This window comes from Sorex araneus, chromosome X (assembly GCF_027595985.1).
Source record: "Sorex araneus isolate mSorAra2 chromosome X, mSorAra2.pri, whole genome shotgun sequence".
Classification (NCBI taxonomy): domain Eukaryota; kingdom Metazoa; phylum Chordata; class Mammalia; order Eulipotyphla; family Soricidae; genus Sorex; species Sorex araneus.
The window spans coordinates 355,089,490-355,233,668 of record NC_073313.1 but is presented as its reverse complement, the minus strand read 5'-3'; the positions used below and the strand labels follow the sequence as shown (position 1 = coordinate 355,233,668).

General features: G+C 43.2%; 1 protein-coding gene and 1 pseudogene across 16 annotated transcripts; one reads left to right on the top strand and one right to left on the bottom strand.

Annotated features, from left to right (window-relative positions):
* The first annotated feature begins 47,307 nt into the window (after positions 1-47,307).
* PUM2 (pumilio RNA binding family member 2) lies at positions 47,308-134,845 on the top strand. 16 transcript variants are annotated; one of them, XM_055120787.1, is made up of 23 exons: positions 47,309-47,539; positions 71,033-71,101; positions 71,969-72,093; positions 72,952-73,025; positions 78,893-79,001; positions 81,727-81,914; positions 82,391-82,560; positions 85,659-85,929; positions 86,165-86,258; positions 90,896-91,021; positions 93,632-93,774; positions 96,385-96,514; positions 99,769-99,912; positions 100,023-100,319; positions 104,778-105,014; positions 118,437-118,704; positions 120,767-120,896; positions 123,663-123,797; positions 126,423-126,560; positions 127,522-127,647; positions 127,851-127,972; positions 128,555-128,747; positions 131,676-134,845. In XM_055120787.1, the coding sequence occupies exons 6-23, from the start codon at positions 81,735-81,737 to the stop codon at positions 131,805-131,807; spliced, it is 3,036 nt and encodes a 1,011-aa protein (XP_054976762.1). In that variant the 5' UTR covers positions 47,309-47,539; positions 71,033-71,101; positions 71,969-72,093; positions 72,952-73,025; positions 78,893-79,001; positions 81,727-81,734; the 3' UTR covers positions 131,808-134,845. The 16 variants fall into 16 exon arrangements, with proteins under 16 accessions (XP_054976757.1, XP_054976762.1, XP_054976763.1 ...); XM_055120782.1 differs by lacking the exon at positions 72,952-73,025 and having other exon boundaries at positions 47,308-47,539; positions 71,919-72,093; positions 90,914-91,021; XM_055120788.1 differs by lacking the exon at positions 72,952-73,025.
* LOC129400633 (small nucleolar RNA SNORA70) lies at positions 70,258-70,355 on the bottom strand (annotated as a pseudogene).
* Positions 134,846-144,179: the final 9,334 nt, after the last annotated feature.

Here is a 144,179-nt window from a genome sequence, read left to right as displayed (position 1 = left end):
TTTCTAGCTTTGCGGGGGCATTCTGTTTATTGAATGTTTCTAATCTTTCTCTTACACAGTTGGGGTTCTTTAGCGTGTTGAGATTTATTTGGGGTGGGGGAAGGTCAAGGATATTTCGGCCAAAGCTGGCTGTGCCCGGAAACTAAACCCAGCTCAATCAAATCAAATAAACTTCTGCCCTTATTTTTTATTGTTTTTGGGGGCATGGATTTGGGGGTCAGTGGTACTCAGGCACTGTTCCTGCAGTGCTCGGGGTACTGTGCATGCCAGGGAATAAACCTGGCCTCTGGCATGCACTCGGCACAGTGAGCTCTCTTTCCAGCCCCTAAAATTCTTTTAAAAATTAATGATCATATATTTCAATCTTCATAAATTATAGAAACTTTTCATTTTAAAATAAAAATATGCACATGCACCAATCCTAACTTTTCTTTCAAAATAGCACTTTCAAAGAGTAATGTGTCTGTGTCTTGTCCTTTGTTTGCATTTTGGGGGTCACACCAAAATGGTGTGTAGGGGCTTCTCCCCATGCATTGCTTGGGAATCACTACCGCTGGTTCTTGGAGAACCGTGAGGTGCCTGTAACAGAACCTGGTTCTCCTACATGCAAAGCCTGTCCTTAGCCCTTTGGGCTCTCTCTCTGGCCTCTGGAATCATTTCGACATCCTTTTAGGTTTCACTTGCAAAGATAGCTGCACAGAGGTCCTTTAAATCTACCTGCAACCAGGCCTGCACTCCTAGACTCCTATTTCTTTCATGTGTGCAGACACAAACATGTACACACCTATGCCAGCAAGTAGGTCTGTGTATGTATGGAAGCTTTCTGGAAGGATCTGGAAAGAAATACTTACTGGGGGGCTTGAAGGTAGATAAAGGACCAAACGTAATAGCCTCTCAGTACCTGTATTGCAAACCATAATGCCCAAAAGTAGAGAGAGAGCATGGGGGAAATTGCCATAGAGGCAGGGGGAGGGCTGGAAAATGGGGGGCATACTGGGCATATTGGTGGTGGAGAATGTGCACTGGTGGAGGAATGGGTGTTCAATCATTGTAAGACTGAAACTCAAACATCAAAGTTTTGCAACTGTATACAGTAGGTCTCATTCCCCTCACCTTGAAAGAGCCTCCAATTGTTGGGAAAGACGAGTAAGGAGAGGCTGCTAAAATCTCAGGGCTGAGTGTAATAGAGACGTTAACTGGTGCCTGTTCGAGTAAATCGACAAACAATGGGATGACAGTGATACAGTGATACAGTGATTCACAGTGATATATATATATATATTTATTTACATATATGTATATATATATATATATATAAAATAGTACAGCAGGTAATGTGCTTGCCTTGCACATAGCCAACCTGAGTTTAGTCCTCAGCACCCCATATGATCCCCGGAGCTTCACCAGGAATGACCCCTGAGTGCAGAGCCAGGAGTAAGCCCTGAGCACCACTAGTGTGTCCAAAACACAAAAACAACATGAAAAGAAACACTTACTCTGTTGCCTGTCGTGAGTGAGACAGGAGTTGAGTAAGGACCCGGACCAGTGGCCCCAGGCATCGCTGCTAATAAGCACAGCCTCTGTGGCTGCAGAAACAGAAATCCCCATGGCAGGTTCTAGCTCGGTGGCAGCCAGGAGCCGGGCACGGCTGTGAGCTCTGTCCACGTGACTTACAGTGGGGGTGGTGTGTCCGCTATTTAATTTTTTTTCTTTTGGGGTTACACCTGGCAACGCTCAGGGGTTGCTCCTGGCTCTGCACTCAGGAATTACTCCTGGCAGTGCTTGAGGGACCGTATGGGATGCTGGGGATGGAATCTGGGTCGGCCACATGCAAATGCCCTACCCATTGCACTATCACTCTGGACCAACACTTGCCCTCCAGCCAGCAGCCTGGGGTCCGTAGCCCTGTTAGGTTAGGCTTGGGGCGAGGACCATGAGCTGGCACTCAGGCCCCAAGGACCGGACAGTGAGGGAGACAGAGGTAGGTGGCGATGGCTGTTGCCCCCAGAAAGTGGGCATCTGCTCTGTGGTGCTTCCTTCTCGAAGGGCTCGGGCTAGCTGAGCCCCTGCGCTGTGTCGGCAGAGCCTTTTCCTAAGCTTGGCCTCCCGTCTGCCCTCACGCCTCCCAGACACCTTGCAGCTTCCTGATTCCTGGACTGAATCTCTCTACTTTCAATTGTTCAGAGTCCGGCTGGAGACGAAGTCCAAGGATAGGAGGTGAGGAAGGACGGCAAGGGGGTATGCTTGCGCATTGCATGCAGCTGACCTGGGTTTGATCCCCTGCACTGCATCTGGTCCTCTGAGTCCTGCCAAGAGAGATTCCTGAGCACAGAGCCAGGAGTAAGTTCTGAGCACAGCGGGGTGTGGCCCCAAAACTAAACTAAACTAAAATAAAATAGTTCAGGATCATTTTCAGCAACCACATCGACACGTAACAAAGGGGGAAATTTTCAAATCTCAAAGAAGAGGGCCTTTAGATAGAGGGGCTTTAGAAGATAGCACAGCGGGTAGGGCGTTTGCCTTGCACGCTGCTGACCCGGGTTCAATTCCCCTGAGCACCGCCAGGAGTAATTCCTGAGTGCAGAACCAGGAGTAACCCCTGTGCATCGCCAGGTGTGACCCAAAAACCAAAAAAAAAAAAAAAAGTGACTCCGACACCTGGCAGCTCTTGGCTCGTAAGCGACAAGGGGTTCCCCCCCCACTTCAGTTTGAAAACCCCACTGGGAAATAAACCTGACTGAATCCGTTAGACCCATGTGACTGGTCTTGGAGTAAAGCATTTATCATGACAGTTTGAGTCACCCAGGGCCTGCTGGGAAAGACTGGAGAATTATTACTCTTTTTTTAGGTGGGAGGAGGGGTGGTCAGGAATCACTTGGCAGTACTCAGGGATCACTCCTGACAGTGCTCCAGGGCCCAGACACTGGGAACCCAACTCAGGCCAGCCCCGTGCAAGGCAAGTGCCCTACCTGCTGTATTAACACTCCAGCCCACGTTATTACTCTTTAGAAAGTACATAGCCTGTGGGCCTGGGGCTCTGACTAAGGTCACAAGAATGACCCCTGGTGCCCAGTGCAATCTCAACAGCACCGCCGTGGGAATCCCCACCCAGCACCATAACAAGTTTGTGATCTCCAGGGGCAGGACAATCCCATGTGTACCAAGAATCATCACCCAAGGGCCGCCTCACCGCATCACAACCACAACAGTGATGGAAGGGTGGGGGGAGGGGACACTAACCTCAGATAAATACAGAAATAAAATGCTCGGCAAACTTTGCTTAAATGTCAAGGACCATTGTACTCTGAAGTGCGCAGAGGCAGAATGTCGGTGACTCTTATGCAGAAACACTATGACCTGAATGCAGAAATTTGTAGTTTGTTAGGTTGCTTCTAACAGTCGCACGAATTCCTCTCCCACGTCCTGTTCTCAGATGATCCCGCTCATCAACTGTGAAATCAGTTCTCTAAGAAGAGAGCAACGAAACTCCTGGCTAGCTGCATTTGCGAATGCCTCCCCCGGCCCCGCCCCCTACCCAGGACAAGGCCAAGCTCCCTGCCGCTTCACAGCTGGCTTGGGAATTCTTGGAAATTTCAAACGGACTCTCCAGTGCTCTATCCATTGTCCTGTCCATCCTAGGCCAGGACTGGGCCAGCCGCCACCTCCCGTGGCCCAGGGAGAGCTTGAAGCAAGCAGAGACTTACAAAGTGCTTGCGCGTAGACACTCCCCTTGGAGCAAGGACTCGGATCACGGGAAGAAGCGAAGGGAGGAGTTGGCAGGGGGAGGGACACATTCCAAGGATCCTGGTCCCCAGCCTGCAGGCCGCAATGTGAGGGACCCAGGGCCTGGAAGGTGGCCCAGACATGTGAGCCAGCCCAGCCAAGGCCACAGAATTGTCCCTGGGACCTGGCCCAAGTTGGATGTGAAGTGAGGAATTCAGTCATCTCCAAGATACCTGATAAACAATGCTGAAGGAAGGGAGCAGAATAATAGAAATTCCCTCCCAGAAACGGGGGTGGGGAAGTGGAGGATCCAGTATCACAGCGTTCAGCTGCGCAGCTGTCAAACTCCTTTTCGTAGAGGCAAAATCCCTCAGCCCACAAAGCAGAACCTCTACCACCCCCCAACACACACACTCACACACACGCACTCAGGCACACATGCACTCAGGCACACACACGCACACACACACTCAGTCACACACTCAGTCACACACATGCACACACACGCACACACACACTCACACACACACTCACACACACACACTCACGCACACACACACACTCATATACACACTCACACACACTCACGCACACATGCACACACACAGTCACACACACCCACACACATGCACACACTCACACACACTCATATACACACTCACACACAGTCACACACACCCACACACACGCACACACTCACACACACTCACGCACAATCACACACGTGCACACACATGCACACACTCACACATACACGCACACACACTCACACACATGCACATACACACACACACTCACACACCCACACACACACACACTCACACACACACTCACACACGCGCACACATGCACACACTCACACACAATCACACGCTCACAATCACACACGTGCACACACATGCACACACTCACACATACACGCACACACACACACTCACACACATGCACATACACACACGCACACACACACTCACACACAGTCACACACCCACACACACGCTCACAACACTCACACACACTCATACACCACACACACATGCACACACACACACGTGCACGCACGCATGCGCACACACACACACACACACACGAGAAGTGAAAAACTACTCCTCAGACTTCCTGCCAGCCTGGCCCGGGTGCCAGGCCCAGCAGATGCCTTGGCATCTTGAGTTAGAAACTTGGGACGTGAAGAAGCATAAAACCTAGTTAGCCCGAGTGGCAGCAGTTTCAGACACTGTGCCAAGTGCCAGCATCAGGGAGGTGGGCAAAGCCAGGCTCAAGCGTCCTCCCCGCGTCCGACCGTGTGTCCATTACGGTCTGAGGTGGGGATAAGGGTCCGAGTCCTCACCCAGCTCCACAGTGTCAGGAGCCCTTGAAGCTCCTGCATGGGTGGCCGCCTTGTCTTTATTACCGATCAGCTGTGCGACCTTGGGCAAGTGCCTCAACTTCTCTGGGCCAAGGTAAGACCCTTAGCATCCACGTGCAAATTGTGGGGTCAATGACAGTATCACTCGCAAAGGTAGTTTCAGTGGTGTCGTGACGGTCGTGGTAAGGATTGATGAACACGCGCTCCCGACACGAGCCAAGAGCAAAGCCTTTCCAACGCTGCTGGGCCGAGTGTAGATGCTTAGTAAAGGTGAGCTCTTGTTCGCACCCCTTCCGATCATGTTAATAAGTTCTTTTTTCTGCATAAGTGAGTCAGTTTTGTTGCTGGGAACGCAGAATGCTGCCAGATGCAATTAGTCACCGGCGCTGAGTTTCAGCCGTACCCTGCCAAACAGGAATTCTAAGGTACATGTAACTTAGTATGTTTCAAATGAGCCACTTTGGCGGCTAAACATCCTCTTGGCCATCGGGATTTGCTCTGTCGACCCCCTCGGGGGTGATCCTTGGGGGCCCACTCCCGGGCAGGTATCAGATGTGGGGGCAGGGCTGGCGACTTGAGGCTGCCTTGAGGCCCTTTGCCGACCGGACCAACATTCCTACATTTTATGCTGCATCATGCTGATGCTTACTTCCTGGCAAGGTGCTCAATTTCCTGATTAGGGCTGGGGGGGAGGGGGGTGCGGTGCTAAGGTCCCACCTACCTGCCTGGGTGCTAAGGTGCCACCTACCTCCCTTGGAAGTAAGCCCAGCCTCCTCCCCTTCCATCCCGGAAACAGTTGGAGGCTCCTGGTCTCTGCCCAGCGTGTTTACAAAACATGCAGAACCCCCATCTCCGCCCCCCCCCCATACACCCAGGCTTCTGCAGGTCCTCCCAGAGGCCAGTCCCCAGAGAAGGTGACATGTCTGCGGGGAACCCCACGAAAGGGAGGAGGGAGAGAGGTGGGGACACGGCCACCAGTGCCAGCACAAGTCTGCCCTTGGGTGAAGAGGAACGGGAGGAGGGCGGGAGGCTGGTTGGGAGCATCCCATTGGCAGTGCCGTGGGGAGGGAAGGGCAAGGATGCTGAGGCGTCCTCAAGCCAGGCACCATCAGAGGAGACGCCTCTCTCCTGGCAGCGGCTGCCTGGGCCACCCTGGCGTGTTCGGCAGCGGACTGGGAGCCTCTGGGAGCAGCGCAGACTGGCTGGAAAGGCAGGTGGAGTTCAAGGAAGACGGGAAATCACCACCATATGCTCCACAAAGGAAAAGAGCTTCTTTCCTTACCAATGCTGTTAAAAAAACATGTTGGGGGGCTGGAGCGATAGCACAGCGGGTAGGGTGTTTGCCTTGCACGCAGCCAACCCAGGTTAGATTCCCTGCATCCTGTCTGGTCCCCTGAGCACCGCCAGGATTGATTCCTGAGTGCAGAGCCAGCAGTAACCCCTGAGCATTGCCGGTGTAACCCAAAAAGCAAATAAATAAATAAATGTATACATTTTTTTAAAACCAAAGCTTTTATTTATTTATTTATTTGTTTGTTTATTTATTTTTGGGTCACACCTGGCAATGCACAGGGGTTACTCCTGGTTCTGCACTCAGGATTCACCCCTGGCAGTGCTCAGAGGACCATATGGGATGCTGGGAATTGAACCCAGGCCGGCCACATGCAAGGCAAATGCCCTCTCGGCTGTGCTACTGCTTCAGCCCCAATAAAAGTATACATTTAAAAAAAAACATGTTGGGGGGCCAGAGTGGTAGTATGGCCGGTAGAGTGTTTGCCTTGCACACAGCCGACCTGAGTTCAATCCCCAGCATCCCATATGGTCCTCCAAGCACCACGAGGAATAATTCCTCAGTGCAGAGCCAGGAGTAGCCCCTGAGCATCACCAGGTGTGACCCAAAAAGCAAAAAGAAATGGAAAACACGAAACAAAGCAAAACAAACAAGTTGGGGCCAGAAAGATAGCAGACAGTTATGGGTGCTTGCCTTTCGCATCCAACCCATGGGGTTCAAAACTCTGCCACTGCCTATGGTCCCCTGAGCACCTCCAGGGGTCATTCTTGAGCTCAGAGCCAGGAATAGCCCCTGAGCATCACCAGGTATTGCTTCAACACCCCCCACCCCGCCCCTCAAACAACAACAAAGAAAAACCAAGTGGATTGAAGGATGTAGGGGAAATCAATAGCCCAGCAGGGAGGACGTTAGCCTTGCACGAAGCCAACCTGGGTTGATTCCTCCGCCCCTCTCGGAGAGCTCCGCAAGCTACCGAGAGTATCCCACCCACATGGCAGAGCCTGGCAAGCTACCTGTGGCATAATTGATATGCCAAACACAGTAACAACAAGTCTCACAAGGGAGACATTACTGGTGCCCGCTCGAGCAAATCGATGAGCAACGGGATGACAGTGATGACAGTGATACAGTGACAGTGATGTATGGGAGATAAGTATAAAGTGATGTCAAGACAATAGGTGAGAACTTTAAAAACAGAAACAGATTCCTTAAGGAAACTAAAAGCCCAGAGAAAGTAAAAAATTCAAAATGATTCTCTCTAGAATAAAAGAGGGGCCATTGGAAGCATCATAACCTGGATCTGTAACATTTTGGCTTTTAAATAGCTAAAAATTAGAGGTCGGGGCAAAGGGACAGGACAGTGGATAAGGCACCTTGCATACAGTCAACCCAAGTTCTATCACTGGCATCATATATGATTCTCCGAACACTGCCAAGAGTGACTACTGAACTACAGATCCAGAGATAAACCATGAATATTGCCAGGTGTGGCCCAAAATCCTGAATCGATAAAAGCCACTTAAAAATAGATAAACTGAAATTAGAAAGTGAGAACAAGAGAACATTTCAGCACATCTAAAAACCTGGTGTGTGTGGGAAGGGGAGGGGTGGAAACAGAACTAACATGTACCTATAACAAATTAAAGCAGAAGTTAAACATTTACAAGGAACGACAAACAAAAAAGCCAGTTTCCCTTTATGGAAAGATTTATTAAATTTCAAAGAACGGAGCCTTGTGATCTTACCCAGATTCCCAGGAAAAGACGAAAGTGGAGTGGTGCTGAAGAGATAGCACAGGAGGTGGGGTGCTTGCCTTGCATGTGGCCAACCCAGGCTCAATCCCCAGCACCACATATTGATTCCCCAAACTCCACCAGGAGTGATCCTTGAGCACTAAGTCAGGAACAATCCCTGAACACTGCCAAGTGTAGCCAAAAACAAAAATGAAAAAGGTAGAAACATTGCCCAATTTTTAAAATATAATTACAATACTCTGTCTACCATCAGCCAGGAAAAGAAGCTAAAAACTTTTTAAAAAACTAGTCCCTTTTAAGCATATAGATGCAGACTTTCTGGACATAGTATTATAAAATTGATTCTAACAAATATGGTTTTAACTTAGATGATAAGTCATTTTGTCCCAACAATGCAAAGATGACTAAACATTAGAACATCTTTTAGTATATATTATTGAACATGTTCACAAATTGAGGAAAAATATGACCAACATCTATAGGAATACTATTTCCTAGAGCCTAACACTAATCAGAATAGAAATTGGAAGTAACTGGAGGGAAAGGAATATCTCAGGGACTTGACACCCACCTTGCAAGTGTATGGTCATGAGTTCAAATCTCCAGTGTCCCACATGTTCCAAGCTTTGCTGTTTTCACCTGGCAGCTCTGCTTTCTGTAATCCCCCAATGACACAAACAGTATCTGGCCACACCGTGTCAGATGTAGGTTGAAAAAAGGGGTGTAACTATTCACAATAGGCAGAATCTGGAAGCAACCGAGTGCCCGAAAGTAGACAAATAGATAAAGAAACTATGGCACATCTATGCAATGGAATGCTATGCAGCTGTGAGGAAAAATTAAGTCATGAAATTTCCTATAAATGGATGGACATGGAGAGTATCATGCTGAGTGTACTTAGAAGGAGAGGGACAGATATAGAATGACTGCATTCACTTGTGGTATATAATATATATATAAATAAATGAAACAGAGCCTGGCAAGCTACCTGTGGTGTATTCAATATGCCAAAACAGTAACAAAAAGTCTTACAATGAAGATGTTACTGGTGCCCGCTAGAATAGCTTGCTGGGCTTTCCAAGAGGGGCAGAGGAATGGAACCCGGGTTGACAATGTGTAAGGCGAATGCCCTGCCGCTGTGTTATCACTCCAGCCCAATAATCTCTAGAGAATCAATAATTCTTAGAATTTAGAGAGTCCGCTTAGCTGGGCAGGTGGCTCGGTACGGAGCACTTGCCTTGCATGCATGAGGCCCTAGATACAACCCCAACACTGTAAAAATAAAACAAAATAAGATGAACGAAAGAGTGCTCAACCTAGATGAAAGCCACATTCTAATGCAGTAAGATCAGCAAGTGAGAAAGGGGGGCTGGAGGGATGGTTCCCTCAGCTGAGCTCGTGTTTACATGCAAGAAACCGGGGATCTGATCCTGGCCGGCATGATTCCCCGAACCCCGCAGAATCACTCCCAAGCGCCATGCTGGTCTGGCCTGTTTCCTTCAAAAGTTGGAAAGGGTCATTAAGTGCTCAGGGCAATTCCTGGCTCTGTGCTCAAGGTCCCTCCTAGAGGTGGTCATGGGGCCACAGGGAGCTAGGGCGCAAACCAGGTCAGCCCCCGCGCAAGGCAAGCACCCTGCACAGTCTCTCTAGTCCAGAAAGGGCGACTTTATTTGATTTTTTTTCCTAACTAACATAACCGGCTTGGGGGTCGGCTCTGGAGTGACACCCAGCTGTGCGCAGGCGCTGCTCCTGGTTGGGTATCCGGAGTGTCTCCGGGTGATGCTTGAGGAGCCTTGCAAGTGCTTAGGGTCGGGCCCTGCCCCCCTGCAATGCAGAGCACACGTGTCCCAGCCCACAGAACCCTCCCGCCAGGCCCAGAGAGGGTCGTCTTCTATTTGTTTGTTTGTTTTTGCTTTTTTGGGTCACACCCAGTGATGCTCAGGGGTCACTCTTGGCTCTGCACTCAGGAATTACCCCTGGTGGTGCTCAGGGGACCCTATGGGATGCTGGGAATCGAACTCGGGTCGGCCGAGTGCAAGGCAAACGCCCTACCTGCTGTGCTATCGCTCCAGCCCCGAGGGTGGCCTTCTAAAGCACACTCGCTCTATCAGCAATCTAATGCCATAGGATGAACTGCCTAAAACTCAGGGGAGCAGATCAGCCCCCCGCCTGGCCCTGCTTCTCGCTACAGGCGCGTGGTTTGGCTGGACAGCTCTGCATGCTGGACCTCTCCTCCCCCAGGCAACAATGGACCTCAACTGGGGCTCGCTCTTCACAAGGCAAAATTACAAAAAAAGGCAAATTTTTGAAAAAACACAACCCTGGGGCTGGAGTGATAGCACAGCCGTTAGGGCGTTTGCCTTGCACGTGGCCAACCCGGGTTCGAATCCAGCATCCCATAGGGTCCCCTGAGCACCGCCAGGAGTAATTCCTGAGTGCATGAGCCAGGAGTGACCCCTGTGCATCACTGGGTGTGACCCAAAAAGCAAAAAAACAGAAAAAGGACAACCCTTTCTAAGACCCAACTTCAAAAAAAAAAGGGGGGGCGCTGGAGCTATAGCACAGCAGGTAGGGCGTTTGCCTTGCACACGGCTGACCCGGGTTCGATTCCCAGCATCCCATATGGTCCTCTGAGCACTGCCAGGATAATTCCTGAGTTCAGAGCCAGGAGTAACCCCTGTGCATCACCAGGTGTGACCCAAAAAGAAAAAAAAAAGGTTCTTTCTTAGAATTTTTACATTTGTTTTTTCAATTCCTCTATTTGGGGAGTAGAATTTTCTACTTTCTTAATCCTCTGGTGCTTGAGGCCCAACTGACTTAGGGAGAAACTGGGGCTGGAGCAATAGCACAGTGGCTAGGGTGTTTGCCTTGTGCATGGCCGACCTGGGTTCGATTCCCAGCATCCCATATGGTCCCCTGAGCACCGCCAGGAGTAATTCCTGAGTGCAGAGCCAGGAGTGACCCCTGTTCATTGCTGGGTATGACCCAAAAAGGGAAAAAAAAAGGGAGAAACTGCCTTCTTGGGGTTGCCTAATTCTTGGTTGTCTTTGGGGTCATGCAGGCCACCATCTCCATCCCCTTTATGTAGCTCTCACATCACGGCCTTGTGTCCCCTGCCCTGGGTCATCCCCGGGCCAGGTGACTGGAGAGTACCTCTGGCGGTACAGCCTGTCAGTGGACGGACGGGCTAGCCGAAACCACTGTCTCCTCGCCTTCCCTGGAAACCCCACTGGAGTCTGGTCGGGCCTTCCTTGCACTTTTCTATCTCCTGAACAAAAGCTGGTGCTTTCCAGTGGCCCACACCGGGTGGCAGAGCCCCTTCTCTCAGGAAATGGAATGAAGGCCTTGGCCCTTCCGAGTTGGCTTCTAGTCCTTTCCAGAATTAAAAGGGTTGGATTGCAAATATGAAACAATAATAATGGTACTATCGTAAAATGAGCACTTGTATCACATCCCATTGTTTATCGATTTACTTGAGCAGGTGCCAGTAATGTCTCCATTCATCCCAGCCCTGAGATTTTAGCAGCCTTTCCTTACTTGTTTTTCCCAATGATTGGAGGCTCTTTTCAGGGTCAAGGGACTGAGACCTATTATTGTTGCTGTATTTGGCATATCGAATACGCCACGGGGAGCTTGCCAGGCTCTTCCGTGCAGGCAGGATACTCTCGGTAGCTTGCCGGGCTCTCCGAGAGGTATATATATATATATTTGTCCAGTAATATGTTCGCTCATGCGTGAGGCTGAGCCTGAGCGTGTGGAAAGCAGCCTGGAGTGTGGTGGCGGTGGGGTAGTGGAGGTCGGCTGCCAGGGCTGGGTCCCTTGGGGCGAGGAGGCCTCTCTGAACAATTAGCCATAACTAAATAAGAGGTGTATTGTTACGTTAAATAAGAGGTGCATTGTTAAATTAAAAGTATTTTAAAAAAAAGACCACGAACTTCTTCAATATTCAAGGCAATATTGAAGAGACAACAGTCTGTTGGGATAATAAAAATATAAGCCACGGACTAGAAGAAAACATTATCAATTGCATAGGAGATAAAGGACTAGCATTCACAATATGTAAAGGATTCTCTAATAAGAGAAGGATTCTCGAATAAGAAGAAAGGTGAAGCACAACTTTCTTTAATGCACAAAATAATTGAATAAGTTTTTCATTTCCTTTTGTGTCACACTCGGCAATGCACAGGGGTTACTCCTGGCTCTGCACTCAGGAATTACTCCTGGTGGTGCTCGGGGAACCATATGGGATGCTGGGAATTGAACCCAGGTCGGCTGCGTGCAAGGCAAATGCCCTACCCGCTGTGCTATCGTTCCAGCCCCTGAATAAGTATTTTTTAAAATTTATTTTTGGGTCACATCAGGCAGTGCTGGGGCTATTTCCAGCTTTATGCTCAGGGAACCAGGATTCAAACCAGTGTGCATGCAAGGCAGTGCTGTTCTCCCTGTACTATTTCTCCATCCCTTTAATAAATCTTGAAGAAAACAGTCATAGACATTGAAGAAAATCACATGATATTATGCTCAAAATATCAGTAATCAAAAAGGCGATTTAAAAATAACAATAGGGGCTGGAACAATAGCACAGCGGGTAGGGCGTTTGCCTTGCACGCGGCTGACCCGGGTTCGATTCCCAGCATCCCATATGGTCCCCTAAGCACTGCCAGGAGTGATTCCTGAGTGCAGAGCCAGGAGTAACCCCTGTGCATTGCCAGGTGTGACCCAAAAAGAAAAAAAAAGAAAAAATAACAGTAAAGGGGGCTGGAGCAATAGCACAGTGGGTAGGGCATTTGCCTTGCACATGGCCAACCCAGGTTCAAATCTCAAGCATCCCATATGATCCCCTGAGCACCGCCAGGAGTAATTCCTGAGTGCAGAGCCAGGAGTAACCCCTGTGCATCACCAGGTGTGACCCAAAAACCAAAAATAACTAAAAATAAAAGAATAAAAATAAAATAACAATAAAATGCTACTACTTACACATACAGACACACAATATTCAGAAGAAGCCCATAAAATATTGTAAAAGACTATTTGATTATATTTTTGTTTACATTGATAATTTTTATATGCTTTCATACATTCAGATTATAGAAGAATATTATAATTTTGAGTAAGTCTGCATACTTATTGTAAGGCAGCATTAACAAGGCGGAGTTGAAAATAAAAGCACCTTTATAATTCCTGAAATTCAATGTTCTTTTCTTTTCTGAGAAGAAAAAGTCATTTGAAAGAAACTCTGCTGCCAAGACAAGAAAGCAGAGACAGGGACAGAAAACATAAGACTAACGAATCATGTGACAATAAAGAGTAGAGGGGACAACTAGGAAGACACACAAGTTTCTGAAAAATGGAGAAACTTCTATTTGGGTAACGCTGGGTGCATACAGTTCTTTCTCGGGCTTTCTTCCCTCTTGCTTTTTCAGCACTGTGAGACTGTAGAATAAAGGAGTGTCCAGTTTATTTTCAACATGTGTGTGCTGGTGAGTTATCTCAACATGCTGGAGCACACACTTTACATGTGAGAGGCCCTGGTTCGGTTCCTAGCACCATGTGCCAGATGAGACTCCTGACCACCTAGCAAGCCAAGAGTAGGTCCTGAGTGCTAAATGTGACCCCAAAAAGCAGCCATAAAGGGGCTGGAGAGATAGCACAGCGGGTAGGGCGTTTGCCTTGCACGCGGCTGATCCAGGTTTGATTCCCAGCATCCCATATGGTCCTCTGAGCACTGCCAGGGGTGATTCCTGAGTGCAGAGCCAGGAGTAACCCCTGTGCATTGCCAGGTGTGACCCAAAAAGAAAAAAGACAGCCATAAAATAATAAAATACTAATCATAGTAGATAAATCAACCTTTAGAGGGAAATGGTTTTTTGAGGGGTTTTTTTTTTGTTTTTTTTTTTTTGCTTTTTTGGGTCACACCCGGTGATGCACAAGGAATGACTTCTGACAGTTCTCGGGGGGACTATATGGGATGCTGGGACTCAAACCCAGGTTGACCGCATGCAAGACAAATGCCCTCCCTGCTGTGCTATCAATCCAGCCCTTAGAAGAAAATGTTAAAATAGAAAAATCCCCCAAGTAAAACTTTAGCAATAAGCGATGAACAAAGAATTCACAAAATAAGGAATAGGAAAGTGGATAGCCAATTAAAAGTACCAAAAAAGGATGCTCTTAATGTTAACTTCAGGAATGTAAATGAAGCCTCAATGAAAATAGATTCATCTACATTTTAAAATCTTGAAGACAGAAGGAAACAAGAAACTAGAACAAACAGAAAGTCAAACCACCATCTAGGCTAGAAAATCTATTCATTTCTCATTCAATAATTAGACGTGCTGATTCTAAAGTTCTCATAGGGCTGGAGAGATGGCTCAGCGAACTGAACGTTATCTTTGTATGCAGGAGGTCCAGCTTCCATCCCCGGCACCTCCAGGTGATCCATCCCCTAAGCATCGACAGAAGTGACCCCTGGGACTGATAGAACTGGGTGTAGGCCCCGAGTACCTCCAAGTATAGCCCCCAAACCAAAGTACTAGTGGATAACAGACAAATAAGAAAGGTCAGAGGCCGAGCGAGATAATCAGAGAGTAGGCACTTGGGTTCAATTCCCTGTGCCCCATACACCCCAAACACCCCTAGGTGTAAGCCCTGAGCACTGCCTAGTGTGGCCCAAACTACACACCACCACTCCAAATAAAAAGAAGAAAAAAACAGAAAGGCCAGGAAAATATGATGTTAAAGATTGAAATTAGTCACTCATAAAGAGTATGAAGAATGGTTAGTCCTTTGAGATCTGGAAATGTGTATATATGTAAATGTATGAGTATATCGCTGAAGCGATAGCGTAGTGGGTAGGGTGTTTGCCTTGCACGTGGCCAACCTGGGTTCAATTCCTCCGTCCCTCTTGGAGAGTCTGGCAAGCTACCTAGGGTATCTCGCCTGCACGGCAGAGCCTGGCAAGCTATCATGGCATATTCAATATGCCAAAAACAGTAACAACAAGTCTCACAATGGAGACGTTACTGGTGCCTGTTTGAGCAAATCGATGAGCAACGGGATGACAGTGAGACAGTGAGACACTGATGAGTGTAGGCGCACATGCTGCCCGAGCCCATGTGTTGCTTGTGTCCACCTGGCCAAGTACATGTGGCGCCCAGCACAGGTGGTGCCCACATCTCCCCTCTTGAGATGTGTACTTTCCTGTCTAATGCTGGGATGTGAGTAGGGGCTGTCTCTGCCCTTGGAGAAGCCCGCGTTCTCCCTTGAGTGTGTTCTTCTCTCGCTTTCCTTCCCTCCTCACCTTCAAAAATCTCCAAATAAAATTTGTTTTACTTCAGAATAAATAAATAAATAAATGTATGAGTATAGACATATGCAGGTATAAATAGTGCACACATAATGTACACATGTATATATATATAGTGCATACATAATGTATATTTGTGTATATATGTGTGTATATATATATATATATATATAGAGAGAGAGAGAGAGAGAGCACACAGCAGGTAGGGCGTTTGCCTTGCATGTGGCTGACCGGGTTCGATTCCTCTGCCCCTCTCAGAGAGCCCAGCAACCTACTGAGACTATCTCGCCTGCACGACAGAGCCTGGCAAGCTACCCATGGTATTCGATATGCCAAAATCAGTAAGAAGTATCACAATGGAGACATTACTGGTGCCCGTTCAAGCAAATCGATAAGCAGCAGAATGACAGTGATACAGTGGTATAAATATATAAGTGGTATATAGTGCACTCATAATGTATATATGCGTACATATGTATATACATATAGTGCACACATAATGTGTAAATGTACCTTTTTTTGGCTTTTTGACTCCCACTCAGTGGCACTTTAAGGCTTGCTGCTCAGGGGACTGTTACAACAGAGGAGTTGTTTCCGGGACTACTGAAAGCGCAGTACGCACTCCAGCCTTTGAGTCATCTCTACAGCCTAAGAAAATGTGGAAACATGTACATAAATTATTTTACTAAGATAATTAAAAATATAACACAGGCATGTGAAAAGACAGGTAGAAAAAAGGGAAAAATTAAAATCCAGAAATAGGTCCATATATGGATTGAAATAGAGTCGATGATAAAGATGACATTTTAAATCAATGGAGAAAAAAATGAATTATTCAATGAGTAGTGTTGGAACATACAGGTAGCTCTCTGGGGGGAAAATATCAAGACACATCTCTATTTCTTTATAAAAATGATACAGGATGTAATATAAAAATAAAAGTTCTGGGGGCCAGAGAGATATTACAGGGGTAAAGTAACTTGCCTTGCATGCAACAAACTTTGGTTTGATCCCTAGCACCTCATATGGCCCCCTGAGCACTGCAAAAACTAATCCTGAAAACATGACAAGAAAATATGGAAGCTTTCATTTTTTTTATTACAAAACCCAGAAACTATAGCATAAATACCTGGCAGCATCAAAACAGGTAACAGAAACCACACAGAATTTGATTAGTGGGTAAAAGTTAATTCAAAAAAAAATTTCAACTGCATAAAACCTCTGAAAGGTTGGGGGGTTAGTACAGAGGTTAGGGTACTTGCCCTGACCAAACTGACCTCCCAAGCATCGCTGTGTGTACCCTGGAGACCCTGAGCTCTACCAGGTATAGCCCTGCGGACCCCAAGCAGGGCCAAAGTGGCCCTGGTGGTCCCCAGCACCAAATCGTCAGGCACCAACATTGTGTACTGCCTGGCATGACCCCTGGCCCCCATGAGCACTGCTTTTAGGGGGTAAGGAACCTGAAAGGGCAAAGGTTCAGAAAAGTAACTTTAAGAGATAAGCATGTGCTTTGCATGCCAGAGACCTCTGTTCAATCGCCAGCTTGGGATGCTCCCGTGAGCACTGCAGGATGTGACCCCAGAGCACAGAACGGGGAGCAGACCATGAGCACCATCAGCGGTGACCCTACTCCCATCAAATAAAAATAGTTTTATGTAAAATGATCAGAAAGACATTAACATATATCTTCACCTCCCCAGAGTCTGCTAATATTTGGCCTTTGACCCCGATTCTTGCCACAGTTAAAACCCTTTTAAGCCCAGAGACACCAGGCATGTTTTGTTCTGAGAGTTGGTCTCGGACCTTAGTTCCTGAGCCAGAGTTCCAAAGCCCCTGTGTCTTTCCTTGGGAGTCCCAGTGTCTGTCTGTGATGGCTCCTAGTAGGTCCTCGCTCTGGCTGTTCTCTGAGACACGAGGCATGACTTGAAGCCTGGAACTTTCCACTCAACCCCCACTCTCCAGGGAGGCAGGATGGGTAAGAGGCAGAAGCTCACGATGTGATGAAACCTCTATAAAAATTCCTAAAGTGTGGGCTGGAGCAATAGTGCGTTTGCCTAGCATGTAGCTGACCCAGATTCTATCCCCACCATCCCACATGGTCCCCTGAGCACCACCAGGAGTAATGCCTGAGTGGAGAGCCAGGAGTAACCGCTGAGCATCACCAGGTGTGACCCCCAAAAAGCAGAATTCCTAAAGTGTGTGATTCAGGGAGATTACAGATTATTCAGGGTGGCAAACCTCAACTTCTGCTTTGGGGATCCTGTAGACCCTGCTCCTGTTCATTTGTATTCTTTTCGTGTCTTTGACTAGAAACCTGCAGATGTCGGCATTTCCCTGCTTCTTTGAGTCCCCTCACAAATTCTGGAACATGAGCTGAGGGTCCTGGGACCCTCCAGTTTGCAGTTGGTCGCTCAGACGCTGAGATGCCCCAGGAAGCATGTGAGGCGGAAAGCAGGGTGATCAGATGGGATTGAGCCTTCAACCAGCAGGGTCTGTGCTAACCCCCAGGAGGTCAGCGGCAGAATTGAGAGTTCCATTTTAGTCCACCCAGTTGGTGGCCACTGAAAATTGAAAAACTGCTGAGGTGGAAATATCCATTCATTCCGTGCCGTGTGTGGGGAAATAGAAGCGCCCATTCAGAGGGAGCATGGGAAAGAAAGACAAACTTCATGTTCAGCCAAATGAAGCAAGTGGCAATCCATGATTTCCAAAATGAATAAGGGCTAAGAAAAGAGGCTAAATCCAGGGACAAGCATATGGCTCAAAGGAATGCTTGCTTCAAACACAGGAGCCAGGATTCCATCTCCAGTAGGGTGTGATCCCCCAGGCACCAAGAAAGGAACCGACCCCAGAGATGCAAACACCCTCCCATCACACAAGTACACACACACACACACACACACACACACACACACACACACACACACACACATTGTTAAATTCACTTCATCTTTATGAAAGTGCCAAGCAGTGGAAGTCTCAGAGGTAGAGAAGAGAAGTAAAAAGCAAAACAGCCTAAGAGTAACAGAAGCCACAGATCAAGGAAGCCACCACATAACTTCCTGTCACTGGAGACTCAACCCATACAGGTCAACCAGTGACAGGAAGCAGACCTCACAGGGCAAAGAAGTCTTCCTCACCACCTAGTCAAGACCAAAAAGAGGCACGATGTTAGAGAAAGTGTTATCCTCAGAAGCAGGTAAATCACAGCAATTCAAAGGCAGTCAGCAATATATATTTTTTTAGGGGCTATCGCTATCGCTCCAGCGGGTAGGGTGTTTGCCTTGCACACAGCCAATCCAGGTTCGATTCCCAGCATCCCTTATGGCCCCCGAGCACCACCAGGAGTAATTCCTGAGTGTAGAACCAGGAGTAACCCCTGTGCATCACTGGGTGTGACCCGAAAAGCAAAACAAATAAAAATTAAAAATATTTTTTTAAGTTAGGAAATTGCAACAAAATTGACCGCATGCAAAATATTGGCAAAACGTTTGTAAGAAAAAGATGAAAAGTCTGACTGAGCATTCTGGTCATAACTTAAGACGATATAATGAAGAAATAACCTTAAGGAAGAAGAAAACTTAGTTCTATAGTTATTCCCCTCCCCCCCACACTCCACCCACCAGACACACACAGAGGGAGTTACTTTTTATTTCTCTTCTACTTTACAATAATTTTTCTACTTTCCAATTCTGAGTCTGAACGTCTTTATGATTCACTATTTTCATTCTTGAAAACATTGAAGAACCTGGGAGTCGCGGAGGTGTATGTGATCCGCTGCCACCGCTCCTGCATCAATCCCCACCACCCGATTTCTCAGGGAACCGCGGGCTCAGGCTGGGGCGAGGAATGGCTCTTTGCAGGAAAGGAGAGTCAGTCCTAGAGCTTGCTTGGGGCTTTGGGGTCCTTTGCCTTTCTCTCAGAAAAGAAGTTCAGGATGAGAAAAGCAGTGAAGCAAATACAGGTTTTTATTTAGAAAATTATTTTATTTTATTTTTTATTGAATCACTGTGAGATACACAGCTACAAAGTTGTTTGGATTTGGTTTCTGTCATATAGTGTTCCGACACCCGTCCCTTGAGCAGTGTACATTTCCCACCAAAAATGTCTCCAGTTTTTTCCTTCCACCCTCCCCCCTTTACTCACTCTTTCTCTCTCTCTCTCTCTCTCTCTCTCCCCTGCCCCGTTTGGGCATTATGGTTTGAAATACAGGTACTGAAAGGCTATCAAGTATATCCCTTTACCTCCTTCCAGCACTCAGTTCTTGTCCAGAGTAATCGTTTCCAATTATCATTTCATCATGTTCCCTTCTATTTAGAAATTTTGAGGAAAGGGGAGGAAGGAAGGAGGGCAGGTTAGGAAAGAAGGAGGCATATCCCCCAAGCAAAACAGTATGCTCACAGAAGAAAAGTTATGAGAAAACAACTTTCAACCCCAGACACCCCACTTAGATCCCTGAGCCTGCCATGAGTGATCCCTGTGCATCGCTGAGTGTGACCCAAAAAGAAAAAAATAGATATAATATGCTGAAAATTCTGGTATGTGGATTTTGTGACTGAAATTTCCAGACTTTATCCGAGTTGGGATGGGCTACCTCCCCCCATTTCCCAATACTGCTGGAAGCACAGGCAGTCACCTCCATGAACCAACTCCAGTGCCACCATGTAAGCTCTACTACCAGGCTTGCTTCAGAGACCCATAAATAAGTCTCAAAAGAGATCAAAAGCCACAGTTAATCTCAGACCCGCTCATGACCGAACAGACCAGGGTAAATCGGAGGGGGATGAAACTGGTGCCCACCCAAGCAGAGTCCCTGGCAGCCGCTTGCTCCCACAATCAAAAATTGCCTCCATACCCTTGGCCTGACTCTACTGTTTCAGGAAGGACCTCAGTGAGACATCACTCAATGTATCACTGTTATCCCGTTGTCCATCAATTTGCTCAAAATTCTGGTATGCAGGTTTTGTGGCTGAAATCTCCAGGCTTTCTCAAGGTTCCTATGGGTTACCTCTCCCCACCTCTCTGTACTTCTGGAAGCCTCGGCAGTCAGATCCACACCCCAAAGCTGCCACCCAGTTAAAGAGCTACTCTAGCCTTACCATCCTGATAAAAATGCCCTGAATGCCCTGAATAAACACTATGACCTTTTAGTACCTGGATTGCAAACCATAATGGACAAAAGGAAAAGGAGAAAGAGAGCAAGTAGGGAAGTACATCTCACAGAGGGAGGCCAGGGTTAGGGGGGGTGTTGGGGGATGGTGGGAGGGAAACAGGGACACTGGTGGTGGGAAATTTACACTGGTGGAGGAATGGGTACTGGACCATTTTATGACTGAAACCCAATTATGAACCACTTTGTAATGGTCTAGCTAATGGATATTCAATTAATTTTTTTAAATAAAGAAAATAAAAAGCTTCACATAATGGTTTTATTTTTGCTTGGAGGAAAAAGGTTAGCATAAACTCTGTAATGATTCTGTGGTAAAATACAGTGGCTAGAGGGATTTTACATTGAGAAAGTAAACTTCAAACGATTGGAGATGAAAAAACAAAACTCTCAGTAATGAGCTGATGAACAAAGTTATCAAGAGCTGGTCCTTCTAAGTCAGAGAGCATGTGATGAGAGTCAAGAGAACAACTTGGAATTAAAGGTAAAGATGCTCATGTCTGTCACAGCTGCAGATGATCAATGTCCAGTGCATTGTACTAAATCCATAGTATGAGAGATAGGACAGAATGGGATGGAATCTAAGAACAGACCTTAGCCACGGGGGGAACATTCCCAGTCTGCTCCCAAGCCGTAGTGACAAAAGCATGACTCGTTCAAGGAAGGATCTGTATTTTTAATTTAAGCTCATTAAAATCATTAGAAGGACACCTGTGCCTAGGGCCAGAGAGATAATACAAGGGCAAAGTACTTGCCTTGCATGTGGTTGACCAGGTTTGATCTCCATATAGTACCCCATATGGTCTCCAGGACCCCGCCAGGAGAGATCCATGAGCGCAGAATCACAGCTGGGTGTTATTTTGTTTTTGTTTTTGTTTTTTTTTGCTATTTGGGTCACACCCGGCAATGCACAGGGGTTACTCCTGGCTCTTCACTCAGGAATTACTACTGGCAGTGCTCAGGGGACCATATGGGATGCTGGGATTCGAACCCAGGTCGGCCGCGTGCAAGGCAAACGCCCTACCTGCTGTGCTATCGCTCCAGCCCCCAAAACCAAACTTTTTTAAAAGCAAAGAAAAAGAGGTGATTGGACACAGTATTTCCCCAGCTCCAAATTCCTCATCCATTGGAGAACTCTGGTAACTTCCAACCCACAATGTAGGAAATACTTTCCCTAAATTGACTGTGCAGCTGAATACCTCAGGCAATCTCCCAAACAAACCATTTGTTGTTCTCACGTTGCACTGCATGATAACATTGTCTAAGTTTCAGGCCCTGGTGGCCGCAGCTCAGTATCCCTCCCCGCCTAGGAGCGCCGCATCCCCTCAGCCTGTGCATTCCAAATTCAGTCCCCAGACTTCAACTCTCGTTCCCTCTTGCCCCCTCTGGGCTCCAAGACCTTGACACTTCGGCCAGGTGTTTTGGGGACTTCCTTGGGAGGTGTCACCGGGCAGCCACCTTGGCCCTGCTTGCTCTCTGCTCTGCTTTTCTTGGGGCCCTACGGGGACACCCCCTCATCTCTGCCTCCCAGGACTGCACCCTGGATCAAGACGCTCCCTGGCCCAAGTGCACCTTCCACCATGTTTCCAGAAGTGCCTGGAGTCGGAAGCCAGGCAGACATTGGCTGGGTTTTGTGAAACACTTGACTGCTTCCGTCCTGGAGCAACCCTGCAGGGCCAGCCAAGTGCCCAGACCCCAGTAACCTGGAACTGCCAACTCGGGTTGCTGATTTTTTAAATTTTTCTTAGCAACTGATTTTTTTGTTGTTGTAGTTTATTTATTTTGGACCATATATATCAGTGCTCAGGGGTTCACTCCCAGCTCTGTCCTCAGGGGATACGCCTAGCAGGGCTCAGGGGACAACATGCAGTGCTGGGGATTCGACCAGGACCAGCCGCTTACAAAGAAAGTGCCATACCTCCTATAATATGTATCTATGTACTATATAGTTGCAAGTATATATGTCTATATGCTACATAGTTGCAGTTAGTTTATAATAGTAATAATATCCTCCTCTCCCTCCCATTTTCCTCTCCTCACAGGACTGGAAGCCCACTTGGTGGCATCTCAGGGGGTGATTAGGCTAACAGAGACGCCATTATTCTACCTCTGAGCACAGCTGCTGTCGTTTTGAGTGGTCACCAGATCCTTGGAGTGCTGGTCCGGCAGCAGAACACTTGCCTTCCCTTGTGAGGCCCTCAATTTAACCCCTTGCATTGGCAGAAGAATTTTTCTTTAAAAAGCAAGTTGCAATTTTTCACCTAGGGAGTGTGGTAAAAAAAAACCTCTCATTCTTTTTTTTTTTTTAATTGAATCACTGAGATACAGTTACAAAGCTTTCATGTTTGAGTTTCAGTCATACAATGATCAAATACCCATCCCTCCACCAGTGCACATTCTCCACCACCAATGTCCCCAGTATATGCCCCCCTTCCCAACCCTCCTCCTGCCTCTATGGCAGACAATTTTCCCCATACTCTCTTTCTACTTTTGGGCATTATGGTTTGCAATACAGATACGGAGAGGTTATCACGTTTGATCCTTTATCTACTTTCAGCACACATCTCCCATCCTGAACAATTCCTCCAGCCATCATTGTCTTAGTGATCCCTTCTCCATTCCAGCTGCCTTCTCCCCCAGCTCATGAGACAGGCTTCCGACTATGGGGCAATATTCCTGGCCCTTGTGTCTACTGTCCTTGAGGAACCTGCATTCTTTGCTGGTGGCATCGTTATCTGGTTCAGCCTCTGTGGAAAACAGTATGGAGATTTCTCAAAAATTTAAAAATAGAGCTAATATACTTGGGCTGGAGCGATAGCACAGCAGTTGGGCGTTCGCCTTTCACGCGGCCGACCTGAGTTCGATTCCTCCGCCCCTCTCGGAGAGCCCGGCAAGCTACCGAGAGTATCGACCCTGTGCGGCAGAGCCTGGCAAGCTACCTGTGCATATTGGATATGCCAAAAAGAATAACAATAAGTCTCTCAATGAGAGACGTTACTGGTGCCCACTTGAACAAATTGATGAGCAACGGGATGACAGTAACAGTGACTATACAATGCAGCAGTTCCACTTCTGGGCATCAAACCCCAAGAACATAAACTCATTCATTCAAAAAGATCCAAAAAAGAAAATTAAAAGGTGCATGCACACCTAGGTTCATGGCGACGAAATTGGCAATACCACAGATCCAGAAGCAACCCATATGCCCGTGACAGATGAGTGGACACAGACACGGTGATGGATTGACACAAGGGAATCCTACTCAGCTATAAGAAAAGGTGCAATCTTGTCTTTTGCCACTCAGATAGAACTGGAGGGTGTCGTGTGGTGAAGCGGAGGAAGAAGGACAAACGCCAGATGATCTCACCCACATGTGGTGTATAAAGAAACAAAGCGAGGGAGGGGACAGTGTCCAAAGAAAACAAACCCTTGGACCCTGACAACAGACTGGGGTTACAAAGTGGGGGTGGGCCTGGGGGAAGGAATGGGGTGAGCCAGAGAGGACCTAGGACAGAGGGGGCGGGGTTGGGTGTTTTAGTAGTAGATGTGCAAGTGCAGAAATTTTGTAGAGCAGAGCAGAAACACTAACACGATAGTAAACCGTGTTACCTCAACTTCCAAAAGAAAAAGAGGGGGGCTGGAGCAATAGTACAGCAGGTAGGGAGATTGCCTTGCACGCAGCCGACCCGGGTTCGATTCCCAGCATCCCATATGGTCCCCCCAGCACCGCCAGGAGTAATTCCCGAGTTGCAGAGGCAGGAGTAACCCCTGGGTATCACCAGGTGTGACCCAAAGAGCAAAAAAAAAATAATAAGAAGAAGAAAAAGGAAAAGAGGCCTGAATGTGACAGAGCAGTAGAGCACTTACTCCACATGTCTGAGTGCCTGGATTTGAACCTCAACACCACCTGGAAGAGAAAGAGAAGGGAAAGGAAAAGAGGGGAGGGGGGGAGGGGAGGGGAGGAGATATCAGGGGAGGGGAGGGAACTCCAGATTGACAGCAGGAGCTGGCTGGGCAGGGAATGCTAAATTCTAGGCACTAAAACCACATTAGCCTTTGCACGTTCTTAGCGTCACCTGGCTGTTTCAGACGTACATCCAAGTGTTGACAGGTGACATCACCCTCTCCAGCTGCCAAGAACACAGTCGTCTTAGAGGCACTGGTCCCTTCCAGGCCTATAGGAAGTTTGAGTGACCCGGAGGCTGTACTTCAGGGTGAATGGGGGAGGTCAGTCCTTAAAACATCGGGGGTCTTACCCTGCCTAAGATTCTGAAGTCAGGGGGCTGGAGCGATAGCACGGCGGGTAGGCCATTTGCCTTGCATGGGTTCGATTCCCAGCATCCCATACGGTCTCCTGAGCACTGCCGGGGGTAACTCCTGAGTGCATGAGCCATGATGCACCCTGAGCATCACCGAGTGTGACCCAAAGAGAAAAAAGAAGATTCTGAAGTCTGGGGCTGAGTGATAGTGCGGCGGGTAGAGCCCACCTCGCACACAGCCAAGCGTGCCTCTATTCCTGCCACCATCCACGGTCTCCTGAGCACTTCCAGGAGAGATCCCTGAGCACAGAACTAGGAGTAAGCCCTGAGTGCGGCCAGATGTGGTCCCCAAACGAACAAAAAAGTAGGGCCGACTCCAGCGCTGTCCAGTGGCTGTCAGCAGGCGGGGCAGCCCGGCAGTGTCTCCCCAGCCCTGTGGGGCCTCGTGAGGGAAGAGCAGTGGCGGGAACCTCCAGGGGCTGCCTGGTGACCCTGGTGTGTGGGGCAGAGACACCACTGATCCTCAGGGGGTGAAACAGCGGGGGATTGGGGGTGGGCAATACTCCAGCTGCTTCCTCCAGGGGGAAAAGGGGCAAGTCTGGAAACTGAGGGGGGTTTGGAGACTCTTCTGAGCCCACTTCAGCCCCTCCCTGTGGCCCTGGGGCTCGCTCCCAGGACTCTTCCGCTGAGACCCAAACTCGCGTGTGGCACATAGTAGACAGTCAATAAACATTTGGGAGCAGATGGAGGGCAGGGGGTGTCAGGGAGGGAGAGAGAGAGAGGGAGGGAGACAGAGAGGGAGAGAGGGGGAGAGAGAGGGAGGGAGACAGAGAGGGAGGGAGGGGGAGAGAGGGAGGGAAAGAGAGAGAGAGAGAGAGAGAGAGAGAGAGAGAGAGAGAGAGAGAGAGAGAGAGAGAGAGAGAGCAGGCAGTCAGCCTGCAGAGCCACCTCTGTGCTGGGGAGAGAGGGGCAATGGGAACTCTGCACTCTTTAGACCCCGCACCTCGAGGGGAACGGGGCTCTTTCAGCCTCCCTGAAACGCACACCATCGGCTCACTCCGAGGCTGCCCTGCCCTCGGCGTGGCCCGCATGAGGCTCAGGAAGCCCCTGCGAGTCGTCCATGTTTACAAGTGGGGACAGAATCCTGCCCTCGCGCCTGTCAGACTGGTCCGGATGGCTTCATTCCCCGGGGCCTGACCCTCAGGGCCACACTCCCCGGGGCCTTCCCTCACGGCCCCTCCGCGCCTGGCTGTGAGGAGAGTCCAGAGACAGAAGGAGCCAGCACCTGGCCAGGGGCCACACCTGCTGCGCCCCCCCACCCTGACTTCCCCCCTTCATGCGGCTTGCCAAGGGCCTTCTCACTTCAGGCCCTGCTCTGAGGGCCGCTGGGCACAAGCCCATCCTGACGGAGTTTGCTGGGCACTACCAGGGTGGGGAGAAGACACTCGCCTCTGAGAGAGAGTTTTCTTTGCTAGAATCTGGAGCTGGAGAGAGGAAGCCGGAGGAGCCAGGCCAGGCTTCGGGGGTGAGTTTCTCGAGGGACGCGCTGGGGACCCCAGAGGTCAGGGGAGGAGGAGCATGCCTGCCATTTTGTCAGAGATGCCTCCGAAGAAGGGCGCCCTGACGGTGTGAATTTGGGCAGAGACCTGAAGGAAGTGAGACAGTGAGCTGGGGATGTCGGGGAGCAGAGGAGTGGAAAAACACAAAAACCCCAGGGCGGAAGTAATAGAGCACAGCGGGGAGGGCATTTGTCTTGCACGCAGCCAACCCGGGTTCAATCCTGGCATCCCATATGGTCTCTCAAGCACCACCAGGAGTAATTCCTGAGTGTGGAGCCCAGAGTAACCCCTGAGCATCACTGGGTGTGGCCCAAATCACCCCCACACACCCCCCACACATACACATACACATACACATACACACACACACACACACACACACACACACACACACACACACACACACCACTCCTAATAATAAAACAACATAAAATAGAATAAAAACATTAAAAGCTGCAGCTAGAGTGGCTGGTGTGTTTGAGGCACAGCCAAGCACCCAGAACGGCTTGGCAGAGACAGACACAGACTGCGGAGAGGGGCGCTCAGAGCGGGGAGGCCAGGACAAGGATTTTGGATTTATCCCCAGTGACTTGGGCATCCATGGGGGAGTTCTAAGGGGATGAGTGACATGACCCAACTTGAGTCATGACAGGACACCCTGGCTGCCGGCTACCGAGCGGCCCAGAAACCAGACCGGCCATAGAGCAGAGACAAGAGACTTCGGGGGATCTGCTGAAGGCTGAGGGCAAGCTGGACTCCAGCGGCTGGGGGGACGCGAGGGGATGGATGGAATCGGGGGTGGGGGGTGTCCAGGGGCGGTCACCGGGTTTTCTGGTAGAGGCAAGTGCGGTGCTGGAGAATGGTGCATGCCGGCAGCATGAGTCAGCGTGTGGGGCCGGGCAACTAGAAGGAAGCCGCGGGGAGAAAGGCTTTTGACCTAAGGCCCTGCTTGCGTTCCCCAGAAAAGAGAGTAAAACTCAGGACCCTAGAAAGGGACTTCTCTTTGGCTGTTTGGACTGATTCGGCAATGTTCAGAAACTAATCGTGACCAAGTGCTCAGGGTTGTTCCCAGGGGTGCTCGGGGCACAAGCAGTGCCAGGGATCAACTCTGCGCCTCCCACATTCAAACCATGCGCTCAGCCCATCGAGCTACCTCCTGGCCCAGGCACAGTTCATTCTGTCTTCTTTCTCTCTCTCTCTCTCTCTCTTTCTTTCTTTCTTTCTTTCTTTCTTTCTTTCTTTCTTTCTTTCTTTCTTTCTTTCTTTCTTTCTTTCTTTCTTTCTTTCTTTCTTTCTTTCTTTCTTTCTTTCTTTCTCTCTTTCTCTCTTTCTCTCTTTCTCTCTTCTCTTTCTTTCTCCCTTCCTCCCTCCCTCCCTCCCTCCCTCCCTCTTTCTTTCTTTCTTTCTTTCTTTCTTTCTTTCTTTCTTTCTTTCTTTCTTCTTCTTTCTTTCTTTCTTTCTTTCTTTCTTTCTTTCTTTCTTTCTTTCTTTCTTTCTCCCTTCCTCCCTCCCTCCCACCCTCCCTCCCTTCTTTCTTTCTTTCTTTCTTTCTTTTTTTTTTTTTTTTTTTTTTGCTTTTTGGGTCACACCTGGCAACGCACAGGGGTTACTCCTGGCTCTGCACTCAGGAATTACCCCTGGCTGTGCTCAGGGGACCATATGGGATACTGGGATTTGAGCCCAGGTTGGCCGAGTGCAAGGCAAACGCCCTACCCACTGTGCTATCTCTCTAGCCCCTCTTTCTTCTTTCTTTCTTTCTTTCTTTCTTTCTTTCTTTCTTTCTTTCTTTCTTTCTTTCTTTCTTTCTTTCTTTCTTTCTTTCTTTCTTTCTTTCTTTCTTTCTTTCTTTCTCTCTCTCTCTCTTTTTCTTTCTTTCTTTCTTTCTTTCTCCCTTCCTCCCTCCCTCCCACCCTCCTCCCTTCTTTCTTTCTTTCTTTCTTTCTTTCTTTTCTTTCTTTCTTTCTTTCTTTCTTTCTTTCTTTCTTTCTTTCTTTCTTTCTTTCTTTCTCTCTCTCTTTTTCTTTCTTTCTTTCTTTCTTTCTTTCTTTCTTTCTTTCTTTCTTTCTTTCTTTCTTTCTTTCTTTCTTTCTTGCTTTCTTTCTTTCTTTCCTTCTTTCTTTCTTTCCTTCTCTTCTCTCTCCCTTTCCCTCTCCCTCTCCCTTCTTATGTCCCTCTCCCTCTCCCCTCCCTCTCCCCTTCTCTCCCTCTCCTCTTCCCCCCTCTCCCCATTCCAGGAGTGGAACTCACCAGGCGCCCATGCCATGTGAGTGCTCTACTGCTGATCTATATGCTGCATCCAGAACTCAAGAAAAAGATGTCAGGGACCTGGGTGCAGTAACCATTGTCTCTTGAGGACAGTCAGCCTCGAACCTGCATGCGGATGGCACTGCATATCCATGGGACACAGGGAGGACACACACCGAAGGTGGAGAAGCAGGTGAGAGACAACACGGGAGGTGTGGGTTGGGCTCTGTGAATAGAGCACTACTTGGGAGATTCCTCCCCAGGTCTTAAAAGAAAAGTTTTGTCACTTGACACCGGTCATCCCGTTGATCTTTGATTTGCTCGAGTGGGCACCAGTAACATCTCCATTCGTCCCTGTCAAGTGCTAGTGTAGCCCAATGGTATCTGCTCACTCCAGGAACAGGAAGAGCCTCAAACCATTCATTCAGGGTTTTGACAAAGAAGTCTGACCATCTCGTTGGTGGGCGGCCACGTGGTCTTTTGACATCCCGTGGAATCCAGTCGGTAACAGCTCTAGTCCAGCAGTTGTCTCTGAGTCACATTAGGTGTCTGGCTCATCTGATTTTTGACGCCTTGGCAAACGAGACAGTGTCCCTGATTCTTGACCGTCGATGGAGGTCGGAACTCCGGATTCCTTCTTCCACTTGAGTGAAACGTAATACTCCTAGTATAGCTCTTTGGACTCCTCTTGGGGATACCTGAATAGCGTTCTCATCCTGTTTGTGTAGGGCCCAGGTCTCTGAAGCATATGTTAGTGCAGGAAGAACAGTGAAGTCGAAAAGATGTGCCCGGAGTCGGAAGTTCTTTGTCCTCTTAACCACTTCTTCGATGCTCTTGAAGGCATTCCACACATCTCTCTTCTTCCTGTGCAGTTCTGGCACCAAGTCATTCCTCATGTTGAGTTCTCGACCCAGGTACACATAGCTGCTGCATTCGGAGATGTTCGTTCCACTGAGAGCAAAAGGAACATCAAGGACTAGTTTGTTTTTCATGAACATTGTCTTGGTGAGATTCAGCTGCAGCCTGAACTTTCCACACTCGTGGTCGAAGTCAGCCAGCATTTGTGCCGCTTGGCTAATGTTTGGTGTTATGAGAACGATGTCATCAGCGAAGCAGAGGTGGTGTAGTTGCCGACCTTCTATCTTCACTCCCATTCCTTCCCATTCCAGTCGTTGCATGATGTTCTTGAGGGTGGCGCTGAAGAGTTTCGGTGAAATGGTATCACCCTGCCGCACCCCTCTCTTGACATCAGTGATCACTTCCTTGTAGAATGGTGAGATACTGGTAGTGAATCCGTAATTTTTAAATTTTTAAAATTTCTTTTTTTAAAAAAAAGAAAAGTTTTATTCAACTTTAATATCACTGGTGACCAAACCTTGAAGTTTCAGGGCCAGGGAGATGGCTCAAATGGGCACAGGGCACGAGGCCCTGAGTTCAGTCCCCGGGCCCAAGTGTCCAACACTCACTGCCACCCTCGCTCCCCATACACCCAACCACCAGCAGGCCAGATCTACCCCAGTGTGCCCCAGAACTGCTGGAGTCACCGGGCCAAGTACTACTGGGAGTGGCTTCAATGACCCCAAGCACCGCTGGGGACATCCTTGCCCCATTCAAAACAACTTACGGTCTGACCAGGAGCTTTGTGCAGGCATCAGCAGGAGTTGGTGAGCATGACCAGTCTGTTACAGAGGACGAGATCCATGGTCTGTTTAGTTTAATTCACCAGCAAGACAGAAGTGCAGCACCCAAGAGCCCCATCTTGTCCCCGGGCTCTCCTCACTCAGGAGATGCTCAAATCCTGGAGTAGTGTGACCCAGGAACACTCTCTTCCCTTGTCCAAATATTCTCCAACATCTTCCGCTGTGTGCGCCAAACAGAGATTTTCCCACAGCATGTTTCCAATTAAAGGAGAGAAAAGGGCTGGGGAGATAGGTCATGGGCAGAGTACTGCCCAGTATGATTCCAGAGCACCAAACAGGGAGCATCCCCTTAGCACAGCCGGATATGACTCAAAACCCAAAATAGGGGCTGGAATGGTAGCACAGCGGGTAGGGCAGTTACCTTGCACGCGGCCGACCGGAGTTCGATTCCCAGCATCCCGTATGTTCCCCCTGAGCACTTCCAGGAATAATTCCTGAGTGCAGAGCCAGGAGTAACCCCTGTACATCGCTGGGTGTGACCCAAAAAGCAAAATAAATGAATAAATTAAAAAATAATTAAAAATAATAAAATAAAACAAAAATAAAGAACACCACTGTTTCTTCCTCTACTACTCTCAATATTTCACCTCCAGTCATCAACTGTGAACTGCTTTTCTCCACGCTACACAACTCTCTGATTCTCTGTGGACATCAACTGGAGGTCTTGCCACTCAATTCTGTCCGCGACCATCTGCCTGGGCTTAGCACAACCCCACAGGTTAAGGATTCGTTTTCAGAGCTTTCTTTCCCTTGACATAAGCTTCAAATGTCAACCACCAGTCAAGGTGGTGACCTTGCTTCTGACATTTTGGCTGTAGGTCAGAAGTTCCCTTCTTCCCATGGTGACCTTCTCCAATTCTCGAATTCATTAGATATGCTTGGAGGTGTCCAGGAAATAGCTAATTTACCAAATTCCTAATTTATTATAGAAATATTATCTATTTATTTTTTTTAATCAATCTTATATTGATTTTGGTTTTGGGGTCTCACCTGAGCTTTTGCTCAGGGCTTACTTCTGGCTCTGCACTCAGGGATCACTCCTGATAGGCTAGGGGGAATGATACATGATCCTAGGGACCAAACCAGGGTTGGTCACAGGCAAGGCAAGCGCCCTGCTGCTGTACTATCTCCCAGCCCCCTATTCTATTTATTCTTTCTCTATTTTTTAAATTTCATTTCTTTTTCCCTCTCCCTTCATTGCTGTAGTTTGCTGATTCTGTCCAATGATCTGGGGTCTGATGATCTGCCTGCCTGTAGGACTTGTAGTTTCAGATGCTCACTGGGGGCTGGAGGGATGCACAGATGGTAGGAAGCTTGCTTTGCACACAGCCAACCTCAGGACAACCCCGGGCCCCACACAGGGTTCCCTGAGCACCACCAGAAGTGACCCCTGACCACAGATCCTGGAAGTAGTCCTGAGCACAACCAAGAGTGGCCCCCAAACCAAAATCAGATGCTCAGCAGGGTCACACACCAGGAGACTCAGGCTTACAGACTGGGCTCAGGCTCTCAGTACTGGGCTGTGAGTTCAGTACTCCTCAGGCTGTGGGACGAGTCCTCGGGCTCAGGGCTAAGCACTCTGGGTGGAGGTGGGTGTACAGGTTACAGTTGTGATACTCACACACGCACTGACCAGATGTTGCTTCCACCTGGCTACAGCATGTGTCAGGAATCACTTGAGGCTTCTAGGACTGCCACATGGAGAGTACCAGGGCTGTGCTCGCACAGAGGGGACACCAGGGATTTGAACTCCTGATCAGATGCTCTGATGGTTGCAAGACAAATGCTTTGTGCTGTTCCTCTCAAGTCAGCAGCTTTTCATGAAAGGGTACAACTCAGGAGGAAGACACATAGGGCAAAGTAACTATCTGGTGAACTCCACTGCATCAGAGTTTATGGGGTTGACTGAACCATGGCCACCAGTGCTTCATCAGACTCCAGCTCCACTCTTCCCTCTAAGGGATGGGACTGGAAGTACCAACCCTCGAATCACTTGGTTGGTTCCTTGGCAACCAGCTTCCATTCTTTGGCCTTTTCCCAAAACCCACTCTCTTGAGCAGGGATACGGCTTAGCAGTAGCTCACATATCTTGCATGAATGAGACCCAGAGTTTAATTTCTGGCACCACACACACAAAGACACACACGCCGTCCACTCATGTAAACTCCAGGTGATTGAGACACTTGTTATGCATAATAGGAGACACCTTCCTCTCTTATAGCTTAGGAAATTCCAAGGGTTTTAGAAGCACTATGCCCAGAATGGGAATGAAGATCCAAGATATACTTCTCCTCATTAGTCCTAATATCACAGCAAGCCTTCTCCCCTTGCACTGTACTTGGCACATAGATTTTCCCTCTGGGACGCACCTCTAAGTATATGACAAAACAAGAAGATGGTACCTACTGCTGGAAGCAGATAAAGCCCCGGGGTTTCCTTGACACCATAGATGGCTGCTGGTTTAGTTGTAGAGTTTTATGAGCATAATTTGAGTTCTTGACTCACCTCTCACAGGCTCAGACTCACCCCAGTGCTATGTAAGTCAAACTTGGGGAATTCGGGAAGCCTAAGTCTTGATTCAGGGTCACCCTTGATTTAGGGACATGGGACAAAGCCTTGGTTCTCCCTGGCTCCCAGATCTACCTTCCTAACTTTAACTAAGCCAAGCTCTGCTCTCCTCATTACCAAATGTGAGGAGTGGGTCAAAGAATTCTCCAATAAAAGCAAAAGTAGATGGAAGAAACTTATCCACCCCAGGCATTCAGGAATATGCCTCTGTCTGTCTCTCTCTCTCTCTCTTTATCTCTATGTCTCTGTCTCTCTCTGTCTGTCTCTCTGTCACTCTCTCTCTCTAGGATTCAGTGGGCCACTCCTTCAGGGCTCTGCAGAGCACACACCCGATTATGACAAGGCTAGCTCAGTGCACAAACATTCAGAGATTACAATACGAGTAAGCCCGCAGCCACCCCAATTTATCTAAGCTAGACTAAGTGTTCTGCAACATGCCACGTTGCTTCATTGCCTGTCACAGGAAAACAATAGGTAGTGGAGGTTTTGCTAACAGCAGGGTCTTTTTCTTTTGTGCTGGCTCTGGGGTAAGGGAATGGAATTCAAGCCCGCATGAGTCACGTTGTTCCTTAGAATACCACCAGAATGACAGAAGGAAATTGTGGAAACTGCTTTGCGATGGGAAACAAAAGCTTTAGAGAAATGCTCTGCTCGTGACTGTCTCCGAGAACAAGGTATTCAGGCTGTCTAAGAAAATTTTCCTCTTCATCTTGAAAACGGGGAACTAATCTACGCCAAGCTTCTACAAACGAAGAATTCTGGAAGAAACCCGGTCCCTGTTCTGGAGGGGGAAGGTGGTTTTTTTGGGACTCTGCAGAGGCTGCTCAGGGCTCTGACTCTTCTTTGGCACTGACACGAAATTCTCACACACCAGACTGCTACAAGGGGATAAGCCAGAAAGCAAAGAGGATGTCGCCGGATTTGCATTTTCCAACACTGTCTCAGTTGACAGAAGTTGGATTCCCTGGGAGGAGAGTGGATCCTTGACCGGGTGTCACGGGTGTTGGTAAAATGTGTTCAAGAAGGGCCAAGGATGTGACTCAAGGGGTCGACACAGAGCTTGCATGAGTTGGGCCTCGGTTTAAGCCCCAGCTCCACGTGGCTCCTGCAGCAGCAACAATAAAGAACGTTCAAAGAACCGGAAAGATACACAGACCTTGCCTTGCACGTAAGACGAGAGGGAGTAAGGTGCTTGCTTTGCACGTGGCCAACTCTGGATCAATCTCTGGCATCACATACAAGTCCCCCATGTACTGCCAGGGTTCATTCCTGAGCACAGAGCCAGGAGTAAACCCTGAGCACAGCCGGGGGCAGCCTAAAAACAAAACACAAAGAAATTAATGGTCAAGAGAATCTGCGTTGAGAACCTAAGTCCTGCAGCTTTTTTTTTTTCCTTTTTGGGTCACAGCTGGCGATGCTCAGGGGATACTCCTGGCTCTGCACTCAGGAATTACTCCTGGCGGTGCTCGGAGGACCATATGGGATGCTGGGAATTGAACCCGAGTCAGCCGTGTGCAAGACAAATGCCCTCCCCGCTGTGCTGTGGCTCCAGCCCCAGTCTTGCAGCTTAATGTAAGAAAAGTTCAATGTAGTGCTGACCACATGCCTTCCCTCCCCTGCATTTCGATTTCCTCAGGCAATAGTCAAGTGTCTTAAAACTATACCCAGGGCCGGAGAAATAATTCAATAACGGAGCCTGAGCTTTGCATGTGGGAGCCCCAGATGCGTCCCCAGCACCACATGATCCCCCCAAGTACCCTAAGGAGCAATCCCTGAGGACAGACTTGGGTGAGTACCACTGGGTGCCCACCCAAAACAAACAAAACAATAATACAGGGGTTATGGCACTGCTGACCCCGACTTGAATCCCTGGCACCACAATATGGCATGGCCGGGGTTTACTGCTGAGCACAGGACCAGGAAGAGCCCCTGAGCTTTTCCTGATTTGGCGGTCTGGACCCCCCAAACAAATAAACAACTAACTACACCCACTCTTTAAACTATAGCTTTGAGAGAACTTATAATAGTCCCAGATGAGTCAGAAAGCTATCAAAAATATTTCACTCACGCTTACACAGAGTCCAAAGAAAGCATGCCGGATTTTGCCATAGCTTGACTAACAGAGGTGGGTGAGGGGCAGAAGAGACTTTTCATTAATATTTTCATGAAAATACTATGAAGGGTGCATAAGCTGCCCAAGCCCATGTGCTGCTTGTGCCCATGTGGGTGGTACCTGAGCACATGTGTCGCCTGCATCTCCCCTTTTGAGATGTGTACTTTGTTGCTTAGATGCTTTGGTGTCTACTGCTGGGATGTGTAGGGCTCTCTCTCTGCCCTTAGAGAAGCCCACATTCTCTCTTGAGCACGTTACTCCCTCCCTCCCTCCCTCTCTCTCTCTCTCTCTCTCTCTCTCTCTCTCTCTCTCTCTCTCTCCCCTCTCTCTCCCTCCCCCTCACAAACCTTCAAAATAAAATCTATTTACTTCAAAAAATATATATTCTATGAAGGGAGAAAAATAAAAGAATGCATCACACAGAAGGACAGATAACCCCGCCTGATAGATACCATCCTTTATTTTATTTTTAATTTTTTAAAATTTTATTGAATCAACGTGAGATAGTTACAAGCTTTCATGTTTGGGTTACAATCTCACAATGATCAAACACCCATCCTTCCACCAGTGCACATTCCCCACGATCAATATCCCCGGTATACCCTCCCCTTTCCCACCCTCCCCCTGCCTCCATGGCAGACAATATTCCCCATACTCTCTACTTTTGGGCATTATGGCTTGCAACACAGACACTGAGACATCATCATGTTTGGTCCATTATCTATTTTCAGCATGCATCTCCCATCCCAACTAGTTCCTTCAGCCATCATTTTCTTAGTGATTCCTTCTCTATTCCATCTGCCTTCTCCCCTCCGCTCAAGAAGCAGGCTTCCAGCTATGGGGCAATCCCCCTGGCCCTTGTATCTACTGTCCTTGAGATCCCATCCTTTAAAAGGTCCACCAAACCTAAAATGGAGTCACTCATCCCAAACTCACATTCCCAAACCAAATCTAGCAGCTGAACAAATAGCCATCTCAACCCTTCACAGGAATATAACGACCAACCTGATCAGCGATGTCAGGCAGTCTGCTTGATAAACTGACTCTGTTTTCCCCTAACAAAGAGTAATCTTGCCTAAAATAATTTTGTCTTTTGTTAAAACACTTAGTCCTATCCTCTTTTTCATTATTAAATGTTTTTAATTATGTACAACCTGTCCTTGCTCAGTAAGACCTTCCACGGCTAGATCAAATGCTGCCAGATTCAGGGATTACTCAATCAAGTCAATAAAATCTTCTTGATTAAATTTTGTTTTTTAACTTCATTCTTTAAAGAAAAGAAAGTCCTTCCGGATTATTCATAGTCTTCAAATATTGGAAACAGCTGAAATGTTTATCTACCGAAGAGTGGGTAAAGAAAATGTTGCATATGCATGCAAAGCAATAGAATTTGGCTGTAAAAAAGCATGAAGTACAGATAAGTGCTGTAGCATAGATAAACCTTGATAAGATGTGAAGTGAAAGAAGTCAGTCACGAACAAAACTACTTTCTAGTTAAATGCAATGTACAGAGTAAGGCAAATTATCTCTCCAGCCCGTTGGTGCTTGCTTGAGACCGGAGGGGGGTGATGGTGATACTGGAGTGTAGACTAAAGGTATGTGGTTTCCTCCTGAAGTGATGGGAACAATCTGAAAATGACTCCTGATGCTTTCATTGCATCTAGAGACACGCACCGAATCGCATGTGTCAACCCCACTGAATTGTTTTTGTCAAGTGAGTAAACTGTATCATGCACAGTTTACAGCTCAAAACATAGGTTTTCTAGTAGTAGAGCTACCAATATGCCGAAAAGATATTCATTTAAACAATAAATAAATAAATAGGATGCAGAAAATCAGGGCACAGTGAAAAAAAATTAAGTCATATTTTCTCTACGAATGCTTCTTCTGTCATAGTAAGATGCTCCTAAAGTAAAGTAAAGTAAAGTAAATTCCAGAAGATGATGTATCAGTTTAGGTAGAGAGGAACTGAAAATAGAGACCGTGTGGGTTTTGTTTACAAAAACCATAACACGAGGGTGTTGGTTAACCCTCAGCTTTTAAAAGCTGACCCAACAATAGGGTCAGAGAGTAACAGTGACCCTCACTTGAAAGCTCTCATTCCTGGAGAAATAGAGGAATAAGTGGGGCATAAAGGACAGACGGGGACAAATCTGAACAGAGGAACAGAGTGGGAGTGCGACAGAGTTGGGACTTGGACCACTGAAGGGAGGGTACCACAGGGGTTTGGACAAAAGATCCTGCGGAACGAGGCCTATCCCTCTGTGGGGAACACTGTCAGGCTTACACAGCAATCCTCAGAGAGTATCTTTCTGTTTGATGGTGGTTCCCTACAGCACTGATGAGAAAACACAAAACAAATCAACCCCTGCCAACATTGAACAAAAGTCCGTTTCTAGGAATACCTAGACAATGAGTACTGGGGAAACGGTACAGGGCTTGAGGGGCTTGTCTTGCTTGCAGCTGACTCCAGTTCTAACCTCAGCAGTGCTTATTTCCCTTGGAGCACCACCAGGAATAAACCCTGAACACTGAGTCAGGAGTAAGGCCTGACCACTGCTGGGTGGGGCCCAATCTCCACAGCCCCCTCCCTCCAATATACGTATAATGACATTACTGAGGACTTACTATATCTTTGAAGAGGAACCAAGAATCTAGTTCTGAAAGTATGTAAATAAGTGAAAACTGGAAGCAAAGGACCCAGCCAGGCTGCAGGTTGTTATGAAATGATTTTGCAGAAATAACATGCAAACTGGGAAGAGAGGAACCTCCTTTCTCCCAGCTAGTCTCTCTCTGGGTGACCATGTCTGGCAATATCTACCGTGGAGGGTTTTAGAAACAAAATGACATTTGCACAACCCCCAGCTCAGCACCCCAGAGTTGGGTGCTAAGGGACAGTGATCAGTGTCTATGACATTAAAACTCCAACTCCAAATGAAGGTCAGAGCCATTCCTCAAAGGGCCAGAGCATAAGCTTTATTTGTAGGAACTTTAAGCTTGATCCCTGGCATTGGAGGGGCATCCAGTACTGTCTGGAGTGACCCTCGAACCCCAAATTAGGAGCAGTCAACCACACCAGGTGTGGCTCCAAAGCAGCAATAGGTCTGGGGTGAGCTCATGATCTAAGGGCCCAATCTGCATGCAGAAGACTGGCTTGAGTTCCCAGCATCCCGTGGTCCTGACCACTGAGAGAAGTGAAAACCACCAGTTGTGTCTAAAATTACAGCAATGAGAATAAATAAACAAGAAATCACACCGAGATGAAAAGGAAAGCCAAGGAAACACAGAAACCGAAATGCCATTATGTTGCGGTAGAAAATAGAATTAACATGGGGAGGGGGATGGCTTGATTGAATCCTAGTGTATATGGGGGGAGGGGAGGTAAAGCTATTAAAACAACTATCAAGAAGAAGCACATGTTACACAAAGATGTATCAAGAGGAGTCATTGTAGGGACCAATGAGATGGCACAATTTGTAGGCTGCTGGCCTCACCTGCGTTCAATTCCTAGTACCACATGTGGTCCCTGGGGCCCCAGCCAGGAGTAAACCCTGAGCACTGCTAGGTGTGGTGAAAAACCAAACCAAACCAAACAATAGTAGCTGTGCTGAAGAGATAGTACAGTAGGTAGGGCACTTGCTTTACATGTGCCCGACCTGGTTTTGATCCCGGCATCCTATAGGGTATCCTGAGCTCCACCAGGAATGATTCCTGAATACAGAGTCAGACGTAAACCCTGAACATCACCTGGTATGACCCAAAAGCTAAAAAAAAATAAACAAAACAATAAGAATAGTAATTGTAGATGTGGAACGTAAATATAAATGTAAATTGGGAACTCTGCTCCCGAGTTGCCTGCATCTCAGCTCCTGCTGTGTCATCACTGTCATCCCATTGCTCTTCGATTTGCTCACGCGGGCACCAGTAACGTCTCCATGTGAGACTTGTTGTTACTGTTTTTGGCATATCAAATACACCACGGGTAGCTTGCCAGGCTCTGCCGTGCGGGCAGGATACTCTCCGTAGCTTGCCGGGCTCTCTGAGAAGGACGGAGGAATTGAACCTGGGTCGGCCTTGTGCAAGACAAATGCCCGCTGTGCCATTACTCCAGCCCCCTGGTGTATAATGTATCTTATTTATGTGACTCTCCCTATCCTCTCAAATATTCCCTATATAAAGCTATTCTACTTCAAAAATATGATAAAAACAACACTGTTCCCAAAGTAGAGAAACTATCAAGAGTCAGAGAAAAAATATTCAAAGATAGTATACTGAAAAATCTCCTTAAGTTGATGAAAAGAATTAAATTTTCTGGGGTCGGAGCAATAGCACAGCGGGTAGGGCGTTTGCCTTGCACGCGGCTGACCCGGGTTTGATCCCTGGTATCCCATATGGTCCCCCAAGCACTGCCAGGAGCAATTCCTGAGTGCAAAGCCAGGAGTAACCCCTGAGCATGGCTGGGTGTGACCCCCCAAAAAAACAAACAAAGAATTTAATTTTCAAACATTAAGATTATATCGTCACTGTCAAGAAAATCTGTTTGAGGCTGATTGACAGTGAGACATAGTATGGTTAAGACACTGAACTTTAAGAGCACAGAAAAACTTTTTGGGTGCTAGAGAGATCATGTAGAGATATAGCCTTGAATGCTGCTGATGTGGGTTTGACCTGGTACCCTATGATGGGCCCCTGAGTCTTGAATGACCCTTGAAGACAGAGCCAGGAATAAGCCCTGAGCAAGTTGGGTGTGGCCCAAAAACCAAAATAGAAAAATGAAAGAGCACAGAAAAATATTTTAAATAGGCTAAGATCAAATCATCCTCACTTTGTCTTCAGGGCACTGTCTACAAAGTTCTGAGAAAGAAGACAGCAACAATACTTCCAAATAATTGTGAGTTTGAAGCAGGAAAGTATTTTTAAGCATGAAATAATTTAAGGAGCAGGGGCTATGATGAAAAATCAGAAGTAGATGGAAATTCTTTGTGGCTCCTTTTATGGAAACAAAGTGTGTTTCTCCATCTTCTGAAACTGGGCTGATCTTATGATTTACTTCAGCCTGTGACTTCTGGTGGAAGTGTCTTACTTGCTTGTTCCAAGCAAAGGCCTGGAGTGACTGGGTGCAACCTCCTTCTCATTCTGCCAATGGTAAGTGTCCTAGCTAGGCTGCGGGAGGGTTTCACGGGGCTATGGCTGCCTGCCAGACCAGAGTCATGCAGCTCCAGCCAAAGTATCCGATGACCACAATATACAGGTAAGTCCTGGAGAGATCCGTCAAAATCTTCAACTGAATTAGCTGATCCACCCACAGAATTAACAGCTAGGGAATGGTTAACGGGGATGCCTTTTTGGTAAACAGCAAAACCCCGTATAGAACCAAATCCAAATGAAATTGGAAGTGGTGATGTGTTATGATGAAGCAATATGGAAATGATGGATAACACAGATTGTGTTATAAACTTCAACACAATGGAAAGGAATATATGTGAAGTAATCGTTATGTACAGAGGGGGAATACAGAGAAGGAGGAAGAAGAAAGATGGAAAAATGCTAATCTAGCTCTCCTGGCAGAAGACTCCCTCAAGCACCACAAGTAAAGAAGTGCAGGCACATGGCCAGGAATGCAAACCCCCTGTGAGCCAGTGTGAGCACTGCAGCCAGGAACTTAGACGAAAATGTACAGCCAGGAACGAGTGCCAAAACTGAAGGGATGTGAGACCCTCTTTAATGACTCCTATACGACCCCTGGTCATTGCAATCATGGCAGCAACAAAGGGACAGGAACTGGGGAGGGGGAGCAGAAGGTTGATAGAGCAAAGCAATACGGTGGCTCCATGTTATAACCACTGGGGAGCTTTCTAAAAATATCAAGGTCCAGGCTTCAGCCCAGCACCATTAAATCAAAGTCTCTGGAATGGAGCCTGGGAATTGATATATATATTTAAAATATTCCCCAGTGATTCTGCTGTGCAGCTCTGCTTGAGAACTACTTGTCTCAACAGGCCACAGACACATTCCTAAGGTGCAAAGAAGTGTGTTACTGGAAAGTCGGAACTCTCGTTCCCTCTTGTGCCTCCTCCAGCTCAGGGAACAACCCCAGGACCTGTCATGAACGAAGGGGGACTCTGAGGCTACTAGTAGTCTCAGCCTCTGTCTGGGTTTCCTTGTGGTCATACGAATAGGGGCAATGTGTTTCCTTGTTTACAGAGATAGTGAGAGAGAAGAGAGAGACAGAGACACAGAGAGGCGAGAGACAGAGACAGAGAGAGGGAGGAAGTGAAAGAGGGAGGGAGAGAGGAGAGAGAGAGTGAGTGAGTGAGAGAGAGAGAGAGGGACAGAGAGAGAGAGAGAGAGGGAGAGAGAGGGAGAGAGAGAGAGCGAGAGAGAGAGAGAGAGAGAGAGAGAGGGAGAGAGAGGGAGAGAGAGAGAAGCATTAGTCCCCCCAGATGCTCTGGTGCTCTGAGTTGGCACCTCTTTGTGTCTCAGTGGTTCCAAGTAGAAAAGGCACAACCATTACTAAAACAGTTCCTCTCCTGTGAAATGAAACTATTATGACTGGCTGGAGGAATTGCCCAGGAATCTTGTTAAAAGGCAGATTCTGGTTCAGTAGGTCTGGAGTGAGGCCAAGTCTGCGTCTCTAACAAGCTCGCAGGTGATTAAGAAGGGCCGTCAGCTGTCAATTACAATGTCCACTGTAACTATCAAGCACTCTGGAAATTTCATTGTAACTGGGGAGTGTGTTTTATCCTCAGAGGTAAATTTACAAGAGAAGCCAATTATAATCAGAAGGTGTTAATGAGCAAGGCCAGATTGCAAAACATATGTGAGGACACAGAAGCAAGAAACTGCTCGCACTGCTTTGGGAATCAAGAGACAAACGGTCAGATCCTTAAAGGGCTGGGCTGTCCTCTGTGTCCTCTAGAGCAAAAGCCTCTAAAAGATTTAGAGGTCAGGCACCTGCCTTGTAAGCTGCTCTGACAGCCCCAACACGCATTCCAATTTCCTGCACCACATATGGTCCCCTGAGCACCACTAGGGGTCACTGCTGAGCACAGCGCCAGGACGCCCCTGAGCACTGGGTAGAGGCCACTCCCAGATGCCAATACATAAATAATTAAAAAAAAAAGTTTTCTATGAAAAAATTTATCAGAGTTAAATTTGTCAGGGAGAGAGCTGGACCGATAGCACAGCAGGTAGGGCGTTTGCCTTGCACGTGGCTGATCGGTTCGATCCCCAGCATCCCATATGGTCCCCCAAGCACTGCCAAAAGTAATTCCTGAGTGCATGAGCCAGGAGGAACCCCTGAGCATCGCTGGGTGTGACCCAAAAAGCAAAAAAAAAAAAAATTGGGAAACAAATTTGCTTGCTCTATGTCCCCTTACTTGGCTATTTACGACAAACATTTTATTTGATTATTGCTTTTGTTAGTGTCAGGAATTGAACCCAGAGCCTTATAAAATTATGTTGTACCCAAGTGTGCTGAAGTCAATGAGAGCTGCCAAAAATAAATAGGAAAGATTTACAAGAAGCTTTATTCATCTGTCCCGAACAAGTGAACAGTGGGTTGGGCCTCTTACCCTCATTTGTGCCCTAAAACTACATTGCAATGTGTCAATCAAAAAGCATCCAAGATTAACCGCAATCTATAGTAAAACAAAACACCACCCTACATCCTAACAAAGTGCAAGGAAAACAAGATCCGGTTTCAGTCATATGATCAAAAGGAGAAAGTTATTTTTTCACACTGCTCAGCGGAAGGGTACACATTCTGTAACTTCTCAGGGAGTCAGGACAGGTGGCCCTGGTCAGGTCTAGCGGGGTAGCAAGGAGCTGAGTCAGCGCATAGATACAGAGGGGGCCCAGAAAGCTCAGGGACAAACCTTAAAACCTTACTTGACCCAACCATGCAGAGTATGTGACTGAAGTTTCCTTTACCAATTCAATTTTGTTATTCACTGTGTCACTGTCATCACTTGCTCATCGATTTGCTCGAGCGGGCACCAGTAACGTCTCCATTGTGAGACTTGTTGTTACTGTGTTTGGCATATCAAGTATGCCACGTGTAGCTTGCCAGGCTCTGCCGTGTGGGTGGGATACTCTCGGTAGCTTGCTGGGCTCTCCAAGAGAGGTGGAGGAATCGAATCCAGGTGGGCCGAGTGCAAGGCAAAACGCCCTACCCGCTGTGCTATTAACAATTTTGTTATAGTCTTTACAAAGCGGGGTATTACAATAAGGCAAGTGCTTTGCCACTGAGTCACACCCCAATCCCACATTTTGATATTTAAGGTGTCAGGCTGATAGGAAAGAAACCTTTTGAGATAATACCCCAGAGAAAAAACAGGTTGTATAATTTGTGGAATGCAAAAATGACAGGCCCCTTTTCTAAAAGCCGTGACGAGGAAAAAGGGAACCTCATATTCTGCTGGTGGGAATGTTGACTGGTCAGTCCAGCCTCATGGAAAACAATGTGAACATTCCTCAAAAAACTCAAGTTGAGCTTCCAGATGACAAAGCAATTCCATTTCTTAGTATATCTCCCAAGGGCCCCCAAACACAATGTTTCGAACTCTCTGCACTCCTGCATTCATGGCAGCACTAGTGACAATAGCCATAATCTGGAAACAACCCTGGCACCGAAGAACAGATGCCTGGATAAAGAAACTGTGGCACATATATACAGTGTAATACTACTCGGCCATTAGAAAAGATGAAGACATGGGGCTGGAGCAATTGCACAGTGGGTAGGGCATTTGTCTTGCACGTGGCCAACCTGGGTTCCATTCCCAGCATCCCATAAGGTTCCCCCGAGCACTGCCTGAATGCATGAGCCAGGAGTAATCCCTGTGCATCGCTGGGTGTGACCCAAAAAGGAAAAAAAAAAAAAGAGAAAAGAAAGAAAAAGAAAAAAAAAGATGAGGTCACACATTTTGCTGATGCATAGATGGATCTGGAGAGCTTTGTTCTGAGTCAAGTCAGTCAGAGGGAGGACAGACACAATGATCTCACTCATATGTAGGATATAAAGAAACATAGTGGGGAGATAACAAAGGCCCAGAAGCAATAGAAATGTAGAGCATGAGAACTGGTCTTAGCAGAAAGCTTGCCACGGGAGGGGGACTGGGGGTGGGGCTGGATAGGGCAAGAAAAGTAACAGTACCAATGGCAGAGGGAAAGAGTATCCCCATAGTAGGGGTGGGGTGGGGGAGGGGGGAAAGAACCCTACCTTGGTGGAGGGACGTGAACTCTGGTGAAGGTGTTGTTGAAACATTGTACATTTATCATTATAAATAGGTTTGTAACTTTGTAATTCACAGTGACTCAGAGAATTACAAAGTAAATAAAATAAATAAATGTAGCAAAGACTTTCTAAATGGGTGGATTGTGGCTGGAGAGAGCTCAAAGGGCAAAGTGCATACCTTGCATTCAAGAATTTCAGGTTTGATCACTGGCAATACATGGTCCCCTAAGCGCCTCCAGAAGCAAAAGTCCCTCCAAAAAAAAAACTCAACATGCTAAGTAGCTCTTCAAGCACTATTAGATATGACCCCCCTCTCCTCCAACGCCCCACCTCCAAAGACATTTGAGAAGGTGGCCATAGAGCACTAAGCCAGTTGTGAAAGGTTTCTAAAGCTCGAGGCCATGCATGACTGCCCGTAAATCCCTGGATTGGGTTCTCCTCCTAGGGTATTTAAGACTACTAAATGAGACAATGTATGGCAAATGCTTTAGTGCACTTATATTGTAAGCATCAAATAAATCATAACCATGATAGACTCACAAATTCTCATTAGGTCTTTTGGTTGTTACAGATACTCACTTTATCTAGCTTTGGCCAAAAAGCAGAATTTACACAGGGCTCAGGCCTGGGTTTCAACAATCAGAAATAAAGATAGAGAAGGTAAGCAAGATACAGAATCTCTGCTCTTAATTTTCTGTCTCAGCTCCACTCTTCTCTCCAGGTTTCCTGTCCACAGTGGGACATCAGAGATGTCAAGTTTGAGCCTTCCCAAGTCGGGGGTCTTCGTCCCTAGTTTATATTCTGAATCAGAGCCATGATGGAGTCACCTACTTCCCTTGTGAATAAGCAACTTCAGCCCAATATAAAGGCAGACAAAATGCATGCATCCTAGCCTCTTCTAGAAATACTTCAACATAGACATTCCTTTTCGGGGGCGGGGGAAGAAGGGTTGGGCTACATCCAAAGGTGCTCAGGGGTCATTCCTGCTATTGCACCAGGGGTCCTACACTGTGTTGGGAATCAACTGTGGTCAGCACCTTCGCCCCTCCCCCTCCACCACTATACTATCTGGTCCATCCCGGACATTCCTTTGTTGTTGTTGTTTTGAGCAGGGTGTTTGGGCAACACCTGGCAATGCTCAGAGGTTACTCCTGCCTCTGTACTCAGAAATTGTTACTGGCTGTGCTCAGAGACCATAAGGGATGGGATACCAGGGATTGAATCCAGGTCAGTCATGTGCAAGGCAAGCACCCTACCCGCTGGACTGTCACTCCAGTTACCCATCCTGGATATTCTTGAAGGAACCTCTAGTTCCAGAGCATCCAGAGAAAATGCAGTGTAGGTAATAGGAACTGCAACTGAAGGAAAGGTGTGCGTGCCAGAAATCAGATTTCCATTTTAACCGGCCGTGAGCAGAGAATGACAGGAGACATGAGACGGGAGGAAGTCGGGGTAAAAGAGCTCCTGCTATGGAAAGCCAGACTTGGGAAATAAGACTAAGAAGCATTACTAGGCTGCAGGGGAAGCAGAGGCTAGCTGCAGAAATATTTAGGAAGTAAAAATCTGCAAGACTTGTCAAGTTGGTAACAGAGAGAAGAGGAAGTCAAGGATGCTTCAAAGGATTAATTTGAGGAACTGAACAGGCTGGGACATCACGAAGTGTTGGGATAACTCACAAATTGGGGGGATGTGAGTTCCGTTTTCTAGTTTTTGGTATCCTAACATTCATGTGAAAATATGCAAAAAGTTTTGTCACCTGAGTCAAAGATCTGAGATGGATTTCAATGTCACAACTCTTCTGTTAACAGTTAAAACCGGAAGAGCTCCGGCATTCAGTATGGGCCTACTCCTCATCATACTCAGGCTCTGGGGGCACGCGACGGACCTAGGAATCAGACCCGCGATGCTTGGAGTCACCTGGGATGATTAAACGTGTGAAACAAACTCATTACGAGAACCTTTCTTTTCCTGAACGCGGAACGCCAGCGAAGCCAGTAGTGGTGCCAACCAAAGAAGCCAAGTCAGACTTGGTGGAGGAACTATGACAGAGGCCACGAGTTGGGGGGGAGGGGGGTGTCTCAAGCCTCAGCAACAGCTACCAAAAGAATCCCGAGGTGGGGAGTGGGGGAGTGCAAGAGGGGGCGCGGTGGTGCCCAGAATCCCCGTAGTCCGGGGAGCTGGAAACCCAACAAGTCCTTTTCCTTTGTGTTTGCTCCAGCGGAACCTCGCTGGGCCGGGCGCGATTTGCTTCTACGCCCAGGAGGCCGAGTGTCAGAAAGGACACGAGTCCACCCCAGGGCAGGCTATTCGTGCACAGTGAGGTCTCCAGACCCCAGGTCGGGGAGCAGCCTCCACCAGGCCTCCGACTATTATGATTGTCTGGCCGTGGAGCGTGCCAGCACCCCGGAAAAGAAAAGTGCGCGCGGAGTTCCACGGCCGGGCTCTGGGGGCGGGGGGCGGGGGGGAACGACGCCGACGAGCCGCGCGGAGCAGCCGGGAGGAGAACAATGAGTCACGGGGGGTGGGGGGAGGGAGGCGGGAGGAAGCCGAGAGTAAGCGAATTCGGAAGTCGAGGCCAGCACGCGCGGCGTTCGGAAAACACCACGCCTGCGCCGCCCGGGCTCCGGCGCGCGCTCCCGCCGCCGCCCAGCGCAGTAGCAGCAGCAACAGCAGCGGCAGCGGCAGCAGCAGCGGCGGCGGCGCCCGCAAGGTGAGGACGGTGAGCCGGGAGGGGAGGGGGGCGCGGCGCGCACACGTCCCGAAACCTCGCGAGCGCTGCTGCAGCGTGCGCACGCGCAGAGCGCGCCCGCCCGGCCGGCCGGCCCCGGGCGCCCGGCGCGCGGGAGAAGGCGCGGAAGCCGCTGAAAGGCGCCGCGGCGCGGTGAGCCGCTCTCCCCCGCCCCCCCACCACCCCATTTCCCTTCCCTCCCGGCCCCGCCCCTTTCTCCCGGGGTGCACCGCGCGCGGCCGGTGGGCGGGGGGAGGGGAGGGGAGGGGAGGCGGCAGTGGCAGCCATGTTGTTGTGAGTCTCTGTGTGTCTCACCCTCGGTTCCTTCGGTGGTTCGGAGGCGGAGGAGGAGGAGGAGGGGGAGGAGAAGGAGGAGGTGGGGTGGGGGGGAGGAGGGAGGTAGGTGGAGAGAAGAAGCGCTCGCCGCCGCCGCGGAAGGCAGACGAGGGGGGACGACGGGCCAGACCCACGCCGCCGTGTGCCCGCCGCGCGGCGTCCCCGGCTGAGGCAGCGCGGCCGCAGCAGCCCCGTAAGTCCGGCGCCGCCCGCCCCCTCCCCCCGCCGCCCCCGTCTCCGTCCGTCCGTCCGTCCGCCCGCCCGCCCGCCTCGCGGCTCCCGGGCCCGCGCCGACGCCGCCCCGCGCGGGGCTTTGTGTGGCCGCGTTGGCGGGAGCGGGCGGGCCGCGGCCTGGGGCCGTCGCGCGCGGCGCACAATGCGCGGGGTGTGTGTGCGTGTGTGTGTGTGTGTGTGCGCGCGTGTGTGGTGGGGGAGGGGTGCGGGCCCGGCGCGGGGGGGGCTGCAGGCCTGAGGTGGGGGGGCTGGGGCCTGCCGCCGCTTTCCCGCTTCCTTCCTTCCCTCGCCGCCCCCCGCCCGCCCCTCGGCGCCTGGGCCTGGCCGCGCGCGCCCGGGGCCCGCCCGCCGCCGCCACCGCCTCTTGTTCGGGGCGCGCTCGCTCGCGGGCTGCCGGGCCCCCAACGGACGGCCCCGCCGAGCCCCCCGGGAGCGCGGAGCGCGGAGCGCGGGGCGCCGCCGCCCCCGAGGTGCGTGCGTGCGGGCGGGCCGGCGAGCCGCGGGGGTCTGGGAGGGCCCGTGCGTGCGTGTGTGTGTGTTGTGTGTGTGTGTGTGTGTGTGTCGTGGGGGGGGGGCGTTCGGACCCCCGCGGCTGGCAGGTCCCGAACTGCTGCGCCGGACAGGTGGGATGGGTAGGGAGTACCCCCGAGTGCCACTTGGTAGGGGGCCCTCCGGGAGGAAGAAGGGAAGGTGGGTGCGGGGGAGGGGGTCCTTCTTTCTTCTTCTTTCTTCGTTTTTTTCCCTGTTGGTTTGGGGCTAAGATTTCCATCCCCCGATAAAACGTGGAAGTTTTCACCCAAAGAGCCCGGGATGATCTCTCTCTTTCTCTTCTCTTCTTTCTTTCTTTCTTTCTTTCTTTCTTTCTTTCTTTCTTTCTTTCTTTCTTTCTTTCTTTCTTTCTTTCTTTCTTTCTTTCTTTCTTTCTTTCTTAAGTTTTTGTAACTGCAACGGGCTCCATTTGGGGGAGAGGACGGGGGATTGTTTATATAAAGTTGAATGCCCCCAAAACAGACAACAACAAAACAACCCATGCTTCCGAGGACTTAGCCCGCTTTTCTTCGCTTTTTTAATCTAACTCACGGTTAAACCTTTGCCCCGGGCGGGGTGGGGGGTGGGGGTGGTGGGGGGGGTTGCTCCTGGTTGCTGCGGAGTATCATGGATTTACTAAGTGCAATAAGGCTATCGGGTAAAATCAGGACTTAGTACTTGGTGACAGTTTAACTTAAAACCAGTGACAGGTTTATTTGGTAAAGTTTTTTTTTTTTTAAGGGTGGGAGGTTTGCTAGAAAAATGCTTTTAAACACTTAAAGAGAAATAAAATACTTCTAAAGGTATTGCATATCAAGGAAAATTTTTAGTAAAGGGAGTTACCTAAGGACTTTAAAAGCTTGTTTACTGCTTAGATTGGGGTTTAATAGGTGACTCTTCACCATGTGACCCGGAGTATATATAAAGTAAGCTTTAAGGAATTCTTGCGAGGACCCTGTTAAAAATACAAAGGTAAATATTTTTAATTGGCTACGTTTCTGTTTTTAGTCGCTTAATGCCTTGCTATAAAGAAAAGGTTAGCTTCATTTGCACACTCATAGTTGCTGGCATTGCAAGAATGTCTTTTAAAAGTCAGGTTTTGGGTGAAATATAGTTGTGTTAAATTATATTTTGTTGTCCTTGGAGGTTTTTAGGTTACAGTGATTTTTAAAGTAATATTTTAGAATGTTTTTTGAAGTTTAGCTTTATTTGCACACGTCTTGCTTTATCTTGGAATTAAGTGTTTTTAAGCAAGTTTGTGTTTATATATGTGATCGTCAAGCCTTAATTTGAGTCCAAAGTTCTTATGTTTCAATACTTAGTAACATTTCAACTTTTAAAACGCTTTAATTATTCCATTGGCATGTGTAAATAGGCCTTAAGTTTTACCAGGCCAGTTGTTTCTTTGGCATTATAAGTCATACAATTCACTTTAACGTGAACACTAAAGCAAAGATTTTGCTTCTCTTAAACCTTCCATACTTGCCTATGAATGTTTTCTGGTCTTGAAAGATAATTTTTTTCGGTGTAGGTAGTTACGCTTGTTAGTGTAATTATGATTAGAAAAGATATTGGTCAGGTGTGACATTAAGTGACCAGATCCCGTCCTTTTTATAGACGCTGTCTGAATTTTTATAATTTTAAGAGGGTTTCTATCTCCCTGAATCCACTTCTGTATTTTTTCTAATTCAAAAACCTTTAAGCATGTTGCTTCTAAGGTATGAAGACATCTTTCCATATTCTTAAGACTTAAATGTTACATGCCTTTGTCAAACTTGCTCCATAGTATGAGGTCGCTTTACTGACAGGTGTGATTTAGGTAAGGATTGCGTTGGTGAATTAGTTTATGATGTATTTGATTTACTGTTTTTAGGAAGAAATAAAAATAGTCCGACTTGCTCCTATTGTTCCACCTTTTGGCTCTTCCCTTTGAAGAATTTGTGAAAAGGACCTGTTAAGTCCAGCTCTGCCCCTTCCCCCCCGCCCGTTCCCCCTTTTTTCTCCCCTCCTCCGTGCCCTCCCCCTGGCAGAAAACACTTTTTTCTGTCTTCTGAAGGGGAACCATAGTTGTCCCTTGCTAGTTGTCACTGGGTTAGGATAATTATGGGGTGTGATGAAAGGAAGCCTACTATGAAATCTAGGTATGAATTAGGCCTTCCAGGGTAGCTTTATCAGAAGTAAGGGAGATGCATGGGTTGCTATCAGTCTAGCTTATGCATCTCCCTTGTTTTTCCCCCAACTCCATTTAGAGCTAAAGTAATTTGATATATATTCTCACAGCAAAGTAGAGAACTTTTTCTATTGAAAATTTATTGCTGTTAGAGTGGAAAAAGAATTTCTGGAGAATTACTGAAACTGGTATAGAGTTGCTTTTTAGATCAGTGCTTTTTTTGTTTCTGGTAGTAATGTATTTAAAAATAAAAGGTGAATATTTGGGGGTTCTTTTCTGTTGGGGGTAGGGCACACCTGCTAGTGCCCAGGATTTACTTCTGGCTCTGCTCTGACTTCACTCCTGAAAGGAGCTGGGACCCTTGGCCTGAGGGAGTTTTGGCCTTAGTCTCCTACTTAAGGCAAGTGACTTAACTTCTGTACTTTCCAGCCAGTGAATTGCTTTTCTTCTAGTAGGTTAAAAATTCAACTTTTTCCTCTGTGTGTGTATGTGGCGGGGGGGGGGGGGGCCCCGCACTTGGGGCACACTCAACTTTGCTTTGGCGGGTGGGGTGGGGGGCTTTAGTCTTGCTCCTGCAGAAAGCTCAGGCCTCATCTTTTGGAGCTATCTCCCTGGCCCCAGCTTCTATGTAAATGAAAAATTAAGGCTTGTTTAAATACCAGTGTCATCTTCAAAGTTACTTTATTTGGGGGGACTCTAGGGCCTAACTCAGGGCTCATTCATGTGAAACGTGTTGTCAGCCACTGAACTCAACCCCTGCTCCAGAGATATTTTAATACTTAGTGGAATTGCTTTAGTATTCATTAAATTAATTTCCTTAACCCTTGCCTTTTCCAAACTGCTTTAAAGAGTTAAAAAGATTATTCAAATGTGTTGGCAAAGAATAATTTCTTTTATGTATTTTATCTCTACAAATTTAATTGTCATAATTCCAACAGTTTTCAGTTTACATATCATTTTAACTCAGGTTGTTATTCTTTTTGACTAGATAAAAGATTTTAGAGTACTGAAAAAATCCAGATATGCATATTCTAGAATTTTATTGTATTCTCTTGCTGGATTTGCATAGGAGCAGTGCTGAGAGAATGGATAGAAAAGTCAGATTTCTTTAGGACAAATAGGACAAAGAAGACAGATATTTTCACCTAGTGAGGTGAATGGGTATTTGTATCCCCAAAATCTGGCTTCCTGGGATGGTTTTGGTAAATTCACTAAAATTACTATAAAATTACCTATTCAGTACCTGGTTAGGAGAATAAAATCTGCAACTGCCAAAGTATGTAAAATTATGGATGGGAACAGGGAAATCACTTTTTTTTTGTCCTAAAACACAAATATTTAGACAACCTAGTTTAGAAACAAATTTTAGTGACTGCTATTGCAGCAGGTCTTAGGTCAGGTATTAGGAAGTTCTATACCTCAAGGCAGTGATAATCATTTTATTGTGATCTAGTGATCTCTTCATTGCTTTCTGAAATACCTTCTAGGGATCAGTGAGTCTAACTCTATAAGCAGCTTCATGAAAATAGGTAATTTTAGACATACGCTTTTTTTTTTTTTTTTTTTTTTTTAAGATTTTTGGCCATACCCTAAGGTGCTCAGGGATCACTCCTGGCAGGGGCTCAGGGTCCCAAAACAAGTGCCCTACCTGTAATACTAGCACTCCTGCCTCTCTGGCAGACCCTTTTTATTGAACCTGTACATGTGGTAGAAATAGGTTTAACCCTAAGAATAGGTTTTTGCTAGCTGTTAATAAGGCAAATCATACAGAGAAAAAGATAATTGTGGGTTTTTTTTCCATAAGAAATTATGCAGAATTAGTAGCAAGTTGTTAATTAACATCTGCATGGTATTTTATCTGCACATTTAATATCAGCAAAGGTAAAGATTAAAAGTTTAATGTCTAAAACCAATTCAAGATATGCAGCTTTGCTTTCAAGGTTAGAGAGGTTGATATAGTTTTTGTCTGCCAGTGTTTTCCTAGACTTTCTTGCTGTTAATTGATAGCTTTTCATCCAGAGATGTCTTAGGTGGTTCATTTAATCTAAATTATATAGCTCCAGCACTAGCAAAAATTCAGAATTTGGGGATCTTGCCAAAGACGATTGTTCACCAGTTTCTTTGGTAAATCTGGCTGGGAAGAAAGTCATGGAGTATTGTTTGAAGAACATTTTAGTCTATTTGTTAACTCTGGATATTATAATTTGTAACCATCTATAAAGTTAAACTATAGGGGGCTTGGGATAAGGAGAATTGAAAAGATGCAGTTTGAGAAGAAGTTTTGTGTCCTCGATTTAAAGGCTTTATCAATTTTGGACGATCCTGAAAACTTTGGAAATCTAAGGTCAAATCCTCAAAGATTTAGACCAGTGTCCTGGAAACCCTTAAAAGAATTACTGTGGAATTGCTTTCCTTGGATTGTTGTAGGAATTAGGTATATGACTTTGCTTGGACCCAACTGTAAAAAATACAGATGAAGCCTTGCATCTGTTAAGAGATAATATCATTGAAGATGTTTTCTTTCACAGCTGTGTCCTCTGTAATACTCAACAAACAAACAAATTTCTTTTAGTTCAGGAAATAACATTGCCTCCAAGTAAATGTCATGTTTTCTTTTTATGGGGGAAAATTTTATGATCGACTGTTTTCCTCCTTTTATCTTTGTCCTCAGAAGTTAAATTTAAGAGTTTACTATTTTTGTTTCAACATTGGCTTATTTTCCTAGGATTAGTTTTTGTTGTGTGAGATAATGTGACTTCCAAAATTTAAAAATGATTATAAAACAAATTTCATTTAAATCTGACTCAGATTGTTATTTCCATCAGATCTTCCCCCACCCATGAAGGAAGAGTAGTATATAATAATTTTCCTTGAACCTAATGTAAGGTTTTTCTTTATAGACACTGCAATCTAAGTATTTTTTAAAAATTTCTAAGCAAGGGGCTGGAGTGATAGCACAGCGGGTAGGGCATTTGCCTTGCACTCAGCAGACCAGGGTTCGATTCCCATCATTTCATATGGTCCCCTGAGCACCGCCAGGGGTAATTCTTGAGTGCAGAGCCAGGAGTAACCCCTGTGCATCGCTGGGTGTGACTCAAAAAGAAAAAAACAAAAATTTCTAAGCAATCAGGATTTCTTTTTGAATTTTATTTGTGATAATGTTCATCTCACTTAAGTTACTGGAAATCTAATTGCCACTAACTCAAGCTTAACTTTTCTTTGAAAAAAAAAATTGAGCTGGAGACATAATTCGGGAATTAAGACTGTTGCCTTGCAAGTGACCAGCTCTAGTTCAGTTCCTGGCACCAAGCACTGCCCACGTGGCCCAGAACACAAGCTGAAGATTGAAATTATATAACCTATTTGGCTTTGTTTTCTTGGAAATTGTTAGAAATGATGCATATCAACTGCAATAACAATTGCAAATGATGCAATTGTTAGAAATGATGCGTATTGGTTGGAGCTATAGCATAGCAGGTAGGGCATTGCTTTGCACGTGACCTACCCGGGTTCGATTCCTCCGCCCCCTCAGAGAGCCCAGCAAGCTACCAAGAGTATCCCGCCTGCAAGCTACCCATGGCATATTCGATATGCCGAAAACAGGTAACAAGTCTCACAATGGAGACATTACTGTTGCCCGCTCAAGCAAATTGATGAGCAGCGGGATGACAGTGATGCATATCAAAATCTATGATAACAGAAATTAAAGCAACTTTAGTTATGGACTTAGGAGATTTTACTATGTGCTTTTTAATATGCTAATGGCACAATGAACCCCATATATCCTGAACTTCCAAAGGCATTAGTGGTTGTTTGGGAGACTCATATTGGACAGGGAACCTCATTTTAAAGAACAAAGAGTTGGTCAGAGAACACATTTTGGGGGCCAAGGAACTCAACAGGATTGGAGTACATGCTTGCATGTAGGAGGCCTAGGTTACATACATGAATATAGAACCTGGGATTGGCCCCAGATTACTATTAGGTATAGCCCACAACATTCAGTCCCCCCAAAAAAACTGTTTATACTCTAGAAAATTTTTAAGGGGGGGAAGGGTGAGAATTACTTCAGATTCTACTAAAGTAGGGGCCGGATCGATAGTACAGCGGGTAGGGCGTTTGCCTTGCACGCGGCCGACCCGGGTTCGATCCCCGGCGTCCCATATGGTCCCCCAAGCACTGCCAGGATAATTCCTGAGTGCACAGTCAGGAGTAACCCCTGAGCATCGCTGGGTGTGACCCAAAAAGCAAAAAAAAAAAAATTCTACTAAAGTAGATTTCATTAGCCCAGTTATTTTACACCCCCCCACCCCCCTTAGAACCCAGTTAACCCTTTTTTTCCTTTTGGGCCACACCAGGCAGTGCTTAGAGATCACTCCTAGCAGTGCTCAGGGGACCATATGGGGTGCCAGGGATCGAACCTGGACCAGCGGCATGCAAGGCAAATTCTCCAGCCTCTCTAACGATTATTTCTTAAGTTACTTCTTATTGGTGCTTGTTAGTATTTTGTTTTGGAGCCACAGCCAATAGTAGTGTTTGGGATTTAATCCTAGTTCTGTGCTCAGGCATCTCTGCTTGTAGTGCTTGCGACCTTAGTGCGGTGTCTGAGGTAGAATTGTGGCCTGCTGGGCCACAGCTAGCAAGGCAAGCCACTTAACCCCTATACTAATTCTCTGGTCCTTTGTGCCTGTTAATTTCAGTTGATAATATGTAACAGTTGAAAATTACTAGCTAGCTTTTAAAGACTAGTTTTATTGTTAGTCACCTGAGTCTGATACGATTTGAAAATAAATCAAAGTCACTTATGTTTTATTTTGTGATAAAATCTAATGTTTTCATTTTTGTGGATTTTGGTCTACACCCAGTGGTCCTAGGGCTATGCTCAGGGATTGAGTCTGGGTCAGTTGTGTGCTAGGCAAGTGTCCTCCCTGCTTTACAACAGAGAAATATAAAAACCAAGCTTGCGATGCCTCCTTCAACAAAGTTAAGAGTTACTTGTTTAATACTCTACACAAAAGATCATGGTGTCCCCTCTCTTGTTTCTTTAAAAGAAATTCTTTTACTTTTGGTTTGTTTTTGTGTCACACCCAATAGTGATTTAGGGCTGTGGTATACAGGATTGAACCCAGGTCACCTACATGCTAAGCATGTGCTTAGTCCTTTGAGTCATTGCTCTGCTTTCCTATTTTAATTATTATTGTTGAGTATTTTGGGTTTCCCAAGTAGTGCTCAGGAGAATTGGGATGCCCTTCTCTGGGTGCATGCAGGGGCTTCAACCCTGCGTTCTGGCTTGAGGCCTCACTTGTCCTTGTGCCCAGGGGAGTATATTCCATGCCTGGATTGAACCACCGTCACTGCTGCAGTAGCCTTCAAGAAAAATACCTTAACCTTTGAACTCAGCACCCTTCCTGTTTCTAACAAAAATTGGAGTCATATGATAGACCAGAGAAATCAGGTATTTTTGTTTAATGTGGTGGACATTTTGTTATATATAAAGCCTGAGTTTTAGCAATGTGTCATAGTTGACTCTTGGATTTTTAATAAACAAGACCACATTGGTTTCCCAACTGATTTGTCTAATGAGAATTCTATATTATATTGCAGATAGAATAGTCAAGGAAGAAACTATAAAAGGTAAAAGAAAAACCTGTGCACGTGGTTAGTACCCCATGCAGATATGCATAATTACATCCATCTCAGCCTCCTTGCCCCTGTTTTGTGGTTCCAGGGGTCAAAACTGGGGCTCCTAGAGCAAAGCATGCGCTCCAGTTTGTTGAACTATCTCTGTGGTCCCCCGCTTATGCTTCGTAATGGATAATGACTTATAATTTTATTAGATATCCTCCCTATTACAGTATCTTGAGTGTTCTTCTTTTGGTCTCTGTCATAACCATTAACATTTAATGGAACAATGGCATACCAAAGCAATCTGCAAAATTATTTGATCTCCCCACCCATTACTGTGTTTTAGAGAAGTTTTGAAGTTTAGTAGGAAGAGAACAGAAAATAATGAAATGTCATGAGAATTAAAAGGATTCCTTAATGCATTAGTATGGCCTTGTACCACTAGTGTTTGGCTTGAAACACTTGAGTTTGGCTTAAAACAAATTGTAGTGCTGGTGTCAACACGTTAAGGTAGGCTTTGATGGAGAAAGCCTTCTTGAGCCAGACTGTGGAGTCTGTCCTATTTGTGAAGAAAATGAAGACTGAGGACAAGGTAATTTAGGTTGTCTTGTGTGATTGTATAACTGACATCTGCTGAGTTACGGTTTATACTTGGTTGGTATGGAAGAGACCATGAAATGTTATAGACTTAGTAGCATTGCATCCTCTGCCTTGTGGATAGTTTTGTTGTTGTTCGGGTTGGGAAATTGGCCATAATTGGCCTTTTTTTGTAAAGTAGAAAAATCAGATCCTGTTTTGCAGAGGTTTGTTTTTTTTTTTTTTTCTTTTTTTTTTTTCTTTTTGGGTCACACCCAGCGATGCTCAGGGGTTACTCCTGGCTTTGCACTCAGGAATTACTCCTGGCGGTGCTTGGGGGACCATATGAGATGCCAGGGATCGAACCCGGGTCAGCCGCATGCAAGGCAAATGCCCTACCCGCTGTGCTATCGCTCCGGCCCCCTGTTTTGCAGATTTATAGTGAGAATTTGATAAAATGTACCTGCGTGATCTTGGTGCAAAGATTGAGTTATGCCAAATACTACTAATGTGTTGTATTAGTTCAGAGGTTTTCATTTGAAAATAAGATTTTGGGGGGTGTTACATACTACTTTTGTTAAAAGATTGGAGAAGGTGTCATTAAGTTGATGCAGCAGGTTGGATCTTAAGTCAAATAAATTAGTCATTAACAAAATGACGTCTTTTACAAATTTTAAGGGAGTTTTTCAAATTGTTCCAATCTCTCAAGACTTAAATACCACCTATTTCATGTGGCTCTTTACATTACTATTATGTGTTTCATTGTATAAGTTATCAAGCACAAGTAAAATAATAACTGTGTACCTTCCTGTCCATCCACATTCAATGTTGTATGAAATCCTTATTCCATATTTTATTTTATTTTAATGAGTGTTTTAGAGCAAATATCAGAAAACATGCCAGCTTAAACATAAATTATCTTACTGATGAAGACATAAAATTTCCTTTTTATAGCAGATAAAATCATCTAATATCACTTAATACCCATTCAATATTAGATTTCCCCAAGTTTTTCTTTGTAGTGGGGTAAGGGGAGGCTTCTGAGAGAGATTCTTGGTCGGCTGGGCTTGTGCATGCATGGGATTACTGGGGCTACCCTGGCATGTCGGTGCTCCAGTGCTCCACCCATGATTGATGCTTGGGACTCTAATTGGGCTGACCGAATGACAGGCATGCACTTTAATCCCCTGTACACTCAAAATTGTAATGGTTGAACTATTAGAATCAGGATTTAAACAGAGTTTACACCTTGCATTTGGCAATTAAACCTCTTTATATAATAGTCCTTTCGCTATAAAAATTTCATTTATCTTCCTCAGTGAGCGACACTGCCCTCTGGGGGCGCTAAGCCATCCAGCAGAGAAAGGTGCTTGGTAGCCTTGGGTGCAGTTGAGGTGTTCTTTTTTGTTTGCTGAGAGAAGTTAGACATTCAGGGGGCACCGAGTGATGTTTTTATTTTTAAAGGAGCTGATAGGCGAAATTTTTGAACCTCTGGTTAGAGAAGACAGGTGATTTCTCCCCCCTCACCATCCATATGCTGAACTGTAAGATTTTTTTTTTTTTTTTTTGATGGTTGGAGTGGCACATCCATTGTTGGTCAGGGCTTACTCCTGGTTCTGCTCCAAGGAATTACGCCTGACAGAGCTTGAGGGTGACTGTATGTGGTGCTAGGAATTGAACTGGATTGGCCGCATGTGAGGTGAGAGTGCCTTACTCTCTGGTACAATCTTTCCAGCCTGAAAGATGACTTTATGTTACTTCCTTTATTCTTCTCTCATATTTTTTTTTCTTTTGGGGTCATACCCGGCAATGCTCAGGAGTTACTCCTGGTAGTGCTTGGAGGACCATATGGGATGCTGGGAATCGAACCCGGGTTGGCCGCGTGCAGGGCAAACACCCTACCTGCTGTGCTATCGCTCTAACCACTCATTTCTGATATGCCAGTATTTAGATATAGTGGCTTTATTAGATTGAAGTTTAGTGCTCCCCCCCCCCCACCAAAGCATTAATTTCTTTTGTCAGCTGTGGTGCTGTTTCATATTACATTACATCATGAAGCATATAATGGCTGCTTATTCTACTTTTAGGATGGCAAATTAAATCATAAAAATGTTAACTTAGAAGTACTGCTTTTGGAGGGAGGCTTATTTCATAATACATCTTTGATATCATTAAAGCCTCTTTGTATTATCTAAGTTTTCTAAAGTTTGTCATCTTTCTAAGTTCGTTGATTTACTTGTCAGATAATATCTGAAAGCACCAAACACTGGCATTGGTTGATTTTAATGTGTAAATCTTCTTGAAACAGTATTTTTCCCCCAGAATAAAGCAATTGAGAGAATGCCTTGTAAACCAGAAATGCTCTGTAATTTGAGAGGTTTTGAAGGACCCATTATATATGATGATTCTCTTTGAGGGTCTTTCCTTTCTTGTTTTGGACCACCCTATGCAGTGCTCAGGTGCTACTCCTGGCTCAGTGCTCCTAGGGCACTCCCAATTGTGTTAGGGAATAACATACGGTTTTGGGTATTGAACTTACATGTTTTGTGTGAACTACAGACCTTTAAGCTGCCTCTCTGGCTCACACTTTGTCGTTTTATGTTGGTGGTACAAAAAGGCTGAAGAAGAACCTTGTTTATTTTCTATTAAAATGAATCTGTGGGACCTGGAATGTGACTCAAGTGGTAGAACATTGCCTATGTTTGTGAAGCCCTCGATTCCATTCCTAGCTCCACTTTGTAGCCCCCGCACTGCTGGGTGTGGCCCTCCCAATAATAAATGTATGATTATCATGTATTAATAAATACAAAGGCGTTTACAAATAGTATTTAGATATTAGCTGATTTGATGATTTAAACTCACATTTCATAAAACAATAATTTATTCACTGTGGAGCATTTAGATGACTGGTTTTTTAGCTTTATTGATGATCCCAGAGTTTAGTTTTTTATCAACTTAATGTAGAAATGACGGTACTACAAAAATGTGGTTAGTATCATATATTTGATATTTGATAGTTGATATATCTGATAGTTGGCTGGTGGTACCAGTATGTGGTGTGGGGAATCAAACCCGGGTTGGCTATGCAAGGCAAGCACCCTACCCACTGTACTCTATCTGGCCCGTGTAGTTCTAATTTTCTCGTGAACTTTCTGTTATAGGAATGTGATGATGAACTAGATCACGTTACCTGAGAAAATGGAGTTGATTTCCCCCACTGCTGTGGTAGTAGGTAATACACACTTGGTTGTGAGGCCTGCACATTTGTTTACCAGGGATCGTAAACCTTGGTTGTGCTTCCATCGGGTTGCAGCAAGTTGCAGATACATGGTTTTGATGGTATTGGGAATCATAAAAGAGTTTTGTCCAGATCAAAGTTGGTGCATGCGGGTAGTTTTACCAGTTGAACTCATGACCTTGTTCCTCATGCTTGCAAGGTAGGTTCTGCCAAAGAACGGGCTCCCAAACAAGTCTCACAATGGAGACATTGCTGGTGCCTGCTATAGCAAATTGATAAGCAATGGGATGACAGTGATACAATGATATTTATAAAGTGGTAGTTTATATGCTTGATTTTTTTTTACACGAACTATTAAGTGTTTAGATTATGCATTAGTAGAGAAGAACACTCATTTGAGATGCTTTGTTTCTTTTTCCATATAATGGGCTGCAGAAATATTTTTAATTTGACGCTCTTGGCTCTGAGTTCAGGGGTCACTTGTGGCGGGCCTGGGGAGCCATCTGGGGTTCCAGGAATCAACCTAGGTCAGCCTCATGCAAGACAAGTGCCTTACCAGCTGTACTGTTTGTATGGGCCCAGTACTGTTGCATTTCAGAATTCAACAAGACAGTTAATTTCTTTTGGTGGAAAGTAGAATTTCTAATTATTAAAACAGTATCACTGTATCACTGTCATCCCGTTGCTCATCGATTTGCTCGAGTGGGCCCCAGTAACATCTCCATTGTGAGACTAGTTGTTACTGTTTTTTTTTGGCATATCGATTACGCCACCAGTAGCTTGCCAGGCTCTGTCGTGCGTAACTTTATTAATTGAGGTAATACTGGTTTACAAGAGTATAAATGGTTGTTTTAGGGATACAGTGTTAAACACTCACCAGCAAAGAACCAAAATTTTTTTCACTGCTGTTCATAGATATTTTACAGTCCCCCTTCCCCTTGATAATCTTAAATTTTGTCGTGAGAATCTTAAGAATTTGTTTTCATTGGATTTGTTTATTACCTTGCTTTGCTTCTTTATATATCACATACAAGAGTTCATCATGTTTGTTCCAGAGTGATATTGCAGTGGATAGTGCATTTTGACTTGCGTGAGACCCACTCAGGTTTGATCCCTGGTATCCCATATGGTCCCCCAAGCAATGCCAGGAGTGATTCCTGAGTGCAGAGCCAGGAGTAACCCTTGAGCATTGTCGGATGTGACACCCCCCTCCCCCCCAAAAAAAGAGTTCATCATGTTTGCTTATCATGACACCCTCTAATTCCATCCGGTTTGTAGAAAAAGGCAAAATTTCTTTTCTGACAGCTGAGTAGTAGTGTTGTGTATATTCCACAATCTGTTTACTCAAGTTGTGGACATGCTGTATTTAGATCTTGGCTATTGTAAGTGGTGTGGTGAACATGGGTGTGCATGTATCTTCACATTAATGTTTTGTACTACGGAGTGGAATTGCTGGATTGTATGATAGGTATTTTTAAACTTTTGTCTGTTTTTAGGTTTTTTGGTTTTGTTTTGTTTTTCATCACATCTGTGCTCAGACTCAGGGATCACTTTTGCTGGGCTCAGAAAAATGAGGTGTCAGAGATTGGACTTGGGTTAGCATGTACAAGGCAAGCGAGTGCCTTGCCTGCTGTGCTCTCTCCTCAGAGATACTGTACTGTTTATGGGGTTTTGAGCCATACCCTGGAGGGCTCAGGGGCTAGTTTTGGTGCTACTTTGGAGACAATTTGGATTGAACTTGGGCCTTTTGCTTGAGCTTTTACCTCCTTGGCCCTATTTTTAACATTCTGAGAAGTCTTCGTACTGCTTTGTATAGAGGCTGAATCTATTGATTTTATTAATAATGAGGGCTTCATTGTATCCCAGAGGTGGCGGCTTCTTTTTTTTTTTTTTCCCCCAGGGTTAGAAGCATTCCCAAGAAGTGTTCTAGGAGACTTGGACACTCCCAGCATTGCTTGGTCCAGCCATACAGAACAGATAGTTAAATGTTTGGACCCATTAATGCTGTGCTACATATGGTCCCCCAGGCCTATTATTGGTACCTGGGGGGCTATATGTTGTGCTGGGGATCAAACATGGTAGGGCATACACTTGACTCCTTGCTGTATCTCGTTGGCCTTGTTTCCGGCCTGTTTGACAGAAACAGTTCTTGCTGGTATGTGCTAAATGTCATGGTTCTTTTGATTTGTTCTTCGAATTACCACTGTTGGGGAAAACTGATTAAGAAGAAATTTAATCTGTGAGAGGAGAGCCATGTCCAAGTTTCTTTCCTAAAAAATAAATATATATTTCCTAAGCCATATATTATTGTGTTTGTTAAGATAATTTCCTTCTATGAGCCTTTTTACTTTTACATGTTGGTCATATTTGGGTATCTAAAGGTGTAAATTATTATATGTTAGAAAAGTTAGAATGACGTAAGCAGTCGATCTGGATGTCACTTGATGTCCCATCACATGAAGGTGGGAGGTTGTAAGGCTAATAAATAGACATCCAACAAATCAAGTCCCTAAGAATCTCAGCAAGTGATACTTTTAACTCTAATATTTAGCACTTTTTTATTAAGAGCTTACAAAACACTTTAGGTGCATTATATTTGAGTTCTGAGACCACACCTGGCAGCATGCAGGAGATAATATAAAACCTAGGCCCAAAATGCACTTCACATGTATGGGGGAAATAGAGTGTAGCTTGATTGTAGAACACTTGTTTTGCATTGAACAGACCCTGGTTTTGATTCCCAGCATCACCAAAAAAGTAAGTTTATGGATTCTTTTTCTTTGCACTGAGGGGAAATGAATTCAGTGATGCATACCGGCAAGGTATGGTTCTCACTTAACCACATCCAGAGCTCCGTGGTATTTTGATCTCAGGTTAGGTTATGCTTTAAAACTCAGTGTCATGATGACTAGATAATTTATTACAGTAGGTGTTGGATGTGAATGTAGATGTAAAATCCATAATACAGTGTTGAAGTTGTTAGTTTGAATCATGGTTTGATGATAAAAAGGTTAAGTGAAAAATGTATTCCTTGCCCCCTTTCCCTTGTTCTGTTGCAGTGAATGGGAATTGCATAGGCACTTGGATGTGGTACATACCGAGGGTTGCACATCAAATTGCAATACCTGCAAGTATGCTTGCCAGGGACTGAATTCTTGGTAGACATATGTGTTTATAGTCAAAGTGCTTTCCAGGGGTTGCACTTCTGGGCCACAGCACTCACACATCTTGTTTAGTTGAAGAATTGTATCCTTCCCTGTGGTGCACACACTTGGCTGTGGTGGTTTTGGAAATTGTTTTTTAACCCTCCTTTATTTTTTTTAATTAAAAAAATTTTTTTAATTGAATCACCATGAGAACAGTTACAGGGCTTTCAGGATTAAGTCTCAGTCATACAGTCATACAGTGATCAAACACCCATCCCTTCATCAGTGCACATGTTCCACCACCAAGAACCCCAATGTACCCCCCTCCCATTCCCTACCCTGCCTGTGCGGCTGATGATTTTCACTTTACTCTCTGTTTACTTTGATTACATTTATTCTCTTTACTTTGATTACATTCAGTTTTCGACAGAAAACCCACTGTTATTATTTGGAATTTCCCCCCCAATAATCAGACCTGCCGAAAAGCCATGATTAGATTTGCATATGATGTTGCACGGCTGTGAAAGCGTGAAATTCTGGTATTTGGAATTCTGATATTTATTTTTATTTATTTATTTATTTATTTATTTATTTATTTATTTTTTTGCTTTTTGGGTCACACCTGGCGATGCACAGGGGTTACTCCTGGCTCTGCACTCAGGAATTACCCCTGGCCATGCTCAGGGGACCATATGGGATGCTGGGGATCGAACCCGGGTCGGCCGCGTGCAAGGCAAATGCCCTACCTGCTGTGCTATCTCTCCAGCCCCGGAATTCTGATATTTTAGTAATTAAGTCCAGAGGTATTTCTGCCAGCTGCCGCTGTGTTCCTAGATTGGTTTGTGTGCCTCTGGAATCCTGGCTGTTAGGAGCAGAGGAGCTGTTTGTGGGTGGCCGCTTGGGGTCTCATTTGGGCGGGGAGCAGGGCTGGTTCTACCCCACCCATCGAGAGATTTCCCGAGTGCCCTATCACTGCAAGCTCCTACCTTTTTGGCTCTGAAAAGTGCTCCATGCTGCCGAAAGGTGGAAAAGGCTGAGGGACAAAAACCCTTACCCTGGGGTGGGGTGGGGAGGGAATCTGAACTCTTGACTGTACAGGCTGTTGCTCCTGCCCCTGCACTATTTACCTGGACCTGTTTTGGAGAATTGAGATGAAAAATTAGTTCTTCTTATTCACACATGCATAGCATTTCTGGGGCTCTACATTCCTTGTTGATGGCTCTCCATTCCTTATTGATGATCTGGATTTCCATCTGTACTTTCTGATCTGAAGAATTATTTTTCAGAATTTGATGTGGAAGGGTTGTGATGAATTTTTGTTTAATTAAAAATAAAAACATTGGGCCCGAGAGATAGTACAACAGTTAAGGTGCTTACCTTGCATGTAGCCTAGCCGTCCTGGGTTAGATCCCTGGCACCACAAATAATCCTTCAGCACAGAGCCAGGAATAAGTCCTTAGAATTGCTGGGTGTGGCCCCCAAACAAACAAATAGAACCTTTCATTTAGCCTTTATTCACAAAGGATATTTTCACCTTATAAAATTCTAGGATGGCATCTTCTCCAGGATTTTTGTATTCTGGTCCTGATTCTGTAATTCTCGTTCCCATGGTGCAAATTTAGTGATCATTTGTTGTCTATTTCCTCCTGCTCCCCTTGTGTAATATGTCATCTTTATCTTAAGGATTTTCTCTCCCCCCACCCCCCAGCATTTTTATGGTATATAATGGTATGGATCTTTAGCCATCCTCTGTTTATCTTGCCTGGTGTTCACTTAGCATCCTAAATCTGTACATTTTGTGTTTCATTTTCATCAATTTTGAGGGAATTTCAGGCCACTATATTTTTTTTTTTTTTTTTTTTTTGCTTTTTGGGTCACACCCAGCGATGCTCAGGGGTTACTCCTGGCTTTGCACTCAGGAATTACTCCTGGCGGTGCTTGGTGGACCATATGGGATGCCAGGGATCGAACCTGGGTCGGCCGCGTGCAAGGCAATCGCCCTACCCGCTGTGCTATCGCTCCGGCCCCCAGGCCACTATTCTTAACAAATTCTCTCTCCTTTTCAGATTCCTTTCTTTCTAGGACTAGTGAAGTGAAACCTTTTGATGTTGTGCCATAGATAGCTTTCCCACCATTTTGTATCGGAATTCTATTGTCTGCAGATTCACTGGCCCAGTGTTCTCCCCACCTCCGAGTTTATCCAGTATATCTTGAGAGAATAATCAGAAAGCATCGCTTCCCACCTTGAAACAGCATCCCAGGCTACTTACTATTGGCCCCTATACTGTACCAGAGACCTCCAGGGACCTGTCCACTGTCTATCACTTTACACTGGAGGATTAGCATCTTGCAGCCTCCCACTTTTCTGGCAGCAATGTGGCACTTGAATCACGTAACCCTTACATGATTGGGGGGGTTGTGAGGGTTTGGTGTCTACGTAGGTGTACATGTATGGAAAACTATACAATCCTGGATTTCAGGAATTTAATGGGGTGTTTGGAATTTATTTAATGTTAATTAGGTGGTGGCGGGGAGTGGTGTTGTAGGCTAAAGGGCTGGAAGATGAATTATCATCCCCTCTTTTCTTTTTTGGGGGGATGAGCTTAATTAGGGGTGTGTACCCTATTCTTGAGGTATCTACCTGGTGTCAGGGATAGAACCCAGGCCTCCTGCATGCAGAGCATGCATTGCGGTCTATTCATAATTTTCTCCTGTCCTAGACTTTGTTTTCTTTTTTGGGAGGTGTTGCATCCAGTGGTGCCGGGATTAAACCCAGGGCTCTCACATATTACACATGTGATCAGCCCTTTCAGCTATTCCTCTGGTCCTTTAAAAGATAAAAAATTATCTTTTCTTCAGTGTATAGTTGTTTTGGATTGTGTCCTAGGCACATTGAAAAGATTCTGGATTCTATTGTGTCCTTCAGATAAATACTGGCTTGGCTTATTTTTTGTTCTGTTTTCATGAGGCTTGCACTTCAAATTCCTAACACATCTGTAGAGGTCAGCAGTAGACATTGCTGCTTGCTTCTATTTGAAATTTGCCCCTTTTATGAATTTTTACTCAGGGTGTTGATGTACCTGAGGATAGTTGACTAAAAATCTTAACAAGTTTGTTTGTTTGTTTTTTGGGTCACACCCAGCGATGCTCAGGGGTTACTCCTGGCTTTGCACTCAGGAATTACTCCTGGCGGTGCTCAGAGGACCGTATGCTGGGCTGGGTCGCTCCAGCCCCATATCTTAACAAGTTTGTGTACAGAATTTTGTCTCTGAGATTTTTTTGTTGATTTCTAGCTAGCAGGTCTGTTTCCCCAAGTTGTTTTATGATTCTTCAAATTTATTAATCTGTAAAACTGTCTTTTCTAGGGCTGATAGAAAAGACAGCACAGCGGGTGGGGCGTTTGCCTTGCACGCGGCTGACCCAGGTTTGATTCCCAGCATCTCATATGGTCCCCCGAGCGCCACCTGGAGTGATTCCTGAGTGCAGAGCCAGGAGTCAACCCTGAGCATCACTGGGTGTGACCTAAAAAGAAAAAAAAAAACCCTGTCTTTTCTAGGCATTTTGTTGTTAAAACTTCACCTGATCTGTCTTCAGTATTAAAACTCATGTGCCAGTCCTCTCAGTAGACTGCCTTCCAATTATGTATTTTGTTTGCTGCTGCCTTCAAGTTGTTTTTATAGATAAATGATTTTTGTTTTGTATTTTTGCTTTTGGGCCACACCCAGCAGTGCTCAGGGTTTACTCATAGCTTTGTGCTCAGGGATGACTGCTGGCTGGTGCTCAGGCAAGTGCCTTACTTGTACTATCTCTGGTGTCCTCAACTTGGAGTTTATAGGTAACCTGCACAATGGTTGGTCTCAGAGGAATTACTCTTCTAATTACTAGTAAACATTTGAGACTCAATTAAAGTGTTGATGCCAGTGCTGCAATTTGTTGGTAACCTCTTAATGTGCCTAATTTGTAAATCACACTTTATCCTAGGTGTACACATAGGGGGAACTATACAATTCTAGATTTCAGGAACTTAATTCGGGTCTTGGAATTTATCTCATGGTAACTATGTGGTGTCAGGGAGAGGTGTGGGGCCAAAATAAATGGCCGAAAGAGGAGTGTATTTTGGGGGTCAGGTTGTAGGATGAGGACATGGGAAAGTATTATGCTATCTTAGATAAAAGTGTTGAACTGAGCTATCAGACAAATGGAAAATAGAATAAGTCATAGGTTGAATTAAGTTACTAGGTATTAGTGTAAGAAAGGGAAAATGTTCATAAATGGGAAAGAAATGATAAGCTTTTCCTGTGATACTCTCTGGAAGGGTCTGGAACGATAGCACAGCGGGTAGGGTGTTTGCCTTGCTTGCGGCCGGCCTGGGTTCGATTTCTCTGTCCCTTTCGGAGAGCCCAACAAGCTACCGAGAGTACCCCACCTGCACAGCAGAGCCTGGCAAGCTACGCGTGGTGTATTCCATATGCCAAAAACAGTAACAAGTCTCAAAATGGAGACGTTACTGGTGTCCGCTTGAGCAAATCGATTAACAGTGCTACAGTGCTACTCTCTGGAAATGGGGGGAAGGAGATTGGGTTTATAATGCAAGGGTGGGGAGCCGGGGCGATAGTGCAGGAGGTAGGACATTTGCCTTGCATGAAGCCGACCCATGGATTCATGTGGTATGGCATCTATGTGGTCTGCTCGGCACCATCAGGAGCGCTTCCCGAGTGCAGGGCCAGGACTATCCTCTGAGCATCACCCATGTGACCACAAGAAACAACTAAAATAGGGGCTGGAGCCAATGCACAGTCGATAGGGCGTTTGCCTTGCATGAGGCCGACTTGTGTTCAATTCCCAGCATCCCATATGATCCCCCGAGTACCTCCAGGGGGTAACCCCTGTGCATCCTCAGGTGTGATTTCCCCCCCTCCAAAAAAAAAAACCCACTAAAAATATTCTACTTGAATTTAGCAGTCATTAAAAAAATAGAAGCGAAAGTGAAAAGCACTGGTCAAATAAGAAACAGAAGTTGGGGGAGAAGGCAGCTAAGATAGAGAAGGGATCGTTAAGTCAATGATGGCTGGAGGGATTGCTTAGGATGGAGATGTGTGCTGAAAGTAGTAAAGGACCAAACATGATTGCCTCTATCTGGATTGCAAACTATAATGCCCCAAAGTAGAGAGAGAGTAAGAAGGAAGTTGTCTGCCTTAGATGTAGGGAGTGGGGTGGACGTGGCTGGAGGGATACTGGGGACATTGGTGGTGGAAAATGTGCACTGATGGAGGGATGGGTGTTTGATCATTGTATGACTGAAACGCAATCATGAAAGCTTTGTAACTATCTCAATTTAATGTGATTCAGTTTTTTTTTAAAGGTGCCATAAGTAGGATAAATGTTTCATAATGTCAACTATTTTGACATTTTAGAGAATTGACTGGAATAAACAATAGCCTTACATCTTAAGACCCAAAGATCTAAAAACTAAATTGTAGTGGCTTTAGTTTGGAATGGTTTTCCAGCAGTACTTACTGACTGCGATAGGTTCTCTACTTAAGAACATGAAAGCTGAAAAATAACTTAAACAAACGGCTAGACAAAGTGTTCTTTTAAGAAGGGAAAGAATTGCTTCTTATTTTCACTTTTCTTCATTTTCTTTTCTCCATTGGTATTGTAATGACCAAGGATCACTCGTGTTTGGGGTGTTCACACATTTAGTTATGCTCACTGAAGGTTGTGCCTATCATTGCAGTGCTTGCAAATTTGGCCATTGTATTCATTGGGGATCACCTAATACCAGTAGTAGGGCTTGAAGATTTGTTTCCCTTCCCAGAGGTTACATTCCTGGCTGTGATGTTCACACATCTTTTTGGGTGTGGTGCTCTCACATCACCTGTATCATCTGTCGTCCCATTGCTCATTGATTTGCTCTAGTGGGCGCCGGTAACGTCTCCACTCGTCCTGTCTCGTCCCTGTCTCGTTCAGGGTCAGGGGAATAAGGCCCATTATTGTTACTGTTTTTGGGATATCTAATACGCCACGGATAGCTTGCCAGGCTCTGCCATGCGAGATTCTGCATCATTCTCTTCCGGGAGCTTTGTTTTATATTCTCTGGATCTTGGCTGTTGATGTGATTACATGGTGCCTGGGGCAATTTGTGGGTGTGACTGCCAAGCTACAGAAAACCGGGGATCTGGTTGGAGCAGGTTTGGAAATATCAGGCACAGGTTCTGCATACCTGGGTTCCTCTGTCAGTTCCTTCGTGGGTGAGGCTTGTACGAGTTTGTGGAGAGTGGCCTTTGAGCGTGGCTGTGGCTGGGTTCTGGAGGTTTTTGGCTGCCGGGGCTCTGCTTGGGGCCAGGAGGGAAACTCAACCCACCCTCCTCTGAGGGGGCCCCCGGTGCCTGGTGCCAGGGCAGGAGATTCTGCTGGTGTTCTCACATACAGCTAGAAATCACTTGGTACCAGGGATCACAAATAGAGTTGCTGAAATTGTGTCCAAATTTAGGTAGTACCTAAGGATGAAACTCACAGCCTTGTTTTTGCAGGGTTTAGCCACTGGGTCATTTCCTGCCTACTTCCTCAAAATTTTTCTTTTTAAAAAATTGTTTGAATATTTTTGGCCATACCTGTTGCTCCCATTCAGTGCTTAAGGGTTGCTCCCAGCAGTGTTGGGGGATCTTGAGGTATGGCCATCAGATCCAGGTCTGCTCTTTCGCAGAGTACGCGTGGTAGCCTTTTGAGCTATCTCTCTTGCCCAACATAGCTATTCTTAATCGCTGATCTGAACATTATAATTATTATCCCAGAAAATATATATCAGAGTAGGTAACACTTAAGTATTTCCAGTGAAATTTTTTATAGTTAATTCAAGAATTACAAAGTAGAATATTGTAAATTTGGAAAAATATTCTATAAGATGCAAAAATTTTATGAGAACTGCATCATCAAAAGTTTAACTCACTTCTGTGTTTTCCTTGGTGGGGGTGAGTGAAATCAATAGAGGTGAAATCAAAAGAAATCAATAAAGGTTCTTTTGGCATAGTGAATAACCCAAGGTTCCAGGTTTTCCCACAAATTTTTTTTTTATTTAGATAAGAAGCAGGATTGGGGTGGAGGAGGGGTGAGAAAGGGATTCCAGAGGGACTTCATCTGGGATGAGTCTCTTGTCTGCTATCATGTTTTCTCTTAAACTTGGTCAAGGCCCTCTTCTTGGGGCCTTGCAGCCAGAGAGCATGATCCTGTGTGGAACCTCAGTCACATATAAAAAGCTCCTACATGGCTTGGTGTGGACATTCATGATGAGTTGGTTAACATGCACTTGGGCGTTTCAGGTGTATACCCTCTGTAACTGTTTAGAGCCCAACATTGGGGACAACATGAGGCAGATAAGAATGTCCTCCCCAGAGGACTGTCTCCAAGTTTCCTTTTGCCAAATGACAAGCTTTATATGCTACCAAAGAGGCTGCTCTTTGCAGCCTTTGCACACTTGGCCCCTTGAATGCAGACTCCACCAATTTTATGTATATATATTTGTTGTTGTTGTTGTTGTTGTTTGGTGGGGCAGTACCTGGTGGTGTTGGGGGCCTACTCATGTATCAGTGCTCAATGGTGTTTGCAAATCATGAACTCAAGCCGTTGAGGCATTCTTTCCTTCACTCCCAATTTTTATTCTTTAGAAGAGGAATAGATAATTTAAAAAAAACCTTTAGATACTGTGATTCACTGTTAATAGTACTGTGGTTTTATGTGTCCATGCTCGTCTAATCCCTCCCCCAGCCCAACTCCTCCTCCCCCAACCCATGGTACTGTGAATTCAGTTCTGCAGACCAGTTTTCATGTTCCGTTGCCCTTGGCCAATTTTAGAGAAATTCTTGTTCATCAGATCATTTAAATGTTTGTAAAAGAAGCAGTGTATATAGACCAAACATGATGGCTACTTACTACTTTTATTGCACGCCATAACACCCAAAGGGAGAGAGTAAAAGGGAATGTGCCTGCCAGAGGTGGGGTGGGGGTGCTAGGAGGGATTCTGGGAACACTGATGGTGGAGAATGGGCACTTGCGGACTGAAATGTAATCACAAAAGTTTGTGAGTCTCAAAAAAAAAAAAAGGAGTACATAATAAAAGGTAGTTGATGCTATTTAAATTTTTTTCTAATTTTTGTTTTTGTTATTTAACAGGTTTGATTTGTGGATGAAATGAATCATGATTTTCAAGCTCTTGCATTAGAATCTCGGGGAATGGGAGAGGTAAATATGAATATTAGACTATATAACTCACTTTATGATTATTAACTAAGTTTATAAAGTTTTAGGTGTTGTGGAATTTCAGAATAACAGATGTTATTCTGTAGTGATTCTCAACTTAAAAAAATTTTGACAGTACTTCTTAGTGTTGAGTGCAGCTATTGTGTCTAATAGATTTTGACTTGATTAGAGAATGTCTTGGGTTTGGTAATGAACCGTAATTGCTCAGAACAGAGCCTTTCTATATCCCTGTCCTGTTTTGTATATGTATGCTGTTTGCTCTAGTCACTTAATTGTTCACTATTCTCTTCCAAAAATCTCTCCTTGTTTACTGTTTGCTTAGTGAACTTCTAATACTCTACAGTACTGCTGGAATGACTTTATTGTCCCGTTGTTGCTATCTGCAGTAGAATTAATAATTACTTCTTCATCTGACATCTCATAGATCTTTATACATACTTTTATTGTTATAGTTTTATATTAGTCTCCCCTGTAGATTGTTAGCTTTTAATGACTAGCAAAAAGTGGGCACCGTAAAATTTTGAGTGGGTTTTATATCATTCCTGTTAATCTGTGATTTTCACTTGGGGCATCCCATTTAACTTCTCCAATATATAATTTTAAGGCATCGACTATTTTAGTTTTTCATATACTTATTGAATATTTAGAAAACATTGACTGAAAACCCTTGTGGTCACATCTTTATCTTGTCATGTTCTATACTACTAACATAGTGTGGACTTTTGCTAATAGAAATTAATAGTGAACAGACCTAAAACATGTAATTAACTGCTTACTCCTGGAGATTATTTTACTTTAGTAGATAGAGACCTTCATGAGACTCACTCCATCCAATGCTGTGCTCTTCAGATGCAGAAAAAGAGTCCACTCACTCCTCTGGGCCACAAGAGGGCACCCTGCAGCTAGCTAACCCTCCCCTTCTCCAGAACAGCGTTTTCCAAAGAGTTTGTCATTTTCTGAGGACTGATTTAAGGGTGAGTTAAGGTGCTTAAGCTTAAGTATTGCCAAAGTAAAATTGTTAGTTCAGTGCATAAGGTAAAATTCTGGGCCCTAAAGAAAATTTGAGAGAAGGATTTTTTTTTTTTTTTTTTTTTTAAGTTAAACAGGCAACAAACATTACAGCCCTCACTGCAATCCAGTGGCCTCTTAACCATGTTACTTACTCTATGGGTAAATGAAAGCAGTCAAGAAATGTTTCTAATTTTCCCTTCACTATTTTCTTTGGTCTATAGGAATAGAAAAACATCTGTATATGCATATTTGGGTAATTTTTGAGCAGAGTCTGTAACAGACTTGATTTTTTTTTTTTTTTTAAGAATGAGTAAAGTCACAACTGTTATCTTAGTTCTCTTTAAGACTCCCAACACGTAACTTCCTAGATCTACATATAGATATATTTATAATGAGCTCTTTCCTTCTCCCTTTCTTGGGCTTTAATAATCCCAAGATTATTTTATCGTCTCTGAAATTAAAAAAAATATACAGTTGAGTTTAGTTTGAGGGGGTGTGGGGGAGGTTTTCAGGAAAGAGGAGTGGTTGGGTTAAATTGATTGATTAGGTCTAGGTTTCTGAATGGAAATAACAGGCTGTCCTGCGAAAGTGCCTGGTTTAGACTGCATGCTCTTTCACCGGGGGCAGCGGCCGGCCAGTGTGCCCGTTACTGCTACTGCACCTGGTAAATGTGTGTTTAAAGTAAGCTGTTACTCACTGCAGTTTTATTCAGAACTGTTTACTAACACTGTTGCTTCTAAGAGACAGTTAGGGACCCTACTCAGGTCTCTGTCTTTGGGTTCTCTCTCCCACAAGCCTTTCTATCTCTCCTCATCTCACAGGCAGCAGGGAACCTTCTGGGATTTCCTTCTTTGCCTGTCTCTCTCTCACCAGTCTACTCCTCCTTTCCTGACAGGTGAGGTTTTTTTGTTTTTGTTGTATCCCAGAATTCATTCATTTTATAGTAAAATGAAAAGCAGCCTTGAGTTTCTGGCTCGTGGGTTTTCAAAAATTGTTTATTTTTTTAATGCCAACACCCTTTTTTTAAATGGATTGCCTATTCTTGACTTTTTCTTTTACGTTTTTCTTATTATGTCTTGAATTGTAATGTATTAAAAGCACTGTGTTTACATATTAGACTATTTTCAAATGTACTGTTTTTTTTTTTGTGTGTAGGTTGTGATATACTGATTCATTTACCTTTACAAGGCAGTCTCTCCTAGTTCATCTGAAAATAGGAACAGATCATCCATTCATAAGTTCATTCTTTCCATCTTTCCCCTGATAGGTCATTTTTGTTAAAAAAAACATACCTGATTTGCTAGCTGTCATGTAGCTTTAAAAAAAATATCGAAGCTAATTTATAATAGGTTGAACTTTGATACATGCATGTTTTAAAATCACACTGTAAGGGCATCTGCCTGTTGTCTATGTTATTGAGAGCATGTAGAATGGGATGAGGCATCTGCTTGAAGTTCTTTAGGCAGCCCAGAATTTAACTTTAAACAACTGAATTACTTGGAATATTTTTATAGCTAGGACTATAAATAATTATCCTTTCTTTTCTGACACAGTATTCAAAGAAAATTATTTTACCAGTCTCAGGTATTTTTAAGTGGTAAACATACTACACGAGGGTAAAGGAGACTTAGTTCTGCTTAAATCGGTCAGTAGTCTTATGATCTTAAGTTGGTACCTTTGAAGACAGTAATGTGAGTTAACCTTTTTTATGTATCACAGATACCTCTCCAATCTCTAGCTTTTTGGTGGATGGGGGGTGGGGGATGTGGGTATAGGGGCATACCCTGCAGCTGTGGGAACTCATAGGTGGTGCCAGGAATTGAACCTGGGTCAGCTGCTTTGCAAGGCAAGTGCCTTATTTGCTGTTCTGTTGTCTTTGGGCTCAAATGCGCTAGCTTTGATCTGAGTAAATCTTTATGATAACCTTAAATTCTGTCTGCTAAATGAAAATCCACATTTTATTTTAATGAGCTGAATATGATTCCAAACTTTAAGGGGATTAATACTAAAACTTTTAGTATTACTCAAACTTTTTCTATTTTTTGATAAACAGAGGTTGAATCCAGGACCTTGTGTATCCCAAGTTAAGTTCTCTACCACTGAATTAATGTCCCTGATTAAATTTTTCTTGGTGTCTATTACTGACCTTAATACTGAGATTTTCAAAAATACTTTTCAGAAATTAAATTGTTTTGCAATTTTAATTTTTGCTTTTTGGACAGTTGTAAGTGGTGCTCAGGGGTCATGTGTTATAACCCAGATTTGAGGTAGGGTCATAGCCACGGCTTCGTGCTTGGCAAGCACTTTAACCTTTGTACTCTCCAGATCTGATTTGAATCTTTGATGGTGGTAAGTGTAAAGATAGTGCCTTAGAAGTAAACAGGATTCATCCTAATGGTGCCGTTTACTAGTTTTGTATGTGGCTTTGGACAATTGAAATTCTAGTTCTGTTTCCTATTTTTATTTATATTTATTTGGGGGGTGAGAAGGAGAGTCCAAGCAGGACTTGGGATTCAGGGACCACTACAGCCCTCAGCCGGCTGGTCTGCAGTCAAATGCTAGGGCTCACAGATGCAATGTTGTTTGAAGCCAGGGTGCTTCAGGGTTGTTCAGGAGGTCATGTGGGGCCAGGGATTGAACCTGGGATAGATGCATGTTCTGTAACTCCTGAACAATGCCCAGCCCCCTAATTCTGCTTGCTTATTCAAAATGTGGCAACCATTGGGCAGCTTCTTCTTAAGATGGTTCACGGTCCCCTAGGATACCCAGACTTCAGAAAAAGAAAGCAAACAGCTATTGATAAGCCTTTTGTGATGAATAATATTGCAACACTTTATTTTTATTATTTTTAAAATTTTTTATTAGAGAAATACTTCAAAGTTATTAATCAGTTACGTATTACCGGCCCCGACAGATATATGAATTTGTATCATGTGTTTTTGCATGGACCCTGGGCCTCCTGTATGCAGAGCATGAGCACCAGACTTCTGTGCTGTCTCTCTAGTCCTGTTACTTGTATTTTACAGTATTAACAAATTCAGACATCTCATTGTGAAGATGCTTAGCATTTATGTGTGTGCTACAGATGCTATTCCAGGTAGATTATTTTCAATCTAGAAACTCATAGACACTCTGACTTCTTATTCTGCAGATTAGAAACTGAAACGTAGACTGGTTACTATAAACTGGCTCAAGACCACCCACGTAATTGGTAATTGTGCTTTGAACTTAAAAGATGGCTTTTGACTTGTTACAATATTGCTTCCTACTAGAAGTGATACTACCTATTAATGTTTGCTGGTGATTTGAAGGGATATTGGGAATAGAGAACATTTAGGGAAGTGGTCAAGATTCAAAAACCTAAGTGGTATTGATATTATTTATTGGTAGAAAAGATTTTTATTAAGTTTGGGAAAGCACCATTCTCTGTATTCTAGGGAATCTGTATCTTTTGGTCTTCATACACTTGCTAGCATTTATGCTAGTCTTTTATGAACTCCTGTTATTAGTCATCTTACATTTGATTTAAAATCCCAGGCAAAAGCTCAGGGGCCTATGGGACCTCTCAGCTTAGGCCCAGCAGAGTCATCCTGATGGTGCTTAGGAGACTGAGAGGGGTGCCAGAGTATGGGGTCTCCACATGCCAGGGAAATGCGTCTTTTGAGCTCTCCCTTGCCCCAACCCATGACATTTTTATGAAGCAGAAGAGTCTCAAATTGGAGGATTACATAAATGCCTTAATTTAAAACATAAATGACAATAGAGTCTATAAGTCCCGTCGTCGTGTCATGTCTGTCCCCCCCCACCCCCCACCCCCTGCTACACACACGCACGCACGCAGTGCCTGGGAGGCCAGGGAAACCAGGGATCCAGCCCAGGATTTTCACTCATGTGAAATATGTCCTCTGCCACTGAGTCATATCCTCTATTTTGTAAACCTTTTTCAGTTCTTAGGGCTTATATTCATTTGGTTTGGTACCTTTGCAAGACTGATGGATGCAGATGGATGTGCCCGTGAATTTCATGGTTTCTGTGGGTGGAGGAGCCAAAGTGTGGGTTGACTAGAAATACGGTGCTTGTCTTGGTTTAGGTGTTTTTTTGTTTTGTTTTTTAGGAAAGAAACTAATGAATAGCTTTAGGTAGCATATGTCACAGATTTTAAAGATCTTTCCATTGTTCTTAGAAGAAGTGTGCTTGCTTATTTCTACTGCTTGCCCATTTCTAAGAGTCTCCAGTAAGAGTCTGTGGGTTTGTTTTGTTTGTTTGGTTTTTGGATTTTGGCCCACCCTGGTGCTCAGGGATCACTCATGGATCACTCGTGGCAGAGATCAAGAACCCCATATGTATAGGCAGGGAGTTGAACCCCCTGGTCTGGCTTGTGCAAGCCCAGTGCCTTTCCTGTAGTAGTCTGTCCCTGGTTCCAGCAAATGTATGTTTTTATTGTAGTTCCAACCAGTGAACTGCTTGTATGTATTTTTAAACTGTTCTGTCTTGAATTATTGCTTGCGCCTATTATTTATTCCATTTATTTATTCTTGTTCACAAATTTGTAGTTTCTTTAAAAGCACTTGTAGTCATTGTAGATAAACTATCACAGAAAGCTTTTTTAAGAACATGAGTACAGGGCCTCGTTAGGAAAGTTGTTAAATTTTCTTTAATGATTGTTTACCTGTGCAAGGTAAGTTATATATGTAGCACAATGAGTAAATGCTGTATAGATTTTTTTCCCCATAGTTAGGCAGCTTGTGTTTTAAAGCAGTAATCAGTGAAGGTACCACATAGAACCTTACTTTGGAACAGTCTCCTCAAAGAGGTATTGATTTTTTAGTATCTCAAATGATTAGTTTGTATCAGAGACTTCTGAGTCTGTGACTTCTGGTTCTGTTGCTAATTTGTTTGCAATTTGTTTTTTCATGGGCTGCTGGAGAAAGAGAGAGGGAAGAAGGGAGGGAGAGAGAGAGAGAGAGGGAGAGAGGAAGGGAGGGAGGGGGGAGAGAGAGAGAGAGAGAGAGAAAAGAAAGAAATTGCATGGACCCTTATGCACACCAAACCCTGCAGTGATAGGGCTTATTCCTGGCAGACTCTGGGAACACCCTACCTGCTGTACTATCACTCCAGCCCCCACTGAATTGTATTTTCAATTCCTTTTTGCTCTTGCTTAATACTACTTTTCTCATGAAATAGACATTAAGAGGTATTCTTTTTAAAAAATTCTTTCAGGAACCTTTTTCCCCCTGAAATAGTTTACTTACTCAGTATTTTAGAGATTAGCTTGACTTCTACTGTGAAAAAATGTTCAATTTAGAATCATCAGTTTTCCATAACAGGTTTGTTTCATAGAGAGATTTTTTAAAAATCTATTTTGCCCGACAGCTCCATTTATTGTTAATATTCTCCTTTTAATTGTCTCAGTATACTTATTTTTTTTTTCAATTTTTCAAGTACCCTGCTTTAGTTCTTGTTATATTGGTCTTGTAATTTTCTTAAACTGATCTCTTTGCCTTTAATTTAGAGTATGTTATTCTAAATTTACAAATTTGAGTTTAAAACAATATCGCTCTTGATTTTCTATTGCTTCAGTGTAGTTGCAATTTTAAGCATGTCCTTAATAATGTTCATAATTAATAATGTTCATAATCTGACTTAGCTTTAACAACATCAGCTGTGACCTCTTCACATCTGTGACCATCTCACCCCCGTTCTATGCACTTCATTTTCTCAGTTGTGTCTTTGTTCCTGATTTACTCTGTTCATCCTCATCTTCCACTCATACTGTGAACCTCCAACAGGCATGCAGTCTGAACTCTCAGACCCACTACAGGTGTTGTGACATTTTTTAATAGTTTATAAGTGTGTGAGCTGTCTAAAACATGTTGTCATCCACTTAAGGAAACAAACACTTAATTTAGTGTGATAAATGTAGTAAAAGAAATAGACGTATGTATTTAGGTTTGGCTTTGAGCAATGTAAGATGGGCAACATGGAGGAAGAGGGATGAGTAGTTTACTAAAGCTTTTTAAAATTCCAAATGCATACTTTACACGTAGTTCTAGTCCACCACTTCTAAGCGTCAGGCTTTCTCTAAGTAGGAAGACCTGCATGAAATTAAAGTATGATTAGCAGTCAGCCAAATGTATATTTTGAATAAACAGGGAATCATTATATCAACATTTTTGTTAGGTGCTATAGGATAGTAGAGTACAGGATTTTTATTCCCAAAGTGTTTGAGTATCCCTCTTGTTTCTCCTGACCTCCACAACTGTCTGCTTTGGGATTGATAGACTGTATATTTAGGACTCAGGAAGAGTTGTTTGTACTATTGAATAATAGAAGAAAGAACAAAATGGCTGTCTTGGAAGTTTGTAGGATTGGAGGTGGTCTACTGGCACTTCTAGGAAACAAAGAAAAAAACATGTAAACATTTAGTAGATAGTTTTTCTTGTGTTACCTGTCTGGAGTAAGACATTTAGTATGTCTTTTGGGGGAAAAAAAAACCTGTTTAAAAAGTCATACAATACAGCAAAAACAGTTGTGAGATGTAGAAAAATCTCAGGTGAGCTTTGATTAACATCCAGATTTAGAATTACTAGAGCTAGTACTGAAAGTGGGGAATTGTTGCATTAACAGGACAAAAATAAGCTAAATTTTCATAGCATTGAAAAACTCAAACTTGTTACATAATCTGTGGTAAGTTTGCTTCTCCTAACGTTGTTGTTAATTAACATACATTTTTAATACTTTTTTTCTCCTTCCTCTATATAGCTATTGCCTACCAAAAAGTTTTGGGAACCTGATGATTCAACAAAAGATGGACAAAAAGGCATATTTCTTGGGGATGATGAATGGAGAGAGACTGCATGGGGAACTTCTCGTAAGTTGGTATAAATGTGAGAATTATGAGCTTGCTCATTCTTAAGCCCTATCTACCCCCAAATGATATTGACAAAGAAAATATGCTCTCTGAAATTTCATAAGTTGCATGCATATTTCTTGGTAATTTGATTGCAAGGGTTTATAACAGTAATATTTTACTCAGTTTCATTTTAAATTGATAGAATTCTGAATTCATATGGAAATAGAGGATATGCTAATTTAACTGTAGGATTTTTCTCTTTTTTAAAAAAGGTTGATTGATTTACTTAGATTTTGGTCACACCCCCAGCCATGCTTAGGTGCTGCTTGCGGTTCTGCACTCAGGAATTCCTCCTAGTTGTCCTTGGTACCATATGGGATTACGGGGATCAAGTCCTGGTTTGATCCTCAGCATCACATAAGGGCTTCCTGAGTACAGCCAGGTGATCTCTAGCCCCCAAATGAACAAAATATTTGAATTTCCTTTTAATTCAACCAGTATATGCAAATATAGCGTGCTCCTCGGGATTTTTTGGTTTTTGTTTGTGGGTTTTTTTTTTCTTGGTTTTGTTTTTGTTTTGGGGCCACACCTGGTGATGCTCAGGTGTTACTCTTTACTACTGTGCACTCTAGGAATCACTCCTGGCAGTGCTTAGGGCACCATATGGGATACCTAGGATCAAACCCGAGTTGGTCTTGGGGCTAGAGCGATAATATAGTGGGTAAGTGTTTGCCTTGCACGCCACCGACCCAGATTCGATTTCCAGCATCCCATATGGTCCCTTGAGCACCGCCAGGAGTAATTCCTGAGTGCAAAGCCAGGAGTAACCCCTGTGCATCTCCAGGTATGAACCAAAAAGAAAATAAAAAAAAGATAAAAGGAGAAAGTAAAAAAAGAAAACAAAATGGAGTTGGTCTCATACAAGACCAATTACCTTAACCTCTCCAGACTCTTGTTTTGATTTTTATGTCTTGAAGGTTGAATGTCTATTAATTTATCTACCAGACCAGATATTTTATAAGGCATTCCAAAATAAAGCTTCATGAGAAATGAGAAAATATTTTATGATGAATGACAAGGATATATTTTTGGAAATATTTTTTGGGGGGGACAACTAATGCCACTGATAAAATTTTTCCAACATGTATATATTATTGCAAATTGTGAGATTAACCTAATAAGCTATTTCTCCAGCCTTGAATAGATAAAATTTTAAAGATGAGATCTATAAGGAAGTAGATACTGTCCAAATTAAGCAAATCCTTAGACTGATCAGAGATATAGGACCATCAAAAGGTGGGGGTGGTAGCGAGTGGGTTGAATGAGTCAGTGGTTGGTGGTAGAGAGGTGATTGGCATTTTGTTGGTAGCTCTATGGCACATTGAACCCTTGAATATACATTCATAGAACCCAGTATTGCCTCAATTTTTTTTTTTAAATGGCCATATTTATGAGGAGATACTAGAAACCTGAAAGCAGATTTTTTTTTTTCTTTGAGTTTTGAGGTTCAGGGAAAACCGGTGGAGCTAGGGTTTTGCAGCATCAGGAATCAAGCCTGGGCCTCACGTGTAGAGGATGCATTCCGCTCAGCCTCCTGAGCTCTCTCTCCAGCCTGCTGTATTACCTGTTTTAAAAATAGGTTTTGGACCACACTTGGAGGTGTGGTATTCAGCAAGATTCCTTCTCGGTTCTCCATGGCTCTTGTGCCATGTAGTGCCCAGGAGTGAGCCCAGAATTAAAATTTTTTAATTGTCAGGCATTACTGAATGCAGGCATTTATAAATACAACGTATTCCTTTTCCTGAAGAAATTGTTTTTAAGAAAATCTTCTTTTCCATGACTACAGATTTTTTTCCCTGTACATATTTCCTTTGTCAAACTGAACTACTGTGACTGATTTCATTGTTTTCTGGCTCTTTGAGGCCTTTGCATGTGTTGGTTTCACTCAAAAAAAATCGTCATTCAATCCTAACCTTCAACTGTTTTTTTGCTTGTCTTCATTCATATGAGTTCATATGGGATTCATTCTAGAACTGAAAGATTGACAATCTTTCTTTTAACATGGTACCCTGTATTATTTTTATTAAAGCACTTGCTCTACGATTGCCTTTTGAATTTGTACTTTTATCGAGGGTAGGGATACTTTTGTTTCTTAGAATCCCCCCACACAGGAAAATACCTACATACAGAAGACATTATTTGCACTATAAATGAATAAAAAGGACACTAACCAATCTTTTGTAGATAGATACTGATAACCTTTCATGGGAACTTGTTCAATTTCTGGCAGTTAACATTCCTATGAACAGCTCTGCCAGGAGTAATGAGCCCCAAGTACTACTGAATGTTTGCCCCCCCCCACCCTTTAAAAAATGTAAAACTCAATACAATGATTGTTACTCTCTGATAATTCAGCCATTTAATGACTAGACTTAAGATATTTTTGGTACAGAATGTTAAAAAAAAAAATTCACGTAACAGGTAGCTGGGCTTTCGGGTCCTTATCATCAATATTTTGACTTGATAATTCTTTGCCTAGTCTTCTAGTTGTTTTGCCAGATGGCTTTCTATTTCTTCTCAAGAAACACATAGATAAGAGTTTGCATCCCAACATGGATTATTCAATAACATTTAAAATAAAATGTTAATTTTCTTTAGTATATTAATCTGTATAAGTACTTTTTTTTTTTTTTTTTTTAGTTTAATTGTCCAAGTATTTGATTCTCTTCTTTCTTCCAAACAGACCATTCAATGTCCCAGCCTATTATGGTACAGAGAAGATCTGGACAGGGTTTTCATGGAAACAGTGAAGTAAATGCAATACTGTCTCCGCGATCTGAAAGTGGAGGCCTTGGCGTGAGCATGGTAGAATATGTATTAAGTTCTTCTCCAGCTGATAAATTGGATTCTCGATTTAGGAAAGGAACTTTTGTAAGTATTATGTCCGTTCGTTTTTCTAGCCCTTTGTAGAGTCAGAGAACATTATGTCAGTGTCAGTACTGGTGTTTTCTTCCTTTTGCCTCTACTAAGGGTGAAATATTAGACCTCTTAGGACATTTGAACATGTTACAGAAATCAAATCTTAATTTTAAAAATCTTTTGCAAGATTAAAATAGCTCATTAATGGTGGTGCTTGATATGAAACAGTCTTTGACTTCATTAAATAGATTGTTAATCTTATTTGTGGTAATTAAGCTTTTCTGTCACTGCTGTAGTTAAAGTTGCCTCAGTTCTTCTGTTCTAAATCACTGGGTTGAACTATTTATTTTGACCTTTTATAAATTGTTGGCTGAAAGTATAATCCATTGCTCTTAGAGAGAGCATCATAGCGTAGTTTTAGGTCACTTGATGGTGCCTTGTCTGTGTTCTACTAAGTATTCGGAATCTAACAGAGTCTTTTTCCTTAGGGTACTAGAGATGCTGAAACAGATGGACCTGAGAAAGGAGATCAAAAAGGCAAGGCTTCTCCATTTGAGGAGGACCAAAATAGAGATCTTAAACCAGGAGATGATGATGATTCTAAAATAAATGGCAGAGGTTTGCCAAATGGAATGGATGCTGATTGCAAAGATTTTAAGTAAGATTTTAACATTCTCAAGGGGGTGATAAAAAGCATATCTCTGTAGATATTCTTACTATTAATTGATGTAACAGATGTGGACATTTTTCCAGTTTGGTGTGTGGTTTATTTTCCTTTGTACCGTGTGTTAACCTGGGGTGGTTTCTCCCCCCTCCCCGGCCCCCCCCCCACGTGAAGATTAAAGGATAATCCTTCCTTTCCCCCCCCCCTTTTTTTTTTTCTGTTTGTATAGGAGGAAGGATTGGGGATAGGATGGTGAGACAACTCTGAGGCCCCCTGAGGAGTGCAGTACCTGACATTTGTCCAGAGGTCTATGATTAGGAATATATTTGATCCCAAGGCCATGTGGGATGAGCCACTTCTCAGCCATTATGTCTTTATATTAATCTGTCTTAAATTTAGTATAGCTGCCTTTTTTAGAGATGTAAATCTTACGGTGGCCAGGGAACCTGACCACCTGAATTGACAATGTGCAGAGCCTCAGTCACATGCTCCTTGTTCTGCAGTTTGATGTTGATAGACATGATGGTTTCATCAGTGGATCCTGGCCTGGGACTTTTCAAAGCACTCCGAGTACATTTAGCGCCTGAGATTGGGAACAACGTGATCACGGGAATAGAGAACTATCTCCAAAGTCCCTTTGGATAAACTTATACAAGCAATGGGCTGGGCGTACTACTTGGGAAGTTGCTGTGTATATTAACTCAGGAGCAAGTGATCTTAATAGTATGTGGCTTTATGCTAATATTTAATATTCTGAAATTAGGAAGTAGAGAATATCCTGGAGGCTTCAAAAAATTAGCTCTAAGCTCAAAATTCTTCGTAGTTGTAGTAGTTTTTTTTAATTATTATTCTTTTACTACTCTGTCAGTTAACTAAGGATTTTCTTCAGCCTTCGGTTTTATATTAGATAATGGAATTTCCACAATGTTAGGGAACCTTTCTTTATAGTCCAGTGATAATATTTAGGAGGGGTGGATTGGGCCACTCCTGGCTGTGCTAATGGCTTACTCCTGGCAGAGTGTAGGGTGCCGTGAGTGTTGCCCTTCAAACTCAGAGAAACTGCTTGCAAAGCAAGTGCCTTACCTGCTGTACTATCTCTTGGACCCAGCAGTATTTCTGGAAAATGGAGAAGCTATTTGGTAGAGAAAGTTGACTACTCTTCATGTGTAGATTACCCTTTTTATGTATGATGTTCGTCATGTATTAGGTGCATATTTTGACAGACATGTTATACACAGAGAAGAACTATTTTCAATAATTATTTTTGTCTTTGGTTAATTAGAAAGTTATTGATGAGAATGGGGGGGAGGGGCGGCACTGGAGCCAGAGCCACTGGGAAGCAAACCAGTGTCGATGCATGCAAACCACTTACTCATCTCCTGTATCACTTTCTGGTCATCTTCCTGGTGGGTGGTTTAAATTGAAACCGTTTGGTATAATAACTGAAGAATTTGTTATTGGTGGGTTTTCATAAATTTTTTGTTGCTGTTCTTGAATTGGAATGGTAAGGTACTAGCTTTAGTTTTATCAATAAGGAAAGAGTCCTGGAAGATAAAATGATTAGCTTTCATATGGTAAGGGTTTGTTTTTAATTCAGATTGTATTTGAAAATAAAATGAAATGGATTTTGTAGTCAGCCAACTAGTACGGGGAAGACAGCCTACAATTTTCATTTATTTCAGTTTTACTTCAGTACTTTATTGATAATGTTCACATATACATTCACTCCCGTTTCGCACAAAAAGTCCTAGCATATTGATCATATGTGCAGGCTACGGGTAATTGCTTTAAAATTCTTATTATAAAGTACAGCAGTGATCTGTTGGGTTTTATTTTTGTTTATTTTGGGGTCACACTGCTGTGGTCAGGGTTTTCTAGCAGTATTTGGGGGACTTTCCGTGGGTGCTCGGGATTGAACTGGGGTTGCATGCTGCAGAGCAAGTGTCTTCACCCTGTTCTGTCTCCTTGGTCTCAATGATGGTCTTTCAGATTCACTGAAAGATGGATTTGGGGTTCCCTATTGATGCTCGTAGGTCGCTCCTGACTCTACTTCGGGGTAACTCCTTCCTTGCCATGTTTAGGGGATCATATGTGTTATGGGGGTTCAAGCTGGGTGGGCTGCTTCCAGAGCAGGTACCTTATCCCATGTACCATCCTGTGTACAGCAACAAGGCCATTTGTTTATCATGGTGTTTTGTTCTTTTTTATTGGGAAAAGTCAGTGTAAAAAAATTTTTAAATTCATAAAATTTAAGACAGTAAAATTATACTTTGCAGCTGTAGTAATCACAAATAAGGTAAAACTAAATTATTGACTAAGGAAATACTTCTTTGTCAGGCTTCTGTGGCAATCCCAAGGCAGGAAATGTCTATTTTAAAAAATAATAATCCTTTTCTATTTAGGTACTAAAACTTCCAATATTATTACACATATTTTTCATTAGGGCTGGAGCGATAGCACAGCGGGTAGGGTGTTTGCCTTACATTCTGCTGACCTGTGTTCGATTCCTCCGTCCCTCTCGGAAAGCCTGACAAACTACTGAGAGTATCTCACCCACATGGCAGAGCCTGGCAAGCTACCCATGGCGTATTTGATATGCCAGTAACAGTAACAACAAGTGTCACAGTGGAGGTGTTATTGGTGCCCGCTCGAGCAAATCGCTGAGCAGTGGGATGACATTGATACAGTGATTTTTCATGACATATTTCAACACCACAGCCACCACCAGGGAGTCCTCTTCCCCCCATTTGCTATTCATATTTGCTGTTCATCTTGTCTCTGATTTAAGACTGAAGTTTCATGTGCTCTAAATTGTGTAATTCACTGTTTTTTAGTGTAAAATTGATTTAATATGTTTATGCTGTTTAAACTGGAAGCATTGATCATTAATAATACAAATAGCCCAAAACCTTGTCCACCCCTGCAAATTACATTAGACAGGAAAAAAAAATTGGTAAAGTGGAATAGTGATAAAGGCTGTTTACTTTGTATTCTGCAGCCATTTGTAAATCGTTCCAGTTTTCCTACTTTCCTGCTTCACTTTCTACATACTGTTGACTTTCTACATACTAATTCCTATTTTCTTCTTATAGTCGTACTCCTGGAAGTCGTCAAGCCTCTCCAACTGAAGTAGTTGAACGTCTGGGCCCCACTGCTAATCCCCCGGAAGGATTGGGGCCTCTTCCTAATCCTACAGCTAATAAACCACTTGTTGAAGAATTTTCAAATCCTGAAACACAGAATCTGGATGCCATGGAACAAGTTGGTCTGGATTCTTTACAGTTTGATTATCCTGGTAATCAGGTACCAATGGACTCTTCAGGAGCTGCTGTCGGCCTTTTTGACTACAATTCCCAGCAGCAGGTAAAGCATGCTCCTTTAAAGATGCTTCTCGGACTCGTACATTGCTGTTCCGATCTGAAGGCTAGGAAGCATTGACAGACAGTAGGGATTCTTAAACACTCCATGTTTCCTTGAATAAAATATTCTTGTACCTGAAAAAGAGGTTCAGATAAAAGCTTAAGATACTCTGTTGCCAGATTCCTAGTTAGGCATGAGTGCTTTGAGCCTAATCTTCTTGTTCCCGTTTCCCCGGCAGCTCTTCCAGAGGACCAGTGCGCTCACCGTCCAGCAGCTGACTGCGGCTCAGCAGCAGCAGTACGCGTTAGCTGCAGCGCAGCAGCCGCACATCGGTGAGTGGCTGGGCCGTTGTCTTGGCTAGGCCCTAAAGTCTTTTCATCTTCCATTTAATAGGAGGCAAAACTTTATTTTTAAAATATCTCACTGAGAGATGGAAAGGGTATAGTACCTCGTGAAAACTGTGGGCAGAGGGGTTGGGGGTTTGTGTGTGAGGGAGAGGGAGAGGGAGAGGGAGAGAGAGAGAGAGAGAGAGAGAGAGACGCAAGCTGTCAGCTATAAAATCAAGCACTGGAAATTCAAATCAGTTATTGTGTTCTTATCGAGTCTGAATGTTTGATTTGAATTTTTGACCCAGAAAGGCTCAGGGCATCCTCCTCGCTTTGTGCTCAAGAATCACTCCTGGAAGTCTTGGGGGCACCGTAGGTGGTGCTGAGAGCTCGGTGGTCGGACATGAGCCAAGCATGCAGCGCTGTTCTATCTTTCCAGCCCCAGAATGTTTGATTTCTGTTTGGGAATAGGAATCCCAACATAATCTTTCTTCCTTATATGTTCTTTGCCCTTTAGTCTTTAATGCGAATTATTATAATCACCACATATTTTTCTGTATTGTGACTTTGAGAAAACTTTATTTTGAAATAGGGATTCATATGATACTACAAAAAGATCATAAAAGTTCCATATTCCAGTTTTCCCTTATCAGAAACCTTTTATTAAAACTTAAATTTCCTTTTATCAAAGCATGATTTACAAAGTTATTCATAGTTGGGTTTTAGACATAATGTTCCAGCACTGATCCTACCTCCAGTGTCAGTTTCTGTGCACCAGGGAACCCTTTCCTGCATACCGCCCACCCTACCCTGCCTGCCACTTGCAGGCACCTGTAAGTGTGGTTATTCAAATGTGGGTCACAGGATTTTAAGTGTGGTTGACTCTGTTTTGCATATTTAGCCCTATTTACCTTAGCACCACTGATGTTAAGGAATCTCCTTAACCCTTTCATCCTCTTTCTCATCAGTCTCTGCACACCTACCTACCCCTATCACTGCCACTACCACTTGATTTTTTTCCTTCTGCCTATACACTGGGGCCAAGAGTAAGCATCACTTATCCTGGTTTATCCTTCCGGCTTACTGCTAATGAAAAATCTTACATCATTTTAGTACTATGTCAAAACTAGATATGAGTCGGTGAGTGTATATGTATAGTTTTATATCATTTCATCACATTACATATGTAGATTCATTTAACTATACCTATTTTATTTTGGCTAGATTCATTTTCAGAAAAGTTGTGTATACTCTCAATTTAGTCTGTCATTCCAAGAATCCTTCCAAGATTACATTTTTTTTCTTGTTTTATGCAAAGATAAACACAGTAGCACGTACTCTGTACCTGTTTTTATACTCTCTTTTCCTCAGTCTCCTTCCCTGTAGTCTTCTTTTATTATGTATAAAATATTATAGTATATTATTAGAAATGTACTGGTGCCAATTTTCCCAGAGATACTGCAGTATGAAGAGTTTTTATTTCTTTGGACTTTATTGTTCATATCAATATTTGGCAGACTTGTATACCCATTGTTGTGCTTTCTTTTTGAACCTGTTTAAGTTTTCTATATGCTTTTTGAAATGAATTTATGGATCTGCTTATCTGTTTCTAGAAAATCAATTTGTGGTTATATTTCTCAGTGAACTAGGCTACGGTTTTTATGATCTTATCCTGGACATTGGTTATTTTTACTGTTAGTATTATTTTTATTATTGATGGAGGGTGCACACCCAGCATTGCTCAAAGCCTACTCCCAGTTCTGTGTTTGGGGATCATTTCTGCTGGGCTCAAGGAACCCAGTGGGGTACCAAATACTGAACCAGGTTGGCTGCGTGCAAGGCAAATGCTCAACTTGTACTATCTCTCTGGCTGCAAGGTTTTTCTCTTTACATATTTCTTGGTCTTTGGGGAAGGGAGGTAGGGCTTTAACATCCAGCGATGGTAAAGAGTTACTCTGTACCCAGGAATCATTCCTGGCGGTGCTCTGGGGACTGTAGGAGGTGGTAGGGATCAAACCCCTGTTGGTTGCTTGCAAGGCAAATGCCCTATTTGCTGTACTATTGCTCTGCCTCCTTTCTTGATCGTTCTTAGTTGTTTTTTTTTCTTTGATATTATTGTAAAAGGCTTCTTTCATTTTGCCTCTACTCGATACCCATGAAAGGGTCAGAGATGTGGCTTACTAGTAGAGCATTGGCCTCACATATCCTAGCACTGCAAAAGCTTGTTTAGTATATATGTTTTTTTTTTTCTTCCTTTTTATTTATCTTAGAGTCTTACATATCAGTGCTTGGGGAATCATGCAATACTATGTTTGTCATGATTGACCTCAGGATTTCTGCATGTAAAGTGTGTGCTCTATCCTGAGCCATCTCTCTGACCCTGAATATTCTAATGAATCATGCGTGAATTATAATTAAAATATTTATTATATGGTATATGGTTCTTTAATAAACTTTTGAGTTGGCTAATACTAGGATTTTTGCTTCAAATATGTAAATAATATTAAAAATCTCAAGATTTTTGTCTGATATTGATAGCATACAGTATTTTTGCCTTTTAAAAATTTATGACTATTCATTTTTCATCATCTGAGTGTTTTATTTATTTGGAGGGGACAAACCCAGTAGTATTCAACTGTGATCAACTATATTTCTGAGCAACTATTACTTCCAGTGATTAAAAATAGTTAAGTGATTGGCATACATATATACAGAGAAACAGACTATACAGATTATGCACATGTGTGTTTGGGGTTCATTGATGGGGCAGATATTTAATTTTCATAGACACGACAGTTTAATGACATGGAGACATAACCCTGTTCCAATGTGTGAGACACTTTGATAACTGGTACCAAACTTCCTTCCCTTCCACTGTTCCTGTGATGGATAGTCCTTACTCAGGTCTTAATTTAAAACATATTAAACACCATTATACTACAGAATATAGTACACTGTAAGTAAAAAGTTTTTTAAAGGTTGAGGGTTCAGAGCTATGGTACAGCGGCTAGAGTGTTTATGTGGACCACCGAGGTTCAATCCCCACCATCCCATATGGTCCCCCAAACCTGCTGATCCTGAGTGATCTAGGAGCATAGAGCCAGGAGCTAAGTCCTGGTCACCACCGGGTGTGACCCCCCCAAAAAAGGTTGAGGGAGAGTAATTTTAAAGGTTTGAGTGAATGGTTTGCATGTGGAGACACGAGTTTAAGTACAGTCACTGCCTGGTCCCCCTGAAGGGACAATGTAATGGGAGTAGCCCCTAAACTGTACTGGGTGTGATTAAAAAATTAATAAATTGCATGGAGTTTTTGTTGGTGGTTTTATCTGTATGGACTCTATGTTACTGTGAAATGTATTGCAAGAGATGGCCTTACAATGAGTAGGGTAATGGCCTTGCATGCAGCCAACTTGGGTTCAAATCCTTGTATCACATGGTTGTCTGAGCCTCGCCAGGAATCATCCCTGAGCACAGACAGAGTCAAGAGTTAGGCCTGAGGACCTCTGGATGTAGCACAAGAGAACAAAACTCAAAAAAGTATTGCAAATTGTGGGTCACAGTAAAATTTGAAACACACTATTATAGTTAAATTTAGTTTTTGGAACCAGCCTTTGAAGGCCTTAGTCATAAGGTACATGTTCTTTCAAATACTTCTTTTAGTGGGAAATGTGGTGTTTGGGGCCAGATTGGACTGGTAGTTAGTAAAAATACTGGCGCAATAGCACAGCAGGTAGGGTGTTTGCCTTGCATGCAGCCGACCTGGGTTCGATTCCTCCACCCCTCTCAGAGAGCCTGGCAAGCTACCGAGAGTATCTCGCCCACACAGCAAAGTCTGGCAAGCTACCCGTGGTGTATTTGATATGCCAAAAACAACAGCAGGTCTCACAATGGAGACCTTACTGGTGCCCGCTTGAGCAAATCGATGAACAGTGGGACTACAGTGCTACTAAATATCAGAAGTGAGCATTACATATTGAAAGAAATCTGCTTTTTTCATTGTTGCTTTCAGGATGAAGTTCAAATTGCTTTCTTTGACCCAGGGTGTTCTTCATGGCGATTTGTTCTGATTGTAGTTTTAGTTTTATCTAATCAAGTAATTAATTTAAGCCCACTCTCTTCTTCTCCCCTCATCCTTCCAAAATTTAGTAATTGTCACTCTTCTTGTGTTTTCACTAGGTGATATGAGGGCTGTAATACATGTTTTCTTCAGTATCAGTTTTATAGCTTCTAGGTTTAGTAAAGACTAAAAAGTAACTATTAAGCAATAGTAGGTCTTGTTCTGAATACTTATCATGTGCCTAAATGTACAAGTGCTATATAGTTAGTTTCATCTTTAATATCACATTTAATTTACACAAAATCTTAAAAGCAGCTGGTTGATAAACCTCTTTTGTATATGAATCTTTAATGCCCTTTTCAGTGAAAAATTTAAAGGCTCAGGCTGGAGAGAGAGATTATACACAGGACAGGACCCTGGCAAGAGTGAGCCCTGAGCATCATGAGTTATGCCCGCCCCCCCCCAAAATATTTTGAATGTTTATATACACTCTACTTTCCCACCCTCAAAGGAATTAAAATGTTTTTACCTAATGAGGAAAATTATACTTTACATTTTTATTCATTATTTCTCCCCTTTTTAACAGCTGGTGTATTCTCAGCAGGCCTTGCTCCAGCTGCATTTGTGCCCAATCCATATATTATTAGTGCTGCTCCTCCAGGGACCGACCCGTATACTGCAGCAGGATTGGCTGCAGCAGCAACATTAGCAGGTAACTTAACTGTTCATCCTTGTTGCTTGGTATGGATTTCGGTTAATTTTAGTTTCTATTTGGGCAACTTGAAGTTCCTCAGAAAAAAAAAAATGAAACTTTCAGAAAAACAAAAGTGTCTAGAGAAACTTAATTTAGGAGAAAGCTTAAGCCTGATAATTATTTTCTTCTAACTGCATATGACCAGTCCCGTTATCCATAAATATGTAGTGTAAAGTTATTTCTCAAAATAAGGGTTAGATTCTATGACTACCAGTTGAAGTATAGTGCTAGGTAAACTGCCTCTACAATCTTGAGGAAATGATTGTCTTAAAAAGCAAAGTTTAGTTAATAAAATGTGTGAGTGAACTAACAGTCAAAAAGATGGGAAACTTAATTAGAATATAAATGACCAAGATCATACTTAAAAAAAAAAGTTGTGTTTCCCCCTCCCCACTTGTTGGGGACACATGTTCTCAGGGGCTACTTCCTGCTTTTCTCGAGGTCACTCCTGGTGGTGCTTGGGATACTGTGTGCCAGGACCGGAACATGAGCCCTCCAGTATGTGGAGTACGTGCTCTATCCGTTTAACTCTTCTCTGGCCTCACAACTCAGTCTGAAAATCCTATCTCATTGAAAGAAAAAAGCCATTTTGTTTCCTCCCCCAAATTGAAGTTACTTAGGTAAAATTGGTTGCTGGTCAGGTTCACAGAATGCTTTAGTCTCTTACGTAGTATTTTTTTGGGGGAAGGGCAGTTGGCTTACTTACAGAGATCGAAACAAATTAGGTTTTAGGCATAGTTCATGTGGATTACTGGAGCAAGAACAGTTGTTAGTCCTGAAGTGTGGTCACATTTGAAGGAATCTACAGACTGACTTGATGCTCAGGACTGCATCTAATTTTATTTTATTTTATTTTATTTTTATTTTAGGCTTTCAGAGATGTGTTAGTCAGTCATAAAAATCTTTAGACATCTTAGAAATTTGGAGGGTATAGGATTCCAGGCGAATCTGGATTTAGGCTTTATAAAGGCTTGATAAATTCTGAATTAGCCTAAAGTACTGTTGTATAGAAATGTAAACCCAATAATTATTTTAATTCTTAAATTACAGTAGTTTAAGAATTGTTAATAACTACTTGTTAAAGTAAAAGATGGATGAAATTAGTTTTCCATAATGTTTGATTTCCAGAGTGCTATTTTAGCATGCTACCAGTATTTTTTAAATTAGCTGATTTTGCCCTTTTTTCATGTTGTTCTCAAAATTCTGTTATCCTACATACTTAGAGCACACCTCAGTTAGGGCTGTTTGCTTTTCAGTTAGTGTCTGTCTGCTGGCTGCTGTGTTGAATAGTGAGGGCTTACAGAGAGAAAATGATTCTGCTGGTGTTTGTTTTGTTTTTTTCCTGATAGTGCATTCTTTGTTCATAATCTTTTTCAGTGTTTTAACTTGCTCACTGCAGATATGTTAGAGTGTCTTGCCTTTAAACTTTAATAAAGTTTCTCATTTTAATGATTTGCTTTATTATACTGGACTTTATTTTCTTCAAAAACAAACAAACTTAACTTAAGGCATACAAATTAGATACCCTAAATCATGTATGGAATTTGAGGATCAGTCAGTCAGGAATAACAATGCCTTAGTTATAACAGCTCGTTAAACTTGATGCTATTTATTCTTCATGAATTAAACATTTTCTTAAAGTAGATTTGAGCAAGAATAATTTATTCATATTTTCTAGCTTACTTTCTTATGTCTTTGTCCCTGTATGCGTATAATTTTCAGTGCTTTCTTAATGCATTCATTTTCCTAATTACAAAACCACTGATGTTTGTTTGCTGTGTGATTTTCTTTTAGTTGTTTTGTGATAACTGTGACTAATTCTATTCCATATATATATAAAGAATATTTTTTAATTCAGGGTTTTCACTTCAAATGAGGTTCTGGCAAAGTAAGCATCTTCTCTTTTTTGTGAAGCAAGGTAGTTTTCATTGAAACTAACTTAGATGTGAGTGGAGGAAAGAGGGGAAATGTCTTTGAGAAAACGGCTTCTCTAGAGTGGGAATAGCAGGCAAAGAAACATAAGAGACAGGCAAGTAAGATATTTGAAGGGAGAATATGGGCTTTGAAGAACAACAACGAAATCTTTTAAAGAACAATGATGAATTGTTCATCATAAATTCTAAATTTTTATGGTGTCAAATGTTTTTTGAATATGCAGTTGCCAGTAATTGTACATTGACATATAACGTTGGAAAGCTGGTTAAGTATCCTGTCAGTTAATTGGTCCTCTTTTCTGTCACTCACGGCTATATCACTTTTGTGTACTTTGTCTTTACACGTGTAGTCAATACCTGGGCTGGGTTTGTAATCCCAGTAGTAAAACTCTTCCCTTGTGTATTGCACCCCTGGATTTGATCCCTAGCAGCACAAATAGGAACAAACACCCTCATTCTCATTTTCAGAATCAGAAAAACTAAGAGTAGAACGAGGTGTCAATTGGGTAGAGTACTGGTACTAAGGATGTCTTTTAAGTCTTAAGAACTAAAGCAGGATCAATGGTCATTGACCTCATTTATTTGTTAAATTTACTGACTTTTTCTTCTTTTTGTTTTATTGGGTGGGGTTTAGGTCCAGCAGTGGTTCCACCTCAGTATTATGGTGTTCCATGGGGGGTGTATCCAGCCAACTTATTTCAGCAACAAGCTGCAGCTGCTGCAAACAACACAGCCAATCAGCAAGCCGCAGCGCAGGCTCAGCCCGGACAGCAGCAGGTATAGGCTTCCTTCAATAGTGCCTTAAGAATCTGAATTCTGTGAGTAACATGAGTTAGGATTTGTGTCTTTTCACTCTACCTCGCATAATTAATACATCAGTACCAAGCTAGGCTCTTTGCCTAATTAGTGTTACATCAGTCAGAAATTTTGACTGGGACTAAGGAGACTCAAGCACTAGAGCACCCTGTGGCATGTGCAAGGCACTGAATTTGATTCCCAACACCACATAGTCCTCTGAGTATCACCTGGTGTGGCACTGGTGATTCCCAGCACCACTACTCTGCCAGGAATACAGGTGCTTAGGCCAGCACTTGTCTGACACCAGTAAAGGTTCAGGTGGAGCTAGGGAAATGGCTCAAGAGGGATGAAGTGCTTGTTTTGCATGTGGGAGTCGCTGGTCGGATCCCTGGCACCTGAGCACTGCCTGGACCCATCCCGAGTATCAGTCTGGGCTTCAGCCCTTGAGCATCGCCAGGTGAAGCCCCACAAGCTGAGTGGGGGGTGGAGAGTGTTGGTTAAATCAATAAAAAAAATTGTTACTTTTCATCTTTGTATAGTATTGAAAAGGTTTGTAAATCTTTAGCAATTTAAATGTTTTTAAATCACTTAATAAAGTGTGCTAAAAATGTCCCTAGCAAAATAATTGTCATTTCATTTTTCCTAAGCATCACTATTTAGAATATTAACTTGATATACTGCTGATTAGATAGAGGAAGCTTGGATACTTTATTTAAACAGAAAAAGGTATTTTTACAGTAGATTAGCTTTATTCGCTTTTTTTTTTTCTTTTTGGGTCACACCTGGCAACGCACAGGGATTACTCATGGCGGTGCTCAGAAGACCATATGGGATGCTGGGATTCGAACCTGGGTTGGCAAACGCCCTACCCGCTGTGCTATCGCTCCAGCCCCCTAGATTAGCTTTATTCTTAATCAGATGTCATAAAGTTATTCTTTGAACTTCATTCACTTCCATGGAATTATTTACGTAAATAATAAAGCATTTTTGATAAATATCAGAATTCAGACTTTCAAATCATCATGTTTCAAATGTAATAGTTTTATTCTGAGTTTTCTTTAATATTCTTAATTTTCTTCAATATAGCATGTAATAATTCTATATTGATACGCTGTTAAAAGTTTTGCTTTGATTTCATCGCAGTATCATTTAGTAATTGCTCTTTAAATCTGTGCCCTGGGTGGGAAAAAAAAAAACACTGCTATCATAGTAGATAGACAAGATGAAATACCCTCATAGTTGTAACTAAAATTATCCTTTTCTTATCCTAAATTATTCAGTGCATATCTTTGTGAATGTGTATCAGTGTATATCTTTCCATATAACCATATCAGTACCATGTAGCCAAGTAATAAAACTTAGCCTAGGGGGCCGGAGCGATAGCACAGCGGGTAGGGCGTTTGCCTTGCACGCGGCCGACCTGGGTTCGATTCCCGGCATCCCATATGGTCCCCCAAGCATTGCCAGGAGTAACCCCTGAGCATCGCTGGGTGTGACCCAAAAAGCAAAAAAATAAAATAAAATAAGACATTAAAAAAAAAACCTTAGCCTAAAGAGTGTTCTGTAATCTTGTGTTTAGATATTTAAAATTTTTTAACCTCCGAATGAGGAAGAGATGAGAGGGCATCCTGTTTTGTTTTCTGGCCACTCTGGCCCCGGAGGGGCCTGTGGAAGGCTTTCTTTAGGGTTCCAAGTGTTAGCTGTTAGTGTTTAAAATTTGTTTGGCTTGATGATTTACAAAGTTGTTGACAATAGTTTCAGGTATTCGATGTTTCAACTTAAATCACACCACCAGTGCCCATATCCTCCACCAATGTCCCTAGGTTCCCTCCCATCTGTTAACCTATCTTGACAGATACATTTTTAACTGTAATTATTGTAGTTTAGAGCTCTTTTTTTGGGGGGGGGAGCTAATTCTTACAAAGAGCTGGAGTGATAGCACAGTGGGTAGTGCGTTTGCCTTGCACATGGCCGACCCGGGTTCAATTCCTCCACCCCTCTTGGAAATATACTAAGAGTGTCTCGCCTGCACAGCAGAGCCTGGCAAGCTACCCGTGGCATATTCAATATGCCAAAAACTAATAACAAGTCTCACAAAGGAGGTGTTACTGGTGCCCACTCCAGGAAATTGATGAGCAGTGGGATGACAGTGATATAGTGATAACCTCTGAAATTTTTATTATAAAAAAGTTGTCTGCATTCTGGAACTTTAATTTGAGCTTTCCACTTAGGTTTCACACTCAAAACCGACTGAAGAATCATAATTTATTCCCTTCATTACTCAGCCTTAGAAAATAATCTAAATTTTAAATTTGGTCTCATCTAAGATTTTGCTTCCACCCTTTTCTCCAAAATAAGTATCTTTATTCTTTTTTAGTACTTTGATAAGTTAGAATATAAATGCTAGAAGTACTTCTTCCCAGACTCTCTAGAACCTCCATGTTAATAGATTGCTCTGGGTATCATGAGTTAGTGATTCATTTTATGCTTAAATCTACATTTCATTGCATGTAAATCTGTTTCAAGACTATCCAAAGGTTGTTTGTGATGTATCAGTCGATTTCTAAAGAAGTCATTTGTCTTTTATAGGTTCTCCGTGCTGGAGCAGGTCAGCGCCCTCTTACTCCCAATCAGGGCCAGCAGGGGCAGCAAGCAGAATCACTTGCAGCAGCAAATCCAACTTTGGCTTTTGGTCAGGGTCTTGCTACCGGCATGCCAGGTATATAGTTGATTAATATTAGAAATTTGAGTAGATTTAAAGTGCTGAATGAAGACTCACATTGAAGAGTCGATAAACTAGAAAATGTCTTTAAAATCTCACGTACTTGCAATAAATTATTTAAAACTGGGTGACAGTGGGGGAAATCAGTTATTGCATGAAACTTTTATGAGCTAACAAAGTAATAGAGTTGTTCGCACAGCTATTTTTTTCTGTTTATGACATGAGTTATAACTTCTTTGCAGCTGAATGTAGTCCAGAATTTTGTTTCACAGCTTCAAAAAATAAAATCTGTTGGTCATAGCTTGTTCATTAGACAAAGCCTACATGTCACTCCGTGCCTTGAAAGAAGAGTCATTTCATTAATATCAAGAGGAATGCATCTGACATTTTCTGTTTTGAACATCTTTCAGTCTTGTTCAATCCGGTTATATTTATTTTCAGTTTGGGGGCTCCATCCAGCTTTGTTCAGGGACTACTCCTGACTGCTTGAGTGGGTTGCACCCGTGGGTTCTCAGGTGATCACGCAGTGACAGGAATCAAACTCGGACCTCCCAAATGCAAAGCGGTGGTGCTCTGCCAGTTAAACTCTCCCTAACCCCAAAGGACGGTTTTGTTATTGGAGGATGGAGGGCACACCTAGCTCGTTATACTATTTTAAACTATATTTATATCGTAATAACAGCATTCTCTTTAGTAATAAGTGCATGAAAATCTAATACAGACAAAATTTTTAAATAACTCCTCATTGCTACAGCATGATTTTTAGGAAGAGTATGAAAGGTATTTTTTGCATGTAAAATAGGTTGTAATGGAGCAATATAAAAATGACTGCTTGAGAAATGGCCCCTGAGTATTGCCAGGTGTGGCCCAATACCAGCTGCAGCCCTCCATCAATCCCAAATGTGACTCCTGGCAGTACTTGGGTGTGGTACTGTGGGTTTAACTTGGAAGGCAAGTGTTGTCCTTTTTGGCCCTGGGAGATTTTTTTCATAGGTTTTTGTAAATAAAAGCAGCCTTTGATAAACCTGCATTCAAACATAAGTAGGTAATAAATTATTGTACTTCATTCTAAACTTTTCGCTTTTTAAGGATGCTTTTTATTTTACTTTAGTAATATGCATGGTATTTCTATAATTAGATTGCTTATTGATGAAATGTCAGTTTCAGTTACCATTTAATATAATGTAGCTAAATATTTACACAGTATAATAGAAAACAGATTTTAATATACTGCTGAAGATTCTGACTTACATGATTGAGGGTTTGTTTGGGGAGTCAGGGCAGGGGGCAGGGAGTCGGGATTCAGCCACACGAAACTGCTCAGAGCTTACTTCTGGCTCTGTACTAAGGAATTACTCCTGATGGTGTTCAGGGGACGATATGGGATGCTGAGGATTTAATCCACTCAGCCATAGGCAAGGCAAGCACGCCTGGGAACTTAACTTTCTTAATCTGCTTATGGAATTCCATAATCCTGGGGTTTTTTATTCTTATTGATGTGTGATTTTTGGGGGGGTGGGAGGGTTGTGCCAAATCTGGCAGTACTCAAGCCTTAGTCCTGACTATACTTAGCAGGTAACTCCTGGCAGTGCTTGGGACCATATGCAGTGCCAGGAATTGAACCTGTTCAGAATGCAAGGCAGCAAGCAATATCCCTAGCTTACCACTCTGGCTTTTAGGAAAAGTCTCCTTTACTTTCCATTGATGGTATTCATTTTTGTGACTTTACTATTCATTTTTGTGACAACTCCCAGATTTTTACTCCAGTCTGCTGCACCTTCTTCTAAATTATATACTTGCTCGTCCTACTTCTCCACTTGGATATCTCATCTCATAATCTTGTCAAATTTATCATATTTATCCCATGAAAGAGCGGGTGTGAAAGTTCTGCTTTCTCTCTTAGACCAAAGCAGCACAGTCAGAATTACTGTATTAAGCTGAAAATAACCTTTGTGTGTATGAAAGTACTGATATTAATAGCAAAGATTTTTTGCGGGGAGGGGGCACGCCTGGCTCTGCACTCAGGAATTACCCCTGGCAGTGCTCAGGGGACCATATGTGATGCTGGGAGTCGAACCCAGGTCAGCCTCGTGCAAGGCAAATGCCCTACCCTCTGTGCTATTGCTCCAGCCCGTGAAGATTGTTTTTCTTCTCCACAGCTGATTATACGTGGTTTCCCTTATATTTGGGAGGTGGGATTGTTTTTCTTCTCCACAGCTGATTGATTATACGTGATGTTTCCCTCACATTTGGGAGGTGGGGGTGCACACCTGGCAGTGCTGAGTGGTGGTATTTGGTATGCTGGGGATTGAACCTGGGTCAGCGACTTACAATGCAAGTGCCCTTCAGACCCCCATTTCCTAGCATGTTTAAGGCAATAAAATTTGTGTGCTGTATCAGGTTACAGTACGTATTTGCAAGTCAATGTCAGGCATTTAAATTTAAATTCTTGTCACTTGCCAGTGTACTGTATGTATTTAATCTTTTTACCATGTATCTCAGATTGGACCTGTTTTGTGCTGTTTGGGGAGAGAATCAGCAAAATAGTCACTGTAATCATTTTCTGATCTGTGTATGTTCAAATACGATTTTCCATTGAAAAAGCGCTCATATTTTGAAAAGTGCAAACTGTCTGCTATTTTGTGCTCAGGGCTCTAATAAAATGAATTTTTTTAGGATTATTTATTTTGGTAACTCCAGCTATAGAACCTTAATTTGTCTTTTACCTTAATGTATTAAGGTAACTTTGTCATTCAAGTTTTTGATTATCTCCTCTTTCTTAGTGTTACAATCCTCTCAGAATTGACAAAATGGTAATTATCTTTCAAATATCTAGCCTTGGTAGCCTATACTTTATATGTTGGAAAAAAATTCCTGTTTTGCAGTTCATAAAGTAAGTGCCATCTGTTTAAAGTTCTTCAGAATAGATCTTTACAGGCTGGAGCATTAGTGCAGTGGGTAGGGTGTTTGCCTTGCACATGACTGACCCCCATTTGATCCCTTGCATCCCGTATGGTCTTCTGAGCATTACCAGGTGTGACCCCCCCTTCCAAAATAGTTTCTTTTTTTAAAAAAATGGATCTTTATATTGTGATGCTTTCATATATTTGGTGTAAATACTTGTGTTTACTTTTGCTATGGTAATGAAATTTTATAGTTCCAATATTTTTATTGGCAAAAACGTGTAGGGAGAATAAATGTAGTTTCTGTAGTAACTTTTTTTCACAAATGTTTATTTGAATGTTACCTAGGTTATCAAGTACTGGCTCCAACTGCCTATTATGATCAGACTGGTGCCTTAGTGGTTGGCCCTGGGGCAAGAACTGGCCTCGGAGCTCCAGTTCGATTAATGGCTCCAACACCTGTTCTCATTAGTTCAGCTGCAGCTCAAGCTGGTAAGTGGAAATGATGTTTTCAAGGGATAATACTTTTCTAGATTTATTTGGGGTACTTTTAAATAAGCAACACTCTGGGCAGTTTCAAGAAACATCTGAAACTCATTTTACAGCAGCAGCAGCAGCAGCAGCAGCTGGAGGAACGGCCAATAGCCTTACGGGCAGCACAAATGGTCTGTTCCGGCCAATTGGCACGCAGCCGCCGCCGCAGCAGCAGCAGCAGCCCCCGAGCACTAACCTGCAGTCGAATTCATTCTATGGGAGCACTTCTTTGACTAACAGCTCCCAGAGCAGCTCTTTGTTTTCCCACGGACCTGGCCAGCCTGGAAGTACATCTCTTGGCTTTGGAAGCAGTAACTCGCTGGGTGCTGCTATAGGCTCAGCCCTCAGTGGATTTGGCTCATCAGGTAAGTTTCTTTTGAAGATGAGTATACTAAATGGACATGGATATATGTGTATGTGTTTAATATCCAGATAAGCATCAGTGTGTAGTCTAGGAAGGACAGGAGTAATTTATTGGTCAATTGGTTTAATATCAGAGAAAGAGAAACTCTCCTGCAAATTCTTTACCTGTTAATGAATAACTTAATTCAAGGAGGCCCTATTTTTTACCTACTCAGGTATTTACCTCAGCTTTAAGAATTGTAACACTGTAGCTTCTTACATTCTAAAGTATTTGAAGCAATGTTTTATGGTCTTCCTTATTCTTGGCTTAATTATAATATTTAAAAAAGTAAATATTTTGTTCTCATTTCTGGTTTAAACTAATGATCTTTGTGTGTTTATTGGGTGGTTCATTCTACTTAGTGTTAGTAGTACATTGTTTTTAAAAAATTTTTGCTAATACACAGGTAAATTATAAGTAAAAGTCTGAAGACTTAGTGTTTATGACTTTTATAATAATAATTTAGCCATTATCACTAAAAATGTATTATTAAAGGATATTTTTTCCATATACCCATTTGAATAATACCATATTTCAGTGCATAATCTTTGCCACTGCATAATTGTCACACCCCATTTTAACAGTGTGGCTTTACCAGCACAGTTTTAAACAGTACCAGTACAATATAAAAAAATAAAGCCTTGCATAATGATTGTATCCCACTTTTCGGGGGGGGGGGAGGAAATTGGCATGAAATCTGTCGTGATTTTGCAGTGAAGTACATAAATCCAAGTTTAACTTCACTGAATAAACTTAGGCTCACATGAACTGAGTTTTTTGTTTTTGTTTTTGGGCCATTCCTGGCGGTGCTCTCCTGACCATATGGGGTGCCTGGAATTGAACCTGAGTTTGCCTTGTACAAGGCACCTACCCACGGTACTGTCACTCTGGCCCCTCAAACTTTTCCCCCCCTGCCCCTTTAAGTTGAGGAAAGATGAAGCGAAAACAATCTGTGTTGGGTCCATATTGACACTTTCTCTTAAGATTTCTAGACAATCAAGGGAACATTAGGGAGGAAAATAGTTTACCCTAGTTCTGTTAATAAAGATGACAATCTTTTCTTCTTGAGGGATTGGGTTGTTTCTTAGGACCTCAAGAGATTTTCTCATTCTGTAACTGTTCTGAAATCTTTAATGATATTTGCCTCATGTTTTCCTACCACATCAATTTTTTATTTTCCTGGTATGGAAATTGGCAAAGTAGTGTAGTACTCGTTGATTCTTTTTCTTTTTTTGGGGGGGGGTGGGGGCAGTTTGGGGCATTGAACTTAGGGCTTCACTCATCTTGGACAAGTGCTCTACCACTGAGCCATATCCTTGACCCTGTGCCAGAAGAATGGTATAAAATGATGGTACACAAATGCAGAATGAGTTGTAGTTTTAATGAAACATAAGGAAATACCATACTTAACCAACATAAAATTAGGAAAAAACTGTACAGAACTTTTGAGTAATAGAAAACAGCTTCTAAAAATGAACCCCCCAAGACCTGTAGACATTGGGTACTGTAGGTTGTTGACTGTATAAGCTAGACAAATAGACAAGATCTCTGATAAGCCTCATAATTTCCTGTTCTAGTAAAAATATCTCCCTGACAGTCTGGTATAGGTTTATAGGCCCTTCTGCCCAAATTTTCCAAATTCCCATTATCTCTTAATTGTTACTATTGCCTCCCACCCGCACCGCCATATCCAGAAACTGGTTGGCATGAACAGTTTATTCCTTACATAGGTCACCCTACCTCTTTCCCAAAGAACTGATCCTCTTCATGCCTTCCTTACTTATATGTATTGCTGTTTAATTCTTATTTTCGGTCTTCATACTTTTTTTACTTTGCTTCAGAGGACATTACTGATAGCCATTTCTGACTTAAAGTAGTCTATATATAATCTCTATCCTCTTGGAAGTTTTGTGACAGTTAAGCCTAGAGCAGTCTTACAAGTCTGTCTGTTGCCATTTCATGTCATGATAATTCCAAAGTTATAGGAAATCTAAAATATAACTACATGTACACACAGTTCTTCTCATTCCCATAATATGAAATTAATATTTTACTATTAAGGACCCTACTCTGTTACACAGCTCAGAAGCTTAGCCACTGCAATATAGTGACTAAGTAGTCCTTTATATGACCAGTTATGTTCCATTTGAAAGCTTGTAATTTAACATCTTAGAATCGATAAGTGATTACGACTATTACCTATCTAGTCTCTTAGATATTTGAGGTATGCTTTCTATTTCATAGTCTTACTGTTGCAGATTATTTAGACATGCAGAAAAACATGAGCTAGTTTATATTCAAAGTAGAACTGTTAATGGATTATTAAGTGTTTGACTTGTTTTTCCATTTTGGAGGAAATAATCTTGTTTCAAAACTATGGTTTCTTTCATTATTTGCTAGGGAATGATAATGTTGCTGCTCTCACCAGAGAGCAATCCTGTCAGTTAAATTGTTTTCTGAACTAAATAGCCATTTAAAATAGAGCTATGGTTTAGAATAACCAGTTTTGACAGTGTCCTTTTAAATTAGCTTAGTTAATGTACACATTGACAGTATCTCGAAACTCAAGAAGAGCTATTTACTGCATTGGTGTTTATATTTGTCTTTGCTATTAAAATGCATGTAGCTTTCTAATACTTTGATATTATGTCTTTTTAAAATATCAATAAAAGTTTTCAGAAATCAGACTGACTAGCATAAAAGGTTGAGTAGCATCAACTTTTGCTTAGTGTAGTTGCTTGAGCTTTGTATTTTTTCTTTACACAATTTTGAATTGGGCAAAGTCATTGTAATTATTTCCAATCTTGTGTTACAAGCTCAACTTGCACCCATCCTGTGTTAATTTTTCTCTTTAACCTATGTGACCTACTTTTTGACTTGTGATTAGAAAATCCAGACCTGATAGAAACTTGAAATTTTTTTTTAAAGAATTACCATATTGGTCCGAATATAGAGGTTGTCATATAAAACATTGAAAGGTTAAGAAATGTAATGTGAACTTCCCTTAAATGTAAAAGATACTCTGTTAAAAGAAGCCAGTGCTTAGAATAGGAAAGAAGCCTGTCTGATAGTGTGGTCGGTAATCAAGCATGCTTCACGGTATGGGCTATAAGAGAGAGGGAAGAGGGGCTGGAGAGAAAGTGCAGTGGGGGTATGGTGCTTGCCTCGCACGCAGTTGACCTGAGTACCATTCTTAGCACCCCATGTGATCTTCTAAGTCCTGCCAGGAGTTAGCCCTGAGCTTACTGGGTATGGCCCAAAAACCACAAGGAAATACAGTGAGAGGGAAGAAATGGGAGTTTTGGATAGCCCCATAAATTTAACAACTGGTAAATAAGTTGATCTGAATGTTGATTAACAGCCAAATCTTGGGTTGCTCTTCTGAGCATGCGTAGCTACAGGTAATATATTATTTTTAAAAACAATTTAATGGGACATAAAAGATCTAGTAGGTTAATACTACAATTTGAGATTAAATGCAGATGTACTTTGTAGGGCAGTGAGAAATGTGTAATGCAAGAGGAATTGTGGTGGGGTGGGGTGCTGACCAGTCTTTTGACTGGAGTTTTTACAGGGCAGTATTAGAAATCACAGGTGTAGAGGTCTTGAGGGGTAAACAAAGCCTGTGTTTGGTGTGATGACAGTAATAAGAGCTATTAGTTTTGGTGGCCAAACTACAGTACAGTGGGTAAGGTATTTGCCTTGCACATGCCAACCTGGGCACAATGCCCGGCATCCTGTATGAGCACCACCAGGAGTAAGTCCTAAGCATTGCCAGTGTGGCCCAAAAAAACAAAAAGGAAAACAAAAAAAACCCTACTAGTTCCTAAATTTATTGTTTTTAGGTTTTTTTATTTGTTAATTTATTTGTATAGCAATTCATTTGATGAATAGGGAGAATGTGTGTGTGAAAAGTACTATTGTTCACAATTAACTGATATTCGGGCCAATATGAACTTAATGGACTATGGTTTGAATACAAAACTGAAGCTTTTAAACAAGTAAGAATGGTGAGGGCAGTATATTAGTCTGTTTATCAGTTCCAGAGACTAGGATATTACCAAAATTTAACCTCTTTGGAATTTACCTCTAGTATATCCTAAAGAAAATAATTAAAATTCTAGGGTTAAAAATCATACCAGGGTATTAAAGCACATTAATCATATGTGTCAATGATAAATATGTGTGAAATAATGAACATATGACTGCTCTGTTAAGTATTTGTTACTTGATTTGGGGTGCATTTATACCCTTTTATGATTAATACGCTAGTATGTATAGTTATCACAGTAATTATCTTCTCCTATGTTTCTACAAATAATTATTGTGATCACTTCTGTTATTTCCCAGCAAGAGTTGGGGATAGGTTTTATTCAGTTAACACTGTATGTAATTAGGGTTTTTTTTATTTCTTCTTCAGTTGGCAGTTCTGCAAGTAGTAGTGCCACAAGGAGAGAGTCTCTATCTACTAGCTCTGACTTGTACAAAAGATCTAGTAGCAGCCTAGCACCCATAGGGCAACCATTTTACAATAGTCTGGGATTTTCCTCCTCTCCAAGTCCAATAGGCATGCCTCTGCCAAGCCAAACTCCAGGACATTCACTTACGCCACCGCCATCACTTTCATCACATGGATCCTCATCCAGTTTGCATTTAGGTAAAAAAAAACAACCAAAACCCTTTTTATTTGTATGTATACATGTAAGTGTGTTTGTGTGTGTTTATATTATGTGTAAAATATTTGATGTTGGATAAAACATGCCAAATTGCTTTTGCTTTTAGATATTAGCCTTTTGAAAAAGTTCTGTTTTGTGAAAATTCAAAGTGAGGGTCTAATGTACAGTAAGGTAAAGACCCCTATTCTATTTCTTTTAAGAAATAACAGTGGTGTGTTTTTTCTTGTCTGTGCTTTTGATTTGTGTGTGTTTTAGATCATCTGAAAAGTCAATTTATACATGCTAGTGAAATTTCACTATCAAAAGTTTTTGCACACCATTCTTTTTAAAAGTCACGTAGTTAATGAACTTAGATAATTTTAGTTCAGTACAATAATTTTAGGGTTTTTTTTAAATCCTAACCATTTTATCAGGGCATGTGAATTGAATGTTTTTTAATTAGAGACTCTTAACAGATTTGTTCCATATATTTTTCTTACCTTTGAATATGTTGTTTAAGAACAAAAGTGTCTTAGGCGTGTTGTACACTTGAAGTTGGAACATTTAGAGCTAGAACTTTTGTTTATATCTGCATATTAAAAGGTCTCCACCCAAGTTTATTGAAATGGTGGTTATCTTCCCCATCCACCCTTGTAGGTATTTGTTCAGATCATTGACAGTATATTGTAAAGGGGTTTTAGATATCAGGGGTTGTGTATGAATATCTCTTCAGAGATAATTCAGTAATTCAGTAAATTAGATTTTTTACTTTTTAATCAATGAAAACTAAGACTGTTGCTACAGTCTTTTATGTACTTAGAAAAATTGAAATCAGCTTGCAGTTTAAAAAGTAATAATCCTCTTGTAAATTGATACAGGCTAGTGATTATGTTTACCTACTCCCCCATTTCCCTTTTATACAAGTTATGGCTGTTTTTTCCCAGTGCTTAGTTAGCATCCATGTAACAAAGGTCTTTGTGGGCTAGATTTCTTTCTAAAGATAGTCTTCTACCACAAAGTTGGTTCCTTTGCTTTTCAGACATACTTAACTAAATCAGTAACTTTTATGGGGGTCCTTAGGTCTGCTTTGCAGAACTGCTTATGTAAGTATCCACTTTTAGCTTAACATCTTTCTTCATTTTTCATCTTTATTTTCTTAGTCACAGTAACTACTCGGTTTCTGATTTCTGTTATTTTGTGTTCAAATCCTCTCCCACTACCACATAAAAGACATGCCTTTGACACTTTGAAATGAACACAAAAATGTGAAATGCAGCAAATCCAAGAATAGATTTTTTTTCATAAGTTTTGTGTTTTATTTGTTATGATTATATTTGTCACGTCTTGTCATTTTTTCCATAGGTAAGTTTCAGATCAGAATCTTGTCAACTGTTGATGCTTATGTTGTGCTTTTAGAGCCTGTGTTATTCAGCGTTATTCTACATAGTTTGCTTAGACATTGGTTTATAAATGACTTTTTAGATAACCTATAATTAGCAGCACTCTAGATAGTTCTTTTTAGACTGTAGTTTCCAGCCGTATAGGTGCGTAGGGAAGGATTCTAATCAGTTATGGGAAATAATTATCACTTGTACCGCAATTCAGCATTTATAACCTAAATTATTTATTTTTGTCTTTGGGCCATGCCCAACATACTCAGGGTCAACTCCTGGCTCAGTGCTTGTGTGTCTTGTGGGGGAGGGGAGGGGGCGTGATCCTGTGGGTGCCAGCCTGCAGTACCTGCCCACCACCCTTGCCCCTTGAGCTATCTCTCTGGCAGCAGGGCCTTAGTCATTTGTTTCTGTACACCAAGTTTCAGCCTCAGCTTGAAACCTGATATTTTTATGTACCTCTGATTGCAATTATCTGATTTTTTAAAAATTTTATTAAAATTTTTAGTTATCTATTTCTTGTAGCTTTATTTAGTTCTTGTAAGTGGTAGCATGGTTAACAACCAATAACCTCATGGTAGATTTTTTTTTGATCTGCTCTTTGCATACTGTTCATGGAAATAACTTATCCTGTATTTTTCCTGTTTGACTGTACAATATTTAACATGCTTTCTGGTGTTTAAAAGTTGCTATGATCATATATTCTTAAAGTTGGTTTCTTCACGAGTCACATGATCAAGACAGCTGATTTTTTTTATTACGCCTGCAGAAGTACATTTATACCTCTGTTTTAAAAATCTTAACTTGTGATGGTGGGTGGCCAGGAACCCAGGGCTTACGCATGCAAGCACTCTACTTTAGAGCTTCATCCCTAACTTTAGTTTTTGGTTTTTTGGAGACTACTCCTAGCTTATTGTATTGGGCTGTCTCTTGATAGTACCTGGGACAGTGTGATGGTGGGATTAAACATGCATTTCCTGCATGTAAAACATATGACCCCAGGGGCTTGTACAGCAATACAGCACCGAAGAAGGCTGCGTTGCATGTGGCTCACCCGGGTTAGAGCCTGGCACTCCATATGGTGGCTGAGTATCGCCAGGTGTGGCCCCCCCCCCCAAAAAAAAAAAAAGCCACCCCAGTCCTTTGAGCTTTCTCACCAGCTCAGAATGAAGTATTTAAAGAGGCCGGAGAGATAGTAAGAATAAGGTGTAAGATGCTTGTGTTGTATGAGACCAACCCCAGTTTCATTCGTGGCACCACATAAGGTCCTTCAAGCATCTTAAAGAGGCAGTCCTGATATGGCCCATCTGCGTTCCCTTCCCCATTGCGAAAGAACAACAGAAAACTGGCATGTCCACATTGGCTCTTAAGGATTGGTACATTTTCTTCTTTCATTTGTGGTTTTAAAAGTACGGGTTATGTGAGTTAGAAAGTTTAGTTTTCTGAGCGACTTCGTATTATTTTATCCTCATTATTGACATCGACTGATATGCCCATTATGGATTAGAAAATTACAAGAAACTTCACTCTTAGATACGGAACTGAGGCTAAAACACAGTTCTGATTCCCTTTACTGTTCCACTTTTTAATAGCTGTAAAATTAACTGGAAGTTACCAAAATATTATATGACAGAATTCTAACTGACCACTCCAAAGCTGTTTAACTTCACAATGGAGTCAATGTAAGATTACTAGATTTCTCAGTGTCTTTCTCATTTATTCGTAAAAGAAAGGAAAATCTCTTTCATTTAAGCCTTTTTAAATCCAAATACGTTACCTACTTCATGAAGTGAGGATATGTTAATTATGAAGCAACTCACTTAGGGGCTAACTGTAGAGCACCATATTTACTCAACAGAATATTTATGTGATATAATATATCTAAATACCAGATATTGCTGATGTGTATGATGAGTATGAAATACTTTCACCAATTAAACACAGATTTAGAACTAGAAAATACTTGATGGCCTCATTCAGTATCGGAGTGACTTGCTTATTTCAATTATCTGATTTAAATTTTTCATTATTTCATGGTTTGGGGGCCAAACCCTGCTGTGCTCAGGGCTTTCTCCTGGTTCTGTGCCCAGGGGACCATGTGGGATACTGGGAATCCAGTTGTCTACTTGTAAGGCAAGTGCCCTATCTGCTCTACCATTTTTCCAGCCTTAGTTTTTCTAGCTTTTGAGGCACTATGATTTGTTTTGGGGCTGCACCCTGCTGTGCTCAGGACTTACTCCTGGCTTTGTGCTTAGGGATTCCTCCTGGCAGGGCTAAGGGACCTTTTTATCTGCTTGCTGTATTTTAAAATTTTTTTAAAAAGCTTATAGAATAAAAGAGAAGATTGAAAAATTATAGCTCTTTTAGTATGTTTTAAGGTGCTTTATTTCCTTGATATTTTGCACATTTGAGTTTAAAATTTTTTTTGACCCTAATTCTGTCTATAATTTGCTGTTAGATTATTTTGTTTTTTATTCATTGGGCCTACCTTTTATTATTTTTTACTTTAAAATTATGCCAAAAACTCATTTGGAACTAACTTCATTGCACATTTTTATATTGTACATCAAGAATACACAGTAATAACAACGAAAAACTTTTAAAATACGAGTAAGTGTGCTTCGTGCAGGAACTGTAGGTTTGGTTCAGTAATCTTTAAAAGTTAAAGCAGTATGTGTCTCATAAGGTGATACTGAAATTTTAACTTGATTTGTGAGACTGTTTTGTAGTCTAGGAATGAGTAAAGCCACAGAAGGGAGTTATGCTGTAAACTGAAACACTAAAAGAAAGATTAGGAGTTACTTGCACGTAGATTGAAAGACTCAGTATGGGTACGTGAATTTTGGTTAATGGTTGCACCCGTTATTCTCTGAACCATATGTGAGCCCAGAGATCAGACTAGGCTTGACAGTAGTGGCCACATGCAAGGCAAGTGCTGGCTCTAGCATAGTCTCAGGGGCGGGGGCTGGGTCAGGCACACCCAGTGCTGCTTAGGGCTTACTCGGGTAATTCCTAGCAATGCTCTGGGGACTTAATGGAGTGCCAGTGATTGAAAATGAGTTGACTGCAAGGCAAGCATCCTGCCCACTATCTTTCTAGCCCCTGTAGCACAATCTTTTATGAATTTCTAGGCTTTTTACAAGGAATTTGACAATCTGGTATTTTAAATGTCAATGAGAAAATAGCCAAGAATAACCAAAGACTATCTTGCAAAAACAGATTACTTAAATTTTTGCCAATTATCAATTCAGGAACTACATTTGTGATGTTAGAATAGAATAGAGGATCTAGAAATAAGATGCCATTTAGTTAGTTGTTTGTTGACTGATGTGCAGGTTCCAGTTCCAGTGTATAATAAATTGGATGTTCACAGGGAGAACGGTGTGGTATGTGCAGGGGAATTCTTCTGACCATGGAAGGCAGAAGAACTGACAGCCAGTTCTCCTTAGGCAGCCTGTAGAACTCGGGCCACTGCTTTTTTTTTTTTCTTTCTTTTTTCTTGTTCTATGATTTCTTCATATGTAGCAGTGGCTAAGGTGCTTAGATTTCTCTAAAGATGAAAGACCCTGGAGTGGTGGGCCATACCCTGCTCTGTGCGCCGGGTCAGCTAACCTCATCTTAACCCCTGCTTTTTTCTCTTCGGTTCCTCAGGCTTATTTTCTAAATCACCAAAAAAGTAGGTTAATTTCTGTACCACTATAAAATTGGTTTAATGGGATACCGATAGAAATTAACCTGATGCGGGGCTGGAGTGATAGCACAGTGGGTAGGGCGTTTGCCTTGCACGCGGCCGACCCAGGTTCGAATCCCAGCATCCTGTATGGTCCCCTGAGCATCGCCAAGGGTAATTCCTCAGTACAGAGCCAGGAGTAACCCCTGTGCATTGCCAGGTGTAACCCAAAAAAAAATTAACTTGATACTAAAATGATTATTAAATGTCTTAAATTGTGATGCTATAAGTCAGAGACAGGTGGCACCAGATAGTACTCAGGGCTGACTCCTCATCTGTGCCAAGGGTTCACTCCCAGGGACCGTACAGGGCGCCTGGGGTTGAACCCAGGTGAGCAACATACAAGGCAAGCTCCTTATCCACTACTTTTTTCTACGATGAGTATTTTGTTTATTTTACAATACACAAGGGATCAACCTCAGAGCCTAACAGGCTTGTGCTCTCTTTGATTAATCAAAACCCCCCCAATTTCACTTATTTCTAAAGTATATATAGTAGAGGCTAAGAAATAAAATTTTACTTGCTCTTAGAAAAAAATACCACCAGGTGCTGGAGAAATAGTATAGCTGGCAGGGCACTCTCCTTGCATGTGGTTAATCTAATTACAGAGCTAAAAAGTAGACTAAGCAACGCCGAGTATGTTCCCCAGTTGCTAACACCCCTCCTCCTCCAAATGAAAAAATTACAATCAGGGTGAAAAGAACAAATTTTTACTTTAGATTGTTTGTATCTAATATTAGTTGCTTAGTACTGTCATAAAGTTTGCTGATTTAAGGTAGTACATATCTATGCACTACCCTCCTTACATATTATGTGGAAGATTGTATTTTTAACTATTAGTCACTTTGGTTTTTAAGCTTAAGGGTGTCAGTTTCTTCTCGCTAAAATGTGTCATCATATGGAAAATACAGCACGAAAAGTTTGATGTAGCTTATTCCTCTGTAATTTCAGGTGTATCGCTGATTTAAGATTGGCACATAGCATTAAGTATTTGTGAAGTATAGGCAAGTATAATGAAAAGTTTTAAGTGAATTATCAAACTTAAGGTTAGTTTTTTAAATCAGTGTAATAGGTATGATTCCTTGATAAGGTACTTCGCTTCTTTAAACCTGTTACAGTGAAATGGAGAGTATATTTTTGTCTCATAGGGCTTTTAAGAGGCTCGTGTGTATTTATTTTCTCTAAGTGTTCTACTACAGCCAGATAACTTGGTAAATAAAGTTATTTTCTAAAAGATAAAATGACTTTTATCTTAAATGTCATCAGCAACATACATCCTTGCTTTAAGGACTGTCTACCTCACCTTTTCCTAGCTTCTAGTAGTAACAAGAAATTCTTGACTCATCACTCATCTATCTCTGTCTATAGATTTTTCTCCCTGTTTGTTTCTGGGATGCCTATCTTTGTTTTTTTGTTCTTTCTTTTGGAGTCACACCCGGTGATGCACAGGGGTCACTCCTGGCTCTGCACTCAGGAATTACCCCTGGCAGTGCTCAGGGGACCATATGGGATGCTGGGAATCAAATCCGGGTCAACTGTGTGCAATGCAAACACCCTACCCGCTGTGCTGTCACTCCAGCCGCTCTGGGATGCCTATCTTTGAATGAAAGCCTACTTTCAATTCCAGATTGACCTCATTTTAACTTGATTTCTGCAAAAACTTTCTCCAAATAAAGTTACATTCGAAGGAAGCAAGTTGAACATAACTTTTTGAAGTCAGAATTTAATCTAGAATGCTTTCTGTTATCCCCAACTTCAGGTGTGGGCCATGTACAAATTGAGCATATATTCATCTCATCCTGGCATTCTCATACTAGCATTAACTCCAAAATTTCTACTTTAAAATTGAGACTGTGAGTTAGTCCCTCTCAGCAAGGTCTCTCTTCATCTGTGAACTTATATAACCCAGAAAACATGCCTGCTTCAAAATATAATAGTGGAAGAAACATAGGGTAGGCATGTCTATCTCAAAAGAAGTTAGGGGGAATAAAACTGTTACTGGTCCAAGCATGTCTGAAACCCAGCACGGTAAATTCTGTTCGGTTTCAAGATTTGAGAACTATTTATCTTAGTCCCATCTGATTTCCTTCCGTAATTGCAGTATGTTATGTTGAGTTTAAAAAAAAAAAAAAAGCAATAGTACAGCAGGTAGATTGCTTGCCCTGCATGTGGTCTGCCCAGGTTGGATCCCTGACATCCCATATGGAGGTTTTCTCTGGGCATAGACCAGGAATAGGCCTTGAGCACTGCTGGGTGTGGCCTCCCTCCCCCCCTCTCCTCCCTCTACCCCCTTACCAGCCCTTCATTAATTGAGAGGATTACCAGTGTATTCTGTGGTTCTGTTTTCTTAGCTCTTCTTTTTGGTTGTGTTTTCTTAGCACTTTTTGGTTGAACTAAGACAACAAAATCAGATGCTGGTATTCCTTGTTTAATAGTTGAATTTTTGGGTTACCTTTAACATTCAAGCTTATTCCACACAGGTTTTGCTACACAGTATAGCCTACTCAGTTGGATTTTCTGCTACTCCAAAAGATTGGAGTTAACAAGAATTCCTTGTCCTCTGTTTTTCAGTGTTTCTCATTTTCTCATGAGACATAATTTAGAACCCCTTTCACAGTCTTGTTTGTCTCTTCCCCCAAACAACTTTCCAAGGCAATTTAGACCTTTTCTGTCCTATACCCTGGTTCTTTGGACACTACCTATTACTCAGTTCCATAGCTGTGTCCTCATTTTTAGATGTGTTATAGAAACTCCTCTCAATACCAGAATCCTGGAGCCACTGTGGCAAAATACCACCTTTTAGTGACTAAGAAGAAAGCAGTTTGGGCTCATACAACAGCACAATACAACATATTATACGAATTTTACCACCTTAAAACCTTATATAGAATACTCAAAAATGGTAGCTGCCCTTTTCAAAGCAATTCATGTGTATAGAAGAATAATAGGGCCATGTGAATGTACAGATAATAGTTTGGATTAGACCCAGGCATAGTTGACTTTTGTTTCCTGAATCAAAAATACATTCCATGAACCCTGAGGACTTAACAGTATTTCTTAAAATGAGCATTACCTATCCCCTTGTGGGAGCAGTTAAGTAGCCTTACGTAGTTGGGGGTGCTTTCTGTTTATTTGCTTAAAAGTAAATTTCTTGTTGAAACTGAGGTTTGGTTTGTTTGGGTTTTTTGTTTGTTAAGAAAGTTTGGGGGAGCTGGAGCGATAGCACAGCGGGTAGGGCATTTGGGCCTTGCACACAACCAACCTGGGTTTGAATCCCAGCATCCCATATGGTCCCCTGAGCACCGCCAGGAGTAATCCCTGAGTACAGAGCCAGGAGTAACCCCTGTGCATTGCCGGGTGTGGCCCAAAAAAAGTAAGTTTGGGAACCTCTAGTTCCATACCAATCTGGACTATGGGACCATGAAGTCTTGTCTTTTCTTTTCTTCCCTCCCCCCCCCCCCCAGAAGAGGGATTTCTATTTGGGGCTCCTGAAAGGAACAAGCTGGGTAATTGGAGAGACCAGCATGGGGTGGGGAGGGAAACCCATTGTCCATTTCTAAAGTAGGCAGAGAAACTAGACTGTGTTGAACACATAAAATCTATTTATAGAGAGATCCCAAGAATTTAGGGCTCTTGGACCAGTGTTGTTTTTCGAGGAACATTTAACATTAGAGATACGTCACTGTTCTCTCACAGTGACTCTTGAGCATATTGAAAATACACTGCCCAAGTACTTTTTTTCCTCACTGTAGTTTTAAAACATGCAGATAAATTCACTGTCAGGTTAGTCTATATATTCTAGATACATTTTTTTCTAAGTGATAAGACAAGAATCAAATTAGCATGCTATGATATAGAAGTAACTAAAGTTGAGTCATAAAATGAAATACTTCTATAGCCTGTTCAGACTATCAGCTAATCATTTTACCATTTCTTGAGCTTTCTTGATCCTTACCTTCCATACTTATCCTCTTGCACCAGGAACCACTATGTACTTCTTTTCATCAGAACTGAACAACCGCTATACAGTGAAATCTTAATTTTCTTGATTGATTTACTAGCTTACTCACTATTACAGTAACTTTTCAGATAAACAGATAGCAGGTCTCAGGAATCCTTGTTTTTGGGCTCCATAGGACTGATAGGTTTAGAGATCGCCATTCTGAATGCTAGGGAGGTCGACGAGAGTGTAAAGGTTTACTTTGTAGTTGTCTGAGTTGTTAGGATTTTTTTTTTTCTGTTTTTCTCCATATTTTCAAAGGCTTTTGATTTCTGGTCTCTCTCCCCCTTTCTCCCTCCCTACTCCCCTTCCTGCCCTCCCCACTTCGCTTCCCCAGACCTTTCACACTCAAGAAAGCATGTGCTCTACCATTTGTTCTCTTCCCCGGGTGACATCTTCAAGCCCTGCACCAGTATCTTCTCAGGGAAATGTAATGAAAGCAATTAATTATAGGGTATTTGCCTTCATTTGTCATGAATTGGAGAAATACCTATGGAAGTGGCATATAAGAGGCAATAAAACACTATTGTATTATATACTCTAGCTTGAAAGTTCTGGCCGACTAGCCGCATAGCATGCCATTTTTGGATTGCATGACATCATCTGTGAAAGTGAAATACAGATCTCTGACCTTTCACTTTTATCTTTTAAACGGGTGATTAGGAATTGTCAGTTTGGGCTGAAAGAAGGTGCTAACCTTGCATGCAGCAGACCTGGTGTCCCATATGGCCCCCTGAGGCCCACCAGGAGTGATTCCGTGAGCACAGATCCAGGAGTACCACTGGGTGTGCCCCCCTCCATGTGCACACACGTACACACTCTGTGGCAATGGTGCAGTGTTTTAAATGCTAAATTAAAGGGGCCTTCTTTCCCTTTAACAGTTCAGGATAGGATACATTCTTTAAAAAAAAAAACAAAACTACCATTAACGGTGGTATGCATATAATTGAACTGTTTATATACTTGTTTTAAATTTTGGGATAAATTTAGAAACTTACTGGATGTTAGATTTAGAGTACCCTTCACCAGATCCTCTCCTTTTTTATTTTTGGTTAGGGGGCCACACCTAACTGTGCTCAGGGCTTACTTCTGGTTCTGCACTCAGCGATCTAACCCAGGTGAGCCTTGTGCAAGATTGTCCTATCTCTCCACCCCCCTCACTGGTGTGTGTTTGTGTTTTTTTTTAATGAGAAGAATTGATTTGAGAATTCGTTTAGATGAGACGCATTACATTTGTTTGTCATGATTCTTTGGTTTTGAGCTGTATGTTTTGATGACCTCAACTAGTTTGAAGAGTGTTGATTAATTGTGGAATGCGGCTTAATTTTCCATTGAATTTTGAATGCTAGTTAATAGTAGGCAACCAATTTAACAATATTTGCTGTATGTAGGGCCAGGAGATGGTACAGCCGTTAGTGCCTGTGCCTGGAGTGGAATACATCCAACCCAGATTTGATCCCTGGCTCCACAAGCTCAAGCAGTACCGCATTCTCGGAATTGAATCATAGGCCTCTAAGCACTGCTTAGGTTTCCCCTCTTCCAAATATGTATTTGCTGTCTTTATAAACTGGGTTTTTAATGCTTATTTTGTTTGTAAGAGGTGTGTGTCCCAGTGAATTTTGGGTAGTCTAGGGAGCTTGGGCTGTGCTCAGAACTTTTACTCAGTGCTCAGGGATCAGTGGCGCTTGGGGTGCCACTACCTGTATATACAGTGCTGGGGATTCAACCAGTATGGATTGCAGTCAAGGCAGGCGCCTTACCCTCTGCTTTTCTCCAGCCCTCAAGTTATTTTTTTATAATTTGTCAAAGTGCATCAAGAGTTTGATGTTAGTTAATAGAACATAATTAAAGGCTATCTAGATGTTTAAGAAATTCTTATTGGATTGTGATAGAATTTACAAGATGCCAAATAAAATTGACAATCATAGCCTGAGGGAGGTACATATTTTGAATTTTATCAAAAATCTTAGGAACATTAAAGATAAAAAGAGAATTAAACTTTATGTTTGAGATAAGGGTAAGTAGCAGTAGAGAGACAATGAAGAAGGGGCAAGAAATTAGCATGCTACTTGGAAATTTGTGAGAATAGGTTTGAAATTGTTTTAATATCATGCTGAAAAATCCAGAGGATGTATGACAACAGCATACTGTAGGGGTTTAGCTGGGGGGTGGTGGGTGACTCACAGAGAAGGCACACCTGGATGGTGGGGTATAGTGGCCTTGGGTGCTAGGGTTGGGATGCTTTCTGTTAGTTGCTAAATGAAAGTTCATTTTCAGGGTTTTGTTTTTTTTCCCCCACTCGTAGACAAGGGAGGGTAGTAGACGGAATAAGTTTAGGAAAGTCATCTGAGTTTATTCAAAGTGGTGGCATTTAAAACGAAAAACAGAACTGTGTCTTGTAAGAAAGCAAGTTGGTCTGGTGAGCAGGGTACCCCTGTAGTTGAGAGTTGGAGCCATTGATAGATTTGATAAATAGAAATGATTATAGGAAACAAGGATTCATAGGGAGTCGGGCAAGCCAGTGTTGTTGAATCATTTTTTAATTTATATTGTTACTGAATTACTTTTTTTTTGTACTGGGTTTTGAAAGCTTGTAGCATTGGAGTGAACTTGGTAATTGAAGTTAGTGTTTTTAGTCTATAAACTGTCACTGTCATCCCGTTGCTCATTGATTTGTTCGAGCGGGCACCAGTAACGTCTCTTATTCTGAGACTTATTGTTACTGTTTTTGTCATATCCAATACACACGGGGAGCTTCCCGGGCTCTCCGAGAGGGTCAGAGGAATCGAACACGGGTCGGCCACGTGAAAGGCGAATGCCCAACCGCTGTGCTGCTGTGCTATGGCTCCAGTCCTGCAATGGAAGGATGTAGAATACCCATACTTGCTGGGCTACAGGAGTTTCCGGTCTTTACTGGAGTGCACGTCTTGTTGCTCGTCGAGTTCCCCTGCAGGGCCCCAAGCGTCTGGTCGACATAGATGGACCAGATATAGCCAGAAATGGCCCCTAGGTCCCCAGAGCACTCTTTGGAAGGCCACAAAATGTTTAAAAATAGATATTTGTGATCTTTAGTTGGCTTTCCATACATATATGTAACTGTAGTCTGCCAGACGTTGTTTTGTAGGCATCGGGCATATAACATACAGGTGGCTATAATTTTGTGACTCTAAATTGGAGAAGAAACTCAGGACTCAAATAACTAATAATAATGTATATTGTACCGGACTCTTGGAAATACACAAAATAAGCCAGGACAGTAGGGAGAAAAAGTAAAAGAGAAGTGCTTTCAGGTCACATTCAGGGTCGGGATTCTTACATTACTCGTTGTCCTTTAAGTCTTTTTGGCCTTTGGTGCCTCTGTCTGACTGTGCTGACAGTGTGTCCTGGCATCAGCCACGCCTGACCTGGCCTAGACATGCATCACTCCTCCTCATGAGAATGGCGTATGTGATAGTGGGAACGCTAATGGTGAATTTTGTTTACCTGAACTACTAAAATCTGCACTTTACCATTTTCTATACATTTTTTTTTTAAAAGGACACTGCCAAGTACTTTTAGGCTGTTATTTGTAACAAAAAATTCTTAATATTTTTGTTTCTATTGAATACTGCCCTTCCATTTTCGTTTTGAATATCATGTGTTAGGGATTTTTTTAATACACTCAGGTCTCAAGCTCTAGAAGTAAATGCTATGTATTACGATTAACTATAAAAATAATTGTTTTATGGAGAATTTAATTTTTAGAAAATATTTTAAAGTAGTTTTAATCTGAATAATTTACCTAATATCATAGGGTTGGTTCTTCTAACCTCATGTTTTACCAGTGGGTTAACTAAGAAATAGTTTTTCTTTTCATAGTATACAAGATATAGTGTACTTAAAACATATTTAAAATAAGTACAGATGTAGCCCTTGGTATTTTCATCAATACCAAGGAAATTTCCAATTAAAATTTCAATGGCTTAAGAATATTTGCATTTGCTTATAATTTGCTTGTTAATGTAAAAGTTTCTGTTGCTGGTTTCAGTATTATGGTATTGATACTTGTATGTATGACATTAGGTATTATAATTGTCTTTAAATTGTCGAGAATTAATACAGGTTTATTTCCTAGCCCTAGTCTCCCTATAACTGCATAAACACATATATACATAGGGGTTTTTCTCCAACTTTATAATTTCCTCTTGTAACAAATCGGGAGTTCTTGAATGAGTATTTCTATGCCATTTTTAGTTTTAAATAACTTTGATTTGCAGAATGACTTTGTCCAAATGACTTGCTGACCACAGTTGCTTTGTTGTAGGAGGACTGACAAATGGTAGTGGTCGATATATCTCTGCAGCACCAGGAGCAGAAGCAAAATACCGAAGTGCCTCAAGCACTTCCAGTCTATTTAGCTCCAGCAGCCAGCTCTTTCCTCCTTCTCGACTTCGCTACAATAGGTCTGATATTATGCCTTCGGGCCGAAGTAGATTATTGGAAGATTTCCGGAACAACCGCTTCCCAAACCTTCAACTTAGAGACTTAATTGGACACATAGTTGAGTTTTCTCAAGACCAGCATGGTTCTAGGTAGGTAAAATGATTTTTTTCTTTTTAATTGAATCACTGTGAGCTACACTTAGAAAGCTTTCATGTTTGAGTTTCAGTCTACAATGATCAAATACCCATCCCTCCACCAGTATACATTTTCCATCACCAATGTCGCCAGTATCCTTACCACCAACCCCACCCCCCCACACACACACCTCTATGGTAAATATGATTTAAGCTATTTCCGGTTGCCTTCTTTTCCCCCCTGCCTTGAAGAACAACCCCCCCCCTTTTTTTTCTTAAGCTAAAATTGTTTCACATGCATAAATGCTGGAATTTAAAATTGATCTGGCCAGCATGAATTATACTTTTTGTATTAAGGCATGAGTACAGATTTTCAGTTTATTTTTTATGATTCCTTGGTTTCCTTCCGTGAGAATGTGTTGTTTTGTGCTGCACCTGGCTGTGTTGGTGAACGACACTGCCAGCTGAATGCATGGGGGTGACCATGCAGTATCTGGGTGCCAAGCGGACCCCAACCTAACAGTGAGGAGAAATTCACCTTTAAAATAATGCTCTGAATTACATTCATGAGTCTATCCTAGGTATATACTTTGTCTAAAAAGAAACTTTAAATGAATTTTGTGTTTCTTCCTACATTCTTGCTTGATGTGACCTGGCTTAAGTTGGAACATTTCACTTTGTAGCGAAATCTGAAGCTATTGTGTAGCTGTAGATGAGCTAAAATGTTTGAGGTAGGTCTCAATGTTCTGGAGCGAGCTCTGGAAGGACAATAGTGATAGAAATCCTAGCCTGTTAACTTGGAGGAGTTCTTTCTGCGGGCTGGTTTTTGGGCCATATCAGTTTGGGGATCTAAGCCCATTTTATGCGGTACTGAGGATCAAACGCAGCCCCTCACATGCAAGTACTTGCTGAGCTCTGTTCCCCCTATAAAATAATAGTTTTAGGGACTGGAGTGATTGTACAACAGGTAGGGCGTTTCCCATGCACACGGCTGACCCGGGTTCGATCCTCAGCATCCCATTTGGTCCCCTGAGCACCTTCAGGAATGATTCCTAAGTGCAGAGCCAGGAATAACTACCCCTGTGCATTGCTGGGTGTGACCCAAAAAGCAGAAAAGAAAAAAAAATAGTTTTAGGTTAGTTACATAGAGAATTTTCTTTCCCTTTTTCTCCCGCTCCTACACTGGTGCAGGTTTGTTTTAACCTTCCTTCCCGCACACCCGGACAGACAGCAGCCACTCCCTTTACCTTCCCAGGGTAACACTGTCTGTGGCTCCAGGCCAGGTCTCAACTGCAGGTACTTTCAAGCCAGGCACATCATAGCCTGCCTGCCTGCCTTCCCCCCAGATAACTTCCTCATCATCCATTTCATTGTCTAAGCGGGGGGGGGGGGGGGGGGGGGGGGTTGGGAGGGGGGGGGTGTCCTTGAGGGAAAGTGAGGTGTGTTCTGGAGAGAGCACAGGTTGGGGGGGGGGTAGTTTTTCTTGAAACTGACTTTGAAAGACTTGAGGGTAGGGAAAGGCAGGAGCACAGGCTTCTCCAGAGCGGAATAGGAAAGCGAGATCCGTCTTCATTGGAGAGCAAGCCAGTTACATACTGACTTGACCTTCCCAGAATACTACTATTCTAAAGTTCCTTAGGAGAAGCAAATGAACCTTGTGTTACTTAACAGTGACTGGCTTAGAAATTTAACTCTGTTGATGTATATTATTTCTAAGAGACTCTTTGGTGTTCTAAAATAGATGTTTAGTAATATTGTGTGTTTCAAAGGACAGATAATAGTTTGAAATTTTAAATAATTTTTAAACACTCAAATTTCCTCTTGTTGATTTTAATTGTACTAGAACTAACTTGAGAAGGATTAAACATTTTTCAGTGTTAGCTATTATTTTTAAATACGGTATTTTAAAGACATAGTTTAAGACCTCATTTTAAATTGTCCAATTGTTGTATAAAGTGTTATTAAAATAATTGTGGAAATAATTTTTGTGGGTACATATGTGGAACTGTGGGTGATAAATAAGTGCAGATTTTTGCAGGCACCTTTTTTTTTAATGTTTAAAATTTTTCTCACATAGATTCATACAACAAAAGCTAGAGAGAGCTACTCCAGCTGAGCGGCAGATGGTATTCAATGAAATTCTACAAGCAGCCTACCAATTAATGACGGACGTTTTTGGCAACTATGTCATACAGAAGTTTTTTGAGGTAAGTTCACTCCCATATTTGTTGTATATCCATCCAGTTCTATGTTTGATGCTTTTAAAAGCTTTGAGAGTTGATGATAATTCACATGTAAAAATATGAGCTAGTGAGAATGTACTTGCAGATCTGATAATTCAGAATATGTAAAAACTCAAAAGTCAACGACAAAAGGATATATAGTAAAAGGAGTAAAAAGCTTAAAAGAGTTTAAATGACTAATATTAGATATTATTATTTATCATTGGGGAAATGCAAATCAAACCCATACCTTTCACCTTACATCTCATAGAATGATTCTGTCTGGAAAATCACACATGTTGAAAGCTGGAGAAAGAGATAACTAAATGGGCTATATGCATGCTTTCCATGTGGGATACATACCTGCATTTGAAATCTGGCACTACATCGTCCCCTGAGCACCATCAGACATAGTCCAAAAACAAAAATAGAAAAGGAAAGAAATTTATTTTGGTTATGTGGAAAAGTTGGACGTTTTGTACATTGTTGGTAGGAAAATAGTTGTGTATCACTGTAAAATACAGTTGGCAGTTCATCGGAAAAACTGAAAAATAGCCCAGCAGCTCCACCCATAGGGTTAACAGAGAGAGCTCTATGGACTGAATTCCTGCTCTGTGTGCAAGAATCCTGGGTTTGTAAGGCGCCAAGCCAGAGTAGCCCCTGACTACCATCTGGGGTGACCTTGAAACAGAAAAAGGACTTGGCACCATTGTTAGTTTTAGTTATTCATAATCAAAAAGATAGAGTAAATACACAGGTATCCAGTCGATGAATGAAAATCAAACTGTTGGTGTGTGAACAGAATTGTAGCTCAGCTCAAGAGGAAGTGAAGTTCTGATCTGAAAAAGGCAGAAATTAGAAGTCAAACATCATAGGATGACAATTATATGAGTTAAGAGATTGAATAGATGAGGTTTGTTTTCCCTAGCGGTGAAGGAAGAGTGAGAGCTTGTGCTTCAGTCAGATACTGATTCTGCTGGGATAATGGAAGATAATTTGAAAAAGAGAGTGGTGATAGTTACACAGCAGTGTCATTTTTTTTTTCTTTTGGAGGGAGCAGGGGCTTTCTGGATCTCACCCAGCGATGTTCAGGGCTTACTTCTGGCTCTGCACTCAAGAATTACTCCTGGCACTGCTCAGGGGAACGTATGGGGTGCCAGGGGGTTGAATCCCAGTCAGAATCAGGCATGTGGCAAGGCAAATGCCCTCCTTGCTGAACTACTGCCTTACAGCAGTGTTTATAATTGAATTGCATCCTGAAAGTGACATATTTCAAAGTATATATATTATATACAAATGGGACATTCTAGAGAATGGACCAAACCCCACATAGCAAAATATGGGGGGTTTTTTTTCTTTTTTTTTTTTGCTTTTTGGGTCACACCCAGTGATGCACAGGGGTTACTCCTGGCTCATGCACTCAGGAATTACTCCTGGCAGTGCTCAGGCAACCATATGGGATGCTGGGAATCGAACCCAGGTCAGCTGCGTGCAAGGCAAATGCCCTACCCACTGTGCTATCGCTCCAGCCCCAGCAAAATGTTTTTAAATATATAGACCTGCCTATTTTACTGTTTTTAATTAAATTATTGATACTCTGTTTTTTACAGAACAATTAATAGTGGTTCTAATGCACATAATTCCAATACTGCACCTATCACCTGTGCCCACCTCCCCAAGGACCCCAACTGTGTGGATCAGTTCTCCCATTTTCTTGTCTCTGAAATGTTGTTAATACCTTGCTGTATCTTGCTATATCTTTACATATGAAATATATCAATTTATGAGAGAGAATTCTGCATTCTTTCCCTTTTGACTAACTTCACTTAGCACAATAGCCTCTAGTCCTATCCATGTTGCTGCAAATTGCATTTTTGTTCTTTATTAGAATTCCATAGAATTCTATTGTGTGCATGTAACCCATACATAGTGAAGTAAATCTAGAAAATTGCATTTTTGTTCTTTATTAGAATTCCATAGAATTCTATTGTGTGCATGTAACCCATACATAGTGAAGTAAATCTAGAATTTTATTTATTTATATATAAATATATATACACACATATACAGACCACAGTTTTTTGATCCATTCATCTGTAGTTGGCTATTTGGTTTGTTTTCATATTTCGACTGTTGTCAAATAAGTATGGAGGTGAACATAGGTGTGCTTGTATCTTTTCAGTTTTTTGTTTGTTGTTTTGTTCTGTTTCCTTTTTGGGTCACACCCAGCGATGCTTGGGGTCCATATGGGGTTCTGGGAACCAAACCCAGGTCATCCACATGCAAGGCAAACCCCTGTGCTATCTGTCACTCCAGTCCCCCTTTTCAAATTGCCTAGTGTTTAGGGGATCAGTGCCAAGAAGTGATATCGCTGAGTCGTATGGTTATTTCTTTAAGCCTAAAAATCTGTACGCTAACTTAACTTACGAATTTCTTCCACAATTATATCAAGATATGGATAAGAATTATTTGGCCTGAATGCATGGCTCAGGTTCATTTTCCTAAAGATAACGGAGATTTTATTCTAGGTGTTTGTTTGTTTTTTCCTAGTTTGAAATAAAGATGTGTTGGTGATTACAGAATTTTAAACAATAAGGCTTTAAAAGTTAATATGGTGTTTCAAGCACCTTAAGTTTTACCTCATACTTCCTTCTGTGTGTGATGTTTTATATATTAAGGTATCTGCAAGTGGATTTTGTTTAACAAAGTCATATGATTGAGTTTTACTGATAACATGTTCTTTTTCACTAGTTTGGGAGTTTGGATCAAAAATTAGCCCTGGCTACTCGAATTCGAGGTCATGTCCTGCCCTTAGCCTTGCAGATGTATGGCTGCCGTGTCATCCAGAAAGCACTAGAGTCTGTTTCATCTGACCAGCAGGTAATTGTAAGTTAACGACAAACTTTTTGTATTTTACCCCATTTTTTTTTTTTTTTTTTATATTTCTGCAACCTTGGAGTGGATTATTTCCTTGGACTGAAGCATTTTTTAAATGTCTCAAGTAACACGCGGATTAATTTATATCAGTTTCTCTGTCCTGTTCATTCTCATTAGCACCGTTTTATCTCCAAATATAAATGAAGATACTTGAATACATTCTACATGATAGCAGGGTGAATTGCTATTACCTTATCTATTGTATTTTCTCTTATATTATCATGTATACATTTTGCCATTCCAGTACTTCTTGAATGGTATCACAGTGTGGAAATTAATTGCATTCCTGTATGCCAGTTAAAATAACACTACAATTTTTTTTTTTTTTTTTTAATCAGCAGAATATAAGAACCTCCTTAACAGTGCTACGGTTATTCAAGAGGGAGAGAAAGGTGGCTAGAATGATAGTAACAGTGGGTAGGGATTTTGCCTTCAACCCAGTCAACTCAGGTTCAATTTCCAGTATCCCTTATGGTCCGTCAACTACCACCAGGAGTAATTACTGAGTGTGCAGAGACAGGAGCCCTGAGCATTGTCAGGTGTGATCCAAAAAGCTGGCGGGCCCACCCCCCCCCCCAAAAAAAAAAAAAAAGAAAGAAAAGAGAAGTTAGATCAGAGGTATATCATGTTAATTTTGAAACGATTCACATTCCAGTCACATTTTTTGGATTGGGGGCAGGGCATAACTGACCAGAATAATAATTCCTTAGTTCAAATAGACAAGAATATTTATATTCAGTATACAGAATAAGGTTAATGTTAGTCCATTAACATTACTCGGTTTACTCTTGGCCAGGCACAGAGAACAATATGGGGTGCCAAGGGTTGAACCTGGGTCAGCCACTTGCAAATGAAGCTCCCTACCCACTGTACAATCTGTCCAACCCCGTTCCACTAGGTTTTTTAATTGTGGAAACAGCACTAATTGGTAGGATTTTTGAATTAAATTATGTGACTTTTATAACCCCAAATAGTGTTTTTTATATAACTGAGTTAACATTAGTAAATACTTAGTAAATTAGAGAGGTCAGCTGTGGCTCATAACTGTACATAGTGAAGTAAATCTAGAATTAGAGCAAATGTGGGCTGGGGGAGTTGTTCACAGCGTATGTACAGTGTACACACTGTATGCCTTGCATGCATCACTACCCTAGTTGAATTCTCAGCATCACATTGGACATCACTAGGGGGCATGTGCTTCTCCCCCACCCCCACCCTCACCCCCGCAATAAAGACAACTCTGTAATATGCATGAATGAATATGTGAATATGTATATGCGCCAATCACAACTTTGAAAATCTTTGGGAAAATAACATTATTGCATTATTTCTTCAGAGAAAACCTGAGTTTTAGAGTCAAGCTTGGTTGGATTTACCTGCCCGAGGTGGGCGGGAGGGGCTGTCTGTCCCTCCTGGCTTTCTCAGAGCTGCTCCCACTGGCGCTGGGAGTGCTGTGCCGAGAATGGAACCTGAGCTTCCAGCCCAGTAACACGTTGTCGTTTGTTGATAAATGATCAGCAAACATTTTGCAGTTTAGAACTTACTTGGAATAAATCTGAAACTGGTATAAATGCTTTAAAGATTATAAACATATAAACAAGTTTTTTAGATAGAACAATGAGTAATGGGATTATCCACTTAGATTTTTTTTTTTCAGTGAATTTTATTTTGTGATTTAGCCCATATTTTAACTTAGTAAGAAAAGTCCCACAGGTTTGTCAGAACATGGCTGACTTTCAGTGAGAAATTTTGTTTTACTTAGTTTTAAAGGCCATACCCAGAGGTACTCATGAACCTTGGGTGCTCTCTACGCTTAATCTTACTGGTAATTGAAGAATCGTAAGCTCTCTCCCAAAATCCATAAGTCTCAGCTTGTGTAGACATAAGGTCATAAAGAAAAGCTGTGTTGAGGGGCTGGAGCAATAGCACAGCGGGCAGGGTATTTGCCTTGCATGCGGCCAGCCCGGGTTCAATTCCCAGCATCCCATATGGTCCCCTGAGCACTGCCAGGAGTAATTCCTGAGTACAGAGCCAGGAGTAACCCCTGTGCATCGCCGGTGTGACCGAAAAACAAAATAAATAAAAATAAATTCAGTAATTTTTTTTTTAAAGCTATGTTGAAATAGAGTGGGGGGGAAGGGAGAGAGGGGGACCTCACAGAAACATGTAGGGCAAATGGCAAATAACTGTTTAGGACAGATAGTTGAGAAGATTATAGGATGATTTAATATGTAAAAAGGGCTCATTTTTCTCCCTTTCTATATTTGGTAAATTTATTCAGCCATTAGAGAAACTATGAAATTCTGAATTGTCATCTGAGAAAGAAAGTGGAACATTTGCGTAGGGATCAGTTTAAATAGGTAAATTCAGCACCACTAGGCAGTTTATTAACAAGTACCCTTATCATTCGGCACAAATTTTTAGTAATTTTCACTTTCAGTGGCATCTGCTAATTATACTGGGTGCAGTAAAATTTGATATAGTCAGAGACTGGTATTTAAGTGCTTTTGTTCTCATCAGCATTTTTATTTGTTAGACTGTTGGATGTAAATATTTAAATGTCATCTTTTCTAGAGTGAAATGGTAAAGGAGCTAGATGGCCATGTACTTAAATGTGTAAAAGATCAAAATGGAAACCATGTTGTACAAAAGTGTATTGAATGTGTTCAGCCACAATCGCTGCAGTTCATCATTGATGCTTTCAAAGGCCAGGTAAGACTGCTCATTTTGCCTTCTGGTTAGTTTGCGTGACTTTTATAATTTGAGTGTTAACACAGTTTTCACCAAGTTACAAAGCTAACACCTAGTACTTTCTTATAAAAGTAGACAGAGTAATGATGTGTATTTCTGCTTCTTGCATAGATGCAAGAGAGAATAATGATTTTTTTGATATTGAAAGTTTGTAGAAATGAGGTTTAATTATTTTAGGAAGTAGAAGTTTAAAAAACCTTTTAGAATTATAGACTTAGTAATGTTTTGCAAACTTCCTGGGAAGAGGCAGGAGAGAAGACTTAAGACTTCCTAAGTAAAATAGAAGACAAAATAAATAGTAATTAGTAACTAATACCTCTTAATTACAATGTGCACTTCTGTGCCTTGCTCCCCTTAGTCTTCTGTCTTTCTGAGGGGAGGGTTTGGGCCTCACTGGGTGGATCTCCCCAGCAGGGTCAGGGCAAGTGCCAAGATAAGTTGCATGCAAGGCAGGCAAGTTTCTTGACCCCTTCAACTGACCCCTTCATTTTTGCATGTTCTCTGTCTTTTGGTGAGGTTTCTTTTCATCAGAGTAATTCTTGACTCCTAAATTTAGCCAACTGTTGCTCATTGTTTGCTCTTTTGGTATAGTCACATTAGAATTCTTCCTTTCATTTGAAGTAATTCAGAAGGTCTTTTAAAACCTATCTGCCTCTGGGCCAAAAGGGTAGTACAGTGGGTTCAATGCTTGCCTTGCACGCTGCCAACCGGGACTCCATCCCAAGCATCACATATGATTCCCCCAACCCCACAAGTGTTTTCCTGAGTCAGGAGTAAGCCCTAAGCACTGCTGGGTGGAGTGGAGTGGGGGGACATGGGGAGAGGACAAAATGTGGGACTTGGCGGGCTAAAACCTGTCTACCTTGTGCAGCTTGGGAGAAATTTCAGGAAAAGAACATTTAATTCTTCCAATTATTTACAGGTATTTGTGCTTTCAACTCATCCTTACGGCTGCAGAGTAATCCAGCGCATCCTAGAGCATTGCACTGCAGAACAGACCTTGCCGATCCTGGAAGAACTCCACCAACATACGGAACAGTTGGTACAGGTATAAACTCTCTAATTTGAAACGTTTAAATTTTCTTTAATGAATTCTGATATTTTTTCTTAAGGTAATTAATCCCTTGTTAACACTATACAAAGATAGATAATAAGTTGTACTCTAATTATACTACTAGATTTTCAGTTAAATGATGAACATCTTTTTAAAGAACAATTTTAGTGACTTAATTTTTATCTATCTATACTTAGGATCAGTATGGCAATTATGTTATTCAGCATGTCCTGGAACATGGTCGACCTGAAGACAAGAGCAAAATTGTTTCTGAAATCAGAGGAAAGGTTTTAGCCCTGAGTCAACACAAATTTGCCAGGTATCACAGTATTTTCTGGTTCCACAGACCTGTTCTTTCAATCCTTTGTCTTTTGTCAGTAGGCACAGAACTTGCATATAGGATATAACTTTGAGCAAATGTGAAAAAGCATGTACAGAATTTTGCTCTTATTACTTTCTATTTAGAAAACTCAGTCCCCAAGACCTTTGAGTAAATACAAATTTGCTCTGGCACATGTTTATTGGGCCTTATTAATGGCCTAAGTGTGTGTCTCTCTCTAATTATAGCTTTAATTTTTATGTAGCTGGTGATTTATGCCATCAAATAGAGGTTCTCCTGTGATAGTTTTGTTTTAGAAGTAATTGTAGAGACTGTCTTGCCTTGCACATATGTTGGAGGCTCTGGTGTTAATTCCTGGCACTCCCGACCCCCAAATAAATATATTTGTTCAAGGCAGTTGTAAGTGAATTGTCTTAACGTTCTGTCTTGTGGTGAGTTTAGCAATAATATATTTATGTTATATATAACATGTATAGTCCACCACTCCACCCACAATGGCTAGAGGGATCTTGATATAAAGAAAAATAAAAATAATATTTGTGTATATACTTTACTTTTCAGCAATGTTGTAGAAAAATGTGTTACTCATGCTTCCCGTGCTGAGAGAGCTTTACTGATAGATGAAGTTTGCTGCCAGAATGATGGTCCTCACAGTGCCTTATACACCATGATGAAGGACCAGTATGCTAATTACGTGGTTCAGAAGATGATTGATATGGCTGAACCTGCTCAGAGAAAGATAATCATGCACAAGGTAATGAACAAAAGTTCGTTCATTTGACTTCCTAGATTTTAATTTCCTCACATTATTACTGGAGGAAGAAAAAAAGAAGACAATTGGGTGACTTTTGGCAGATGCAGTCAGTATAGTATAGTGTTCCTTTTTGTTAATTCTGTAAAATCGACCATTTCTCAGCTGTTTGCCTAGTTGGATCTTTTTTTTTTAGGCATATTTCATTTGCCATAGCATATGAATTGAATGTTGATTTAAAGCAGAATTAAATTTTCTTACTACACTTTGTTACCCAGGTTCCTAAAGAGAATATATCGTTTTTTTTTTTCTTATGGGAGTGACTCTTTTAAGTTGCTTTTCCTCCTAGAATCTGATATGTCTCTTAAGAAATCATTGATTTCCATAGGAAAACTTCTTATTAAAAGGCCACTGGAGGGCCATAGAGTTCATTCCCAACAGGCAGAACACAAAACCTGCAGAGTTTGCCTGCAGGCGGTTGAGGTTTCGTCCTTAGCACTGCATGGTTTCCTGGAGCAACTCTGTCTAGGTTTGCTCTCCTCAAAACAGTAGTAACCGTTGGAAGAAATCATATTTGAGTATTTGTTCTTTTTTTTTTTTTTTCCAAAGTTGTTCACTAAGAAGTGGGGAAAGGTACGTGGTATTTTTTTCCCCATTGTACAAGAAGAACAAAGACCATCATTTTCCTGTCATTCTTTACTTTTTTCCTTCTACCCCACCCTCTTCCTTTCACATAGTCTTAGTTTCCTTGTCTCCTGCCTTAGTGTTATTTTGTCTGTTTATCAATTTCATTTATATTGCACACAAGAAAAAATTGTTCAGTACTTTTGTTTTCCTTCTGACTTATTTGGACTTCTTATCACCCCCTCTATTTTGCAGCAGATTGCAAATTTATTGTTGTTTGGTGCCTCACCAGACAGTGTTGGGCTGGGGCACTGTGCAGATCTGCTATCTCAGGGGTTAACTCCTGAGAGTGCTTAGGGGATCATGCAGTGCCAGGGGTTGAACCTTGCGCTCCAGCAGGCAGAGCATATTCCCTAGCTGTCTGAGCTCTCTTCCCAGTGTCCTGTATATCATTTCCCCAAAGTAGAGCCCCTTTGAGCCTAGAGGAAAGTGATCGCATAAGATCGCAAGCTTTAGTGACCAAGAGGAAGCGTAGGCACAGGAAATGGTTCCTGGGTCCTCTGCTTGGGAGGCCCACCCTCACAAAAAGGTAAACTGCACTTTCTATGATAGCAGTCTTACATCTAGGAATTGCCCTACAAAAATAACTGCATGGACCAGGAGATAGTAGAGCAGTTAGGGTGCATGCCTGTGCTACCCTCGTGAGTTCACTGCCATGGCCTAGTGGAGGTTCTCCAGGGCTCCAGAGCATCGTACCTTTGGCCTCTTGCCTGGAACTTCTGGCCTGGTTGGTTGAGAATTGCCAGAGGCAATATGTGGGGAGCATAGGCGCACCTTGAACAGTGCTTGAGAATGACATACCCAAAATGACGCATAGACATTCATATTAAAAAACTAATAATCCATGAGACCCAAAAAGCAAAAAAAAAAAAATTAAAAAACTAATAATCCAAATATCATACTTAAAGATAGTGATTAAATAATGTCACTCTTAAGATTTGGGAGATCGCTCAAGGCAGGGCGGGGGGGGGGTGGTTGCGTGGAGTATACTTGGCTCACTTTGGACCTCAAGTTTGATTCTTGGCACTTTATGGCATCCTGGGGTATAGCACCAAAAACATCCATTTCTCCCACAGTCAAATTTTTAAGTATACATTTTAAAAGAAACTTTTTAATACAAAAAGAAAGTTGAAAATACTAAAACAGAAGGGAATAGTTTTTTGGGTGTGGGGGGTTTGCTTCTGAGCAGTGTACCTGGGGCCCAGTGCTCAGATAGGCTGGACTGTTCAGCGCTTAGGCCCAATGCTTCTGAGAGTCACCAGGAACTCAACCATGGTCTGATGCATCTGCCTCCTTGACTGTATATATATCTCAGCCCTTCTAAAGTTTGGGCCTTCCTTCCCCCAGCCCCACAGCCCCGACGCTATTCTTGGGAAATCGCACCTAGTGGTATGCAGGAGACAGTGTGGTGCCCGGAATACAGTTCAGGGCCAGAGCATTTGTCTAGCAGGGAGGGCACTTGCATACCCCAAACCTTCCATATGGTCCCTAGAGCACCATCAAGGAGGAACCCCTGGGTATTGCCAGGTATGACCCAGTACCCACCCACCCCACCCCACCCCACCCCCCAAAAAATACCAGGCCAGCCATATAGAAGCCAGCCACTTTCACGTGTCAACTGTTGCAATTTATGTTAACTAAACCGAATCCAAGAGTAAACCACCAGTGGTATGTGCCATGTTAATGTAGCAGTTCCTATTTGACCCTGTACTTTTTTTTGTTTGGGGACCACACATGGATGTTCTCAGGGCTTACTATCTCTCCAAGCTGGACCTGTACATTTTAATACTGTACAAAAAAAAAATCTTGATTAAGGGGTCTGGAGAGATACTTGCCTTGCATGCGGCTGACCTGCTTTAAATCTGTGCTCCATAAAGTCCCCTCGGTACTGCCAGGAGTGAGCCCTGAGCAATGCCTGTGTGACCTCCAAAAAAGTCTTGTGTAAGTTTATACATCTAATATATGAAAAGTATTATAAATACTAGCTATTTATAAAATCATTTTCAAATTATAGAAAGATTATCACTTTTACAACGTTAAAATGTATACGCATACACGCCTTTGCTCCATGATAAAAAAATCTATGGCTCACTAGTGATACTTTCCTGCAAAGTTTGGGTTGAGTGCCTCAGACTTGTTGAGTCTGACCACTTTTTAGATTGCACTTGTAAGTCGTTGAAATGTGCTGGTGCTTTTTTAGGAAATAAGAAACTGAAAATAAATTGTTAAACAATATTTATTTTCTAGATCCGACCTCACATTACTACTTTGCGCAAATACACGTATGGGAAGCATATACTGGCCAAGTTGGAAAAATATTATCTGAAAAATAGCCCAGATCTTGGACCTATCGGAGGCCCACCAAATGGAATGCTGTAAGGAGAGAGAAGGAAGATCATGTGACCATGGGGAAAGAATGTTTCTTTTGTGAATTATCAAAACACAACTCAACTATGAATCTTCACATTTTTTTTAAAGCAAAACTATTTATTGACTTTATTCATCCATTTGTAAATTTTTTAAGGTTCTTGTGTATATTTGGGGGGTGGGGGGTGGATTATAAATTATATTCAGCCCTGAGTGGAGACCTATCAGATTGGATTGCTGGCCAAGCACAGAATGCCTGTATATGATGTAACTGTAGCAAAAGAGCTGTCACATATTTTGTAAATTTTTACTTGTAAAGTCACAAAAATAGTTTTTAAAGGAAAAAGTACAGTATTCTTTTAATAAACTGGCTTGCAGTCTGGTAGGTCTGTGGACCCCATAGCACAACAGGTTTATAGAAATGTATATAGAAATATAGTCCTTATTTTTTTTTTGTCCTTTGTGTGAAACCTTTTATAACAAATTAACAATCAACTGCATAAATATTATTAGTATTTTAAAAGGAAAGTTTAGTTGTACTTTGGTAATTCACAAACTATCATGCAAATAAAATCTCAGCAAGTAAGAAAATAATGAAATGAATTGAAATGAAGTGAACTTAAATTATTTACAGTGGATGTTGTTTTAATACAATAACTGCCCTAAATTGTGTCTGGCAATGTACAGAGCATTGTATATACTTACATATGTAATTGTTGTAAGAGGTAGGAAAAAAAAATCATGGTGACATTTCCATCCAGTTAAGTACACTAAATGAAAAGTAAAGTCCCATTTTTAATCTTTCTGTTTGGTTTGCAATGGGAAGGAGTGGAAAATTTGTATATTGTTTTGCTTATAGAATTATGTGGATGTGTTGAGGAATTGTTGAGCTTTATTTTACTTTTTCCTAGTAGGTTCAGAAAGTAGGAAACAGATAGAAGTGAAAAGGGGCCACCAAAAAGTGAATTTGATAGCTCAACATATAAGCATGATTACATACTCAGATAGCTTTTTTTGCTTCCTATAAATATAAGCATTGTGTGTGTAGAAATAGATGTAAGTTTACACTTTGAAAGCAAATCTTGTTTCAATGTTTATTATAAAAGCCTTGCTAATTTGGTAGTGATGCTTTCCTTGGTTGTACAGGTGTACATTTGTAAACCTTCATGCTGTAAATGGAATTTGTTTTATCTCTTTGGAAACAATTGCATTTTAGTGTACATTGACATCCCTGCCCTTTCTGACCTGCCATATAGTGTTGTATAATGTAAATTTATTTCTCCAAATCGAGAGTGATTTTTTAAAATTTTTTATCTTTATATGGTTTCAGATGTATGAACCAGCTTTCTTTTATTATTGTGAGAAGAATTTTGTTTTATAACATAGTTGACTCTGTTAATATGGACATGCTAGGATTTGGATAGCTTTCAAGAAGTCAGGGTATTGTGCATAATAGGAAGTATTGGACTAAGATATTTGGTTACCATGGAGGCCAATGCTTTTTCCATCTTAATTAAATGTGATCTGACTTTTTTTCTTTGTACAGAAGAGTACTGTATTTTTGAATAGCCTACTCCCAAGTAAGAGCAAATCTGTATGATAACATTTTTTTCTCTGGACATAAGACATTATAACAGTAACATGATGTACATTTACAAGCGGCCTTATGTACATTTCCCAACAATCTTTTTAAGGCAAAATTGTGACCATATGTGTATAATTAAAATCGTTTTTAATCCTTTGCCTATGAAGATATTTTGGAAAAAAAAACTTGCTTTGTATATTCAGTTTCTGAAAGATAAAAGAAAGTGCTTTGTATTTTGTTGAAGTCAGTATTTTGTATAAAACATTTATGTTGACCCACTTACGTTTAGTGCTGAAGACTAAAATGAACCATGCTATCTCTTGATTGAACCTGGAAAGGATTTTTTTATTAGAGGTCTGCAGAAGAAAAGCAATCTTCTGGGCACAATATTGAATATAATGGTTTTATCACTTAGCTGTTCATATCATGAATCTAAAAACAATGGCATGAAGTTTGGGGTGCCAGGCATAGTTTCTTGTGTTTGGTGTTGAACTATTCTAGTTTTCTAACCCAACATTCCATGTTGAGGCCATTAACGTTCAACCACAAGCCCATCTCGTCACACTGGCTCATCAGCATGTCCCAGTCACAGGGGTGCTGCTCTCATCCACCCCTGCCCCAAGAGTGGCTGGTCCCAGATGCAACTTACGTTTCAGGATCATTATCCTTATTGGAGATTGGTGTAGTGATCTTGCATTCGCACGGTTTAATTCCTGGTTTTCCTTTATCCTTCCCCTCTGTTGGCACAGGAAATGTTTTCTGCATATTTAGAAAGTCCTAGAGAATAGTATGTTGGGAAACTGAATCCTCTTTGGGGGATCCTGATGTTCCCACATGCCCCAAAGTCAGCCCTGTATTCACAATACTTTGGGGCCCATTATGGAAAAATAACTGTAGAAATTTTATGGTCAGCCGTTTTTGGTACCCATCTCCCTGATTTTTCCACCTTTGAGTACGTTGGCATGGAGTTTTGGTAAAGTCTGAAAATGACATTTCAGAGTAAAGAAACTTAATTGGGCAGAACCACTTAGGCTTTTCTCGAGTGTTTCCTTTTGACGTGGATTGTTTCCAGACCAGTTTGTCTTAAGTCCTGGCTCTTATTGGTTCATATGAAATAATGTTATGTTCACTTCTTTGTATATTATGTATAAATTAGAAAATGAAAATGTGTGAATAACATTGTATGAAATAAACCTGGTCTTGTGTTTTTCTCTAGATAAAATACCCCTCTGTACCTCATTATAATTCAGATTGCCCATCCACATTGACTTTTTAATCACATGGACTCTAGTCTGGGACCACTAATCACTCTGGTACTCTTGGTTCCCTCTACTTTTAATGCTCAGGATCTTCTAATTACATAGGACTAATCATGCACTTCCTGGGACGAAACAGCCAGTTTCCTGATGAAATGATACTTCACCAAAGTTGCTTTGAGGATTAATTAAATCACGTCTTTACCCATTGGCGTTTGTTTCCTTTCTGCATGTACTTCAGAAAGTGTACCCCGGAGTAAGGCGTGGTTGTCAGGTTCACCTGACAGGCAGATGGCCCAGCAGACTTGGCGAGCAGGATGCCCAGGTTGTCCCTGGCACTGCTGGCTGTGCCTTAGAACCGAAAGGGGCTGGGGAGATTTAGATTTGCCTTAAGTGAGGCTGCAGCATCCACTGTGCCCAGCACTGTCCCCTGAGCACCGCTGTGGGTGGCCAAAATACACTTTACGACAAACCACGGTAGCTTCATCTCGACTGTGGATGGTACTGTTACCTGTATTAACTATTGTCTATGTATTTTTTTTAGCCCAGAGGGCCAGTTTTTAAATGACTTGCACGTGATAACTACGGGATCACACACAGTTCTGATAAGCTGGGAATTAATGTTAAATGTTAATGCTATTTCTATTTTCTTGTCCCAGTTATACCTGTATAAACATGATAGAATTAAAAATAGCTCCTCACCTAGGAAAGCATACATTGTCAAGCCTCCTGGCCGTACTCACGCTGTTCCCTTAAGCGCCCAGCTCTGGTTTCTTCAGAGCAGATGTGCTTCTGAAGAAGGGACTCGAAGGCAGCAGCACGGCGAGGTCTAGCTTCCGAAAATCCTGTGTAACTTGTGAGGGGTTCTGACTGTGAATCCCATGTGGGCACCCCCGCAAGAGAGGCAGGTGTTGACTGCACCGCCAGCGGCAGAAGTCTGGGTTGTGTGTGGACTGATCAGCCTAGGTCCAGTCTTAACCCTCTTAGCTTCTTTAGTTAGTAGGGACAATGCCTTAGCTATCCAGGGCATGGGTCTGAGGAGATGCGAAGGCCGGGACAGGTTAGCCCCTAAGAGAAAGGTTAGAACTGGATGGCGTTAGGGCTAAGGTATGGCTCAATGCTGAGGTGGACTCTGACTCTTGCAACCCGGTTCCCTGAGTGTGGGAAGGGGACTTCCTCTTTAAACTCAAGTTGTGTGTTCTATTTGACAGTTCTAAGAGAAGATGATTAAGGATTACTTAGAATTTTCTTCTGAGCATCGTCAGACTTGATGGTTCAGAATTCTAGAATCCACACTTTAAGTCCTTCAGATTCATTGTTGGTGCCATCGCAGTTTCCTTGTGTTGAGGTGAGAGCAATGGTACCATCCCATGAATTCTGGAGATTGAGCCTGGCACATAACAGTGGCTTCATTAAAACCACTTGTGCTTTCTGAGTTGGCCTACACAGCCTTAAAACGTTTTATTTGGAGCTCTCAAGAAATCACTACTCTGGGAAACTATTGTAAAGATATTTGCCATTTTAATTCTTAGTCCTGGTGCTGACTCGAGCATAAACTTGCCTCGATGTGTGTGTACAGAACAGAAAGGACGACATACACGCGTGCATGCGTGCACATAAGTGCGCTCGGCAAGCATGATTGACTCGGCTTGCCGAGGCTCCGTGAACAGCCTAGATCAAGCTTAGCTGTTGATCCTCCCCTTTCATCATCTTCACTGGCCAACTTGGAAATACCTGATGTTGTCCTTAAACTTTAAGGAAAAAAAATTACTAAGTTCCTGACCATATGAACAGGTAAGCAGGGAAGTTTTTAATGGTCCCATGAAATAGAAAAGTAATTGACAAATTCCAGTGCCCTGTGGGGCCAGGAACTGAACTCGGGTCTCCTCAATGTAAAATGTTCTCTAGCCCACCGAGCTCTCAGGACCCCCAGAACTCTGTTGATTTTATTTTGGTTTTGAGGCCACAACAGCAGTGCTCAGGGTTTACTCCTGGCTCTGTGCTCAGTGCTCACTCCCAGCTCTGCTTGGGAATTCATATGCAAAACAAGCATCTTAAGCCCTGTGCCCGCTGTCTAGCCCCTCCATTTAAACTCTATAAAGACTTTTTGGTGGGAGTGCTCATGCCCAGGGTTCTCGGGTTGCTCCTGGCTCTGTGCTCAGGAGTTTCTCCTGGTGGGGAGGGGCGTTCAGGGATTCCTATGGGGTGCTGGGGGTTGAACCTGGCCTGGCAGCCTGCACGGCAAGTGCCCTACCTACTGGACTATCTTTCCACCCCCCAAATAGTAACAAATGCTGTAACCAATGGCAAACCAAAATTAAAAGAAAAAAAAAAGTCTTGCCAATGTTGACACTATTTCTGGATGGGACTCGAGTGACCCAGTTTCTTCTCCCCAGACTTGACAGAAATTATGTTTGCGGGAGAGCTTGGACTGCCCCCCCACCCCCCCGCCCCAGGGCCGGCTCCATACGCCCCTGGGGGATCGGCGCTGGCCTCCCAGCCTCCCTGGGACAGCGCCGGATCCAGGGAAACCCAATACTGAGGTGGGAAGGCCTCAGGTCCATCTAAGGATGCCCAGGAATAGAGAGTGGGGTGGGTTGGGGGGGGAGGGGGGCGGAGTGTGAAGCCCATGTAGCATGCAAGCTACATAGGTCCCTCCACTAAGAGTGCTCCAGGAACCAGGCCCCAGAAAGGTTTTCTACTTCTCTCCTTTTTTATTTCTACTTAACTTTCTTTGAAATAGCTGTTCAGGGCGTTTGCCTGGCACACGGCCGACCCGGGTTCAGTTCCAAGCATCTCATATGGTCCCTCGAGCGCGCCAGGAGTGATCTTAGAGCACAGAGCCAGGAGTAAGCCCCGAGTACCGCCAGGTGTGCCCCCCCACCACCACCGTAAGTAGCTGTTCAGGGGCCAAAGAGAGCACAGGGGTTAGGTGCTTGCCTTCCACGCAGCTAGCCTGGCCCAACTCCCATGCCACATACAGTTCCGGGGGTTCCTGTCAGGAGTGATCCCTGAGCACCGCCAGGTGTGGCCCAAAACAAAACAGCAGCTTAGGTTTACAGAGAAAAAAAAGGGGGGGGAGGGAGGGGAAGAGGAAAACAAAAATGTCCCCTCTGCTCCCCTCCAGTATTCCCTGTGGCCATCCAGCAGGGGCTACTGCATGTCTGGCGGCTGCGCAGTACGAGGCGGTGTCAGGCGCTCAAGCCCAGAGCGCCCGTCAGGGGGCGCTGCTAATGAGGCACGCTCAGGGTGTCGGGCAAGCAGGCGGGCACCCTCAGTTCTCTGCATGCTCCACGGCTGGACCCCCCATGTCAGAGAAGTGCACCGTGGGTGAGCATGGCCAGCAGCGCTTCAGACGCGAGATGGAGTTGGGTCGGAATCCATTCCGGGACCTTGTCTGCTCAGAAATCTTGCACCGTCACCCAATTTTTCATGAGCCCACCCACCTTCATGACGTGGCCGGGGTGGCGATGCACCGCTGAAGACCCCAGGACCTAGAGAGCAGATTCAGACCTCAGCAGGCCCTGTGCTCCGCCGAGTGCTCCCCCAGGGAGGAGAGAGAGAGAACAGGGGCTTTAACAACATGAGAAGACGTATTCATATTTAGTAGGGATGTGGGGGGCCATTTGCCCCGCTTGAGGAAATGTGTCCTGGAGTATGGCAGTGCGCCATGGCAAGAGAGAAAGGGGGCCGGAGCGATAGCACAGTGGGCAGAGGTTTGCCTTGCATGCAGCCGACCCGGGTTCAAACCCCAAATCCCCTATGGTCCCCAGAGCACTGCCAGGAGTAATTCCTGAGCATCACTGTGTGTGATCCAGAAAGCCAAGAGAGGGAGGAAGGGAGAGAGAGAGACAGAGAGAGAGAGAGAGAGAAGGAGGGAAGGATGGAGGAGGTGGAGAGAGAGAGAAGGAGGGAAGGATGGAGGAGGTGGAGAGAGAGTAGGAGGGAAGGATGGAGGAGGTGGAGAGAGGAGGAGGGAAGGATGGAGGAGGTGGAGAGAGAGAAGGAGGGAAGGATGGAGGAGGTGGAGAGAGGAGGGAAGGATGGAGGAGGTGGAGAGGAGGGAAGGATGGAGGAGGTGGAGAGAGAGAGAAGGAGGGAAGGAGGAGGTGGAGAGAGAGGAGGGAAGGATGGAGGAGGTGGAGAGAGAGAAGGAGGGAAGGATGGAGGAGGTGGAGAGAGAGAGAAGGAGGGAAGGATGGAGGAGGTGGAGAGAGAGAAGGAGGGAAGGATGGAGGAGGTGGAGAGAGAGAAGGAGGGAAGGATGGAGGAGGTGGAGAGAGAGAAGGAGGGAAGGATGGAGGAAGTGGAGAGAGGAGGGAAGGATGGAGGAGGTGGAGAGAGAGAGAAGGAGGGAAGGATGGAGGAGGTGGAGAGAGAGAGAAGGAGGGAAGGATGGAGGAGGTGTTTTCCTGGATGTATTCTTGTCTTTGTCCATCCATCTTCTGGAGGGCAGCTTGGTGGCTTCCAAGTTGTAGCAATTGTGACCAAAGCCTCCATGAATACTTGCAAGTGGATGTTTTTCTTCTCGGCCACCCCCAGCCAGGCTATGGTAGGAGGCCAGGAGAACTCAGCGGGATGCTGGGACCACCACATACCACACCCAGCAGTGCTCAGGAGCCGTGGAGCTGAGCCCAGGACCTCCCACATGCCCAGCTCGTGAGCTCGACCCCCGGGCCTGTGTGTGCAGGTCTTCATGTGGACAAACATTTTCGGCTCGCCCGAGCCAATTGCTTGGGAGCCCGACTGCAGGTCATGAGGGGAACTGCCTTCACGGGCTGGGACACATGAATCTAGGCAAAACAAGACAAAGACAGCACAGAACACCCAGCCTCCTCTCGCCTGATTCTGCGCGCAGCCTCCTTCCGCAAATGAGCGAAGGGTGCCGTGCCCCTGAAGTTGAAGGGACCCCTGCAGGCCCCCCACCCCCAAAGGAGTGGAGCAAGCAGCCACCTTGGAGGTCCTTGGAGAGAGGTCGTGAAGACTCACACTATCTGCAGGTCAGGGGTGTCCTCCCCCCGCTCGGGAGCTGAGGCCCCTGGGCTCCGTATGGGGATTCTGGAAATCCCATCACTCCTGGTCATGTGTCCAAGTGCCCTGGATGTTCTAGCTCAGTCTTCAGCCACCGTAGGGGGTAAATCAGTGTGACTCACACTGCATGAGGCAAAAACAAAAAACCAAAAAAAAAAAAAACACCAAAAAACAAAAAAAAACCCACACACCCAAAAAACAAACAAGCAAAAACAAACGGGCTGGAGAGAGAGTTCACCATAACTGAGCTCATGCTTTGCATGCAGGAGCCCTCACCAGCACCCTGCGGTCCCCCTGAGCACAGAGCCCAGAGTAGTCCCCAGGCACTGCTCGATACAATCCCAAAACAGCACAGCGGAAACCAACCCTCCCAAACAGAAAGCAATATTTTCTTTCAGAGTAGAAGACAGGTCAAACACATCAGAATAATACAAACTATTCTAAGGCTCGTCTTTTAAGCTGCTGCCTCCAGAGCCGTAATTAGCTGATGAGAAACGGGGAATCAGCAGTTTTGCAGAGATCAGCTCAGTGGAGTTCACAGAGTCCCGTCTCCCGAGGCAGTTGTCCACTGTGTCCCCAGGGAGGAGTTTGTTGAAGGGTAAGAGAGATGGTTCGGGGTTCGGATACTTGCCTTGCACCCCCCAGTTCCATCCCCGGAGCCCCATAGGGTCCCCCGAGCCTTGCCAGGAGTGATCCCTGAGCCCAGAGCCAGGAGGAAGCCCTGAGCACTGTTGGCTTTGGTCCCACCACCAACCAGCCTCGCCACAAAAGAACCCCTTGAAGAGGTTGCCCGGCTTGGTTTGTATTTACAGCGGGCCCTTGGAAGAGGAGGAGGTTTTGACATTTCAAGGTGGCACTGAACAGCAGTTAACAAGACCTCGACTGCCGGAGGACCCCGGCGGTTGTCAGCACACCGCTCAGGCAAAAAGGCAAGTTCGTGGGAAGATGTTCAAATCCTCATTCAGGGCATGGAGCACCTGCTTTGCAAGCGTGAGGCTCCGAGTTCAACTCCCAGTGCTGCCCACATGTGCCAGGCCTGCAGCTGGACTGCCTGGGACCCCTGCGGTAACAACGGAAGCTGCAACCAAGAGGTGTGAGCACCACAGCCAAACTGTGCAACCTCTGTGAGCTCCGACAAGCACATGTGGGAGCGGCCAGTGCCAGGACCCCCGCTGGCATGGGCGAGCCCTGGGCATCGCAACAGACAGCAGCCACAAAGGGAGGGGAAGGGCGTGAGTACACCCCTACGTGGCTGTATGTGTATGTACATATGTGTATACATGTACATGCAAAGGCAAGGACCTGGGGGGAGTGGCGGGGGGGAGGAGTAGCCAGGAGGGGAAAGGGCTTTTATTTCCGTATTTCCTCTCCATTCATCTCTGTATTGTTAGACTTCTTTGTAGGTGGAATGTACCCATGTACTATTTATATTCTAAAAAACGTGATGGGGGAGGGGGCCAGAGAGCTAGCAAGGGCCCTTGTGTCTGCTGAAGACGCCGTCTCCAGCCCCTGACACTGCCCGGTGTGACACCCACCTCCCCAACACACAAATAACGATGAATCTATGTTGATTCAGAGTCATGCCCAATATAGGTCGTTAGCATAAATGCCACTTGCAATTGTGTATACAACTAGGAAAATTGTGGAAGGGCCCAGAGCAAACTCTGCACAGTGGTGATGCCTCAGGAGGGAGCTATGGGAAAGAAAACTTCCAAGTTTTATGTTACATGAATAAAAATATTTGTTAAATGAATAAAAATGTGGGTGTCATTTGGATTTATGATGACAAGCAAATACTAATTTTGTTCTTCTTTTTTTTTTTTTTTTGCTTTTTGGGTCACACCTGGCGATGCACAGGGCTTACTCCTGGCTCTGCACTCAGGAATCACTCCTGGCGGTCCCATATGGTGCTCAGGGGACCATATGGGATGCTGGGAATCGAACCCGGGTCGGCATCATGTAAGGCAAATGCCCTACCCGCTGTGCTATCGCTCCAGCCCCACTAATTTTTTTTTAGCTTTTTAGGTCACACCCGGCGATGCACAGGGGTTACTCCTGGCTCATGCACTCAGGAACTACTCTTGGCGGTGCTGGGGAGACCATATGGGATGCCAGGGATCGAACCCAGGTCGGCCGCGTGCAAGGCAGACGCCCTACCCACTGTGCTATCACTCCGGCCCCCTAATTTTGTTCTTAAAACAACCATACATCCTTGATTTTTTTTTTCGGTTGTTTGTTTTTTTTTGTTGTTGTTGTTGTTGTCCTTGCACACGACTGACCCGGGTTCGATTCCTCTGTCCCCCTCGTAGAGCCTGGCAAGCTACCGAGAGTATCTCGCCCACACGGCAGAGCCTGGCAAGCTCCCCGTGGCGTATTCGATTTGCCAAAACCAGTAACAACAAGTCTCACGGTGGAGACGTTACTGGTGCCCACTCGAGCAAATCGATGAACAACGGGACGACAGTGACAGTTGTTCCGGGAGCACACCATGGTGCTCAGGGTTACTCTCAGCTCTATGCTCAGGGATCACTCCTGGTAGTGCTCAGGGGAACGTTTGTGGTGGCAGGAGTGAAGCGGGTTGGCTGCATGCAAGCCAAGCAGCTTAACCTTTGTACTCGGTCTCTCAGATTTTTTCTTTTTAAGGAAGGGGCTTTTCCAAGTTATTCATTGATGAACAAAAATCAACACCTGGATAGAAACCAGGTGCAATTCCCCAGCGGGAATTTCTTTTAAACACTAAGGGCAAAATCCATCTAGCGTTGGAACAGAAGAGAGAGGACGGTGCGTAGGGTGCTTGCTTGGCAGATCCCGGGTATCACATGGCCTCCTTGAGCCCTACCGGCAGTGATCCCTGAGCACAGAACAAAGAGTAACCCCTGAGCACCACTGGCTGTGGCTCCCTAAAATAAAACAAGCAAATCTTTTTTTATTTTTCTTTTTGGGTCACACCTGGCAATGCACAGGGGTTACTCCTGCACTCAGGAATTACCCCAGGTGGTGCTTGGGGGCCCATACGGGATGCTGGGGATTGAACTCAGGTTGGCTGCGTGCAAGGCAAATGCTCTACCCACTGTACTACCGCTCCAGCCCCCAAACAAGCAAAAATCTTCTACCAGTCCCAAGCAGTGTTGGGAATGCCAACTCGCCGTTGTCTGTTTGGGGGTGAGTCTGTGTGTCTCTTTGGGGGTGAGTCTGTGTCCTGCGGCTGAGGCGAGTACCCCTGGCAGCTGCGTTTCTCCTGAATGCCCTGAGTGGGGGACGGGGGTTAGAATGTGGATGCAGCATGTTGTGTAGACCTGCGCTCAGGATGCTTAAGGGACAGTTCCACGGTCGGTCGTGTAGGGGTAGGGCCGTAGAGCAGAGGTGGACACCCAAGCCGGCCTCTCCCGGGCCCTTGGGGGGGGTCTCTCAAGCATGGGGCATGTTCAGGGGTGCACAGCCAAGCCCATACAGGTATCATCACGCCGAGACCCCTGTCTCCATTCAGAGCGGCACTAAGGAACGTCTGTTTTGATTTTTCGGTTTGGAGGCCACTTCTCATGGTGCTCAGCGCTCACTCCAAGCAGGCGCAGGGGACCAGATGGGGTGTCGGGGACCAAACCCAGGGCAGCCCTGTGGAATGCAAGCTCCCTACCCACTGTACCGTCTCTCTGGCCCTTCCCAAGCACCTCTTCCAAGGAAACTGCACCCGGGTAAGCGAGAGGGTGGGGCAGGGAAGGGGAGCACCCCTGCAGCTCCGGGTCCCCTTCCCGGACCAGGAGGCTGAGTCAGAGCGGCGGGCCACGGCTCAGACACCGGGTCTGGGTGACGGCTGCATGGGTCAGGGGCGAGGCGCCACCCCCCCCCCCCCCCCCCCGGGAAACGGCTCAGGAACAACGGGCCTGCCTGCAGGCACCTGGGAGGGTGTGGCTGCCCCTGGCACCCACCGGTACCTTCGGGAAAGATCCCTGCTCTGTCTGACAGAGGCCAGAACTGAGTCACAAGCCACAAGGGGGAGTCCGTCGTGTGACCTCAGCGCCCAGCACCGCCCTGGCCGGCGTGGCCACCTCTGATGCTCCGGCCAGGCACCCAGACCAGACGGGAAGTCGCTTCTAAGTCACGCCCGTCCTCTCCTGAGTCCCGCTCTGCCCCTCCTCCTCAGCTGTGAAGAGGCCCACACAAAAGAAAGAGGGGGGCAGCCCCCTGGCCCCCAGCAGCCCCTTGAGGGCACCTCCCTGTGCCGCTGACCCCCAGGCCAAGCACGGGACAGGAACCGCTTTCTGGCTCCCGAACGTCCTGAAGCTTCTGTGACGCTGCGCCCCTGGATGCCGTCCCCTGCCTGGCGAGTGAAATAACTGTTCCCCCAAAAGCCGTGTTCTATGGAGAGTATCGCGCCGAGTGAAGTGGGTCAGAGGAGAGGACGGATAGAGAATGACTGTGTTCCTTCGTGGTACATGAAGAAATGTAGAGTAGAAGACTCATCCACGGCCAGGGAAGACGGGGGCTGGGAGGGATGGTCAATGGTTGGAGTCA

Coding starts and splice junctions, on each gene's coding strand:
- PUM2 (XM_055120778.1), top strand. CDS start 71,953: ATGCTGTGCTCTTCAGATGCAGAAAAAGAGTCCACTCACTCCTCTGGG. Junction 93,775..96,384: donor CTCAGCCCGGACAGCAGCAG/GTATAGGCTTCC, acceptor TGTCTTTTATAG/GTTCTCCGTGCTGGAGCAGG. Junction 96,515..99,768: donor TCTTGCTACCGGCATGCCAG/GTATATAGTTGA, acceptor AATGTTACCTAG/GTTATCAAGTACTGGCTCCA.